This window comes from Tachypleus tridentatus, chromosome 6, assembly GCF_004210375.1.
Source record: "Tachypleus tridentatus isolate NWPU-2018 chromosome 6, ASM421037v1, whole genome shotgun sequence".
NCBI lineage: Eukaryota > Metazoa > Arthropoda > Merostomata > Xiphosura > Limulidae > Tachypleus > Tachypleus tridentatus.
The window spans coordinates 135,778,454-135,922,632 of record NC_134830.1 but is presented as its reverse complement, the minus strand read 5'-3'; the positions used below and the strand labels follow the sequence as shown (position 1 = coordinate 135,922,632).

At 34.4% G+C, this 144,179-nt stretch overlaps 3 protein-coding genes across 13 annotated transcripts; 2 read left to right on the top strand and 1 right to left on the bottom strand.

The window, feature by feature from the left end:
• Window positions 1–10,261: 10,261 nt before the first annotated feature.
• Window positions 10,262–40,897, top strand: LOC143253756 (TNF receptor-associated factor 4-like). Of its 6 annotated transcripts, XM_076508078.1 has the most exons (8): window positions 10,262–10,511; window positions 18,340–18,441; window positions 22,982–23,085; window positions 27,030–27,134; window positions 35,396–35,557; window positions 37,570–37,731; window positions 38,346–38,498; window positions 39,581–40,897. In XM_076508078.1, exons 3-8 carry the CDS (start codon window positions 23,011–23,013, stop codon window positions 40,193–40,195), a joined length of 1,272 nt encoding a protein of 423 aa, XP_076364193.1. In that variant the 5' UTR covers window positions 10,262–10,511; window positions 18,340–18,441; window positions 22,982–23,010; the 3' UTR covers window positions 40,196–40,897. The 6 variants fall into 6 exon arrangements, with proteins under 6 accessions (XP_076364193.1, XP_076364195.1, XP_076364192.1 ...); XM_076508080.1 differs by lacking the exon at window positions 18,340–18,441; XM_076508077.1 differs by lacking the exon at window positions 18,340–18,441 and having other exon boundaries at window positions 22,723–23,085.
• A 689-nt stretch (window positions 40,898–41,586) lies between these two features.
• On the bottom strand, window positions 41,587–53,421 carry Psf2 (DNA replication complex GINS protein PSF2-like protein). 3 transcript variants are annotated; one of them, XM_076508084.1, is made up of 3 exons: window positions 53,272–53,421; window positions 51,278–51,812; window positions 41,587–44,082 (listed from the first exon to the last, which is right to left on the bottom strand). In XM_076508084.1, coding segments are annotated over exons 1-3 (576 nt in total). In that variant the 5' UTR covers window positions 53,274–53,421; the 3' UTR covers window positions 41,587–44,043. The 3 variants fall into 3 exon arrangements, with proteins under 3 accessions (XP_076364199.1, XP_076364201.1, XP_076364200.1); XM_076508086.1 differs by having other exon boundaries at window positions 53,365–53,409; XM_076508085.1 differs by lacking the exon at window positions 53,272–53,421 and adding an exon at window positions 52,954–53,221.
• Window positions 53,422–72,931: 19,510 nt separating this feature from the next.
• On the top strand, window positions 72,932–143,554 carry LOC143253755 (uncharacterized). Of its 4 annotated transcripts, XM_076508073.1 has the most exons (13): window positions 72,932–73,063; window positions 73,191–73,403; window positions 78,010–78,142; window positions 97,619–102,432; window positions 112,034–112,083; window positions 114,468–114,588; window positions 116,215–116,359; window positions 117,727–117,777; window positions 119,502–119,581; window positions 131,877–131,963; window positions 132,419–132,532; window positions 137,232–137,318; window positions 141,103–143,554. In XM_076508073.1, exons 4-13 carry the CDS (start codon window positions 98,683–98,685, stop codon window positions 141,193–141,195), a joined length of 4,578 nt encoding a protein of 1,525 aa, XP_076364188.1. In that variant the 5' UTR covers window positions 72,932–73,063; window positions 73,191–73,403; window positions 78,010–78,142; window positions 97,619–98,682; the 3' UTR covers window positions 141,196–143,554. The 4 variants fall into 4 exon arrangements, with proteins under 4 accessions (XP_076364188.1, XP_076364189.1, XP_076364190.1 ...); XM_076508074.1 differs by lacking the exons at window positions 131,877–131,963; window positions 132,419–132,532; XM_076508075.1 differs by lacking the exons at window positions 131,877–131,963; window positions 132,419–132,532; window positions 137,232–137,318; window positions 141,103–143,554 and adding an exon at window positions 120,025–121,796.
• The last annotated feature ends 625 nt before the right edge of the window (window positions 143,555–144,179 follow it).

Here is a 144,179-nt window from a genome sequence, read left to right as displayed (position 1 = left end):
CGAATGGTTCACCTTCTAACTTCAAACAATGTCGGTGTACATCTTCACCATGGAGATGGCAGCTCAGCCTGGTGGCGTTGGTGTAACAAATAATTACTAGGTATACAAATAATTAAATACAACAAACCTTAGGGCAGAATATGGACATAGGTAAGAAAGAGTTCATATTTGATCAAACTATATTGTTGGTAATTTGTTTATGTTGGTAATTACCAGATTTCACTACAATAATAACCAAAATTTCTACTATTTACGTGTTTTAGAATATGCGCTGAATGCCCACGTATATCGATCGAGTAATTACATCACTAGCTTATCCCACGTGCGCTTTCAAAGCTTAGAAGTCGTACTTTTCTCATGCAACTAAAATGTTGTATTACGTGATACATACTTGTTGATACTTACTGGTCTTACTGTACCTTTCATGCTTAGATTCACGTTCAAGCCATTGCATAGTTTGTGGATTTACAAAATTTCCGCAAATCACAAGTACTTGAGACATGAGCACACTTATAGATATGTATCTCAGGGCGTATGGTATGGGTATTACCTTTTACTAATGAAGCAGAGAACGTTTCGACCTTCTTAGGTCATCTTCAGGTTAATAGAGAGAGAGAGTTTGCAACTGACCGTTATCGGGCACGTGCCTAAGAGACGAGAGTATAAACGAGTACGGGATTGTTGGGGTGTTGCAGTGGGAAGTTAGGTTATTAATTAGTATAGATATAGAGGTGTTCTTTTATATTGGTTTACTTTTGGTTTTATTTGTTGTGTATAAGTAGGACTTCCTTTATTATGTGTTTGTTTATATTTGTTCCCTACTTAGTATCTGGGTGTTTTCTATGGTTATGTTGTGTTTATTTTATTTGCAGTGTTCAAAAACGCATAAAGGTGTTTTTTGTGTGTGTGTGTATGAATGTGTTCTTTGAATATAGTTTCCATTTTTCTGCTTGTTTATCCAATATAGAAGTCGTGGCAGTTGTTACATTGTATTTTATAAATAATGTTAGTGTTGTGTTTGTCAGTGTACTTTTTACACAATATGTACTTTAGTTTTGCACCTGGCACTACAATCCCGCAACCGTTTACACTTTCGTCCCTAAGATACGTGCCCATCAAGGGTCAGTTGTGAACTCTCTCTTTGTTAACCTGAAGATGACCTAAGAAGGTCGAAACGTTGTTCTCTGCATTATTAGTAAAAGTGTTAATACCAGCCGTCCTAAGTTACATTTTTACTTAAAGTGGATTTGTAGGTCATCACACTTAAAGACAATTTCTTTCATGAATAATCACCTTTTGGTAAATATTAGATACAATATTTGGCTGCATCCGTAGGTAAATATATTTCCTGGTGAGTCTGCAGTAAGTTTCCAGACTTACTAAGCTAAGATCCGAGGTTCCATTCCTTCCGGTAGACATGGTGTAGATAGCCCATCCTTTAGCTTTGTGCTAAAAATAACGTAAAAAACAAAACAAACATTAGACGATACCTTAATGACTGATGGCACTTCGCACATGAATTAATAAATCTTCATTCTTACTAACGTGCTTCTTATGCTTGACTAAGGACAAGGTTTCTTAAACAAGGTAATATTCCTGTCCAAGTTGAGTAATGAGTTCACTATTACGTCAGTGATAAAAGCAGTCTTCGTGCAAACTGGAATATATTTATCAATAGACTGAGGTCACACTCTATGAGGCCCGGCATAACCAGGTGGGTTAAGGCGTTCGACGTGTAATTTGAGGGTCGCAGCTTCGAATCCCCGTCGCACCAAACATGCTCGCCCTTTCAGCCCTGTGGGCGTTATAAAGTGGGCTCCTCTTTCACCAACGAACAATGGGATTGTCGTAACATCATAACACTTCCGAGGGTGAAGGGGGTAAGCATGTTTCGTGGGACGGATATTCCTAGCCACGACCCTCAGATTGCGGATCGAGAGCCCTAACCACCTGACCCTGCGCAAGTAGTATAAGCGTAGCTTTGTCCAAAATAGAACACAAATCAAAGCATTATAACACACAACAACAATAGTAAAGTCTCCAAATTACGGATGAAAACGAATAGTATTAGTTTGATGACCTGCCAAGGTGATCTGAATGATAAGCTGAAATACACACGTACATTTTCAAGGTTGCTATATCGAAATATTCAAATATAATGTTTACGAGAGAGCACCTTATTATTTTTATAGTCTGAACATTTACAAGTAACCCCTATTTCACCGGATTGACTAATTTCACGTGACTTGCTGATGACGTCTGCCAATTGTACCGTAATTAACCAACTCTACGGTACAGTTATTTAAAACAGCTCCTCATGCATGCTACGCGTTATGCAGGAAATTTCCTGTGAGAAAAATCCCACACTACCTTCCAGCAGCACCTATTGATCAAAAATGCAAGCGTACAGTAAGCGATCCAAGGACACTGGTGTCGCGAGTCCGAATACAATTGACAAACCAAAGCGAACAGTGTCAACTGAGTTCCAAGTAGGGCATTTCAAGCGTTTGTTTGTAAAATAAAATTAACTTTAGTATACGCATGCACATCGAAAACAAATATTTCTTCATACGGATATAAATGTGTATTGTGTTCGCTAATTGGAGTCCGTCGAACTACGGACAAGTAAAATAAAATATATGCCTAATTACTTTTACTGGTTTGGTTTAAACTTCGCGCAAAGCTACACGAGTGCTATCTGCGCTAGCGTCCGAGTTTAGCAGTGTACGACTAGAGGGAAGACAGCTAGTCATCACCACCTACCGCCAACTCTTGGGCTACTCTTTTATTAACGAATAGTGGGATTGAACGTTACATTATAACGCCCCCACGGTTGAAAGGGCGAGCATGTTTGGTGTGACAGTGATTCGAACCCGCGACCCTCGGATTACGAGTCGAATGTCTTAACCACCTGGCCATGCTGGGCCCTACTTTTACTGAATGTCGTTGTTGTGTGTGTCTCTCTCTGTGTATGTGTGTGTTTCTTATAGCAAAGCCATAGCGGGCTATCTGCTGAGTCCACTGAGGAGAATCGAACCCCAGATTTTAGCATTATAAATCCGTAGAGTTACCGCTGTACCAACGGGGACTCTCTCTCTCTTTCTCTGTAATGTTGAGTCAAAGATTAAGACTGCAAAATAAATGGCCATTCGGTGCTGAGTCGCATTCCTCGTTATGAAATGAATACAAACTTAACAGATTGGTATACCATGTCCAATAAATTAATTTAAAAGGTTCCTATATATTATCTGTATTAATTTCATACCGTACAAATTGGAAAGCCGTCATTTTTCAAAGTATCAGACTAAATAAACAGATAGGGAGAGCCAAGAAGAGGCGATGTCAGAGTAGACTGACGAAAGAATCTGTTCCGCCACTCTTAAATTCGTTGATACGAAACGTGGGGCCACCCTTTCCCATGACCCCGTCTTATGTAGGCTCGTAACTGGAACCAGCACTTGACTGTATACAAAACGTCCACACAGTAGAACCCCTACTACAACACAGTCTTTCACAACAACCAGGAGTTTTGTATTGTAACAACATTTATTTACAAACGTCCAAACATTCCGAAGCTGAGGAGAGAAGAAAGAACCAGAATCACGAGATTAAAAAACAAACAAAAAACGTCGTGTGTCTGCTTAACAAATGCGGTTTTTTCGATGCACTGAATAAGCTTAAACACTTGTATTTATATTCACAGTTGTAACAGGAAATAAACACTCAAATAAATATTTATGATCGGCACTTTTGTAACGCTTCAGATCAAACAAATAATAAACAATGCAACGATTCATAGTTACATAATAATAGCACTACCATCAGTTTTCACTTAAGTTAAAATGGTTAAGAAAAAAACGTGGAAAGCATTATTAAACTTTTAATTGTGTAAATATAAATCGTTGCATTCTAGTTATATATTTGCTTTTAACTCAAATAAATGTTGTGCAAAGAGGACTTTGTCCCGTAATTGAAATTTATAAGGAATGTTTTTATTATATTTTAAGAAGAGAAACAGGAGTGGGCTGGATTGCATAATGTCTTTTGTGAAGTAGATTGGTTTGTTTGTTTGTTTTTGAATTTCGCGCAAAGCAACACGAGGGCTACCCGCTGTAGCCATCCCTATTTTGCAGTGCAAAACTGGAGGGAAGGCAGCTAGTCATTACCACCCACCGGCAACTCTTGGGCTACTCTTTTACCAACGAATAGTGGGATTGACGGTCACCTTATAACGCTCCCACGACTGAAAAGGGAGAGCATATTTGGTGAGACAGGGATTCAAACCCGCAACCCTCAGATTACGAGTCGAGTGCCTTAACCACCTGACCATGCCGGGTCTTGTGAAGTAGGATATATGGCATAACATTTAAAGGAAATAGAGAAATCCAGTAGCGTTATTTTCATTAAAAAATATTTGGATAGGTTTCAAGCTTATTTGATTGAGATACATAATAAAATTACAGTTACTTATAAATAACTTCTGATCAAAGCAGGTCAGAATTTTAAAAAATTAAAACCTGTATCTAAATTAATATACTAAGCTAACTAGGAATAAAGAGTGTCTTTAAAAAAATCTTAAAACGATTAAGTTTCATCGACTTATCAGTTAGCTATTTTCGCCGTTATCGAAATTATCAGCCGTAATCCCAACAATATCTCATCCAGTCCACAGTAGCTCAGCGGTAGGTTTGAAGGCATTTAAGCTAAAATATCACGTTTTAATAAATGTGACAGATATAACACAAACAGCCTATTGTGTATCTTTGTGATGAACATCAACCAACCATATCTAACCTATCAGGTTGATTGTTTCTGGCAAAATGAAATCTCAAAGTTACAATAAGAAAAAAAAAGATTACAAAGTTGTATATAGGGTAATATAAACATACGCTGCTATAAAACACTTAGAAAGAACTGGAAATTCTGTAATTCAAAACAACTGACAATTGCAATAATTGTCTGTGTGTGTGTGTGTGTGTCTTTTCTTAAAGGAAAGCCATGTCGGATTATCTACTGTGTCCACCAAGTGGAATCGAGCCCCTGATTTTAACGTTGTAAATCCGAAGACTTACCGTTGCCTCAGGGGAGGACTACAACAGTTGTGAAAATACAGTAAAATAGAAATTAATAAAGAACTTCCAATCTAACACATTGACCAACTTAAAGGATTGGAGTTACTTTCACAGTTAAAGTGTTTTTTTTACTCACATGGTAGTCTATTATACCGTGAAGTTTTCACACAAGTTTCTGCCATTCATAAATTCGATACGATAAGTAGGTTAGTCGTTGATTGTTATGCATCATTGGCTATCAATTTCAGTGTTTAATTAGATAGCAAAGATACGAAATATGACCACACACGTGTCACGGATGTACTGTGGTTTTTACTTCAATCATAGGTGTAAACCACATATGTTTATAGCAAGAGGGGCTGGGTGGGCGTAAGTAGATGGTAAACCACTCCCACAAGTTTCAAGACGTAGGTGAAAGATAAAAAAAAGTGCTTTCGTTGATAATAGAGCGAAACACCCACAATAAAAGAGTAAAAACCACCAACTACCAGTTTGTAGAGTTTTATATAAAAGTTAATTTCAGGATCTTTGAACTAGAGTGATGTTGCAAACAATCGGCATTGTCGACGACTCTACGTCATCAGAAACTGCACATAGCGACAAGTTCTCCCTTTATTTTGTTTAAGCAGTTTAGGGAGGTACATTATTACCGAATAAAGCAGCCCTCCCTATATTGAACACTGTTAACAATGCTTTCACGTTGTTTAGCATTCAATGAAGAAGTGATTTAACAAGTTTACACCCTCCACTAAGATATCCTTGGGTGGATTCTGAAACGTTTCCTATTGGCACCTCGGAATAATCAGAATTTATTGACTTAACGAGGGTCGGTTTTGGTTTGTTTGGAATTTCACGCAAAGCTACACAAGGACTATCTGCGCTAGCCGTCCCTAATTTAGCAATGCAAGACTAGAGGGAAGGCAGCTAATCATCACCACCCACCGCCAACTCTTGGGCTACTCTTTTAACAACGAATAGTTGGATTGGCCCTAACATTATAGTGCACGGCTGAAAGGGCGAGCATGTTTGGTGTGACGGGAATTCGAACCCGCGACTTTTGGATTAGGATCGGTAATAATTTCAGAGCTTGCTCGTAATTTGTAACAAAAACTCGGCTTGTAAAATATCTATGTAAAAATATGAAGAACATTTAATATTTTTTTCGTTCTTTCTGGATTTCTTTACACATCGCGCTTTGTTACTTGCTTTTATTTAACAGTTTATTATCTTCATAGCTAATACAACCGATTAATAGGCTTAATACAAACCAGAATAGCGACATACTTGCTGTCTTACCATTTACAGTCATTTATAAAACTGTTATACGAGCGTGTGTGAGTAAGTGTATATATACATATATTAACATTTATTAGCACTGTCAGAAGTTTTACAGCAATAAAAGAAGACGATAAGTGGCTATCGGTGCATATGTACATGTGCTAATAATGTAGTTCCGGTGTCTTTTCCCACGTGAGAAGATCGGATACTCAAAGAACAAGACAATAATTTCCGGCAGTTTCAAGTGCAATTTTTATCTACCGACTCCTCTCTCCCCTTCAATAATCCTTTTCTCTTCGCTTTTCAAAGTATAGTAGCACATGTGACCTTCAACCTGTAACGCCATTTAATGGTTTCAGGTCACGATTACCAGTATTTCTGATAATACAGTTATCCATTTCAGTGTATTCATTTCCGTATTTGTTACGGAGTCCGGAATCAAAAATACCTTAAATAGTGCTCCCCAGTGGCACAGCACTATGTATGCGGACAAACATCGCTAGAGAGTGAGTTTCGATACTTCTGGTGGGCAGAGCACACATAGCCCGTTATGTTGCTTTGTGCTTAATTCTAAACGAACAGGCCTGGTATGGCCAGGTGGTTAGAGCGCTCAACTCGCAATATGAGGGTCGCTGGTTATAATCCCCATCTCATGAAACATGCTTGCCTCTTTAGCTGCATGGGCGTTATAACGTCACGATCAATCTCACTATTCGTTGGTAAAAAGTAGCCCAAGAGTTAGCGGTGGGTGGTAATGACTAGCTAGCTGCCTTCCATCTAGTCTTAAACTACTAAATTAGGAACGGCTAGTGCAGATAGCTCTCGTGTAGCTTGGCGCGAAATTTTAAACAAACAAACAAACAAATACCTGACAGAAGAAAAAAAAAGTGTATAAAGATGAGTTTTCCGTTGCGGCTTTTCTTGTGTTACGAAACGTTTATTGCAAAATATGAACAGCAGAAGTCTATTTTTGTTAAAAACAATTTACTTCATTTTATGACGTACAAGAAAATCCAACATTCAACCACAAACTTCGGATTAAACAAAACGACAAAGAAGGGGGTTCAACTCCCTACTTTAAACGCGCCTTCCCAGGTGTTTTTTTTTTCTCCAATTCGGAGAGTGAGTATCAAGTTTTTTTCACAGTTCCTCTAAACAGAGAACCAAATCATATTAAAACTTGAACTCCCTCCACCCACACACACACCTAACAATATTTAATTCGAGCCCTGTCTTCGTTATACAACGTCTGGAAAACAACCTAAAGGTTAATAATAAAAAGTAATTTTGCGGTAATAGCATCCAAAAAGCTGCAGAAAAAACTAAATTCACTCTATCTACTGCAGGGAGTGAACCGCAAATTTAAGAGTTATTAAACCTTCTATCCTGTCACCGAAGCATCAATGGCCTCAACGTTTAACAAATGTAAATGTTTGTTCTTTCAAATTATACAGTTGAGGAAGTTTGACAAACCAATCATGAAATACGGAATTATTTGATAAGCAAATAGCAAATGAACATGTGATACAGAATTAGTTTAAAAACCAATCATGAGATATAAATTTATTTTGTTAAACTAATCACGAGATATGGAATTATTTCATAAACCAGTCACGTGATACAGAATTACTTTAATATATGAATGATGAGAATAATATCCATGATGGTAATTTAATAAACCTACAAAAAAACGGGAGGGTCTAATCCCCACAGACGTAACAGATGAGCATAATAGGAATAGGTTTTTAGCTTGGAACTCAACAACGACAAATGATGGTGATAACATTCCATTATCGAACCGTCAACAAAACTTCACAGAAATGAACCTTCATCATTTCTGAAGAGTCGTTACAGATATATTCCCATTATGACGTTAACTGATGGTACTCGTAGAAACTGTAATATACATACAAAGTGGATAATGAATAAAAATATATATATACTGTTTGGGTACCAAAGTTCTACTATCTACAACAATGTTCCAGCTACCCTATTGAGGTTAATGACTATCGGCAAAAAATTACTGACTGCCACCCCTAGTAAAAAAAAGTCGTTCAGTTCTGTCAAGAAATGTTAGTTCTTGTATCGCTAAGAGAAAGTTATTACGTATTTATTACTTCTAATTAATTCTACTTCCAGGGGACGTCTCAAAATTTGTGTTCTTCCAGCAGTGGCAATTTCACATCGAACAGACCTTGGAAGTTGAGGAAACATTATTTCAAAACGACTCCTTTCTTCGTAGTAGAAAACGTTTGAACTCAGAATAATATTTAAAACTTCTGTGATCAGTTTTGATTTATCGCTATGTAAATTATGTTCTAACAACGATTTGTCTCTTCGTTAATATTTCCTTTTCATCTGCTGTTTACACCTCACAGTAAAAAGCCAATCAGTAAGATAACGTATAAGAATTTCTTTAAAACTTGATCACAACTGGTCATAAATAAACAAAAACGTAAATATATATATATATTATTTATCAACCTCACCCCTGTAGCTCAGGAGTAAGCGTGAGAGCTCATAACGTTAAAATTGACCCGGGTTCGAATCCCCGTCACAAAAAACACATGCTCGCCCTTTCAGCCGTAGAGGCATTATAATGTATGATCAATACCATTCTTCGTTTGTAAAAGAGTAGTCCAAGAGTTGGCAGTGAGCGGTGATGACTAGCTGTCTTCCCTCTAGTCTTACACTGCTAAATTAGGAACGGTTAGCGCCGGTAATCTCTTCTGTAGCTTTGCTTGAAATTCGAAATCAAACGTTAAAATCATGGATTGAGTCTCTGCGGTAGGCACAGCGTTGGACAGCCCTTTTAAAACTTTGAAAGTAAATAAACAAACAAGCATAGTAGCTAACCATAACTGTATAGGAATCGTTGAAATGACTGACCATTAGCAAATGTTACAAGCGCAGCCATGTTGTGTCATGTTATATGTTGACACTTGCCCTAAGTTCATCCAGCTTCATGTATGAGAAATAGACACTATTGGCCCAGTGATTATTTGTTGTTATAACACCAGGTGTATACAACAACAGTTTCTTACTCGTATGTTGCAGTATTCACGAGTATGACTTACGTTTCACATCAGCTCTCCAAGTTTTTACGACGACACTAAAGTCACTGATCAACGCTCGGGTATACGACCTTACTGTCAAATAATCTTGACGCTACTGTCATGATCTGTTGCATATCTTTGAAGTTAAAAGTCCTTGACCCCCAGAAACACACTGCGTTAAAGTCACGTTAGGGTGTAACGAAAGGAAATAGATGTGACGTGGACAAAGAAATGATATCTGCATGCTTAGTTACGCAGGAGAAGGAATAGGGAATAAAGCCGGGGAAATTATAGAGGAATGTTACCGTGTACGTAATATGCGATAAAAAATACGCACTCAAGCCATAACATATGTAAAACTATGGCTTCCTGTATAACAGGAGAGTAAAGTAACTCTTCTAAGATTCTTCATGTTTCATTCATTTTCTCACTTTTATTTCTTTCCCTCAATATGCTGTTCTCATTCCATAGTTTCTTCATTTTACAATTCCCTCAATCCTCCCCCATCCCCAGTGGTATATTTGTGGACTTACACTGCTAGAGACCGGATTTCGATACTCGTGATGGCCTGAGAACAGACAGCTCACTGTGTAGCTTTGTGCTAAACAAATTTTTCTTTCTTAAATCAGCTTACATTTTTTACTTCTCTTTACCACGAAATGTACTTTTATTTTTATTCTCTCATTCCTCGTGCTCACATAATGTTGTTGTTTTTATGTTTTGATATAATTATTTATCAGTCTTTTCTTTTGTGTCCAATAAAAAAATCCCAAATAACCCAACTAGAAGATATAATTATTCTAACTTTAAATATAATCTCTCGACTTGCCCCTCCTCCTTTCTGTCATGCGGCACGTGAGGCTGCACGAGGAGGGCAGCTGAAACATCGGTTGCATGAAGAACAGCTGGGTTAGTTTATAAACGTTCGGGGTGAGGAACGTTAGCTAAACAGATACTCCAATCGCCCAAGTGAGAAAAGGCAAGCTGTAAAACCAGCATAATTTTGTTTAAGTTAGAACGACTGATAATACCAGTGCAAAACAACTGTTATAACAGTGTGTGGAGGACACGGGAAGCTGTTCATACAAGTCTCATATTAATACAGGTAACCTATTATACGTTACATAGATACTTTACTTTAACTAGTTGTAGTAGATATAGATATAAATGTAACTTAAATTCCTCGATGTTTGCCATATTCTGTTTTATGAGAACTTCATGAATGAAATTAAAGATCTCGAATGATAAAATATTGAAACAAACTCTTTAAACAATATTCAAAATATTCGTGTTTTGTTGTGTTTTTTTAGTTCCAGTATCTTTGGTTTAGTTTTTTAAAACCAATACATATTTCAATGTTGTACTCGCGAGCTGTTCTGTAACGTTTGTTCCATTGATCTTTGATACCAACAACAAAGTTTAAAATGAAATAGTGTATTGTTATGTAGAAACGGTCCCTTAGTTGATAAAAACGTTTGTAAAAACGCAAAGCTACACAATTGGATGTCTGTTATTTGCTTACTGCAGGTATCGAAACATAATTTTGCCTCGCAAGTCTTATGATTCGTCAATGAGCTACTAAGAGGCCTTAAAAATGGGGAAAGATAAATAGTAAAGCGGGCGTTAAAACAAAAACTGAATTCCCTATACCTTGCTATAACTGCACATTTTGGTTTTGACTTTTAGGTGTAGCATTTATTTTTATTTCTGGGTAAAAAAAATATAAAAAGCATATATTTTACTGCATAAAATTTTTTATGTCAAAATGTTTCTCATAAATTGATATCAGATTGGTAACATAACTGTTTTTTGCCCTGATGTTCTAAAACATGTTTGTTTGTTTTTAATTGTGATAAACATGATAATGGACTTGCATGAACTGAAGGTTAGAATATTCGACTCGCAACCTACTGACTGTGGAATCGAATCCCCGTCGCTCTTTCAACCATGTGAGCGTTAAAATGTGACGGTCAATCGTAATATTTGTTGGTAAAAGATAGGCTTAAGAGTTATCGTTGTAGGGGAGAGGTGTTACTAGCTGCCTTTTATCTTGTTTTCACTACAAAAATTAGGGAGGAATACGTGTAAAGAAGAAAGGTGCCACTTGCAAAAGGTACCCGAGAATCATCGATGATATACCTTGCATTTTGTGTTGCTTCAACAATCTTCGCGGCCTCGGGACTAAAAAAAAAAAAAAAAAAAAAGAGTATGGGCTTCTACATAAAACATCTCTCGACGGGATAGTTAAAATGTGACCTTTAAGGCTATATAAATTTAGTTATTAACTTTGCACTATCAAGCTACGAAATTGCAAGTAAAACTCGTGGAGAAAAAAACAACACAAGAAACATTACTGAAACCGAGTAATTTCTTCATGAAAGATTTTAATTTTTACCACAGGGAAACATAATATTCACAAATATACAACTGATCTGTTTTTTGTTTTTTCCTACTACCTATTAAAATGTATTATAGTGTTTTATATAGTCGCCGTTTTTGGAGGCCTGGCATTCGACTCGTAATCTGAGAATCGCGGGTTCGAATCCCCGTCACACCAAACATGCTCGCCCTTGCAGCCGTGGGGGCGTTATAATGGTTATAATGGTAAGAGAAGCCCAAGAATTGCCTTCCCTCTAGTCTTACACTGCTAAATTAGGCACGGCTAACAAGGTACATATTTTTGCGCGAAATTCAAAACAAACCAGACAGCATTTGGATCTGGTAATACGTGTTCTATACATCTTCATCGCCAGATGGGGCTTTAACTCAACATGGCGAATGTTTGTTGCATCATTTGTAAGGTTTATATAAATTTGCTTAGTTTGTAATTGAAATTGGTATCCAGGATGGATATAATTTTGTGTATTTCATGCGAAAAGAACATGTCAACCGGGCATTTTTCAGTTAATAATACAAAAAAAAAGTGACTGAAAGAAGGCGTTCTGCTAATTGTCTAAAAGAATGGTGATAATAATAGTTTTGTTGTTCAACTTGACGTGGCAGGCAGAAGTTAGTGATGATGAGGCATCGTTGGCAAATTGTTGAGAATGGGTGAAATTACTATGTCGTGATCGGCGAGGCAAGGGGTCCTGTATCAATATATTGAAACCTTGGTGACGTTAGCGCCTTCGGGCGGTGGACAATTGCCATTTATATACTTCAGTCAAGTGTAATTCGGTTTACGAACAAATTATCTACTCATTTCCTACAATGTAAAAACAATATGAACACTTGCTACCGTTGTTCCCCAGTGGCACAGCTATATGTCTGCGGACTTACGACGCTAGAAACCAGGTTTCGATACCCGTGGTGGGCAGAGCACAGACAACCTATGATGTAGCTCTGTGATTAATTGCGAACTTTCTGTCTGCGTACGTCTGTAGAATTTCATTAGTTCGTGAGCTGAACGTAATCTCGTGAATTAACATCTCCGCCCTATGAATTCGAGGATTCAGAGCACTCGTCTCGTTGCCGAATAAACGCAACCTCCGACCTTTGGGGTCGTGGGGTGCGCTTTAAGAGTCAAATCATCGCTGTTTGATCAGACAAGGATAGCCCGAGATGTGGCTGCTATCCTTTATTGTCTAATTTAGATAGTAGGAAATGATTTTTGTGTAGCTTTGCGCAAAAATTTCTAAAAAACAAAAAGAAAATCATAACACTCAGCCAGGCTGTATATTTAGAAACGCAGACTAAGAATTCTGTAGCCAGTGTACATTTTACCCAGATTATTTTTATTTAAATGCCTTGTAGGTTTATTTTTTAACAAATACATTCAAAATTATCTTCACTGACGCATAATGTAATATAACCCCAAGTTTATTCTTCATTAAAACTGAATGGAAGATTAATTCTCATGATATTTTTATAATTTTTGTTCAAGTGATCATTCCGATAATTTTTGTTTTATAATTCGTATACTTTAATAGGAGTTCGAAATTAAGAATGTGTTAGGAACTCTTAATAACGGGCCCCCTAGTGGCACAATATATCTGTGGATTCGCACTGCTGAAAACCGGGTTTCGATATCAGTTGTGGGCAGAGCACACAACCCATTGTGTAGCTTTGTGCTAAATTCCAAACAAACTCTTAATAATGAAATATTAACGTACCGTGTTGAATTATTACATTTTATCATCAAAATAGTAAGGCAGGGCCTGTCCAGGTGTGGTGGTTAGCACACTTGAGTTGCAATCTGTAAGTTGGGGTTCGAATCCCTATCATTGAACATGCTCGTTCTTTCAGCTGTGGGAGCGTTATAATGTGATTGTCAATCCCACTATTTGTTTGTGAGAGAAAATCCCAAGAATTGGCGTTGGGTGATGTTGATTAGCTGCTTTTCATTTAGTCTGTCACTGCTTAATTCGGGGCAGCTAGCGCAGATAGCCCTCATGTAAATGTGCGCTAAGCCCAAACTAACCGTTCTGCTATACAGAGTAAAAGGCTTTATTGTACCGAAGATGTATATATGTACACACACTAAAATCCAGTTTCCATACCCGTGGTGTTCATAGCATGTTTAACTTTGCTCTTAACAAACAAACAAACAAGGTACGTAATGGATTTTACTTTAAAGTCAACAAAATAATTTTTCGTTCAAAGAGAGGAACTGTACAATCTCGGAGACTTAAATTTTATAATTAATTGTCAGTTAATTGTGAGTTAATAATGCTTTGGCTGATGAATTAGTTGTATAAAAATAAGATACTGTTTCGGTTTCACCACACTTCAGTTACCTTATGTTGTAACTACTTTTTGAAATATACATTTCGAGACTTCTTAAACTAAGTGTGTGTGCAGACACATGTGGTGTGAAATGGAAACGTGTGCCCCTGTTTTATTTTACGTGGGTTTTTACTTTACCTACTCCATTTTAATACTACCTCTAAACATCATTTCAGTTTCAATGTTTTCGAATATATTAGCGTATTCTTAACTTTCTGTCGCCGATCGTATCGATTCAAATACTAGCCCTGTTACTAACCCCGCTAGTTACTAGCGTATCGGAAGTCTTTTGTAAAACAGGCGATAATTTTAAAGTATAAAGGTTATTTATTTTTTAGAACATCTATTAGCGCCATCTCGTGTGAATGCGCAAAAGTAAAAACCAAAAAGTATTAACAGATCAATAGAGTAGAATAAAAACGTACTGAACACTGAACCGTTTAAATTGTCTGTTCTTTTCTTTTTTTACACTTGAAATCTTAGTTCTTTGCTCCCCGCCCCCAGTGGCACAACGGGATGTTTTGTTTGCGAACTTGCATAGCTAGAAATAGGATTTCGATACCAGTGGTGGACGCAGCACAGAGAGCACATTGTGTAGCTTCATGCTCAATTCCAAATAGTTCTTTAACAGTGTAACTGTCTATTAAAAATACATTTAAATTTGAGAAAAATCCTACACATGTTTCATTGGTTACGAATGACAGAAATGTTATCGTTTATTCATCGATTTCCTAACTAGCACAGTTTCTAAGAAATGGCTTTAAATTATGTCAGGTTTTCCTATTTCTATTCAGTCTTGGAACCTAGAAGCATTTTCGCTTCGTTAGTTTCATTGGACGTAGAAAAATGAAAGCTATCACTTGTTGGTTAATAAATTGTGTAAAGCAATCGACGGCTACAGCCCTTATTAACTGGCCTAACGTTTTCTTCTAACTTTGTTGTAACTATATTTCGTCACGACTGGTTGAATCTCAGTCATGCATAATATCGAAGAACGTGACGGACATTCGTCTAACAAGGCTTGCTTGAGAAAAACAAAAAAGGCATAATGGCTGATAGGCCTAACATGTATAACGAAACAATTAGCCAGTAACGAGGTAAACATTTGGTAAAACGTAATATTTACCTTTTCGTTTCCTTCTTCCCGGAACTTGTTAACTTTTATAAAGTTAATATTTCTGAAAAAAGTATGCGGAAACTTTGTACAGTTGTTTTTCTACAAGATGTTGAACAAATTAGTGATGGAATTGTTTTCTGTTCACCACCTAGTTATTTAACTGTTCCTGTTGTAATAGTTTTTCATTGTTAATTCTGAAGTTTTAATAATTTCACTGTCATTATTATCTCTGTTTATTTGAGCAAAATTTATTATGAAACACAAAAACTTTAAAAACCAGAAAATGAATCCCAAATACTTTTGAGAAGGGATACGACCTTTTGTAATACCGTCATACGTAGTGTCAGAATTTTGAGAAGGCGATCCAAAATGAGTACTGATTTATAACAAAAATTATAGAGAAATAAATGTAGAGGGCTTAAGTATTTTTTAGGAAAGGGGTATCTTCTGTATTTGCGCCACCAGTTAGGGTTTGTTTTGTTTGTTTGTTTTGGAATTTCGCACAAAGCTACTCGAGGGCTATCTGTGCTAGCCGTCCCTAATTTAGCAGTGTAAGACTAGAGGGAAGGCAGCTAGTCATCACCACCCACCGCCAACTCTTGGGCTACTCTTTTACCAACGAATAGTGGGATTGACCGTCACATTATACACCCCCACGGCTGGGAGGGCGAGCATGTTTAGCGCGACGCGAGTGCGAACCCGCGACCCTCAGATTACGAGTCGCACGCCTTACGCGCTTGGCCATGCCAGGCCACCAGTTAGGGATAACGGTTTTGTTTGTTTTTTTCAGTTTTTAGAAAAAACCAAAACTTAATTCTCTCATCGGTCAAGTTATACTTGGATTTTATTAATAAAAGAAAAAGATACCCATGTGTGTCCGAAATGGCTGGGTTAAACAGAACGTGGTTCATTTTAAAAGTTCTCAGTGACTCGGTAGGCTTAACATATTAAAATTTTAGGTTCGACCCATATGGTGGGCACAGCCCAGTGTGCAGCTTAGCGCTTGAAGCAAATAGTGTTTTAAATAACTTAATTGAACTTTTTCCTCTTGTTTATAAGAATAACTTAATTTTGAATATTCTTTGTGACGTAGGAGTAATTCAATAAAATTATTAAGCTAATTCCACACTATATTTGTCGCAATATTTCAAATTCATGCATTCATTAGCTTTTCTTCATTGGGAGTAGTTTTAATCCTATTTTATAATAGCTTTGTTTGAGTTGTTCATGAAACAGGTTGCGAAAAATAAATATAGTGTGGAATAAGTCTGAAAGTATAACTTTATATTAAATCATAAATCAAATTTAGGCTAAGACTGTTTAATATCCTGCCCCAAATAGATTTTGCCCCTTTCTCGACATGTTTGTTTAGATTATTTCATCGTCAACATATTTTTTAGCTGCGGCATAGCGGTTCATAGAATGACTCCGAGATATTTAAGTACAAACTTTCAGCTCGTAACTCCGTTGTCTCTTGACCGGTGTGGGATTTGATTACAGTTTTGGACACAAGAGGTCAAATTTTTTTTATTTATATTTGACCAACACGAAAGGTTTCGTACATTAATTTACTCTTATCCTGTCTAAAACAATTTCAGTTTGAAGGTAGGCTAGTACAGATTCTGATGAGTAATAACATTTAATAACTTGGTACTGCTGGTGCACAAAAATGTATCTAATAAAAAGGGGGGAGGTCTCCTAGATTACTCAACTCTAATTCTGTCTGAAAAAATTTCAAGTTTCGTGGATATTGCGGATTTCCTCTAGTTAATCATTAGATCTGCACGACAATTACATTTATATACGAATATATTAAAACAAGTTATTTCTTTTTTATGTAGGTTATTCGTATTTCTCTATTTGGCTGGAGAAAGTAATGATTTTAACTCTAAGCTGAACCGCCAAGTAGCGTTAAAATGACATGCAACACAACAGTGCCCAACAAAAATATCCTTTAAAAGGAAAACTACATAAAAGAATGCCTCTGTTTGCTGAATAAAAGGAAAAAAAAATAAAGTATTCATATGACATCGTATTTCTGTGTAAATGACCTTCAATTCTTCAGTTAATGCCATTCACCCTATAGTTGCTAAGCCATATGTGCAGCTTAATATGCCATTGTTCATATGACATCCCTACTTTTGAATAGAACGTCACTGAAACACAATATGACACCAGCTTTCCAGAGAGGGTGCTATTAATCTTTTTCATGTAAAACTTTTTTATGCTGCTACCCAATACATGACGAATAGCTGTTTTGTCCTGCTTCTAGTTCTGTGTATTAGTTCACGGTACAGAAATTATTTCGTTTGGTCTTATCAGAAAACAGTACTTCGTTCGTTCATTGACCAGGTATGGGTTGCCTGGCCTTGTATGTTATAGCCACAGATCGGTTGGTTGCTTTATATGAAGTACATTGAAAATCGCCAGAAAGAGACCTTTTATAATCGAACCATCGGTATGCGGTTAATATAAGATGTTTTATCCCCCCCTTTTAACAAAGATGAAACTAGATATTGTTGGGATTTAATATTCTCCTCGGGATTTAAATACCACGAGGAGGAGCGTGTCTTATTACAATAGAGCTTGCGATGTATATATCCAAAACTCGTATCTCTGAAACTACCGCACCGAACATCACTAAATATAACTGGGTAATATCTTTATAACTAAGAAGTATATTTATAACTGAGCAATAAATAAAACAACTGAAATTTCCACAAAATATGTTTCAACTCAAACCAATAAAAATTACGAAAAAGAAGCAAGTTTCAGACATGAAATAATAATAAAAAATAAATATCAAAAAACGGTATTGAAATTTCCAAAAAAAATGTTTTTAGATTTAAGCAACAAAAATTACAAATAAAATGGAGTAAGTTTCAAGCATAAAACAATTAAAAACAAAACAAAAAATCCTGATAGTGTTTGTGTTTAGTGAAAATGTCGTGGATGTTGCAACAGAAAAGCAAGACACTCACTGATAACTGCATCTACAAAGAAATATTTCAATGAAATCTATTATGTAATGTAAAGGTGATAGCTCATTTTTAAACTAAAATTTCACTAAATTCCTTTTTCTTTTTCACAGATGATGAACGTTATTGAATGTTAAATATGAATAAACTGTTGTGGAACTGTTAGAAAATTCCAGCAGAGACCGCAGGAACAATCAGTCATACCTGCCAGGAGGGTGCGTATTTCTGCAAGTTAACTTCATGCATGAATAACTTCACATTTGTTAGGGAGGTTAAAAATGGCGCTAGTTTTTGATATTTTATCACCTAATGTGTTTTACTTAACCTTTTAAATTTTCAACTCCTTTTTATATCTTTTACAGCCAGTGTGGCCCACATATTGCATCATATTGAGTAATTCATGTGTTTTTGTTTGTCTGTTACAACAGCCGTAAAAAGTAAGTGGATGAAAAAACCAACTTTCAGTGTAAAATACGTAGAGAACCGTACTCGTAACTATTGGGATTAAAATGCAGAATTGTTTATATTTTGCGTATTTATATGGATCCACAAACGATCTGGCGCCTTGGCGTACAAATGCTTTGGAAAAACTTTATTTTTTAAAGCTCCACTGAAAGCGAATGTGGCTGTATGCCTCAATAGAGAATTATCTGATTAAGAATCATGAAGGGCCCGACAAGGCCAGGTGGTTAGGGCGATCGACTCGTTTTCCGAGGGTCGCGGGCTCGAATCCCCGTCACACCAAACATGCTCGCTTTGGGCCTACGAAATCAACAGGCCCATGAAAATTTTCCTTAAAAATTAATATTAGGCTAACTTATACGGCTGGTAAGGCATACGAACAGAAGGTACCTAGGCCCTACGATCGCCTTGATCTGGCACTAGTGGTTAGGACGTTCGACTCGTATTCTGAGGGTCGCGGATTCGAATCCCCGTCACACTAAACATGTTCATCCTTTCAGCCGTGGGGGCGTTATAATGTAAAACAACAGCCCAAGAGTTTGCGGTGAGTGATGGTGACTAGCTGTTTTCCCTCTAGTCTTGCACTACTAAATTAGAGACTGCTAGCGCAGACAGCCCTCGTGTAACTTGGCGCGAAATTCAAAAACAAACAAATAAACGTCATAAGGCCAACTTTTGAAACATTCTATCACCAAGAAAGTACGAAAATGCAAAGATATGAAATAACTCGGACCGCGGCTCCACTTAGTTTTGTAAAATGAATAAAATAATAAGTGAATATAAGTAATTTCTTGATGACGAGAAATTTGCTTGAAATAAAAATGTATCTCGGAGCGGCTGGTATGGGTATTAACACATTTATTGATAAATAGAGAACAACGTTTCAACCTTCCTAGGTCATCTTCAGGTTATTCTCTCCTTATCAGTAAAAGTGTTTAATACCCATACCAGCCGTTCTGAGATACAAGTGAATATAAGGTTGATAACAGTTGAAAATGTAAACACGTCAAGACAATTCGGTTTCGATGGCATTCAAGTTAGATCTGTTACAATGATTATTATGATTCAATAGGTAAACCTCTATATCTAGGATAACAAAAGTTTTAGTTGTGGGTGAGGTCAGGCTCTTTCCCCCCCCCCTTTCACGGGACATCACCCTATCGTACTTGGATAACGATCGATTTTTGTCATTTTCCTTACAAACTAAATTATTTCAGAACCCAATGAAACCGACACAAAGTTCTATATAGTCGTAGAGATTTTCTGGTTTTTTTTATGGACCACATAACTACCATTCACTTGAACCTGACGATGACCGAAGAAGGTCGAAACGTTGTTCGCTCTTCTATGTAAAGTGTTTTCTCAGCCCAAACGAGCCGTTTTTGCATATAAAAATACCATTCACTTTCCTCCACCATCGCTCCTGTAACCACAGTTACTTTCCCAATCTGCATGGCCCAGGCAATAACTGGATCGTCATGTAACTTCATAATTGTCTCTGATTGGTTCAAGCCTCAGTTGATTTGTTTATTTCTTTATATTTCAATGTGGAACACAGGTTTATACTGGAACACTGGAAACGACGAAATATATCAAGTTAAAAACTGAATTTTGCCGTAAAATAACGCGTTTAAATATCGTGTGTTTAAATTCTCCCAGTGGAGAAGCAATGAATTAACACACTTAAAACACTAAAATTCAGTGTTCAGTGGCCCACGGTGGCTAGAGCACATAGCGAAATGTTTTATTTTTGTTGGGCTGTTTCTTAACAAATAAATTATCGTTTTGTGGGATTAATACGTTTACTGATATCGAATAACAAGCTTAAGTGTGTTTTAATTCATTTTAAGCTCAAATTTAAGGCTGTTTATTAACGCTAAATTAACGACACTGATTGATCAGAAAGCTTCCATATGTGAATATTATAATAATTAATTATATGAAAGCGTCTAGAGATGACGATAAACATTCTCTTTACTTATATTTTATTTGCATTAAAAAAATAACTTTTTAACACACAAAACTACTAGAACACTTGGATATTGAGGGATAACTATAGACAATTTTTATACATTTGTCCAATGAGATGAGGCCCGGGATAGCCAGGTGGTTAAGGCACTCCATTCGTAATCCGAGGGTCGCGGGTTCGAATTCCCATCACGCCCAACATGCTCGCCTTTTCAGCCGTGAGGGCGTTATAATGTTACGGTCAATCCCACTATTCGTTGGTAAAATAGTAGCTGAAGAGGGACGGCAAATAGCCCTTGTGTAGCTTTACGCGAAATTCAAAACAAACCAATCGGATGAACTTCATTGTTAAGGATTAGTAAGTTGTTTGTATATACATAAATATTAAAAAAAAAAAAAGTTTGCCGATTTTATATACATATTGTTACACAATTTCTTTCTTGGCAATCTTCGATCATGAGTAAATCTGAAACAATCTCGGTACATAAAATCAACATATTCAATAGATTATTTTAAAGTTAACTTGGTTATGTTCTAGCATGTTTGCCTGTTTTTTTGGGGGAAGATGAGGGAATTTGTTTCGCCTTTTAACAATTTGAACATAAATGTTATGTGACAGACAAATAAGGTTTAAGATACATTCTATTTCCGTCATGTAATTTGTATCTTTGCAGGATAGGTATGCGTTGAGTTAGGGTCAACTCAACGTGCTGAGGAAGATGGGGAAATAGGACAGTTAGTAAAACAATAATTGAAAAGAGTAGATCATTGTTCCGTTTTAAATGGTGTAAAAAGCGTCAATACTTAAATATTCACTTATTATTCTCTTGTGAACTTACCTTACGTAAAACATTTCATTTTGTATAGACCTGTTGCATGATGTTTGGCTTTCTTTCGTATACAGGCGTTTACTCTTTATCACCTAACGGTTGCTATTCTCGAACATGTAGTTATGTGTTGCAAGATGTACTTAACCCGTGATGCGCCCCCCAGTGGCACAATGGTATGTCTGCGGACTTCCACACTAAAAACCGGGTTTCGATACCCGTGGTGGGCAGAGCACAGATAGCCCATTGTGTAGCTTTGTGCTTAATTCTAAACAACCAAACAAACCCGCGATGTTGTATGGGTACCTCCACGCGAACTAGGAACTAGTCGACATAAGTTTCACAACACTATGCTCATTGTGAACATGGTCGTCTGAATGGTTGAAGTAATCCTTGACGCACCTAATTTCAAAATAATAGTGTATTTTTTATAGATAATACAACTTTAAGGATATGCGCCGAATCGCCGGTTTCCCTACAATCGTTTTTGTTTGTTTTCTTTTGCGAGGCAACAGAAAGTGTGTGAGAATAAAGTTGCCTGGTGAGAAATAAAAACTCTCGACAGTTTTATATCCTGGACAAAGGTCATGAAAATGATGCAACCAGCCAATCACGCGCTTATGTTGTGCCTAAACTTAACTCGCTTGACACACTCCCCTTGTAGTGCTACAAAAGTGTTGAGACTGAACTTTAGTGTCTTTCTTTATCGTACACACTGTATTTTAAGTATTGCACTTGTACGGGTCAATGGCCCGTCATGGTCAGGTAATTAGGGCGCTCGACTAGTAATCTGAGGGTCGCGGGTTCGAATCTCTGTCGTACCAAACATGCTCGTCCTTTCAGCCGTGAGGGCGTTATAATGTGTGAGAGAGAGTATTTGATAAATAGAATCATAACGGTCACACCTGTAATCGCTAGTTATGTATTACACGTGTATTAATTCTGTAAAAGTGTTACTGTGTCTGGATTGAGAAAAGCACTGTATTAGTTACTTGATAGTCTATTTTGGAGAAAGATGCGACTGACACATGAAAGACATTTGTTTGTGACAGCAAACTGAACCTTTTTTTTTTCTCCGTGGGACGGAAAGTTCGGTGCCTGTTCCCCATTAAATTGACGCTAATGAACAAGTATAGCAGTGACTCATGGTGCGACCTATGATTATGGAATTACCACAGCACGTAACATCTGGCACTATAATGTAACCCGACAAAACTAAATAAATTCCGTTTCTTTTAGCCTGTCCAGATCCTACAACCACTTCCCAGCACAACTCCTCCCTGGAAGATTACTGTGATGGTACCAGTCACGTGGTAATCACAGCTGGTATAGTGTAGGGACGAGAACACGTGGTGAGGGTATTAGTGACCCGTTATGTTCAGCTGTATTTAATAGAAAAGGAAGAGGGGTGTTGATATAGACTGTACTCGGTTATAGTTGATTGCTGCGTGGAATATAAAGAAGGCCTTTGTATACACTTTAGCATTACTTCTTTTAGTTCTCAGTTAACCAAGGGAAAGGACGACCATGGGTGACAGAGTGAAGAATGGTCAGTCACTAAGATACCACCAAACGGGAAGAGAGAGGTGTATTATTCATCTGGTAATATGAATTTGTTTCTTAATATAGTCCTAGTCTTGTCGATCCAGTGAGTAACCTATTGTTATTCTTTATTGTATCGTTTGTTGTTCACTATGTGATCTGAACTATAAAGTTACTTTAACGTTCTTTTATTGGATTGTTCCAGATTACATCAAATTCTTGTTGCTGTTTAGTCCTGTTCATGTGGTATCGTAGTTTATTGTTACATAATATAACGGAAATCCGTCAACTGAAACTTTGTAGATTTATCTATCTATCTCACGCACACACACACACACACACACGTTGTCAATGTAATTATCCGCCATGTTATCCACATACCGTTAATGTAATGAGTGTTAATAACATAATTATGGAAACTTAACTGCTGTATAACGTTGTTGTTCACGTGACAATTTAGCTTTCTTGGTTTTTATGTATAATATATATTTTAGTTTTATACGTGTTAGGATACTTTGCATGTTGCATAGGTGTATTAATGAAATATATGTGCTGATCTCGCCATGAATTTCTAATTCTTAGCGCTATAATTCATTTTTTCTTGTAATAACCTGCTTAGATCGTAGACAAAATACGTTTGTGCCATTAGAAAGAAGTACTTTAAAAAATTTTAAGTACTGGTCTTGGCAAGCGCAAGGCCACAGTGAGTAAAATGGATTACTCAAGTCCTCCTATAAATTATGTGTCACGGTCGGTAAAGATGAAATTTGTTTAAAAAACAAAACGTTTAACCGTTATTTTGATAAGTGAATTCCAGTATGTTTTTGTAATTTTGAAAGAGATAAGTAAATAAGTTTACATTAAAATCAAATGTTATGTTTAACTCGCCGCTGTGAGGTGGGGAGCACCAAAAGCACCTAACCTTAATCTGTCGCTTATTTTGTTTGTGCGGAAGGCCCGCTTCGTTTTCAAAATTCTAACTACTTTTATGAGAATTTATTAAATTGATTAAAATAAGACGTTTAATTGAAATCAAAAGTACAGTATACACGAGAAAAAATGTATTTTAGTGTATCAGCAAATGAAATGTTTTTATATTCAGCATAAATAGTGAAAATTGGATAAGTGGTCATAACCTCGAGATGTAGAGGGAAAGTGCGTATTCTCTGATAATTTGCATCGATCTTGCGTATAATTAAAGTATTCATTCGCCTTCGGGATTTAAAAAAAAGTGTTCATTTTCGACTCGACTAGGAGTCATATCATGGTTGTCAGGAGGACTACATCAGGATCTTTCGATTACTTCAACGGTAGTTGCGTACGTCCCACTTGTCACGTGCTAAAATATATGCTGCTTGTTAATGCACCCTAAACCTTTAACCCCGACTTTCTTAACTGCCGCATTGAGAAGTAATCCGATTTGACAACTACAGACCATCTAAGTTTTTCAGTACTGTCTGCTTTTTGTGAGAGACTTTCCACGCCATTTCTTTTCTTGCATGTCTAGCTCGCATTTTAATATTATTCTCATTTTGATTGGAGACGTTTTTCTAGATGTATCCTTGTCGCAAGAAACCAGCGTCTTAGATAAGCCTTAAATTCAGAATCCCTAAAGCAAAAACAGTATGAAAAGATTTTAGGTTTGTTTTAAAACAAAAACAAACAACTGAAGTATCTACAACTTCTTTACTTGTTGGTTATGAAAAGTAACTCTGAGCTACATCGTACTTAACTGCCTGATAACATGTAAGCTGTAATATTAATCTATCCACTGTACTGCTGTCGAGTTTGTTTGCTTTTTGTACGTACCCGGTGTCATTAGTCACGTTATCTACTTTGCCTTAATATAATGCGCTACTAAGTGATAGTGGTAGTTTAATGGTTCTCCAATGTTGGATTTCTTTTGTGAGCGTGTGTGTCAGGTGTTTTAAATATAGATGAGTGGTTCTTATGTATGAATATTTAATAGTGTTTGTTTACCGCCTTAACGTTAAAAAAAACAAACAAACACAAACCAACAAAAACAAACTTTGCGACGTTTACATGGGCGGGAGTTGTAATCAAAATGTGAATAAGGATTGGAGAGTATAGGAGTAGGAGTCTGATATACGAGGTTCTAAACGTTGGACTAACACTAATGGAGAGCGAGGGAGGTTAATAACCTCATGTTTTTGTGTATTGTAAGAAAAAAAAATAACGTGATTTACAGTTAACACATGTGAAGAAGAACAGACTTCTTCCAGAAATCCTAAGCAAAATACACACGCGCACGCATGCCCCCCCCAAAAAAAAAATACTAAGATGAACAAATAAAACAAAATTGTTAGAATAAAAAATAAAACTTTAAAATAACGACATCAACGTTAGCTACATGCACAATAATTTTATTTCTATCTCAGAACGATATAAATCTAAGCCTATTTTATTAACATTTTAAATCTGCTCTATTATTTGCCCTATATAGATCTCAGTCTGTTATTCTACCATTTTAATTTATACCATTGTATAACCGACCAGCTAGACAATTAGTTTTCTTAATCTGAAGATGACTTAGGAAGATCGAAACGTTGTTCTCTGGTTATCAATAAAAGCTTTTTAATACTCATACCAGCCATTTTGAGACCAATTTTTCTTTCAAGTGGATTTCTCATCATCAAGAAATTTAATTTGTAGAAGATTAATAAATGAAAGGAAGAAATACATTAAATCTTTCGGTGGACGAAATAATCCATCATTTATAGGATATGAAGGACGCACGAGATTTGTTTATATACTCGAGTAAATATATGCGCACAGTTAGAAAATGGCGTCACAGTGCAATATTGTACACGTACATTTACTCCAGTATATCAACGAACCTCGTGAAGGGGTCCTTCGTCTGCCGAAGATGATGATGGATCATGTTGGTTACAAAAACATGTACACCTTTTTGTCTTTTTTTTTTTTTCATCTTGTACAAATGATATTTTTGTGCATAAGACAAACCTGAATCCAGAACATTTAAACACCTAAAAATAACGACACACTACTTGTTTATTATAAAATAAAACAGTTTTCTCCATTGTATGAACTGTATAGATCTAAGCCTATTTTATCAAATATTTTAAATCTACCCCATTATTTGCCCTACATAGATCTAGGTTTATTATATTAACGTTTTAATTTATACCTTTTGTATAACCGACCAACTAGGACAATTAGTTTTGTTTTTAAAAGTATGCAGAAGAGCTGTTTAGCCTAATAGATTAAAGACTGGACGGTAACTGTTTGTTTTAATGTTATCATTCACAAAATAAAATTACTCCCTTAAATTTTTCCATTTATACTTTAGTGTCAAAATCTCAAAAATAATAAAATATGTGAAATAATATATGAATACAGTTTGAGAAATTGGGCAAAATCTTAGTTCATTTTAAAATGTACCAATCGAAAAACATCAACGAATAGTCTTGTTTCTTTTGTTTGTTTTTTTTTTACTTTCACGCAAAGCTGCACGAAGACTATCTGCGCTAAACGCCTCTAATTTAACAGTGTAAGACTAGAGAGAGAAAAGCTAATCATCACCACCAACAACTCTTGGGCTACTCTTTTTTTTTTTTTTTTTTTACCAACTAATTTACAGCAATGTCCATTCAGTTGTTTAAAGGTAGAAACATAACGCCAATTGGTCCGCAACGTTTATTCATGTGATAACTTGGAATTATCATGATTTTAGTACTGAGAAATTTATGCCACGTGATAGTTCTTGAATTTGGGTTTGTGTCTGTTGTTCTGTACATCAAATGTAAAATTTTACCATCTAGTAACAAAGAGGGAGATACCTTTTATTGCTCAGTTTATTCTTTTACGTTTAGATGTGTTTTTTTCTCTCGCTCGTTTTAACGGTCGTTTGTACCATTTATTTATACAGAGTACAATTTTTCTATGATAAACTAGTGTCTCGCGAATGAGCTTGTAGCTGACAGAATTTTATTAACCCTGCATGTTTTATTTTCTCTGTTTAGGTGGATCCTGATCTGGGAACTGAGCCTGAAATTATGGGATCGCTGGTCTACTGCATTCACTTTAAAGATGGCTGCAGGTGGATGGATGAACTCAAAAAGCTGAAGGTAAAATATTTTTGTTTCTAGTTAATATCATCACCGAGTTGTCAACAGTTAAACTGTACACGTGTCTAATTGGATTTCTCGACGTATTTCTTATCCTTTAGGACAGGGGTGTGCAACATTTTTCGTCGGTGGGCCATATAACCAACTTCATCAATCAAGCGGGGCCACTTAAAAAACAAGCTTATTCGTGTACATGCACAATAAATTAAAAAAAATTCTCAAATGCAAGCAATAATATTTTATATTTTTGCATGAGTGATCATTTTAGTGCGACACTTGAAATTTAGAGTCCTTGCAGAGCTTGTCAATATCAGCTTTGACAGAAGTGGTTGCCACTCTTAACTGACTGGTCAAATGTTCATCAGTCAGCTGACTTCTACATTTGGTTTTGATGAGCTTCATTTTGGAGAAAAATTGCTCACAGCAGTAGCTGCTACCAAAAAGGGAGGCAATTCTTTGTGCATGACGGGACAAATTGGGAAACTTTTCACGTACACAGAGTTTGTAAAAGTCTAGCAAACTGTTTTCAGAGAATTTCCTTTTAGTGTCCATGTCAACCTGCAGTTCAATGAGTTCCATTTGGCAATCATCAGGACTGTCTTCCACTGCCAAATCAAAAGGTTGAGCGAACAATTTCAATCTAATTTCAGTTTGTCTGAAATCTGGAAATCTGTTTGCAAACTCATCACGCAGCTTTTGTACACTGGTTCCATATTTGGTGCAATCCAGATTAGGAAATTCCAGTTTCCTGGTTGCAAGACATGTAAAATGGGTCAATATGGCTCTTCTCAACTGAACCTGGAAAAGTTCCAATTTCTTCTCAAAAGCACAAATACGCTCAAACAACTTATTCACAAGTTGACTTTTCCCTTGTAGTTTTAAGTTTAAATCAGACAGATGCTGTGTAATGTCTGTGAGGAATGCTAAGTCATTCAGCCAGTTCTCATTGCTCAAGAAGTCCACATTCTGACGTTTGCTCTCCATGAAGAACTTAATCTCCTCTCGCAGATTCCAGAATCTCTTCAAAGTAGCAGCTCTACTAAGCCAACGTACAGCAGAGAAGTACAAAACATCTGAATACTCACTGTCCAGCTCATCTAAAAAGTTTTAAATTGTCGATGATTTAATCCTCGTGTTCGAATATAATTTACGCATTGGACGACATTTTTCATGACTTCTGCAAAATCCAGAACTTTGGTGCACAAGCTCTCTTGGTGAATAATGCAATGGCTTACAACTACGTCTTGTGCTCCAATTGCAGTTAGAAATTTCTTGGTGAATCCATTTGTCCTACCTGTCATGGAAGGAGCACCATCTGTTGTAACACCACATAATTTATAAGGATTCAGTTCAAACTTTTCTACAACCTTAAGCACTTGTTCACAAATATCCTGTCCTGTGGTTGTGGAGGAAAGGCTTGCCATATCTAAAACTCTTCGAAAACATCAAAGCCTGCAGTAACAGCTCTGATGAAAATGACAAGTTGGGATGTGTCATTGATATCAGTGCTTTCATCCAAAGCCAGACTGAAAGCTTCACACGAATTCAATCTCTCTTTCAAAGTTTCTTTGATGTCCTCTGAAAGATCTTTTGTCCCGTGAGACAGTAAAGCGGAAAGGCTAGTTTGCTCCACCAAATATTTTTTCTCTGGACATGCATATTCTGTGAATATTGTTAAACAATTTTAATAAATTCTCCATCACTGAAAGGCTTTCCCTTTTCTGCCATACATTCACAAAGCTTAAAACTCAGTTTTGTCACCAGTTCTGAATTTTTCTTGAAAGTGGTAAAAACACCTTGTTGCTTTTCAATGGATGTTTTAAATGTTCAATTTTGTCCTTTCGTGCCTGACCAACAATTTCATGAAACTGGGAGGAGTGCTTAGTTGCGTAATGTCGCTTAATATTGTACTCTTTCATGACTGCAATTGTAGTTTGACAGACGAGGCAGACAACACCTTGATTATGTGGGACAACAAGATATTTTGTGCACCATTCACTGTTGAATAACCTTCCCTCATCATCAATTTTTCGTTTCTTAACTGCTGACATTTTACTAGCCCTGAAATCAAAACAAAAATTATTCTCACGAAAATAGCAAAGTAGAAAAAACATAGAATTTATTTACACATGGAACCTCTTATGGACAGAAACACATGTTTCTAAATTGGCATCCTGATCATAGCCTTCCGGTACTTAAATTAATTGAGAATAGCAAAATACAGTGTGACCTCGCCTATTCGCGGTTCGCCATTCGCGGCCCCTCATATTCGCGGGTTATGCGCGAACTGCGTTTTGTAGGTCACAGAGACTGAAAGGGCTTTTCGAGGAGATTTCTGTTGTATTTACTCAATCAAGCCGTTTTATCAATTGTCGTCTTCACCAAACAAGATTGACTGCTATTGGCTGACTGCCTCAGCTTTCCCAACAACGCAAACGGCAAAGCACAGCCCGGTAACGCACGGTACAATTTAGTGAAATACATAACAGTATGCAATATTGCTACATTATTACTGCATCAATGAGTATAAGTATCATTAGTGTTTGGGAAGCATTTCATATAGTATATAATCGCATACATATACGTTTTAAAACTGCATCCAATATTCGCGGTTTTCGCTATTCGCGGAGGGTAAAGAACGTAACCCCGCGAATAACGAGGTCACACTGTACATAGAATCAGATGCATCTGAAAGCAAAAATTTTAATAAATTCAGTAAAGTCACAACAATATGCTAAATAATAATCAATTTACCTTCAATCTCTTGTAGTAACTGTAAAAGGTAATAAAATTTTCACCAATAATGAATGACGGACAGCAGAGGTTAGGGAAAATTGTCGCCAGCGGGCGAAGGCGAGGTTCAGGACATGACGTTGAGTCGTAGACAATAGTGCTAGTGCACGTCACCTATTCATGCCCTAAGGAGGCCGACCAATCGAATTCGGCCTGCTCCTCTCTAGCAAAGATAATTTTAGAAGTTTGTCGAGTCGAAGCCTGGGAATCCCGTAGGATCGATGCTTTTAAAAATATTCCATTTGCGTTGGATTACAGATCAGGCCACATGGTTAGATTACAACAACTAGGGCCACACTAAATGGCTTGGCGGGCCGGGTTGTGGCCCGCGGGCCGCCTGTTGCACACCCCTGCTTTAGGAGTATTCAGGCCACTGTATAACATCTTTATCCAACAGATCTGTGAAAACTATTCTAACCACCAATCTCTTAGGACACGCCATGAAAAAATGATCAGGCCATAGCTCGATTGGCCTTGCCTTTTTTTTACGGCCCCACCTTCAAATTATTGTCCTGTTTTTATACTGTTCATCACTGGTGGGGTCCATGTGTTGTATACGGTATTTTTAATTTTTTCACCAATTATACCATTTGGGACTAACTAAAAGTAGGGGTGAACTAACTTGTGTATAATCCACAAGAGCAGAAGTGATAATAAGTAAACTATAATATTGACATATTTGTTTTTATTATTTGTAGGGTTAGTCTCCGTAGTTCAGTGGTAAGTTTCCGAACGTAAGCGAGGAGGAATCGTTTGAGTCACGTGAGTGGGTTGTACAATTCTGAAGAATTGGTTCAGGCTCTAAGAGTAACTCATGTATTCTTTCTATCCCTCTTCATGTACTGTATAATATTTTAGAGTGGTGAGAATAATGGGGGGGCAGTTTATGTATAGAGTCTAAGCTTTCCCAAACCGCTTGTATGCACCGCCCCCGTTTTCGAATTTACAATAGTAAAACCCTGGATTCAATTTCCCACAATATACAGAACGAAGAGAGCCTATTGTGTACTTAGTGCTGAAACCCAAACAAATCCTCTTTTATTAGAGAACCTGTAATAATTAAAACAACAAACGCATGGACCCGTAAGCTAGTTGGTGCATAAAGTTTAGAAGAAAAAAAGTTTGAAAAACTGTATGGAAATTTAAGTATCAAACATAGCTCTGAATTGTAAACTTCTACGATATGGTAATTTCCTACTGTGCCCAGAGGTGAACTTGAGGGCTTATAACGAGGTAGGGTAGAGCACAGATAGTCTATTGTGCAGTTTTGCGCTTAACAACAAATACACAAGGAAGTATAACACGAAAAGAAATTCGCTTGTGCCAAGATTAGTGCTACTATATATTTTTAATGCTTTGAACAAATAGTTAACAACATGCCCTAAAATTGATAATATATATCATAATTAGGTATTTGTTTTTAATGTGTTTTGTTTTTCTTGTATTTCAACGCTCCTCTAATCGTGAAAGGGGAATGTAATGTGTCTGACTGTGGGTGCTGGTTGGCAAGAGTGTTTGGGGAAAACTTTTATACGTGTAGGATTGAAGACTTTTGAGACCTAGTGCGCTACGAAAAATATTCCTTCCTTAAACTTGACTGAGTATGTGATGTATACAGCCTTTAAATATCGGAAGAGCCCTCTATAATAATAATAATTAAGAAAGATTTACGTCTTTTATCAGAAAATACACGAACATCATTGACAATGCAGAGTTTTTGTTACTCAAATAATGTAATGTCGAATATAATTCTAAAAATCTTGTACCCTGTCCCGTTTAACTAACATACAAGACAAACGTGATTGTCATTGTTATAAAATAAATGAATGAATACACTAACGGATTAAGACATCTCGGGGTCGGCGCTTGGGGCAATGAATATATGCCCCTTCCCTACATGCAGAGTAGTAACCACGGTATAGTGGCTTATAGAATTGCTGTGAGTGTTGTTGTTGTTTATCCAAATACATTTTTTTTTTAAATTCCATCATCTCTTGATCGATTTTTGATCTAATTACAGATTTGGACTCGGAAGTCACTCTTTCGATTGGTGTATTTGAACACTCAAGGTTTTGGAGATTTAATTTACTCTAAACCTGCCTATATGAATTTCAGTTTGAGGATAGGCTTGTAGACACGCTGAAAAATAATATTAAAATTGGGTATGCGCGCGCCTCACGCTTAATATTGTTAGCGAACTAAACTATAGCTAATAAAAAGGCAAAGTCCCGTATTAATTTAATCCTACCCCAAAATCCACCTTTCATTGTCACAGTGAAATGTCTGCGGACTCGTACTGCTAAAAATCGGGTTTCGATACTGGGGTGGGCAGAGCACAGATAGTCCATTGTTTAGCTTTGTGCATAATTCCAAATAATCAGTCAACCTACCTAAAATAAAATAATTTTAAGTATTGCGGCAATTGATAATTTGTTTTTTTTTAACAAGCGTTACATCGTAGTTAAACAAACAACTTGATCTACAGATTATGCACATTTGTAATTATTAATCCTATTTTAACAACTTAAGCCTCTTTCGAAGAAAGTATTTACTCATAACTTTCCCAATTTAAAAACAAAACTTTTTTTTCCAAAACTTTTTTTACAACACATTAATGAAAAAGGAATATTTTATTATTATACATTAATTTAACCCCCTTTTTTTTCAGTCACATTTCTGTGTATGAACTAAAACTGCTATAAGACAGACTTTCAAGGTCCACAACCTAGAATGTTTTTTAGGCAAAAAAAGCGAAGGCTCTTCATTTCTGAGTCTAAACGTCACGTCAGGTATAGGCTAATTAACTTAATCTTGACTAAACTTAGTTTAACAATAAAAGGAAAATGTTGAAGGTAAAAACTATCAAGAAGTTATATCCATAGCTAACTTCTTGGTGATTTTACCCTCAACATCTTTATCTCTTTTAACAACCACTACCTGAAACTTCCCACCGCGTTTAAACAGTGTCAAGTTAGCCTAAGTAAGACTTTTTTCAGCAACGAGTTGAAGTTTGGTCTACCTTTATCGGAACCACACCGAATAAAGTATTAAACTTATGTTGCCTCACTCATATAGGTTGCGCTACTAATGTTTTTTTTTTTCTTCTTATCACTGTATGTAAAGAAAACTAGGCAAAAGACAATTACAAATAATTATTTCCTCCGTAGCTGAATAAATATTGTCGTATTTTATACATATATGACGCATACAGTAAGCTGCAGTGTGCTAATCTGTAATAACTCTGCATAATTTATCTTGAACTCCACCCCTCCTTATTGTCTCGGGGTCCCTGGGAAGCAGCCTTATCTGTCCTCCCGTTAATCCGCTACTGAGTGAATAACGATTCGGTATATTGTTATTTTAGGCCCATTATGATCGTCGTATACGCCTATTTCTAGAAAGATATATTTTTTCAAGTGGTCGGGGGGATCTTTAGAGCTGGGAGCTTTGTGCAACTACACCAAGTGCACATTGGTTAATTTGTGTTTGGTTGTCGTAACATTTGGAATTGGTTAAGACAGAAAATTTTGATCTACTGTTTGACTGAAACTAGTTACTGATTGTTTTCGTATATATGCCCTTTCGGCCGTAGGGGTATTATAATCTTACAATCAATCACACTATTTGTTGGTAAAAGAGTAGCCCAAGAGTTGGCGGTGGGTGGTGATGACTAGCTGCTTTCCATCTAGTCTTGCACTGAGTTAAAAGACGTACCTAAAGCTCTTCGTCGTAAAGACTGCCTTCTTGTATTGTAATTTTCCACAGGCTAATACACAGTATAATTCAAAACTGTTTTATTGGAAAACTAAACAGTTATGAAGAACACGCACAAGTTTTTGACATATGAAGTTGTATCTGTATTTTATAGTCATTGAAATAAAAATAATTGTAAAGGAAAGAAAGATAATATAAAGCGACTTGAAGTTATTGTTACACACAATTTTCTATAAAATTATTTAATTGTTTTTAGTAATACCGTCAGCGTTTTCTAGTTTTTATATATCAAAATCCATATTTATAGAAATAGCCTTAAGTTTTTTTTTGTTTTGTTTTTTACACAATTTAATAGCAAAGTCGTTGCTAGTGTTAAATTTTAATCTGACTTTCGGCCGCGAGCTTCGCTGTAATTTTCATTGTATATGCAACCCTTTCGAAGCGATTCAGAAATGGACGATGAGACATTACGAGAGACTCGTGAGGTTTAAATTTAAACATTGATTCTTTGTATAGTAATGATTTTCAGCGAAACGTATAAGATAACAAGTGATTTGATTTTAAAATGCACACATCAGAGAAAGCAAAAATAACAGTTTTTAGTGCGCAAAACTGCTTAATCGTAACTTGGACCGCTAGGAGCTATTAATTTGGGTACAAGACACAAGATGCCGCTGATACTCTTTAACTAATGGGTAATAACACGTTATACCCTGGCAATCTAGTTGTTTTTGCTGAGAAGTGAATGGCTGCACAGCTGATATCGATTTACTATGTATCTCACTTTTGTAGTCCAAGACTGTTTGCAAAAGATATATAAACGCTTTTGCAGGATGAGAAGGGAGGAGAGAGAAAGATAAAACTTTGTTGAGCAAAAAGAACTAATAAGGAACACGTTTTATTGAGCCTTTTATTAAAAGGCCAAACTTGCAGAACCTTTAACAGATACTATCGTCGTTTTGTGAATATTTTCTGAAGTGAAATCAGTTTTTAAAAAATCTTAAAAATAAGTTTCAACCTGTAATGCGAATTTTTGTATCTTACTAGTAAAGAATATTTTTAAGCCTTTGGATTGCCTCGGTACAGTAATAACTTTGTAGTTGCCTCAGTTTGTTTTCATTAAAAAGAAAAATGCAGGGATCGTTCTCTCTGAAATGTCTTTTCTCCCCCTCAAACTAATGCCGTCAGTTAATGTAATTTAAATTTACTTTTGAATTAACCTTGGGTGAGAGTAATGAGACATAAATGAGGCTAAGAAAATCTTTAAGGATGTACACTATTATGTCATGTATGTTGTACTTTCGGAATTTTCTTATTCACTCATTCAATTAAAACGAGGTAATGGTCAGTGTAATAATAAATATTCAATTGTATTCTGTTTGATTATTGCGCGCGCGTGTGTTCTACTGTTGTTTCAGTTTATTTAATTACACGTACCTTCAAAAGTTTTTCAGATGTCTTTACTGTTTATACTTTTTCTTAAGAGTTCCAGTTTTTAACTGAATTTTTAATCTCCATAATTTGCGAGCATTTAAGGGTGAAATTTTATGGATAAAACACCTGTTTAAATGTAAATACTTTACAATATGTAATTCACAATTTTTTAAATGTATAAAGAGTTGAGAAAGTTAATGCCATACAAATAATAATTTTTAAGACTTCGGGAAAACAAAGTACGTGTTTCAGTTATTTTCTTGTCATCTTTGGATCGAAAGGGTTGTTATTATTATTATTTTTTTTTTTTCAAACACCAGGGTCATTTAAACACGTGTAAATATGACGCAATTCCTTGTACAAGCCAATGTGGTGCCATGATTCCAAAACTAATGATGGATGACCATTTAATGTACACCTGTCCCAATAGGAGGCTCAAGTGTGAGCTGTGTGAGCGAGAAGTAACGGCGGAAGTATTTGAGGTTGGTGTTTAAATTACTGTGTGTTTGAGTGAAGAAAATTAATTACTGGAAGCGTATTTATTAGCCTCTTTATTGTGATCTGGGAGATGTAGGTTTATATACAGTGTTGGAAAAAGGAAATATATGAATAAAAATGCAAATATTATTGGAAAGCGCCCTCATCTACTTAACGAAAATGAACTGTTGTGCAAGGTGCAATCACGTGCTTACACTATAAGTGGTTGTCATCCAACAAGTCGGACAGTGTCTCATTAGCATATTACTTATAAAAGTTAGCTTTTATATCCCTTTGCGCGAAATTCAAAACAATCTTTATTCAGTTTAGGAGTGATAGACTAGAGGAAGGCAGCTAATCAATACAAACCACTATCAACGCACGAGGTACTTTTTTTTTTTTTTCATTAGCGAATAGGTGAATTAACTGCCAAATTTATAGTAAGGTGAAAGGCTGAGCATGTTCTGCGTAAACGGGAATTCGAACCCACAATCATGAGATTAGGGGTCGAATGCTATCGCCACTAGACCTTGTTAGGGCGGCGATAAAGATACAAGCATTTTTACTAATCCCGGTAGTATATGGCAAGTTCATTGAAGCTCCTAGGACCGAAATGCTTCTGCTGTTATCAAAGTTGTCGGCTACTCGATGGTACAGAATGAAATGAAAACTTACCTTTCAGCAGAAGTTGAAAATACCTGAAATGATCACTGTCTGTCTGTAATAAAACCAGTTTCAACAAAAAGTTCAAGTTGTTAAAAAGTGATCTTAAGTATCTTTGAATTTGTTTTATACTTGATACAAGACGATCCAATGGGCTAATTGGTTTAAGCACAGAAAGACACAATAGCACAAAGTAGTGTCAATGAATGTGTATCAAATTAAATACTCATTACTTCATTTGGAAAATGAGAAAATTTATTATCTGTTTATTCATTTAGCATATATACATGAAACTGTTTTAATTCAATTTACAATTTCACACCACTTTGCTCCCTTCCATATAAAAATTTATGCGAATATCCATGGTCGCAAAAGTTCTTTATTTATAAAGACATTTTTCATAAGGCGAGTGACAATAGGGGCTATCTGCATCCCTAATTTAGGATTGATATGCCAAAGAAAGGATAGTCAATTCTATGGCTCCTCTTTTAAGACCAAATAGTGAGTGATTTTTGATGACGAGAAACCCACTTGAAATATAAATGTATTTCGTAATGGCAGGTATGGATAATAAATTGTGGGTGAGATTTGATCGCAATTTATGTAAATGTACACACGGCCCGAAAGTCAGGAACGCGTTATCGAGGGCACCTAGTTTGGAAACATAAACTCTCCTCAGATTTGCAGTCCATGTTCTGGTTTATTTTGAACCACAATTTATAGATCTCTATAAATTTTTGAGAAATAATACTAAAAAGATTATCAAATTATTGATTTTTTTTATTAGTACGCTTCAAGTGTTTGTTGTTTTATTTTCCTAAGGCCTTGTAAATCTTTAGCATTTTAGAGCTAGAAACCTATTAGCATTAGACATTAAGTTGGAACTGACTGGCTATTTTCATTGCTGTATTTGTACTTTCACGACCGATTATTACAAAATCTCGCTTTGGTGCTGTGGGGGCGCTGTAAGAATAAAGGTAAAAATCCTTCAATTTGATCAGACAAATAGTTCAAGAATTTGACAGTGAAACCTACTCAATGGTTGCCTTCCAGTTCAAAATTAGGAATGGCAATGCGCAGACAGCTATTTTAATAACTTTCCATAAGACTTTAGCCTGCAAAAGAATTTCATACAAATTTTAAAATTAACCTAAACCCCATTTTAAAAGTGTCTGTAAATACGTTTGATAATAATGATATACCTTATTTTATATTTCTGAATATTTTTTGTGATATATTTAGACGTGACGTATAATTGGTTAAATATGCAGATCCTTGTCTTATACAAAACTGTCTCAAGGCTATTATGCTTTGATACATTATTCTAATTAGCCGATTTCTATTTTCGGAAAAGGATCACATGACTACGTGTCGGTATGAACCTATTCACTGCGAGAACAAATGTGGGTGTAAGATACAACGACGATTCATTAGCACGCACCGACAGAAAGAATGTACCAAACGACTTATCGCCTGCCGGTTTTGTAATAAGGAGTTTGTCTACGATACCTTACAGGTATATCTTATTAACATATTTATTTTTCCATACCGTGTGCATATTACGCTAGCATACTTGCATGACCAATTTGTAAGTATAATAAGGGGAAAAAAATTCTACAGGCGCCAGACGAATGTTTTATCGAAACAAGTAGCGCGTATTTTTTCATTATGCCTGTAAATTGTTCTTATTTTAGTATGATTTCAAATACTACTATGTGGTAGAGTAACAGTGTTTCTCATTATCTAGAAATATACACGAACTTTTCTCGATATTTAAAATAATTTCATTTGTGAGCTTTCCAGATGTCGTAATTATTATCCAGCGGCCAACTGTTTATTTCTGCAAGATATTTTTCCTCCTTTAACCAAACAAAACGTGCAATTCAGTGAAGAAAGAATCCGTGAATAACATATAACCATAATTTATGAATTGGTCATTAATATATGGAGCCTCTTTTTTTACTTGTTCTCCTTTCCCAAACAATACTAAAGAGTCGTAGGATAGGCAGAACTCTCAATATATTATCTGTGTTTCATTTTGTAGATTTTATAAAATTCCATCATATTCTAGATAAAATCGGTATATGAGAAATAAATACACCCCTACATTATCATTTTTTGTCGTTGTAGCTTCACTCGTCTAAATGTCCAAGATATCTAGTCTCGTGCCCTAATCGATGTGATTCATCAAAAATTGCCAGGGAAAATCTTGAGTCTCATCTAAAAGAATGTCCATCACTTATAATGTGCTGTGGCTTTAAAGAGGTGGGCTGCAAGTTCAAGGTGAGAGGAAGTATATTTACATGGAATTTTCTGTAACTTCCTAACTATACAAGCTAAGGTATTTCTGTAACCTTAAATAAATATCCTGGGGAAATCAACATGCTTCGAAATTCTTGTGTACTGTACTCTCCAATGGCCAAGGAATAGCGTGGTTTTTGAGCCACCAACATTGGCTTTTAGAAAATTACAGTTTAATGAAAAAAAAGGAGTTGACAGTTCTGCTTGTAAATTCGATCAAATTCCTTTGTTTATGACTTGTTCATTTACTGTGGGTACAGGTAGCAGAAGGGCCTTTATAATAGAAGTGTCATAAGTACGTGCCCTGTTTCCCTTGAGAGCCAACTGCCTATTGGTTAGTTCAGTGTACGTAATCATGGAGAGATTGACTTGCTGTTACTTGCAAAGTAACGTGGAAAAATACTACGAAAGTTTTGTTTTCAATATTTTGGATTAACTTGTTAATCACATTGTCGTTGTTGGCTTTTAGTTATGAAATAATTTGTGTTTATAGGAGATGATAATACAAATTGTTTTATTTTGAACTCCTAAAAGGTTAAGATTCTTAAATTTTTGGTTTAGGATTGAAAGTAGTTTTGCAAAAAGAAAAATCATCCAACCTTTAACACATTAGTAATGAAAGAAAATCTGAAAGAATTTTCGTCTGAAGTGAAAGATGGAGAGTGCCTGTGCTTTATGGTTCTGATTTTTTCCTCAAAATACATTAAGTTATGTAACGTTACTTTGAAAATTTCATAGTGTATAGTTAATAAAGGTGAAAGCTTGTATGCACTAAAAGTGTTAAGATAAACTATGTTACTAGTGGAATATATCATTGTACTTTCTCAATTTGTGTACACACACACACACACACACACACACATTATGCAGCTAAGTTATTTTGGCCCATTTAATAGTTTGTCTTTTAAACATGTAAGTCTTCATTTAAACTGTAATATCTCAGGTCATAATTTCCATCTGTGATGGGTTGTAACTGATATTACTATAAACCTATGTAAAGTTGAATTTTCTTTATTTCAAAGGCATAATTAAACTAGCATGTTTTTGTTTGTTTTTCTCCCTAGGGTCCTAGATTTGCCATGGAACAGCACATGGAAACAGCAGGAAATGCACACTTATTGCTGATGTGTGGTGTAGTTTCTCAACAGCAACATCAAATCTCGAACCTGTGTAGTGCTCTTGGTAACCTTGCAGTAAATACATCTGGTGTCCTGGTTTGGCGTATCACAGATTATTCCCAAAAACTAGCAGAGGCCAAGACTAAAGAAAGCTATGAGCTTTCCAGTTCACCCTTCTACACAAGTCAATATGGCTACAAATTAATGGCTACCCTTTTTCCTAATGGTAACGGTGCTGGGGAAGGTGGCCATCTTTCAGTATACATTAAAATTCTGCCAGGAGAGTATGACCCCCTGCTTCCCTGGCCTTTTTCACATACAGTGTCATTCACACTATATGACCAGATCAGTTCACCAGCCAAAGCTACTAACATTGTGGAAAGTTTTGTCCCTGACCCCTCATGGGAAAACTTTCAACGTCCCAGCAAGGAACCTAATGCCTTAGGTTTTGGTTTTCCTTGTTTTGTTTCTCATGAAATGTTGAGAAAGAGAAACTATATAAAGGACAACACAATTTATATCAAAATCAGGGTAGATCCAAGTAAAATAATTGCTGTATAAATATGTGCATACAGGATAATATTTCAAACTAAATTTATACTTGCACACATGTGCATTAAAAAATCTAATTATAAATCTTCTTTTCTCAAATTATAACCAGTAAGAGGCTAGTTTTTATTTTTACATATGTATGATACTTGTGTGACTGCCTACTGGACATCATTCAGCTACACAAAAGTATCTACAAGTAAGATAAATTCAAAATTTGAATATTTTTAATACTATACAAAAAAGTTTGTTGCAACCCATTTACTTTGTTATTTGAGACTTATTTGTGATAAACAATTTCGCACATTACTCGAAGGAGCTCAGCTCTCAGTTGTTCAAAAACAACTTTTTTTAAGTAACATTACTGAGTCAACAGGTAATTTTTAAAGACCTGTATTGTTTTAGAACCACCAAAACTAAGAATAAAACTACTGTTAATCAAAGGGGATAAAATGGTTAACTTCTGATACAATCACATGACTGATTCATGAATTTACTGTTACAAAAACACAAAACAAATGTACTTTGTATGTTTCAAGTTGGAACCAAAATACTTTCTTGTATCTCAATGTATTTGTAAAATATAGAACATGCTCAAAATGGTTGAAGTGATGTTACTACTACTACTACTGTGCTCACAACAAAATCCTCAGTCAGTGATGTAGATGTTTTGTATATAGTGAGTGAAAAAAATTAAAACTAATTCACTTTCATTGTTTGCATGTGTCATTATGATTAGATCTTAGCTCATAGTTTAAGTTGTTCTGTGGATCAGTACTGGTATTGTTATATTATTACTTATGTAATAAACAAAAGTAAATGCTTGTAAATAGCAATAACCTTTGCATTTCTGGAATATTTTAAGAGTGAATATAATAACTCTTAGAATCTAAACAGAATTGCAGCTAACTGCAGAACTCATATCCACACTTGCTTTTTATGAACTTGCAAAAGTACACCCAGTGTAAACTTTGTATGCATATGTTCTGTTGTAGTTTGGTACAAAATTTCTCAACTTGAGCAGCTAAACAAGTTAATTAGATTCTGTAAGATCCAAAGTTTCTAAGAATGAAAAATTAAAATTGAGGTGGGCTAGTGATCAACAAACTGGACTTTAAGTTGGAATGTTCAAAGTTTGTATTAAAATACTACAACACACTCATTGCACTCGCAGCTGTGGTGTTCAGAGGAATAACAGTCAATCCCATTCTCCAGGTCAAAGCTCCCAGGGAATCGACCCATCTGGTTATTAATTCAAAATTAGATAAGGCTACACCTGAATGGTCTGTGTTACATAAAGTACTGCCCAAGTTGTAAACATTTCTACATCTATGAAGTTTTTAGAATTGAATTTTAATAGTACACATTGGTTCATAATAATTAATCAGAATTTACACAGATCTGCTTTAACTAAATTTATTACCATTATCATTGATAAGGCAGGTCATGGATTTTGCTGTAGACTGCAGCAGCATAATACAAATAATGCCACATGAATTTTAAATCTGTTACATAGAAACTTGAGAAAAAAACAATTACTTTCAGTTGTAAGGGGCAGGAAAAAACCTTCATTCAGTTTAATACTTTTATTTCTGTTAGTTATTAATTTAATAAAGCTAAAACAAAACTCCAGTCCTTAAAGCTGTCACTCAATACAGCAAGTTCGCTTAATAAACATTTTGTATGTAATTTTACTTCAGAAAAAAAAAGTTCAATAACTTTTAAGAGAGTTATGTACGTACTTGCAGTGACTGGTTGCTGCTGTAGTCTTTATGAAAGTTATTTATATTACAATTTATGAATTGAGATTGGTTATTTTGAAGTCAATGTGGTAATTTAAGAAAAAAGTACTTTGCAGCAATTAACCACGAATTTCAAGCAATAAATATACTTAATAACAAATTTGTTATTAACTATTAGGATTTGTAATGAAGAATGAATTGCTATTGCACTGTTATTAATAAGTAAAAGAGTGAAATGTTAGGGATAATTGTAGGTGCCTTGATAGATAACATGGCAAAAGATTTAATAAACCCTTCTGTTGATAACACTATGCAACACAAATTTTGTTCCTGAATAGTATGTGTTATTTCGCAATTGCAAAAGTACAGAAAATGGCCATTATTCCCTTCAAACTATGCTTTTGTGACCTGGATAAGGAAATTTAGAAATTAACCTAGTTTCTATGTAAAAAGGGGCAAATTTGCACATTTTCATTTACATAAACTCTGAATAAAACATATCAATCACAATTTACATGTATTTATACTAAAGTTATATTGGCCTGGCATGGCCAAGCATGTTAAGGCATGCACTCTCGTAAGCTGAGGGTGGCAGGTTCGCACCCCCATCATGCCAAACATGCTCGCCCCTTTCAGCCATGGGGGGTGTTATAATGTTATGGTCAATCCCACTATTCATTGGTAAAGAGTAGTCCAAGAGTTGGCAGTGGGTGGTGATTACTAGCTGCCTTCCCTCTAGTCTTACACTGCTAAATTAGGGACGGCTAGCACACATAGCCCTCGAGTAGCTTAGGGCAAAATTCAAAAACAAACTAAAGTCGAACAAGAATGTTTAGAAGGGAGTAGTTTTTCGAGGTTTGCAACTGTAATGTAAATCACTTTCACGTTTCAGCCCCAAATATAGTCTCCCATCATGTTTTTGTTATACGCTCCCAGGTCACAAAAGCAAAGTTTGAAGAGAAAATATAGGTCTTTTTCCATTTACTTGAGGCATAAGCAATTAGGAAATAACACTTTCTGTCCAGGAACAAGAAAAAGTAAAAATTTTGTTACATAGTGTAATACCTGTTACCTGATTTTCATAATTTCTCTTCCTACAAAACAAATGTAAACCATGTGTCTGCTACAAGCCAATAATAATAATAATAATACATGAAATGTTATTAAAAGTTCCTACAATAATAAAAAATGGTTCCAAACCACATATATATGTATGTTACTATCAATTTTAGATGAAAAATAAAATTGTTGCTACTACATTTGTTTAAGACTCGTAAATTAATATGCAGGATTATATGGGGATTCTCTTTATTAAAATACTTTTCTACTAATTGTGAGCTCTTCAGCTCTAAAATCTTTATTTTTAAGGCAATATTGTTGCCCCAGAAAGGCACCTATAAGAGGACCAAAAGTTTGCAAATATATTAAGTATTTTAATGTATAGAGAACAGCACATGTAAAATTCTACAAACTACAACTCCTATCAGAGCAATTTAAACCTTTCTTAATAGTATTCATACTTTTATATAAGAAAGATAAACACCTGAGAACCTTGATTACAAGTTTTTAAACTAGATTTGCTAATGGAAGGTTCTCTCTTAGAAAAGCAGAAGTAAACAGACAGAATCTACAGCCCATTCTAAATACTAATTAGTATATCCCTTTGAAATATGGGTATTGTTAACTCTTGATGACAAGTGTTAACGGATAAATCAATTATGCAGTAACTATTTAAAACAAAAAAAATTGCCTACAATATTCACAAGACTATTAGTATATTTATAGTTTCAACCTTGGTCAGCTGTGATGCACCAGGTGGGTTACTTATCATAAACAATTATATGTCTATTAAACAAAAGAGAGAGAAAAAAACAAATTGTATCAGGTACTGTATATACAAAAATGATTGGGAATTCTGGCACATTGTAGCATCCAATAAACTGACCTGAATATTCAAGTTATAAGCCAGAACTATAACTGTGGCATGCTAAACATGGTAATGTCTGAAGGTAGTTATCATCAATTTATAAACCACCTTATACATATCCAACCAAACAATCTACCAAAGACTAAGACATTTTTTTTGTTGTATTATAAGAAATATCTTGCTGACAGCTGCTACCACTCTTGACTCTCTGATGTGCCAAATGAAGAAACCTAGAAAAAAAACGAATTCAATTATTAAAAGGAAAATAATGTTATTTACCTATTTATATGTAGCTCTTCCTTTCATACTCAAAATACAAGTCTACATCAGGGTCAGAAATAAGGATCTGATTATAAAGGCTCAAGGGACTTGCTAATTGCAGGACACATTTGTAATATGCTAGAGAAATGAGATAATTAACCAATACATTTTTCTTGCTTATAATTATAGAATTTGTTATGTTAAATCCTTTTGAACTGTACAGAAATATTTCTCTTCCCTAATAAATCAGATACTTGCACTCACAGAGTGGCCTGTAATACATTGTGCAATGGCCTTTAAAAGTAGGGAAAATGAGATTTGAGAACTATAAAAATATTAAATACAAAACTAAAACGTTATAATTTTGTTGTGCAGGCCACTGGTTAGGCCTTATTTGGAGTAATTTGCTTAGTCTTGAACTCTTCACTTCAGGAAGGGCATTGAATTGTTGAAAAGATTTCAGAGGAGAGCTCCAAGAATGGTACAGAGATGAAAATGTTGTTACATGAGGACAGGTTAACATCTCCAAAATTTTCTTTCTTGAAAAGACAAAAAGAGAAGTTAGAGGGGATCTCAGTGATGTGTTTTAAACTATTAAGTAAACTATGATATATTTGTATGTAATGATAAAAATTGTAAAACAAAGGGAAAGAAATATACATTTGGCAGGGTAGAAGTTACCTTCAGCTTAGTTTGATTTTTCTTACAGGGTGGTTAACCTCTGGAATGAATTGTCTTCAGATGTGATCAATACAGTAAATCTAAGGAAGTTTGGAAGAAGGCTAAATAAACATCTGAATGATAAGAACTGTCTTTCAGTTATGTTTCGTTTTTGTATTTAAACTTTAATTTAGTGTGCATGTTTGTCCCTAAACCTCATTTAAACTTCTGATCATGGAAGGTTGATTGTTTCTGATTAGGTTACATAATTATTTAAATAAAATGTATGAAAAGTGAAAAGTACAAAGATAAACACCTTGAATATAAAACAAGTAAAAATTATTTGGATATTCAAAATATAACATTTTTGGTCAATGATAAATAAAAACGGGTTTCCTTATTTTCTCAAAGGTAACACTGAAGTTAATATAAAATTTTTAAATTTATACTAATGCTACAACACAAGTGTAAGTAAACTTTTGGTGTAAATAAACTTATGAAGGAAATACAAGTACTTTCAAATATAATTTTCTCATCCTTAACTTGCTAAAACATCATTGCTAATTTCTCCCATCTTATCATAAATTCAGTGCATCAAAATTATCACAGAATTGGTGAGAAATCAAGGCAACCAAACAGGCCCATCACCAATTTAGAAATTCCTGGGAATTCGAGTCCCTGCTGTTGCAACCACTATGTATAAATGTACAAATATGAAATATAAAAGTACCTTAACATAAATATAATAAAATATCTTAAATACAATAAATATTTCACAGAAATCACTAGTGAATGAAGTTACTCTGGAGAGTTGTTGCTGTTTAGCATCTTATGGTGCAAAGTAACTAGGTTATCTGTGCCAAACAACCAGTAAAAAAATTAAATAACAGCAAAGGTATTGTAAAGTGTAAATGAAAATTATGTTAAAAGAAAAAGTGGTCCAACATTGGGTAAAAAATTAAATAAAATTAAAAAGGCCAATGGTCCTCAAAAGATAAAAACACTTGTAAGGTGAACAGTGTCATCAAACCAGTGACACTATTCAATGTCAGAAGTAAACCCATGTCTAAAATGGTGTCGTCGCTCATGGTCATAATGACTGCATGACAGTAAAATGTGGGCTATTGTGACTTGAGTGTCACACAGATAACACACTGGTGCATCAATCCTAGATAACAGAAAATGATGAGTTAAAACCTGTGACCAATGCATAGCCTAGCTAGGACAACTTCCTCCTTCCAATCCTTACAGAAGCAAGATGACCAAAGAGCAGAAAAAGGTTTGATCTGGAAAAGCTTGGTATGTTCTCACTTCAAATCATCTGTCAACTGGCATGGAGTGGAACCTTGAATACAGGACCACAGTCCATGTATGGAACAGGCATGGCAGTGATAACACCAGAGCAGACAGACTAAATTGCAGTGTCAGCTGGCTTGTTCCCTTGAATACCAATGAGGCCTAGTATCCAGAAAACTGGATAGAAGTAGATGATAAAGAGAAATGGGCCACTCAGTTCTGAATATCAAAGATAATAGGGTGAGAACTAACATGAAGAGATTCCAGGACCAGTAGAGAACTAAGCAAGTCAGCATAAATAATATAATTCATGTATTGCACAGCTTCTACATGATTCAGGGCAAGATAAATATTGTACAATTTGACAGAAAACAAAGAAATTGTAGAGGGGATCCTGTGTGCAACAACCAAATCATGACAAACCATGGCAAAGTTCACAGAGTTACCTGATTTCAAACCATCCATATAAATGAGAATGGAAGGATGGTTTGAAATATGTTCACAAATAAAATACAGTACTTCTGTATTTGTAGTATCTGTCTTCTTCAGATGACTCAAAACAATATCACATTTGAGGATGGTAATAAGTCTTGGTGAGATGGGCTGATCTGTGAAGACAGTAACATCATCCAAGAACAGACCCAATTCCCCAAATTCACCTGGATACGAAGGCCAAAAAGAATGATGGTGGACCATTTATTCTGAAAAAACATGGCCCACTGAAGGAAAAAAAACAACAACCCCAGGTAAGATGCTGTGATAAAGATCAAAGTTTTGAAGCATACAGTAAAGTTAGTTGAGACTCAGTGTACAAACACTGGACTGGAGCAATATGGAAAGCCCCAGTGCAGAGCCAAAGCCCCAGATGGTGAGTGGGGTTCAACATCTTCAAAGTTTAGGTGCTGGTAGAGCCATAGACCAGAGAGAGACCCATAGTCTAGTTTTGACTAAATGAGGACATGATAGATCTTGAACATAGAATATTGACCATATTCCCAAGAGGTGGAAGAGTGGACACAAAGGATATTCAGTGCCCTTGTACACTTGATGAACAGCTGCTTGATGTGTGGAAAGTAAGTCAGGAGTTTCAGCCCAAAGAACTTTGCCTCTGGGACAACAGGAAGCATAACCTCATGGAAACAGAGCTTGAGACTGGAGTGAACACTCCACTGGTGGCAAAAGTGCATGCAGATGGTTTTAGAGAAAGAAAAGGTAAAACTGTTTGCTGAGGTCCACTTCAGTAAATGAGTGAGGGCAGTCTGTAATTGCTGCTCAATAAACCTCGTGCTTAACAACTGACACAAGATATGGAAGTTGTTGGCATAGACTCCACTTGCAAATTTACAGGGAGTTGTCCAGAGTGGCATTAATCTTTATAATGAAAGCTGTGACACTCAAGATACAGCCCCAAGTGACACCTGTGAGAAAGAGTCAAACCCATATGAACATGGAATAGCCAGTCCATTAAAATATTTTTGATGAAAATGGACAAATGGCCAAGTAACCCACATGTATGAAAGTTTCGCAAATGTCATACCTCCACATAGCTTTCTCAAGGTAAAAAAAAAACAGAAACAAGATTTGTTACTTCAGAAAATCTTCCCTAATTGATGTTTAAAATCTAATGAGGTGATCCACCATGAAGTTGTGTTATCAAAACCCACTATGGGTGGGCACAACAAGATTGATTGATTCAAGGAACAAAACAAGATGAGCAATAACCATCCTCTCTAAGGTCTTACAGACAACTCCTCAAAGCAATTGAAGACAGTTTGAAGGAGTCTTGAGATCCTACTCTAACTTGGAAAAAGAGAGGACAACAGAAAAAGCATACTCCTGCCAGATCTCTTTAAAAAAAACCAGAAGATTGGTTGGTTGGTTGATTTAGTGTTTTAGGGCACAAAGCACCAAGGCTATCTCCGCCAAACGTCTGTAAAAAGGTAAAAGTAAAAGTAGTAAAATTCATAAAAGGAAATGAAGGTAAAACAAAACAGCACTGAAAAACATAAATACATTAAAACCAATGTTGACATCTAGTCTACAATGTTAAGAGAGAAATCAGAGTAAAAGAAGTTGTAAAAGACTTTCTATAGCATAATGGTAACTTTCATAACCTGCCAGGAAGACACGAACCACCGTCAGTCACCTGAAGTTGGCCTTTCCAGTCCTGGTGTCGAGTTATTTAATGTTCTCACCATTTTCTAATTTCAAATCAAGCTAGAGATATTGCAACTCTTAAAAGGGAACCACAACAAAAAAGGTTTAATGAAGAAATATAAAACACTTAAATGACATTAAAAAGATTAATGACCGTTAAAAAACTAAAAACTTTATCAAGGTGGACAGTGTTATCATCACCAATAACACTAATGTTACAGATAAACTTGGGACAGAACATGTTTAAAACAGTGCCATAGTTAAGAGTCCTAATGATGGCAAGAAAGTATAATGTGGCTTATAGTGATCTGAGTGTTACACAAACTACACATTGGTGCATCAGTTCCAGATAAAAAAAAATGATGAGTCAAAAAATCTGTGACCAATGCATAGTCTAGTCAGAACAACTTCCTCTTTCTGATCCTTATGGAAGCAAGACGGCCAAAGTCCAATATAGGGTTTTATTTGGAAAAGCTTGTTTTTGCATTGCTCTATCCAAGTCGACTGCCAGCTGGCACGTAGCCAAGCCTTGAATACAGGACCATAGTCCATGAATGGAATAGGCACAGTACAGATAGTGCCAAAAAAGATAAATTTAGCTGCTGTGTCTGCAAGCTCGTTCCTGCGAATACCAACATGGCCTGGTATCCAGAAAAACTAAATAGAAGTAGATGTTAATAAGAAATGGGCAAGTCAATTTTGAATATCAGCAAGAACAGGGTTTGAACCAACGTGAAGTGATTCCAGGGCCAGTAGAGAACTGCCAGACCGATGAAGGGCCATCTTCAGTTCCACCAGTGTAAAGGGACAAATATAGTCAAAGAGACAGTCAGTTCAAAAGGAAAGAGGTGAACTCTCTGCCCGAGTCTTGATGGCCAAGAAGGTAGGGGAACAAGCAGAAGTGCTAGTTACCCAGCAAAAGCTTTCACCTAGAGTATTGGCAATGCTCCAGACATCAGCTACCTCTTAGCCATCAGAGAGTATTATCGAGAGGGGGACAGAATTGTAGTGACCACTGACCTTTCGAACCCTGTCCCATATGACCTTGGAACTGGTGGTAGTAGATATGCTATTTGTGAACTTAATCCAAGATTCCTTCTGGCTTTGACGCCTTACCCACGTAGCATGTGCACGGGCCCGCTGGAAAGCAATGCGGTTTGAAAGTATGGAATATCTACAGAAAGTATCCCAGGCCTGTTTTTGAGTCTTCTGTGCCATGAGGCAGGCAGGATTCCACCGGTGACAAGGATATAATGAAAAACATGTTGATGTTTTAGGAATACACTGAGCAGCTGCTTGCATAATACAGTCAGTTGCTGCTGCCACACAATCGTCTATTGATGGCTGACAGATGATGGCAGGATCAAGTTCTGCAAGAGCAATGAAAGTGGACCAGTCTGCCTGATCTAGCTTCCACTGGGGCAAGTGGATAGAGTGGCATCCACCATGGCCAGTCTCTCTCAAAAGTATAGGAAAATGATCACTGCCTAGTGGATTATTGTCAACCCTCCATGAGAAATGGAAGAATAATGAAGGGGGCAAACTGAGAGATCAAAATGCAGTAAAGGACTGACTAGGTGTGTGAAAGAGAGGGGTGTAAACAACTACAGTTAGCAGTGTGGTTCTAGTTTGCACTTGTAGGCATAGTAGTCTTTGCCACCACAACATGTACATGTTAAAAAGCCAAAACAGGATGTCTTTGAATGATCAAATCAGAGATACTGGAAACATCTGAGAGGGTTGGAAATGTATGACCATACCTTAGTTCCAATAAACTGCCATTATCATGGCAGGTGGAAGTGGTGATGCAAATGTCAAAGTCAGAACATTAGTAGGCATCATAATTCTCTCCTTGTCTTGGAGATTCGGCACACTCCAGAAATGCCTTGGCTAAAAAAAACAGCGAGGATCTCTGGCTCATGAATGTTCTTCAAGACTCTCTCAACAATAACTCCTCTTGAGGAATTTAGGGTAGCATGAGGAGTAACCTTAATGAATATATTCCTAATGCTCTTCAAACTCATGAGGAGTTTGGTGAGTTGTGAAGTTATTTTGACCAAGATGTCTTCTGAGCACAGCTTCTTTACTGACTTGGAGAAGCCAGCAAGCCTCTCTAATCCCTTTTGAATGAAAAAGGGGGACATCTGCCCTAAAGATTTCTGAGACAATAAATGCAGAATGAGAAATCAAGGTGTTGAGTCCAACTTTGAAATGGTGACTGTATAACAGAGTTGTCTATATGTGATTGTTTTCCAATAATCTATTTTTTCTGTTGTTTTATTTTTTTGTTTGTGAATGGGGCTATCCATAATAAAATAAGAACATCTCAAAGCCAGCTGTCCCCAGCCACCATGAAGCCCTACAATGCCAAACAACAATATTGCAGCAACCCCAGGGTTTCATGACCAGTATACCCAAACACCAGCATCAGACACAATGTCCACAAGACCTGTTGAGAACATCCAACACTGGTACTCAGATGAGCCTAGACCAAGTGGACCAGCCAACTAATCCTGGGAGACCACCCCAAGGCTGCCCCTCTATAGGAATTCCAAGTCAAAGTGGTGTGTTAGACCCCACACCAACCAGGATCCTCTCCTCCTTCCCTTCACAGGTCACCACTCATGGCAAACACATGGGTGAACATTCAGATCCTAGATGAGGTAAACTGAAATCACAGAACCTTTTTTTGGAGATCCCCTTACCACACACAGGAATCCACCTCAAGGGGTCTTGACAAGAGAGCTAGATGGTTATAAAAAAAATGAAGAAAATACTTGTTTTTTAAATTAGTGAATGTGAAAGCTTCTAAATCTTTACTGCTATATTTTACTCTTTCTCTAAACAGTCATTATCTGGTAGTTATGTATCAAGAAAACTTGTAGCTTTATGACAAGTGCTGCATGCACATGCAAGTTTTGATGAGAGATACAACACCATATCTCAGTAGTTAAATTATTGAACAGAAAATTGTTATACAGAATTCAATAGTGACTTATGAACAGCAAAACTGCTTCACGTACGTATAGGACAAAGTGTTTGTTTACTCACTTGACGTAACTGGTACAGCTTATTCAAAGTATTTGTCAAAAGAGGGCGAACTGTATTAATTTCCAATAAAGTAAGGTGATCAAGTTTAGCATGGGTTTCTTCTCCCTTTATAAATGCATCAATGGAACTTCGTAATTTGGCCATTCGAATATCCCAAATGTCTTTTATCAATGTCTGAATATCCTCTGCATGAGGAATATCCATAGGAGCTGTACTTAGAAGTAGCTGAGTTATTTCTCTGTAGTGTGGACTGGGCATCACAGTAAAATATTTACTATCATATTCTTCTTGTTTCTTCTCTTCTAAAAAATCTTTGTTCATCCAGTGAAGAGGTAGCAATCGACACTTCTGTCTTTGTTTCAAGTTAACAGCTAACCACAAAGGCACTTGAACAGGCAAACTGGGAACAAATGGACCTACATCCCCAGATATAAGATAAATTTTCCCATGAGAAAAATTAGGAAAAACTGTTACAAGTTCTTTCTCAGCAAGAAACTCAACTTCTGCTGGAGACATTGTACCAACTCCAAGCTCCCTGAAAATTAAAGACTCCAGATTTAAGGTATACAAAGTAACATTCCAATACATCTTCCACAATACATTTTAAAAATTATAAACAACACATTATTATTTAGTGTTTCTTTTAGAAATGAGATAAATATTTGTAGATCATTAGCGTTATTAGGACTATAAAAATTCTTCTAGCTGTTCCATTATTCTACAATATCTTAAATCAAAACATTTCTTTAAATAAAAATATATAAACTAAGATCATTGTTTTATAAAAGTTGAAATAACTTTATTATAATTTGAGTAGGCTTTTAGAAGTTGAATGTATTTTTTGTCTTTCTTACAAGGAACAGTAATCTCACAAGATTTTTTTTAAAAATCAAAGAGCACTAAGCACAACAGTGTAAGGGTTCTTTATTATTACCTAAAATTAAAATTTTATATTGAAATCAATATTTTTGTAAATAAGTACATAGTAAACAAACTAAATCATACAAGCCATAAATAAGCTGCCTAAAGAGGAAAATATTTTTAAAAATATGTCAGTGCCTTGGCATCATAAAACACAAACAAGGTTTATATATACTATTATAAAAATATAAATGATAACACGTAATTGAAAAAAAAATTAATATCAGAACATTGTATATTTGCACAACTCTCCCTGTGCAATGTCTTATAATGTGAATTAATATCCATAGAAAAGTCACAACAAATTTTAAGCTCTAGTTAAATTTTAAGTGGACTGCTAAATAAGGCAGTCATATGAACATTTCAATTCTAAAGTTCAATTACAAATATGGCAATTTGAAAAAATATGGCGTCTAGCAACAACAAAAGCAAAGCATAATTTTTACCACAATAAAGAGAACAAAAAGAATCTCATTAGATGCCAAACCTCAACATAATAATGTATAACGAGTTTAATACAAGTTTTAAACAAACTTAGACAAACACAAATAGCCAATGGTACTGTTAGTAATGGTGTTGTAATGTAATATAAAATGCACGTCTCTCTTCTATTTACATTAACAATCTACAATACACAGAGGCATGGGTAATTAGACATTTAAGTTGTAAACAAATGTCCTACATTTACTTGTGGGGTAAGAAAATCCATCATTTATATATATATATATATATATATATATACATTAGATACTTACAAACAGTACTCTTTAATGTTTTACCACGGTGTTGTGCAACAATTACCACTAGCTCTAGCTAGCTAATTAACATGAATTTTTTCAAGTAATTTCCCTGAAAACTAAATATTCGATTCATATATACGGTGAAGTATTCTGCTGAATTGATGGCGGATTTAAACAATTCGTTTTATATTACATAAACTGAATACATTTCCAGACAAATATAACACCAATTGCCACACTTTGGCCTTTACACAAGAACATTAACTCACTTCGTTTAATTTCTGGTTTTACTATTCATCTTCAAATGATATCAATAAAGAAAAAACAACTTACATTGTAATCAAGAACTATGTCAAACGTCACATAATATTTCGCCAATTCAACTAGTTCCTGAATGCTTTAATACGACGTAACTAGTTTACTCACCATAAACAAAGTTTTAGTCTTATTTCGCGCCACTTTCAAACATGTCTCACCGCTAGATGGGTAATCACTAAAATTACAAAAAGGTATTGAAAATAAATAAAACACAACAGTAAAGTGTAGAGATAGAATAAATTGAACGCAATTTTTAAAATAAATATTTAGAAATCTGTGGAAATTAATAATTAGTTTTAATATTACAAATCATACGTCATGCAACCATTAAAAGTGATAACTTTAAATAAAAAGACTAAGTTTAAAATTCAAATAAGAGTAATAATATAAATTGTTTGTAGTAAATACTATGCCGAAAATCTATTCAATCATTTTATTATATTTTACACATTGTTGCTAATATTGAGAAATATAATACACAAATATAATACCATTATTGTAATAAATATACAGATTTTGGCATATTAAAGTAAAATATATTCGCAAATTTGTTACTCTTTTTTAGGCTGTATTTTTATATTTTAATTGGTTTGAAAAGTCACGAATGAACCGGATATCACATTGGTGCCAAATAATTAAAATGAATCTGTCCAACAAAGAACAAATTACAAAACTTTTTTAGTAACATTCTTGTAAACTAGATGTCGGTAGTGTTTTCGCCAGTCTCTCTTTCGCTACAGGGTGCGGACTGATTATATCCCAGTAGATGTTACAAAAATGTCCATCCAGATTGTTACGAGCCAAAAATTATCTTCTTCTCTTACAATAATGCTATAAGAATGATCACTGATATAATAACCCAAGACTGCAAGATACTACACGATGATTCTTCTCTGATAATTTAGACGTATTTCTTCCCTTCTTCAGCAGTCAGAGCAATATTGAAGTTGGTTAGTCGTTAGATACACATTTACAACAATTTGAATCAACATGAGCCATTATACACTTTATTGTGTTTTTAGCAAAAATTGTGTATTGACAATCGTGTTTACTATTTCCTGATAACCGTGTTTATTTTACTCTTTACAAACTGACTACGATTCTCTGGTGATTGTCTTTTTTCTTTCTTTTTATTTACTGTTTTATCTGTGAACGCCATGCTGTCACATTTTGTTGTCGATATTTGAAAAATTCAATTCTCTTTTTTTAGAATTGAAGAATAATTTTGGCATGCAAATAAAAAGCCATTAGATACTTTAATAAATAGATATTGAAACTGCACTTCACTTTTATGTGTAAAATTTATATTATTCTCACTCTGAAATGAAAACTGCGATTGGATTAAGATTATTGGATTCATAACATTTTTACGTTTAATAATATTTACTAAAAAAAAAGTATTTACGAACATGATAAAGACACTTTTATCTATTTTTCTTGTGGCCAAATGAGAGGATTGGGAAGACCAACGTCTAGAGTGACTTACAACTTTTGTCTTGTTAGAATGTTATGTCCATTTGTAGTTTGCCTCAATTTATCTTCTTTCTTGATCACTGGAAGCAGTTTTCTACCTTTTATTACCATATGGAGTTGAAATCCTGTAGTTTTAGAGCAGTGTCAATTAACATACTGTAAAGCTTCTAATCAACTGACCTATTTATTCGTGAATTGGTTTCTTTGCCAGTGTTTAGGTGAGGGATGTATGTTTAGTAGATTATTTGCCAAATTTTTCCAGTGCCCTCTCTCTCTTTGATTCTACAAAGAGATTTCAACACCTTCCAAAATCTGAACTGCACACGACATTTTCCATCGTCTCACGCCTTAACCCACCTGGTCATGTCGGGCCTAATTAATTATTTAATATATAATCTGTGAGTCAATGGGAAAGAATTTTGGAGATGGGGTTGATACAGAGGTGTATTACGGCTTCTAGTCAGCAAGTTAGAACTCAAAAATATAAACGCACTTCAATAAAAGTCTCGGTTTATTAAGCACAAAAACTACACTTTACAGTCATAAAAATAAAATCACTTCTCACTAGAATTTAGCCATAAAGATGCAGAATTTAAAGAAATGTTTTCTCTTTGACTAAATAGTAGCTTTGTTTTCATGCAGTTAAAGCACTTACCCACCTTATAGCAATATTTAAACTTTAATGAACTTTCATTAGCCAGGTGGTTAAGGCATTCGACTCGTTAATCCGAGGGTAGCGGGTTCGCATCCCCGTCGCACCAAACATGCTCGCCTTTTCAGCCGTGGGGGCGTTATAATGTGATCAATCCCACTATTCGTTGGTAAAAGAGTAGCCCAATTAGAGACGGCTAGCGAAGATAGCCTTCGAGTAGCTTTGCACGAAATTCTAAAACAAATAACAAATTATTTATTTTATCGGTACACATAAGGGGATGCCAAAGTTACTTTTTCAGAAAAATGTAAGAACAATATTTTCTAAGATGCATTGTCAAGCTCTCCAAAAAGCAAAATTTGAAGAAAAAATTAAATATATTGAAACTATACTTCCAATGAAAAATTCAGGTAATGCCTGACCGTAAAGAAAGCATACATACAACATATCAAATAATTACCTTTAAAAAAATTTATTTTCAGTCAATTCAATTTACCTGACCAGGCATGGCCAGGTGATTAAGGCACTTGACTCGTAATCCGAGGGTCGCGGGTTCGAATCTCCGTCACACCAAACATGCTTGCCCTTTCAGCCGTGTGGGCGTTATAATGTGGCCATCAATCCCACTATTCGTTGGTAAAAGAGAAGCCCAAGAGTTGGCGGTGGGTAGTGATGACTAGCTGCTTTCCCTCTAGTCTTACGCTGCTAAATTAGGGACAGCTAGTGCAGACAACCGTCTTGTAGCTTTGCGCGAAATTCAAACCAAACCAATTTACCTGGATATGAAAAACACCTTGTTGGCTATCATAAACACTATTGCTATTGAAACGTAATCAATTTCAATGTAGTTTATTTCTTTGTTGTTAGAGTAAATCCACTTTGGGCTATCTGCTATGTCCACCATAGCGAGTTGAGCTCTGGATTTTAGCGTTGTAAGTCCGTAAACTCTTACTGCTGTCCCAATCGAGCACACAAATTTCGATTACATGCTGCAGTAGATTATTTTAAAATAATTTTATATTGCCTGTCAAAACAAGATGCTTTATTTATTTTTCTTGCTTTAATTTGCTTCTGAATAAAGAGGCAACAAAAGCCTAAGGTATCTGAAAATATAAAACAATATACGTATCGTAAAGTAAACAGCGACATTGAGTGACAAATTAAACCAAAGGTTATTAAAATAACACTTTTACTGCCTTAAACCAAAAGGCAGCGAAAACAAAGTAATAGGCCTAATAGAATAGGGTTGGTTGGTTGGTTTGGTGTTTTATGGCGCAAAACAACTAGGGTATCTTCGGCAAAACAGAAGGGCAAGTGAACACAAAAGAGAGGTTGTATATCGCAAATCAATAATATTATAAAGACCTAATATATAGATCGGGAGGAATAGGTACCAACCTGCTCTAAAAAACGTGTAATTCTTTTACTAGAAATTTTACGTAGAAAAAAGTCAAAAATCGGTCATTCTGATGTTAAATAGATATTACAGTCTTGGAGAATCGTTCAAGTCATTATAACTGACTGAAAGGGCCATCCAGTGTTTTACGATGCTCCGCTTATTTTCTCCCCTCAAGGAATGTATCCCCCCTCTCTATCTGTTCGTGTCGACTTGTATGTTCTCAACCAGAAATGGAATTTAGTGTTTCATAGAACTAATAATATGTACATTTTCACTTAATACTAACAGAACAGATAGTGAACAAATTTCCAGAGAATTGGGTATAAACGAAGTCAAACTTGAGTAAATTCATCTTTCCTCAGCGGAAAATGGCCATCGAAAACTATAAATCTTATGTTATAATTTAACTCTAATTTCTTTTATTGTATTAGATATTTTAAAATTTTAAAGTTGGGGACAACTGAAATACAGAGGGGGGAGTATGTCATTAAAAGTCTAGTGAGTAAGTATTTAAATATTTGAAAATTAGGAAAAACATGGCCAAAAACGTTTGAGTAAAATATTAAGTTTGTAAAAAATACTTAGCGCAATATAGTGGACGAGTGATTTTTTTGTAGTCTTATTCTAAAATATTTTTGAAGACATCTTGCTTGTTTGTTAGTGAATGTAATATTATATCACATTTCGTTTTCTTGCGATATTAGAAATGTTTATTTCACTATCTTTTTAAATATTAATTAAGCCCTCTTCAAACGTTATAGTTATACTGAATTAATTCTACTCAGCATTAGCAAATCTAAATTTACGTAGGTGTTAGAATACATTATTTTTAATATATGATTGTACAGTGTGGCCCGTAAGTACCTACCCATCCATATATCTTATGTATCCAGTGTATGTGTGCTGTCCCTCATTCTTGCTGCATAATATTATGAGACACCATGTTCTGTGACACATTTTCAAGTGTAAATGGGCTTACATCGGCCATATTTCTCTGAAAAAAAATTTATAATACATGCGTAATTGAATATAGCATAATAACATATTGATGGGTAGGGACTTACGGGCCTCCCTGTAGAGGCACAATTATTCAATACATTAATCATTAGTTATTAATTTAATGATTTTATTTTCTTCATTTAAACGTGGAATTGCAGTAATATGTCTCTTAGTCGTAAGCTATCTGAGCAGTGGTTGTTGTTAATGATGGGACAAATAGGATTTTACTATTTTAAGGTTGTAATATTTAAATAAATATTGAATGAGGCCAAAGAAGTTATATTGCCATTGCATAGGACATTGGTTAGGTCAGATTTTGAGTGTTGTTCACGCCTGGACTTCTTATCTGGTAAAGAATATTGAATTGTTGGAAATATTTCAGTTGAGGATTACTAGGATGGAAAGGTTATTATATGAGGATTATTTGAAATCCTTGAAATTTTCTCTTGAAAAAAGAATTGGAAAGAATATAATTGAGGTGTTTCAGATTATTTTCGGAATTTATAATATTGATGCATCATCGATTTTCATATTTAATAGTGAAAATGTTTTTCTAAGGAGCCAGTTTACCTCTGGAACAGGTTGCCTTTTGATATGGTGGATGTAATTAATTTATAAGAGTTTAAGGGAAAGATTAATAAATATTTGAATTATAAGGACTAGCTTTGAGGGGTTTTGTTTTTAAGGATAGTTTAGTTTAATGGATATGTTACTTGTAACTTGTTTTTTGTAGAGAAACACTTAATACCTTACACAGCAATATAAGAACTTGCACTGGGTACATTATGCAACCTATAAACAACAAATAACCCTCTGGTTGCTCAGGGCTACCCTGACACATCCAGAAAATTTGAACTCGTCCTACACAGAAAATTATCGACATTTATCTCGTAAACGTCTGGAATGTGCTACCAACACTACTGCTGGTGGCTACATTATTAAATAAATAAAATTCTTAATTGGAACCTAGCTTGTCTTTTCAAAACCTTGATATTATAAACGTTTTATTCTGCTATCTTTAGATTTTCAGAATATAGCACAAATACAATTAGTCCCAAAAATAATCTTGCAAACTTCAATAAAATCACCTTGTATCATTCTTTTCTCAAAATAAAATAAGTTGAGAGCTAACCCCTTCTTCCCCAAGATCATTTTAGTAGCCCTCTTCTGAAATGTTTTGTGTCAGTTGTTATCCTTTCTTTTATAAAAAGACTGCAACTGCACAATATTATAAGTGAGGCCTAACTAGTAATTTATACTGAGATAATTATCCCCTGTGACTTGGAGTCAATATTTCTATAAATACACAAATTCTATCAATAGACCACTTTTTCCACAGGTTGAGTCATTATTCACCAGTTTTTCTTCCACCACCCTGCTAAGTTGGTTCCAGTGTTTGTTAAACACATGATTGTGATAACCCATCTATTACCTCTAACCTATAATTATAGGTCAGTTGCCAAATATTTCCCAGCTTATCAATTTATCAAAGTCATTCTGTAGTACCTCAGTACAGCTAGAAATATGCATGATTTCAAATTTAATAATCAAACTTTACTGTCCTTTTCCTTTTATGTAAAAGAAAAGAAACATCAAATGCCAATAACTGACCCCTGAGGTATTTCATTAGTGCTATCAATTTGGGTACAGTTTTATTGATTGGAATATTAATAGCAACCTTTTGTTCTCTCCCATCCAACTACCTTGCAGTACCTGTTAGCCAGTCTTTCCCTTGCCTATAAAAATTAGATTTTCTTAGTTGATGTTTTGTTTGACATATTAAATTTAACATTTTTTGAAAACCTAAGTACACTAAGACTACACCCTAAACTAGAGTGGGAAAAAAAACTGAAAGATTAATATCACTTTTAATGATTCCATGTTAGTTTTTCTTTATGACGTCATATTTCACTAAATAATTTTGCTGAGCTTTCATTGTTGGGTTATATATTTTCCCACTATAGAAGTAAGACTAACTGGCCTGTAATTTCAATGACAACTTTTACCATCTTCTTTAAAAAATAGGAACAACATGAGCAGTTCTTGGGTATTGTCTATTCTGTTGATTTACTAGAAATAGAAAAGAGAGGTTTGCATAACTTACCTATGACCTCCTTTAAAACCTTGTCTAGTATATGGTGTCATCTGTTTTCAGTTTTCCTACTTATCACCAGAGGATTACTCTATGCATGATTCAGATCAATTAAATTTATTACATGATGTAAAAAATCTGACAGTGAGGAATATTGCAAATATCTTTTGTACAGACAGAATAAAATATTTATCATCATGGTCACCACATAAGCTTCAATAATATTTTTGCCACCAGTGTCCTAAAAGGACCAATTAAACATTTTACTTTCCTTAAACACACATGCTTAAAATCTTTTCTTTTAGCTTTAACTATCTGTTTTCTTTAGCCTTTTTTTCTTCCTTTATGTCTTTCTTGTTATCCATTTCCTCTTCTTAGGAACATGCATGTCTTAAATTAAAAGTTTTTTGGTTTTTTAATTTCCCAAACCTATTATACAACAACTTGTCCAATTCACCAAAATTATATCTTGTCTCATGGCCTCAAAATTGCCTTCCTGAAAATTAGTAACTAAGAATTTTATTCCATTTTATCTCAACATAATTATAATTATACACTCTCTTGTAACTGTTTTTCCACTTTCAGTCTTGCAAGCATATGCCTAATTGTATTCTTGGATTTAAAGTTATAGAAATTTGAAATTGCAAACTTGGTATTGATATTAATTATGAAATATCTTTACAGATACATTTTGCTGATGTTGATGATCCTAAGAAATGTTCTTATGCACCTAGAATGTTCTTGAATTTAACTAGTGAGACATGAAGTTTCAAAGCATAATGACAAATTAAACAATGTTTACGTAACAGGTCTACAAGTAATGTGAAAACAGGCTGAGCTTATTTCTCTATGTTAATCACATGAAATGGAGAAATCAATGTTTTGTTCAGGGAATTTTAATTTTGAAGATGTTGAAATGGATTTAGATAATAATTCAGAAATCATTCAAGCTAAAGACATTACTGATCAGAAACTCTCAATCCTGGATATATTCACTGGGGGAGGTACTATACCTACTATTTTAGTGATGCACATTGAGGAAAGTAGTGCAAGTAATATTTCACCAGACATTCAGTGCAATTTACAATACCTTCTTGGGTCTTTAAACTCTCAAGATGTAACTTTAGCATCAGAGTTGAACAACAAACCACTGAATTCCACCATTCAAGGTATTATCCATGTGAACCACAATCCCAGTACTCTGACATCTTTGAAGAAAACATTTTAAGCAAAACAGATTTTCAGAGTGAAACACATAGTGATATACATGTGTATTTATCTGAAGACATGGTGCACTAGGATTAAGATGGAAGTAAAGAAGTGTACAGATGTTCATCAAAAATTAACTAGACCCACAGAATTAACGAAAACCAGAGATGGAACTCAATAAAAAAAAATCCAGTCATGATGAATAATGATATTCAAGATAAGAAAATGGAAAAAGGTAGCAATTATGAGTAAATCTCGTCACTTCCAATTGAAAACAAGTTCCAATTTAAGTACAAAAAGAAATGCAATTAAGAAAATTAGTGCTCAAGTCTGTTCAGGAAATTTGTGCTGATGTATTAAGGGCAGTGACGACCAGGAATGTTCATGTGTAGTCAACCAGTAATGAACAAAGGAGTGTGTTAAAATTTGGTAGAACTCTGATAGAAGCTAGTTCGACAGTGCTAGATGAAAACAAAGAAAGTTTTAATGAGAAACAACTTTTAACACTGAAAGCTTCTTTATACAGTGTTGATAAACCAGAACAAACAGTGAGTGATGGAATTAAGATAATAAGTACATTGCAGTCTCAAACATTAAACCAAGAACTAAGTGAAAATAAAAAACAAACATTGTAAATATCCACCCAATTCCCAAGTTAGTTATTCAACTATAGAAAGGAAAAAGGTGTGGGAGTTTGTCATCGTATTCTGCCAGTATTGTCTAATCCAGTTGTGAATAAAACAGCTGAAGAACAAAGTATAAACAGGGCTAGTAATACAGATGTATCATCTGCAGGTGCAACAACTGTACCAAATAGTGTATTATCTCATAAATATTTGTATTTGCCTGCCATTTGTTCCTCACAATGTTTGACAACATAACAAATTTCAACCTTTTCTAGTGTTTTCAAGTACATTTACCATGGCTGGTAGCTCATTATCTTGCAAATGTTTGCTTGAATCTGAGGATTGTTCCAAACCAAGAACAAGGTGTCTTGCAAAATAGGCTCCTTAAACTGAGTCAAATAAGTCAAGAAAATGGAATCACCAAGATCACTTCAAACACTGAACCTCACATCAGCAAAACCTTTGCTCACTTACAAACACTTTGGCTGTCACCTTCTCAAATGGTCATTTATACTGACCACCAGATTGCATTTGGATTTGGACCTTATGTGGATGATGCATGAGTCTCTGATGACAAAAAATAAAACAAGAGTTATTGAAAAAGAAAAAGGATTATTATTGCCAGTTCAAACTTTCTCTGTAACATCTAGTGATATTACTTGTTCAACACAGCTGATTACTTTGGAGGAAGATGAGACAAAACTCACCACAAAGATAAATAAAAATCTGTCTGTTACATCTCTTCCTGTGGCACTCAGTACATTTAAATCTACAGATGGAAATGTATCATTCTGTATTACTTCCAAATCTGAGATAATAAACTGAAGATTGCTGAAACTGTGAATAGTTTTTTTATTGTAGGGACACAGTACTTTCAGGTTGTGAGATTCCAAAAGAAGATTCCAAGTGCAGTGGAAGATGATATAGTAGATAAAAATATTTTGTAACATAATAAACAAGAAGAACCCACAACTACTGATAATGTCCGGACTGGAGACAAACTATACCAAACAAAAGGAATAATGTAAATAAATATTTAGTTAAAACCAATTCTTGCTGCAAGGTTCAGGAGACAGTAAGTGAACTGGCAGAAAAAAAAATCGTTACAAGGTGCCAGTGAAGAATAAAATATTAAGTTTGAATACTGAGTTGGAAAAAGGTTATGAGAGAAAAGAAATGTTTTGTGAGGTTCATGAAACAGTAAGTGAACTTATATAAAAGGTTTGCGATAAGCTGTCAGTGAATAATAAAATAAAGTATTAAATTCCAACATTTTGAAAGAGAAAGTTGTCATGGAGTAACACTAAGTGAACTTACAGAAAAGTTTGTGATGAATTGTCATAGAAAAATAAAGCATCAAATACTAAGTTGGAGAAAGGTTGTGATGGAAATAAAGAAATTATTTACAGTCCTGAACAGTGCACAAGTTTTCTATGCCTGTTATTAGAAAGGGATAAAACATCCAGTAAAGAACAACATTTAGAAAATAGCTGCAAGAAATCTTCAGAAAATAAATCAGGTGGTAAGAAAAAAATGTCTTTGAAAGTGTTTTTCTCAGACAAGAAACAGAAGGTGGTTATAGATGAGACCACATCAAAAGAAGAGCCAAAAATGCCTGACAGAATATTTTTTTAATATCAGAAAAATAATGAAATTTCAGAATTGATAGAAACTTGTCCTGAAGCTACTTCTAAACTTGTGATAAATCAAGGAATTGATAGAACAGATGAATGGCCATAAAAGGGAATGATGATAGTCCTGAGGTTGGTATGTCCATAAATCCAAATGATATCAACCATTCAGGAGATCAAAATAATGTATCACAGGCACATACAACCATAAACATAAATAAACTTGAGACACGTTCTTCAAGTCATGACTGTATTAGAGATAGTGGTCTTGAATATTTTTGTGTTAATAACAAAAAATTAGAATGTTGAAAACATACTTTTCATTAAAAAGATTGAATATTCTCACTAAGGTTGCATATGAAAAAGCTTCTAGGAATAGTGGTGGTGATTTCAAACTAGCTAAGATCACTAATGCTATTCAGACCAACTTTCATTTCGCTGAAAAGGACGAGAGAAGTTCAACAAAGAAGACCATAGAAGAAAACAGCTCCGAAGAAGCATATTGAAGTAAAAACATTAGCTTTGTTTATGCATGCATTTTGTGTCCAGTCAGAAATCATAGAGAGAAAAGCATAGTAAGTCATCTCGGGTATTATGGTTGTAAGGGTTATTACATATGTAGATATTGTAAACATCTTTCGTCAAAACTCAAGAACTTAAAACATCATGGTAAAATGATCAAAATGTCACTTATATATAACTTTGAAGATATGTCCTTAGAAGAAAAGGAAAAGGTGATGAATTAATGAAGGAAATTTCTTCTACTGCTACAGCAAATATAAACAAATTGTACATGAGGACTGTAGGAGATAAGAAGGAAGGAATGTCTAAAGTTGAAACAGATAGTAATGAAAAATTATTAGTGAAAGAGTCCAACTTAAATTTATTTGCCACGAAAAAGTCCAACACCTTCTGTAATAAATCTGAAAAAAAAACCAGAAATGTTTCTGGAAAATTAAATATGAAAAATGAATATTTTTGAACTTCAGTGTGTATTGTGAACAAACAAAAATCTAGTTTTCAAGGAAATGGGTCTTCTAGCATCGAAATAAATAAAATCAGAGGAAAGTAAATCACTTTTTGGTAGTGATGATGTAATCAAGAAAACAGATTTTATTTTCAAATATAAAAAGCAACGACCAAAAGATGTACAAAAACAAACTTGCTTTTCCTTTTTTGAATAATTGATTGCTGATCGGTACTGCTTAAAACTTCACATTTTTTGATAGATGAAGCATCGCAGACTCCTTTGCTCAATTTGTAACGAATGACACTACAGTGTAAAATATGTCATCATGATCAGAAAATGTCCCTTGTCTAAGGTATGATTCAGACATGAATGATACATAAGCTATAGAATTATCAAACTTAATCCAAACAGGGAAAGATACATGATCCCAATGAAATCAAAGATAATCGAACAAGTTCTCAGCAACAAAAGTTTATCTGGACTATGCTATATCAATCTGAATGATGTATTAAGTTTGTGAAACATCGTGAGCTGTTATTGCACCTTAGGTCCCAGAAAGTATCAAAATTAAGCAATAATACCTGGACTAATGGTTTGTTGAATGTAGAGAATCTTGAAATTAAACATAAAGTTTCTGTAGAAAGTAAGAAAGAGAAAACAAAATTTTTTAATTTCTCTTGTAATGAAATTTTTTATAAAGGCTCAAGAATTCAGTGGTAATTCAACCATGAAATCTGAAAAAAATGTTTAGTAAAAGTACTATTTCTAAAAAGGTAACTAGATGCATATTGTAGGAAGAATGTAGTTTCAGATATTTTGAAGCAACACTACAAAACAATCTTAATTTGCCTTGTAAAATAATTAAACATTTTGCAATGAAAATTTTAAAAACAACTTAAAATACATTTGAACAAAAAATATACAGATTCTATAAACAACTAATGAAAATTTTTTCATTGGAGCAAAGGGTTACAATCTTTTCCTTCCCAAAGAAGAACCATATGGATATGAATATTGTCCAATGTATTTTAATTTCTTTGTATTTCTGCACAACAACTGGCAGAAGGATCATTTTGATTTTTTCTGCAAATTCTATAAAATCTACTGACCTCTCGTTATGCAGTACTGTCAGTTTCCTAAAGTCTGCAGAGAACTGTAAGACAAAAATTTAACCTTCAGTTAGCTTTGTGAAAGGACAGTGAGATATGGGTAAATCTACAAATTTCAGTTTTTACTCTGTTAGGCTGTTTTCAAATGGATGTATTGTAAGAAATGTAAAAACTGAAATTTCTAACAGAAGATACTTTTTTGTATTGAAGAAAAATAAAAACTGAGACTTCAAACATTTGTGGTTCTTATATCAATGAATTGAAACAAATCTTTTCAATTTTGAACTGTATTGAAGGCTTGTGTTACTGGATGTTACTGTTATATTTAAGTATCTATTTCTTGCACATAGAGTGTGTAGACATGATGTGCTTACTATAACATTCAAAGGAAGTAAACTTGTTAGTAAAAGTAACATTAGTGATAAATAAATGTACATTTCACATGTAAAAAAATCCTTTTTCCTTTTTTTTGCTTAAATATTTATTTTAAAATATATATATGATTGTTTCCTCTTAACTGTGATTCTGTGTGAGTAATCGTGGTTGTTTTCATTAATTTTTTATCTCACCTTTTCGAAATATCAAACTATAACTTTGAAGACAACAAAATACCATGCTTTCGAATGATACATATGTCAGTTCTTTCAATATTTTACATTAAAAGTTTTCAGGTGACAGACTTTTGTGAAATATAGAATTTCATCTGTGAATTCACCTTAACTTTGTTAGGAAGCATATTCTAACAGTTACTTCACTATATTTATCCATTTTTCCTAAAAGTATTCACTTAATTTCTCAGTTGTACAGAGACAACTACACAAATTATATGGGATGTGCTGCAGAAACTTTGGGATAGTTCCAGGGAGAAAGTAGAGCACAAGACCAAAAGGAAGGAAACACAATAGAGGACTGGAAGGTGATACTTCAGTGGATCTATCAAGGCAGTTCTACTGGGGATGCTAAACTGATCATAATACTAATTGAATACTGAAATCATTGATGAAATTGGTTCATGAGGCTATTGCAGGAGGACATTCAGGAGCAAAGAGGACAACAGACAGAATCTATAATTTCCATTGGCCAAAGGTCATTGCAGATGCGATCAGATTCTGCATGTTATGTGACATTTGTCAAAGGACATTACCTAAATGGAAGGTACTCAAGGTACCACTGGGTGAGATGCCTCTCATGAAAGAGCCATTCAGCAAAGTAGCTGTGGACTTGGACTACTAGCATCTATATCTGACAAAAGCAACCAGTACATGCTGACAGTAGTTGACTATGTGACACATTACAATAATCCATAGTACTGCCAAAGACAGAGATGGAGAGAGTAGCAGAAGCCCTCAAGGAAGTCTTATGCAGAGTAAGCTTTCCAAAAGAAACCTTGATTAAGAGAGGGTCACAGCTTAGTTCAGATCTGATGCAAGAAGTGTGCAGATTCATTGGCATTAGGTAATTCTTAACCAACCCATGCTACCACAGATGTAATGGAATTTGTGAGAGAGTCAATGAAGTCTTAAAGAGCATGCTAAACAAGAGACTAGGAGAGACCATGTGACTGTGACAGATACCTGCATGCAGTATCATTTGCTTACAAATAAGTCCCATAAGTAAGTACAGGAAAAGAGTCAGAAGTGAGGAACACATACCACTACATGTTTGACCCCAGAAACTGACTGGAGGAGACGTTACAGCTTATTAGAGAAAGTGTATCTGCAACTCAAGGCATTCAAAAGGTCAAGGATCAATGTTTCAAGGTTAGACAGAAAGCCTTAGTTCTACAACCCACAGACAATAACAAACTCACTATGCAGTAAAAAAGGATATTTTTGAAGTGCAAGAAATGACCAATAGAATAAATTATATGGTGAAAGTTGTTGGGAAGACCAAGAACTACTGTACCAATCTGTTGACGAAGTACTTTGAGAAAGAGGAAAATCTAATGAGTACAGCTACTGAGGCACAGATGGACATTGCAAGTGTAACAGCCATAGCCACAGAACCAGAAAATGATAACTGTTGTAGAAGATAAAGACCTATTAGATCTAAGACCACTGAGTGGAGATGAGACATACAAAAATGTCAACATAAGTGAAAATCTGACTGGGAAGCTGAAGAAAGAGTTACAAGATTTATTGTGCCAATATGCAGATTGGCCAGGCAAAACAGACCTTCAGCAACAAAGTCAGAACTGCGACCATGGATTCAGTCAGTGTAAAGAAATATCAGATGCCCCAAGTAATGAGAGTCCTAATCAAGTAAGAAGTTCAGGTAATGTTAAAAACTGGAATCATTCATCTCAGTGCTCACCTGTGGTAATCATGGAGAAGAAGAATGTATCAAGCCACTTTTGAATAGACTTTTTTGAAGCTGAATGTCATGACAGAGTATGACTCTGAATATATGAGCAAACCATAAGCTATCATGGTGAAACTAGATAGGGCCAAGTTTTTTTCCAAAATCAACCCCAGTAATTTGCAGATCTCGTTAGAAACAGGATCTAAAGAGAAAACAGCCTTTTTGATACCAGACAGATAGTACTTGTGTTGATCAACTTAAGCAGCGACATTCATCCACACAAGTGAGGAAGATGTCGCATAAAACTGCCAGTATTGAGCATTATGTGGAGGACATTATGATCTCACAGCCAGATGGGAAGATCACTCAAAGAAACTTAGCTTTTTTGGGCAAGTTAGGGCAGAAGTATAAACCATCAGACCATCTACTTGGGTTATTCTGTGCTGGACTTTGTTGAACATGAGGTGGTGACATACAGTGAGCCACAGAAGAGATGCTAACCCATGTGCAAGATTCACTAGCTTCGACGACCAAACAGCATTCATGGGGTTTGTGGGATACTATAGGAAGCTCATTCCAAGTTATATTGAAGTTGCTGTACCACTGAGTGATCTGACCATGAAAGGTCAACCCAACAAGGTGAAATGGGAATAACCACAACAGATGGCATTCCAAAAACTGAAGAATATGAGCAAAAGTTTGTAAAATCCTTGGAATGCCAGACTTTGACAACCCATTCATCGTTCAGGTTGGAGCATCAGATGTTGGGATTCAAATAGTACCAATGAAATAACATGAAGACAGACTATTTACCTTAATGTATACGTAAGTAAAAAGCTGTTGAAGAGTAAGAAAAACTATGTGATTGGATGAGAGTGTCTGACCATTATATGTACTTATGCATGAGATAAGTACTGTATCTCCAGAACTATTATTTCTGCAATTAGGCTGTTAACGGGACTGTAAATGTCAGAGAAGAACTACTCTGTGATTGAATAAGAGTGTCTGGTCATCATCTGTGCCATCCAATACTTATCTCATGGATAAGTACTGTATCTTCAGAACTATCATTTCTGCAGTTAGGCTGTGTTAACATAGACTTTATGAATACAATTTAGGCATGGACTGAAAAACCGTTTTTATATAAAAACATTTTAAACATTAATAGTTATACTTGACTGTTTAAGTTAATGTAAGTATTAAATTTAGTTATTTTTAGAAGTGATAGTTTATTTCAGGTTTGTTTAAATAACTGTGTATGTTTCATATGTTGTGTACTTCAATTGTTGTGAATTGGTGCTTTATTGTTGCGTCATGTTACTAGAACATCATAATTTTTTCTCGTTGTTTTATTGACTATTATTGCATCATAATATCGCAAAGTTGGTGTAAAGCTCTAGGCTTTGTTTTTGAATTTCGCACAAAGCTACTCGAGGGCTATCTGTGCTAGCCGTCCCTAATTTAGCAGTGTAAGACTAGAGGGAAGGCAGCTAGTCATCACCACCCACCGCCAACTCTTGGTCTACTCTTTTACCAACGAATAGTGGGATTGGTCGTAATATTATATCGCCCCACGGCTGAAAGGGCGAGCATGTTTGGCGCGACGGGGATGCGAACCCACGCTTGGCCATGCCGGGCTTTTGTCAGGCTATAAATATACGCTCAAAATATTGTTAGATAAAGTTAGTTAAGAGAAATAGGTAGATCTCAACGGAAACAGGGTCTAAAGAGAAAACAGCCTCTGATTGTGAGCTATAAAGACGGTATAATGGTAATTTATAAAGTGAAAGTATCACATGAAGTTTTGCAATAACAAAGTAGAGAATAATAATTCGTCTTGTCAATTGTGTTCTTATATAAGTGAACAAATCAGTGTGAACTTTGAGGAAAAAACGATGATTTAAATCTCTGAATATAACTGGCAACATAAGTGAATAACGAATGATTTCATTGCAATAACAGAGTAGATAAGTATAATTTGTATTGACAATTGTGTTCTAAAGTAAATGAACCAGACTATGTGGACTTTGACGAAAAGAGAAGATTATTTAAAGCTTTGGTAATTAACTGTATAACGAAAAATTGTATATACGTTTTACATATTGTACTATATTCTTTTAAAGTATTTGGAATGTTTGCTGTTTATTTATTATTGAAATTGATAGCCAGTAAGTCACAGACACCTGTGAAGAATCCAGCCCACACATATACTGAAAACCCTGTCATATATTAATAAAAGAAATGTGTATGTATACCACATTTCTCCTCTCTCTTTTACTTTAAAGTTGACTTGATCATTTTCAACTTGAAAATAAAACAATAAACACCTTTACAAAACCATGATACCTAAAACTAAGTTAAACACAACACCATACACTGACAATATATGAAATCCCTTTACGAAATTGCAAGAAAAAAACAGACATCACAAATAAAAAAATGCAACTTTTATTTTAAAAAACAACTCAAAATCAAGTACAGTAAATTTGGAAAAATACAAAATTAACTCATAAAAATAAAAATTAATACGTGAAATCAAGAGACACTTAAACGTAAAAACAAACCTCAAAATGATTAATTAAAATTAAGTTGAGAACGTGAAATGGAACATACCTTTTTGAAATTAAATTGTAAACGGAAATAAATAATTTACAAAACAAGAGATATAAGTCGAGTCTTTTAACGGTAAAAATGTAACACAAAAACCTTTAAATAAAAATATCACAAAATACAGGAACAAATCATATAACAATTATAATGCAAATTAACATGTATAAAACTAATTGTAATTCATAACATATCACAGAAAATTCAAACACAAAAAATAAAATATTTTAATCAACGTGGTATAACTAGAGCAATCAATATGATAAATTGAAACACCACAAAAAGGAAAACGAAAATATCATATTGATTGAGGGAACAAGAAACCTATGGCTCCATTAATTTTGGTTTGTTTTGTATTTCACGCAAAGCTACACGAGAGCCTCTACGACTGAAAGGGCGAGCATGTTTGGTGTGACAGGGATCCGAACCCACCACCCTCACATTACGAGTCGAGTGCCTTAACCACCTGGTCAGGTAAATTGAATTGAATGAAAATAATTTTTTTGAAGGTAATTATTTGATATGTTGTATGTTTTCTTTACGGTCAGGCATTACCTGAATTTTTCATTGTAACTCTAGTTTCAATATATTTAATTTTTTCTTCAAATTTTGCGTTTTAGAGAGCTTGACAAGGCATCTTAGAAAATATTGTTCTTACATTTTTCTGAAGAAGTAACTTTGGCATCCCCTTATGTGTACCGATAAAATAAATAATTTGTTTTAGAATTTCGCGCAAAGCTACTCGAAGGCTATCTGCGCTAGCCGTCCCTAATTTTGTGGTGTAAGATTAGAGAGAAGGCAGCTAGTCATCAGCACCAACTCTTGGGTTACTCTTTTACCAACAAATAGTGGGATTGATCACATTATAACGCCCCCACGGCTGAAAAGGCAAGCATGTTTGGTGCGACGGGGATGCGAACCCGCTACCCTCGGATTAACGAGTCGAATGCCTTAACCACCTGGCTGATGAAAGTTCATTAAAGTTTAAATATTGCTATAAGGTGGGTAAGTGCTTTAACTGCATGAAAACAAAGCTACTATTTAGTCAAAGAGAAAACATTCTTATAAATTCTGCATCTTTATGGCTAAATTCTAGTGAGAAGTGATTTTATTTTTATGACTGTAAAGTGTAGTTTTTGTGCTTAATAAACCGAGACTTTTATTGAAGTGCGTTTATATTTTTGAGTTCTAACTTGCCGACTATGGCTCCATTCAATGAATTTATAAAACTAAATAGTAACAAAAAGTAAAAAAACAAACACACATTCATAGTCAGTTTTCATCATTCAGGTATTTATCAGACCTTCCCTTATACTCTCCTGTCCTACCAAATATGTTCACCCTTTCAGCCGTGTGGAAGTTATGATGTCACGGCCTACCCCACTATTCATTGGCAAAAGAGTAGCCCAGGAGTTGGCAGTAGGTGATAATAACTAGCTGTCTTCTCTTCTAGTCTTTCACTGCTCTGGATGCCTTAAGCAAATAGTCCTCATGTAGCTTTCCACAAAGTTCAAAACAAACCAAAACCCTTAAACTTAATTAAATTTATTGCATCCGCCACATCTGAATACAGTTAATTTTAATTGTCAACCGCCATGTTATATGTTAGTTGAAGATGGTTCTTACCCTATTAAAATTTATATTTTTGTCCAATCGTTTTCACCATTAAGTAAGGAAAAGATAAAGTTGATGTAGCGACAAAATCAATTCCTTTAATAATCTCAAACACCTTAATCAGATACTCCAGACACTGTTTTTTCAGGAAAGAACAATTTAAGTTATCGTAACGTGTTTTCGTATAACAATCTTTTCATTCTAAGTGTAATCACAAGAGCCCTCTTCTTAACCATTTCCATCAATTCAACGGCTTTCCTAAGACAAGTAGCACAATACAGAACACCATGTTCCATATGAGGCTGAAAAGGGGACACAGAGAATGAAATTATAACATTTTAGGTCCGGCATGGCTAGTTGGTTAAGGCATTCGACTCATAATCCGAGGGTCGCGGGTTCGAATCCTTCTCACACCAAACATGCTCGCCCTTTCATCCGTGGTGATGTTATAATGTGACGGTCAATCCCACTATTCGTTGGTAGAAGAGTAGTCTAAGAGTTGGCGGTGGGTGGTGGTAACTAGCTGTTTTCCCTTTACTCTTACACTGCTAAATTAGGGACGGCTAGCTCAGATAGCCCTCGAGTAGCTTTGCGCGAAATTCAAAACAAACCATAACTTTTTTAGACTTTAATATTTCTGTAGATACAACTTAAAATACTATGTGTAATACCACTAGCAACAGCAGAAAATTATATCATTATGCACATATTTTTAAGGAATTTAGCACTAAATTAAATTATATGAAATAATACATTCATATTCTTTATAAATATTTACTATTCCAGGATTTTATCGAGTGAACATGTTCATGCAAGGATACAAAAAAAAAGTTTGTTTTAGAATAAAGCCACACAATAAACTATATGCGTTTTACAACCAAGGGTAATTGAACTCCGGATTTTAACGATGCGCATTCGTGAATTTACTCATTATACAGGAAGAAAGCTACAACATTCTGTGAGAAATGGAAAGCCTTAACAATAATTGATATAACGCGCTCTCGTGGTAGTAATGCACAATTTTCATGGCTATATCTTTCACCAGCGTTTACATGAAAAAAAAAAAAAACAAAGTGGGAGAAAAGTATCCAGTAGGCTTAGTAAACATTTCAGGAATTGATGATGGTAAGTGCATAATACATTAATTTTTGAACTAAACAATAGTTTTAGGAACAATGTTTTGATGGAATTAATTTTTACTTAAGTTTTAATAATACCTTTTGCAAGCCTAACAACAGTTCTTTATTTTTAGCTATTTAGATGAGGGCATTGGTTCTCTACCGTCGACATGATGCTAGATCCGTAGACATACCGTCGAAAACTGAAAACATAATTTTCAAGAGATAGAGGCTGCTCTGAGAGGAAAGAACGGACTTGTAGAATATTTTTGCGATTGGAAAACACCGTAAAATTCCAATTCAAAACACATTAAATTTAAAGCAAGCTTATTTCTTTTAGTTTCCTGGTAAGTATAGTGTGATATCTAGGGGTCTTGCAAAAAAAAAAAAAAAAACACGAAACATACTGTTACTCATATATTAAAAACAACAACTGATGTAGGATTCCCCCTTAAATCAGTAAAGGTCTTAGGTCAGAAATAACGTATATGTAAAGGAAAACAAAACCTTATGTAGAGATGTTTTTACTCCCTAAATTGTTTCATACATACATGACTGTATTATGGTAAACTGAAATATTTCTAAGCTAACTGGGGAAATGAAATTAACAGCCAATAATAGTGTTTAAAAAGGAATAAAAAGCACAATACTGTGTTAAGGTGGATAGAGGAAGCTTTGAAAATGTACAAAGAAATACAACAACTGAATGTAATCGCTCTTTTCATAAGACATTGTCCATGACCATTTCACACTTTTCCATTACAAAAATAAAATAAAGTGCACAAATAATAGGGCTTTGCAGTTGTTTTTAAGAGGAATCTTCATTGTCAATAATAAGCTATACTTGTAAACAAAATTCTTACTTTATTGTATTTTCTGGACTAAGTTCTTTAGAGAAGTTGGTAAATTTGTCATGAAACAAAAATATCCATAAAGAATCAAATTACAGATATTTAACCATGTATATAAAACAGAATTTCCAAGCAGTCTTCAGAAAATATATGAAATAAATATTAAACAAATACACAACAAACATTTGTATAATGGTGGTGACACGAATTAACAGTTGCGTATTAATTGGCTAGTAAAAATCTTAAACCTTGATACTGAATGGGTTACGTTTATACCCATATAATAACTTCCAGCAACAGAATAAATGGACTAATGACTAAATTCAGAAAGCTTAGTTTGTGGAAACATATTCACTGAAAATCGCATTTTGTAATATGTAGGTAATGGATATGATATAGATAATGTAATCTAATTGTAGTGGTTACAGCAATATTGATAAGAATGTTTTGAACAATGTTTTATGTACAATTTTACCTAGACCTATGTTCCTGAAAAAAATCAAATGGATTAACGAGGAAGTTAAAATTTACCAAAATATCAAGTAGTTTAGGTTATTGAGTGTAAACACCTGACATTTTTTACAGATACCAGCAATTCATTTGAATAAGATTGCCATATATGTACTTACTAAAAGATTTATTTTTATGTCAGTCTTACCTCTCTATTAAAGTTCAAAATATAAGTCATTTAAACACATCTTTGCTTAAGAAATATTTATTTAAAATATGGTGGTTTAGTTCAGAACAATTTGGGAAATTAACTTTTCCATATTTTAGTTTTATTTTTTCTCTGATTTATAATAATAATAATAAATATGTGTAATATGTTAGTATATGTTCTATTTTCAAATCTTTTAAAGGTTATTGTGTAAACTAGTCTTGTGAAGCTAAAGCATGTAATTACTGTTACAAAAAGTTTATCTTCAAATGCATTATACTGCAGACTGCTGGGTTTTTATTTGCTACTTGTAGTTGATACTTGCATTATTTTTGGCACTGTTAACTATTTAATTGTTTTTTCAGCTGTTTCATTTTGAAAGAGTCATAAAATGGGACTTGCTTGAAGCTTGAGCCCATAGGCCACAGTGTTTCAATTAGCTTTGGCTTTTAGTTATTTTAAAATATATTGCTCTTTATTTTAGTTGCACAAAATAATTAATTTTCTTGCAGTTAGGGTATGTTAAATTAAATCATGTATTTCATCCCATACCAGACCTAGTACACTGACTAATAACCATCTTGTAACTTTCAAATGAGCTTGTAAAACTGTTGATTGGAAGTTACTGGACAATTAATTTAAAAGAAAGAGCACTTGTGATAAGCATAGTTGCTCAGTTGTGTTCCTAATGACTATAAGCTCAAGTTCACATCAGTAAATATCATTTTATCTTTTCCAAACATTTGCACTGCCTTGTATTTCTGTTTTCTTTTAAAGTAGTTTATATGTGGAATAAAAAGGATAAATGTTTTTAAAATCTTTTCTTTTCATAAAGTGTTCATATTTTGTTCTTTCTTGTTCTATTTCAAAATCCCATTAAATGTAACACAAACACACAACTACTTTTATGGCAGAGGGTAATATTATTTGTTCTTATTATATTTTTATTATTGCAAATAAAACATTAAACACAGAAAGAAGATCAAGACAGTTAGTAATAATAATAATATGCATAATCCACAAACACTTTAGGATGTTACATGATATGGCTGCACCTTAAAACTCACTGAACCTTACATACATCAACTGTTTCTCAATGACAGAGCTAACTACACTTCAGAAAATCAGGATTTTGAGAGCAATCACAATGCTAGGATCTTTAAATTTGTAGCTTTCATTAAAAACTTAATCACAAAAACAAGTGCAATGTCGTATTTCAACCAAGATGCACTTAAGCTAGATAATTGAAGTTTCTAATTCATTTTTTCAGGGTTGTAATGTTTTCATAACCATTTATGATACTGAAAGAGTGAGTTACTGTTTAAAATATTAAAACTGTTTATATCAGCCCCATGTTTCACCATGTATCATTATGTTCAATGAACTGAAATAATACATACAACTCCTAAATCAGTTTATACAGACACAGATTTTTACCACAGTATATGCAAGTACAACTAAATTCAGCATTGACTAACATACACGACCCTCCTCTTTTGACTTTTTGGAGGCCATCTCATGACATCAATAAACTTTAAATTACAAAGATATAATCAAAATACAAGCCTACCAAACATCTCCATGTAATTTTAAGATACTGTCATTTGTATTCCACACTTATAAGATGTTATTCTATTTGTGAATGCTGTCATACAGTTTTTGGTTGCTGAGATTTCCATTGCATTTAGGCCTATTGCTTATAATCCTAGATGTTCTTTGCACCCTCACTTTGAAAAGCTCTTTAGTTATTGTTAGCTGCCTCTCTGTGATAAACTAATGTGATATAATAGCTGCAGACATCAAAGGATCATTTGGTCCTTCAAGACTGTCTTTGCAATCCACATCTTGAAAAGGTACAAATTTAAATCTATTCAATTCATTTCTTAAATTCCTATAAAGTGCTAGCCTTCACTACTACCAGTGGCAACTCATTTCACATGTCAAGCACCCTGTTCAAAAATAAAACTATTGTAACTAGAGCCTAGCTGGTCCTTTTCCCAATTGTAAAATTATGTCTTGTCATTTTATTTTACTCATATTACATTTCAAAGAAATTACAGGACTTTATCCTGCTGATCACTAATAACCTTGTGAGCTACAGTAAACTAGAACAACCCTCAAATTAAGAGAAAATATATTACGAGATCTCTAATCTATCCCTAAAATCAGCCTAGTAGCTTTCCTTTGAACTCTTTCCTTTAAGTTGGTATCCATTTTGTTGTTACTTATCTTCACAAAAGTTTGTCACCTTGAATTGTTATGAAATAAATTGTGCTCATGTGGGTAGATGATCCCTTTGCTAGAGATGTTGCTATTATGTTTTATTGCAGGGTGAAATTATTGCTTTGAGTGTAACAAATACCAGGGTTCTATCTTTATATTCACATTAGCTGTTTCTTTTTCTCCTTCTAGAAACATTTGTTTTTCTTTTCATTTGGTAGATAAAAATTGGGTACATGCCAATGTATATTGCCTTTCTTTTCTGTTTAGTAGAAAAATTGTCACAAGTACCCAGCAATAATAATACGCATAATCCACGAACACTTCAGGATGTCACATCAGTTAGCCACAGAATGGAATATATCATTTTATTCCATTTTTCTCATATGTGGTAGTCTTTCAGACTATTGAACCCTTCAGTCACACATATCAGAGGCCCATTTAACATTCAGCAATTCATAGTTGTCATAGCAAACAGCCAATTACACTATTTCTTAATAAAGAAGGATGTTACCTGTCAGTAATATCTGAACTCTTTCAACTGTTATAGTAAAGATTTGAATTCTTAACTCTACAGTTATAAACTTTATGTATTTTTCTAAACTATTTATTTGTGCAACAAAATTATGGGCCTGTAAAATACGAGTCACACTTAATTAAAAAAAAAAAATTCATTTCACTATTAGCTGCCAGGAACCCTTATGTATTTTACTAGAAAACAAGTGAATACACCCAATTGCTTTAGCCAGTTATGTACACTGGGTGTTATATAGTCACGAAATCACTCATTATGATGCAGGGGACTAAACCACTAATGAATGGTATAAAAACAAGTTGGTAATTTGAGTTTAAGTATTTCATGACGATGAGAGGTCCTACTTATACAGCAACTAAAACTAAAATTGAACTAATATAAAGGAATATTTTCATACCTATACTAATTAATAACCTAACATCCATCTGCAGCGCCCCCTACAATCCAACACCTGTTTATACTCTCATCCCTAAAATGTATCCATCAGCGGTCACATTCAAACTCTCTCTTTCTTAACCTGAAGATAATCTAGGAAGGTTGAAATGTTGTTCTCTGCTTATCAATAAAAGCGATAATACCCATACCAGCCATTCTGAGATACATCTGAGTTTAAGTACATTAAAAGTAATCGAACATTAACATTTTGTTGCATTAAAATGAATTTGAAATGGTTATTATTCTCAACACAGGGATTCTGCTTCCTGATAAAATGAAGTCTTGAACAATGGAATTAAGTCTACTTGGAGCATGTGTATGAACTTTTAGTTGAGTTCAGAGATAGATCCAGTTTCTCACATAATGATATATCATCCCAAAATAAAGGTAAGTAAATATTGTGATAAGATGGCTGCTATGTAATGTTACAAGATAGTTTTTAATGTACTTTTAAAGATCAAAGAAAGCATAATTTAACATCATACTCAATACTTTGTAGTAAATAAAATTATGAAAAGACTTTACTGATTCAGTGTTTCAGGTATGTCAAGTACACGTATATTTCAATCATACCCATAGAAGAGTAAACTACATACATCAGAATAAGCAGTATTTCAATGTTGTGGTGATAGCAAAAGTTAATTTGCATAAATGACAAATTAAGTGCTTGTATTAGCACTGCATTATTGAAACTTCAGTAATTAGGGATACTAAATACTGGGATTTGATGATAGTTAAAGGTAATCTCAATATTGTTGCATCATGATGATAAAACATTAATCAAATGTTACTAAATTTTCCACTCAGTAATAGCACTGTCTAATAACAACTAATGTCAATATCCAGCAAAGTGCATTCCAGTCATATTTGTTAGTGCTTGGTAAACTATGACAAGTTACAGAGACAGACAGTATAAAAGAATGACCATGAGTAAATTATAAAAAGACTCAGAAACTCAAGTGCTATTCTTTCTCAGAAGTGAAAGAGAATGTGAAAGATTGTGAAGTGATGCATATAACACTAATATAGATATTACATGAACAGTAAGCGTGTTTTGAGGTTGCTTCGACGTTTCTGTTGATGAACAGTAAGCGTGTTTTGAGGTTGCTTTGACGTTTCTGTTGATGAACAGTAAGCGTGTTTTGAAGTTGCTTTGACGTTTCTGTTGATGAACAGTAAGCGTGTTTTGAAGTTGCTTCGACGTTTCTGTTGATGAACAGTAAGCGTGTTTTGAAGTTGCTTCGACGTTTCTGTTGATGAACAGTAAGCGTGTTTTGAAGTTGCTTCGACGTTTCTGTTGATGAACAGTAAGCGTGTTTTGAGGTTGCTTCGACGTTTCTGTTGATGAACAGTAAGCGTGTTTTGAGGTTGCTTCGACGTTTCTTTTGATGAACAGTAAGCATGTTTTGAAGTTGCTTCGACGTTTCTGTTGATGAACAGTAAGCATGTTTTGAAGTTGCTTGGACGTTTCTGTTGATGAACAGTAAGGCGTGTTTTTAGGTTGCTTTGACATTTCTGTTGATGAACAGTGAGCGTGTTTTGAAGTTGCTTTGACGTTTCTGTTGATGAACAGTAAGCATGTTTTGAAGTTGCTTGGACATTTCTGTTGATGAACAGTAAGCGTGTTTTTAGGTTGCTTTGACATTTCTGTTGATGAACAGTAAGCGTGTTTTGAGGTTGCTTTGACATTTCTGTTGATGAACAGTAAGCATGTTTCGAGGTTGCTTTGACATTTTTCTGTTGATGAACAGTAAGTGTGTTTTGAGGTTGCTTCGGCTTTTCTGTTGATGAACAGTAAGCGTGTTTTGAGGTTGCTTCGACATTTCTGTTGATGAACAGTAAGCGTGTTTTTAGGTTGCTTTGACGTTTCTGTTGATGAACAGTAAGCGTGTTTTTAGGTTGCTTTGACGTTTCTGTTGATGAACAGTAAGCGTGTTTTAGGTTGCTTTGACGTTTCTGTTGATGAACAGTAAGCGTGTTTTTAGGTTGCTTTGACGTTTCTGTTGATGAACAGTAAGCATGTTTTGAGGTTGCTTTGACATTTCTGTTGATGAACAGTAAGCTTGTTTCGAGGTTGCTTTGCATTTTTCTGTTGATGAACAGTAAGCGTGTTTCGAGGTTGCTTCGACTTTTCTGTTGATGAACAGTAAGCGTGTTTCGAGGTTGCTTCGACATTTCTGTTGATGAACAGTAAGCGTGTTTGAGGTTGCTTTCTGTTGATGAACGCGTTTCTGTTGATGAACAGTAAGCGTGTTTTTAGGTTGCTTTGACATTTCTGTTGATCAACAGTAAGCATGTTTTTAGGTTGCTTTGACGTTTCTGTTGATGAACAGTAAGCGTGTTTTGAGGTTGCTTTGACATTTCTGTTGATGAACAGTAAGCATTTCTGTTGATTTCGAGGTTGCTTTGACATTTTCTGTTGATGAACAGTAAGCGTGTTTTGAGGTTGCTCGGACTTTTCTGTTGATGAACAGTAAGCGTGTTTTGAGGTTGCTTCGACGTTTCTGTTGATGAACAGTAAGCGTGTTTTGAGGTTGCTTTGACGTTTCTGTTGATGAACAGTAAGCGTGTTTTGAAGTTGCTTCGACGTTTCTGTTGATGAACAGTAAGCGTGTTTTGAAGTTGCTTGGACATTTCTGTTGATGAACAGTAAGCGTGTTTTAGGTTGCTTTGACATTTCTGTTGATCAACAGTAAGCGTGTTTTTAGGTTGCTTTGACGTTTCTGTTGATGAACAGTAAGCGTGTTTCGAGGTTGCTTCGACTTTTCTGTTGATGAACAGTAAGCGTGTTTTGAGATTGCTTTGACATTTCTGTTGATGAACAGTAAGCATGTTTCGAGGTTGCTTTGACATTTTTCTGTTGATGAACAGTAAGCGTATTTTGAGGTTGATTCGACGTTTCTGTTGATGAACAGTAAGCATGTTTTGAAGTTGCTTCGACGTTTCTGTTGATGAACAGTAAGCGTGTTTTGAGGTTGCTTTGACGTTTCTGTTGATGAACAGTAAGCGTGTTTTGAAGTTGCTTTGACGTTTCTGTTGATGAACAGTAAGCGTGTTTTGAAGTTGCTTCGACGTTTCTGTTGATGAACAGTAAGCGTGTTTTGAAGTTGCTTCGACGTTTCTGTTGATGAACAGTAAGCGTGTTTTGAAGTTGCTTGGACATTTCTGTTGATGAACAGTAAGCGTGTTTTTAGGTTGCTTTGACATTTCTGTTGATGAACAGTAAGCATGTTTTTAGGTTGCTTTGACGTTTCTGTTGATGAACAGTAAGCGTGTTTTGAGGTTGCTTTGACGTTTCTGTTGATGAACAGTAAGCGTGTTTTGAAGTTGCTTTGACGTTTCTGTTGATGAACAGTAAGCGTGTTTTGAAGTTGCTTGGACATTTCTGTTGATGAACAGTAAGCGTGTTTTTAGGTTGCTTTGACATTTCTGTTGATCAACAGTAAGCATGTTTTTAGGTTGCTTTGACGTTTCTGTTGATGAACAGTAAGCGTGTTTTGAGGTTGCTTTGACATTTCTGTTGATGAACAGTAAGCATGTTTCGAGGTTGCTTTGACATTTTTCTGTTGATGAACAGTAAGCGTGTTTTGAGGTTGCTTCGGCTTTTCTGTTGATGAACAGTAAGCGTGTTTTGAGGTTGCTTCGACATTTCTGTTGATGAACAGTAAGCGTGTTTTGAAGTTGCTTCGACGTTTCTGTTGATGAACAGTAAGCGTGTTTTGAGGTTGCTTTGACGTTTCTGTTGATGAACAGTAAGCGTGTTTTTAGGTTGCTTTGACGTTTCTGTTGATGAACAGTAAGCGTGTTTTTAGGTTGCTTTGACGTTTCTGTTGATGAACAGTAAGCGTGTTTTTAGGTTGCTTTGACGTTTCTGTTGATGAACAGTAAGCGTGTTTTTAGGTTGCTTTGACGTTTCTGTTGATGAACAGTAAGCGTGTTTTGAGGTTGCTTTGACATTTCTGTTGATGAACAGTAAGCGTGTTTTGAGGTTGCTTTGCATTTTTCTGTTGATGAACAGTAAGCGTGTTTCGAGGTTGCTTCGACTTTTCTGTTGATGAACAGTAAGCGTGTTTCGAGGTTGCTTCGACATTTCTGTTGATGAACAGTAAGCGTGTTTTGAGGTTGCTTCGACGTTTCTGTTGATGAACAGTAAGCATGTTTTGAAGTTGCTTCGACGTTTCTGTTGATGAACAGTAAGCATGTTTGAGGTTGCTTGGACATTTCTGTTGATGAACAGTAAGCGTGTTTTGAGGTTGCTTTGACATTTCTGTTGATGAACAGTAAGCGTGTTTTGAGGTTGCTTTGACATTTCTGTTGATGAACAGTAAGCATGTTTCGAGGTTGCTTTGACATTTTTCTGTTGATGAACAGTAAGCGTGTTTTGAGGTTGCTTTGACATTTCTGTTGATGAACAGTAAGCGTGTTTTGAGGTTGCTTTGACATTTCTGTTGATGAACAGTAAGCAGTGTTTTGAGGTTGCTTCGACGTTTCTGTTGATGAACAGTAAGCGTGTTTTGAGGTTGCTTCGACGTTTCTGTTGATGAACAGTAAGCGTGTTTTGAGGTTGCTTCGATGTTTCTGTTGATGAACAGTAAGCGTGTTTTGAGGTTGCTTCGACGTTTCTGTTGATGAACAGTAAGCGTGTTTTGAGGTTGCTTCGACGTTTCTGTTGATGAACAGTAAGCGTGTTTTGAGGTTGCTTCGACGTTTCTGTTGATGAACAGTAAGCGTGTTTTGAGGTTGCTTTGACGTTTCTGTTGATGAACAGTAAGCGTGTTTTGAAGTTGCTTCGACGTTTCTGTTGATGAACAGTAAGCGTGTTTTAGGTTGCTTTGACGTTTCTGTTGATGAACAGTAAGCGTGTTTCGAGGTTGCTTCGACTTTTCTGTTGATGAACAGTAAGCGTGTTTTGAGGTTGCTTTGACATTTCTGTTGATGAACAGTAAGCATGTTTCGAGGTTGCTTTGACATTTTTCTGTTGATGAACAGTAAGCGTGTTTTGAGGTTGACATTTCTGTTGATGAACAGTAAGCATGTTTCGAGGTTGCTTTGACATTTCTGTTGATCAACAGTAAGCGTGTTTTAGGTTGACGTTTCTGTTGATGAACAGTAAGCATGTTTTGAAGTTGCTTGAGGTTGCTTCATCGTTTCTGTTGATGAACAGTAAGCGTGTTTTGAGGTTTGCTCGACGTTTCTGTTGATGAACAGTAAGCGTGTTTTGAAGTTGCTTCGACGTTTCTGTTGATGAACAGTAAGGGTGTTTTGAAGTTGCTTCGACGTTTCTGTTGATGAACAGTAAGCGTGTTTTTAGGTTGCTTTGACGTTTCTGTTGATGAACAGTAAGCAGTGTTTTGAGGTTGCTTGACGTTTCTGTTGATGAACAGTAAGCGTGTTTTGAGGTTGCTTCGACGTTTCTGTTGATGAACAGTGTTTGTTTTGAGGTTGCTCGACGTTTCTGTTGATGAACAGTAAGCGTGTGTTTTGAGGTTGCTCGACGTTTCTGTTGATGAACAGCGTGTTTTGAAGTTGCTTCCGACGTTTCTGTTGATGAACAGTAAGCGTGTTTTGAAGTTGCCGACGTTTCTGTTGATGAACAGTAAGCGTGTTTTGAAGTTGCTTGGACGTTTCTGTTGATGAACAGTAAGCGTGTTTTGAAGTTGCTTGGACATTTCTGTTGATGAACAGTAAGCGTGTTTTTAGGTTGCTTTGACTTTCTGTTCATGAACAGTAAGCGTGTTTTTAGGTTGCTTTGACGTTTCTGTTGATGAACAGTAAGCGTGTTTTGAGGTTGCTTTGACATTTCTGTTGATGAACAGTAAGCATGTTTCGAGGTTGCTTTGACATTTTTCTGTTGATGAACAGTAAGCGTGTTTTGAGGTTGCTTCGGCTTTTCTGTTGATGAACAGTAAGCGTGTTTTGAGGTTGCCGACTTTTCTGTTGATGAACAGTAAAGCGTGTTTTGAGGTTGTCTCGACGTTTCTGTTGATGAACAGTAAGCGTGTTTTGAGGTTGCTCGACGTTTCTGTTGATGAACAGTAAGCGTGTTTTGAGGTTGCTTCGACGTTTCTGTTGATGAACAGTAAGCGTGTTTTGAGGTTGCTTCGACGTTTCTGTTGATGAACAGTAAGCGTGTTTTGAGGTTGCTTCGACGTTTCTGTTGATGAACAGTAAGCGTGTTTTGAGGTTGCTCGGACGTTTCTGTTGATGAACAGTAAGCGTGTTTTGAAGTTGCCGACGTTTCTGTTGATGAACAGTAAGCGTGTTTTGAAGTTGCTCGACGCGTTTCTGTTGATGAACAGTAAGCGTGTTTTGAGGTTGCTTCGACGTTTCTGTTGATGAACAGTAAGCATGTTTTAAAGTTGCTTCGACGTTTCTGTTGATGAACAGTAAGCATGTTTTGAAGTTGCTTGGACATTTCTGTTGATGAACAGTGAGCGTGTTTTAAGGTTGCTTTGACATTTCTGTTGATGAACAGTAAGCATGTTTTGAGGTTGCTTTGACATTTTTCTGTTGATGAACAGTAAGCGTGTTTTGAGATTGCTTTGACATTTCTGTTGATGAACAGTAAGCATGTTTCTAGGTTGCTTTGACATTTTTCTGTTGATGAACAGTAAGCGTGTTTTGAGGTTGCTTTGACATTTCTCTTGATGAACAGTAGGTGTGTTTTGAGGTTGCTTTGACATTTCTGTTGCAGGGATTGAATTAAATTCCTGAAGAGTTTCATCTTTTTTTAGTGGAATTCTCAATCAGGAATGTGTGATCCATCTGTATTCCTTTGGTTTTGTCCAATGAAAGTGAATACATTACGTGGATTAAATAAAAAGATTCACGAAGAAATATAACTTTATGTGAGGGAATGTATTCGTCCTGATAGCTCTCCTTGGATTGAATGTACTTCTATTTCATTAGTTTTATTCATGCATTACCTAATAAATCACACACTTATTGAATCAAAATTAGTTGGGTTTCATGGTAACCTGAACATGTACTTCCTTTCCATGTAATTCTTTTTTTATGTTCATTACCAATACTGTTTAACCTTCAGCCTTTTTTTCTCTTCAGCAGAATAATTAGACAACTTTATATAAAAATGGTAACTTAGTGAAAATAACTCGTATGTTTTTGAATATTTAACAGTGCAGTATGTTAATATTTCTAAAAACAAAAGTAGAAATTGATTTTATTTTTTCTTAGTAAGCTCTGTAATACCAAGTGCATTAATGATGAATAATTGGATTTGATTTAATTACTTGATGCAATTTTCATGTTATCTGTTTTCTTTTTTTTTTCTGATGATGATAAGAATTGTGGTATTATACAGGGTGGCCCGTAAGTCCCTACCCATCCATTTATCTTATGTATCCAGTGTATCTGTGTGCTGTCCCTCATTCTCGCTGCATAATATTGTGCGACGCCATGTTCTGTGAGACATTTTCCTCAACATGGGCTTACATCGGCCATATTTATCTGAAAAAAAGAAACAAATTTATAATATATGTGTAATTGAATATAACATAATAACATATGGATGGGTAGGGACTTACGGGCCACCCTGTACATAAATAAAACTGGTGTTAATTCAGCTCTGTGCTTTAATCCTAGAAATTTGTGACTTTTAAAATGTTGAACAGTTACCAAGGTTTGATCAGTAATTCTAATGAACACATAATGTAGTAAAGGTCAGGTCATATCACTCCTGTGTAAGATGACATGTAAGATTCAGTACAGATCTCTGGCTTAATTGGCACAGCAGATGATAATTGTAACTCACTTTCCTTGGATAAGATACCAGTACATTGGAGATTAAACCCTAGCTAATAGCTGATACCTATTATATAGTTGGTTAGACCTAAACCAAAACATCCCAGTCTTGATCCATCTGATTAAGAGTTCAAGTTGTGAAGCCAGTATGTTATGTCACATCCATATATCATTAGTGCTCAGTAGAAACTAAATTAGTACAATTTAGGTTCTAAGTGTACAATATAATTACTGTTGTGCAGCTACAGCAACTTCCACATTGCAGTGGAGTCAAGTTTTTCTTTATTTTTAAAGTAGATTATGCATGTAATCAGTGTATTCTAATCTTTAATGTTAAATGTAAAGGATTTATGCATTTATTTCTTACTCTCAGATCAGTTGTGGTGGAGGTTTTGTATATGATTGTGTAGTACTGGTCACTTGGTATTGTGTTATACCAGCAATATTTTATGATACCAGACAAGTATTTGGTCTCATGCAGCAAAAAATTTTGTTTCTACTTCTGTCTTTCAAATTAAGAATTTTACCAGCCAATGATATATGAGTTGAGTTTGCATGTACCTGTGTTTTTTCTTTATGCCTTGTACTTTTTGGCCAAGGTTTCAAAATCCAGTGTCAAACTCCTCACTTTTTTACTTTTGGTGCCATTATAATGTAAATTTTAATCCTATTATTCATTCACAAAGAGTAGTCCAAGAGTGTGCAGTAGGTGCTCACAGCTGGTTGCCTTCTCTGCATTTGGCATGAACAAATAAATGTTCTTTCAACATAATAAATAAATAATAAATTTAGGCTTTGGGTCAGATGTCACCTAATGTTTAACCTGAACAGATTGTGAATCCAAGAGTTCAAGGTTTTCATCACATTGCCACAAAAATGCACTCACCACTTTAAAGTTGTGGGTGTACTATAAGAGTGAAGGTCAGATTCTACTTTTTATAGACTATATTTTTATATTTTAATGTAAATGTTTGCAAGAGGGCACATAATGTCGAGATTAAGTACTTTTATGAAAATAGTTGTAGAATACCTGGAAAGCTTACAAGAATCTCAAGAGTCTAGCAGCTTCAGCTAAAACCGAGATACGTGTGCATTAGTTAAAAACACAAGTATCAATGTCAAAGTGAAGTACATGGTGTGAAATATTCATTTGAATACTTGAAGTCTTTTAATTTAATTAATCATTTAGAAAAGAAATTCTGCTATCTAGTTACTCGAGGAATTGTGTTTGTTTACTATTCAAAGCTAACTTGGAGATAATTTTCTTAGTCTCAAAATTTCTGTTGAAAGTGAAATGCTATCTTATCTTAGGTCTGCAGCTTGATTAAATGTGAATGTAGCCTGTAGAAGTTCACAAAAGAAACTAATTTTTTGTTATTTGTATTACTTTTACCAAATAATTTAACAAAACCTGTCACATAATAGAAGAGATAGAATATATTATAATACTATTATCCAGTCAGATAGAGTTCACAGTGGATGCTACCTTCTCTCTAGTCTATCAGTTCAAAATTAGGAACAAATGTGAACAAGTAGCCCTTATGAGCTCTGTGGGATCATTCAAAACAAGTAATTGTTAGGTTCCACTTTAAAAATAATAGTAATTTCTACTTCTGATTCTAAATTTACTTGATATATAGGCACATAAGTGTAAAGTTGTTCAAACCTTAGTAAAAATAATGATAATGTTTAATGAATTAATGTAAATGTATATTCTTTGATAACACCAAGTTGAACTTCAGAATATGTTGTCATCCCCTTGTAGATGTTAGTTAACTTTAATGTTGGGGAGACCATTCAGATCCATACCTATAGCCTATGTAGTGTTTATTTGACCTACTGTAGTTGGTCAAAAATATTAGTAATGGTGTCAGAGTAGATAAACTGTTAACCTAATGTTTTTAGACAACAAGGGACCTATTGGTTCATCTAGGGTGTCTCATCCTCTAAACTAAACTAAAATTATTGAATAAAAGTTATAATAACATAACCTCTCCATCAAAGATGTCATTCTAGTAGCCCTGCTCTAAACCCAAAGCCATAAGATTTTCAGTTAAGTAATAATTTGTTAAATTATGCTTTGCTAAACTTTTGTTTAAGATCATATGAAAAATACTTCTGTCACCCTTCTTCTATATGAAAGGGTAATCTTCTCTCTCCTGTGTACATCCTCTGATATTTTATCTTCTATTATCTACCAAATTTATTATCAGTATGTCTCAGTATTTATCCCACAACTTGTAAGACTCCATTTATTACTCCATCATCCAAGTTGGTGAATCTTTTTCTTTACCAGATGTTTCTAGAATGTTTGATGTTTGGTTTCCATGACACATGATATCCTTTGAATGTTGTCTTCACAAATTGAAATAAAGATGCATGATGCTTTCTGTTTCAATTTAAAAAAAAAAAAAGGTTGCAGCCCCTATTATTAGGCTTGTATGCAGCTTGAAGTTTGAAATGGTAGTAATGTTTTTGTGTTATTCTTAAAACAACTGTAAAAATAAAATTGACTTGGTGAACATATCTTAACTGTATGCTATCAGGAAACAATGTCCACACAGAATAGACATGCATTGAAATATGAAGAATAAAGTTGCAATTGCATTGCCAAATTTACTTCCAAGATGTAAAGCAGCAAGCACTGATGAACTCCTAGGACCTATCTCAAAACTGATGTGAGAATATATTCTGCTGAAGATATGCATTATTTACTTTACACATTATTTTATGTTGTTTACACAATTCATAACCACTAAAAAAAACTTGAGATTCCTGTGAGATGAATCATGTGCATAAGGAGGGTAAAAATGTGTTTGTGAATGTAGGATAATAAATAAAATTATTACAAGTTGTAAATTATGTTGCACAATGTACACCTACAGGTGTCATGTGATAGGCTTATTTTTATGTTACAATGCAGGAAAATAATTAAGCTTGTTTTGGACACCTATGTTGGAATTTGAAAGGACATTTTTCACAACAGTTACACACTGAATTGTGTCAATTCCCTGTCAGGCTTTTTGTATTTTAAATAGAAAACATTAAAAATTTGTTTTATCTGAAGTTATTAGCAGGAATAAGGTTTGAAGAAGTCATAAATTATTGTTCAACTTATCAGATAAGAATGTCATGCAATTAAAAATTCTTTCTTGATCAATCATTGTTTACTGTAAAAAGAAAAAATCTGGAATCACATGTCAACAGCATTTTTGTTTTCCTTCTCCAAACACTGCTTTCGTACCAAAACCTTAAGGTAATAACCATTTTATCATGAAGATACATTACTGGACATAAATGTATCCATTACTGATGATACGAGCTGAACTTCAGGCACACGAGATTCATTATAGTAGCTTGCTAACTTTTCATTATTTATACATTTCATTATACACATTTTTTACCACATCAAACCAAACTGTTAACATTTCAGCACCAAAGGTGGATGGAGATAATGTTTTCACCCTTCTTAGTGCAGGACTAAATTCATGTGGCAGTTAATTTGTGACACATTTGTCTTTATTCTATTAACATTTTGAAAACTGTTCACAACACCTCACTTATACAAATCTACATGGAAAGCTTGAAGTATCATGGCAACAAGATTACTCTGTGACTGCATGTTTACGGCTTTCAGGTTCACGTAATCAGAGATTACCAATTTGAAAATTGAACAGTCCACATAAGTGGGTGCAAAAATCATCCCCATTGGGTGTAAAAAATCTACACCCCTGTATATTGCACTCACTTTCATACAAACATTTATGGCAAAGGTCTCCCTTTTTCATTCAGATGGGACTAGAGGGACTTGCTGGCTCTCCAAAGTCAGTAAAAAAGCTTTGATCTGGTAACATATTGGTGGAAACATCCACTTCTCAACACAGTGAACTCCTGTTGTATTCAAAGGCAATTGGGGATATACCTATAGAGGTTACACCTCATGCTACTTTGAATTCATTATGAGGAGTTATTGTTGAGAGGGATTTGAAGAACATTCGAGAGTCGGAGATTCTCGCTGATTTCTCCACCCAAGGCGTTTCTGCAGTGTCACTGTCACTCACAATGATGGAATTATGGTGCCGACCAGTATCCTCATTCTGACATTTACATCACCATGCCCACCTGCCACCATCAAGGCAGGTAATCTTAATTGCATAGTACTGTCATACATTCCAAACCCTCTCTGATGTTTCCAGTGTCAATGGTTCGGTCACTCAAAGACGTCATGTAGTGGTTCCTTGACGTATGATCATTGCAGTGGCAAGGACCATGATGCCTATGAGTGTGAAACGGATCATCATTGCGTGAATTGCAGTGGCTCTTACCCATCCTACTTTCGTTTTTGCCCTAAATGGTTGGAAGAAAAAGAGGTGCAGCATTTGAAAACAATTCATAACATTACCTATCCTGAGGCTCGAAAATTGCTGTCCACCACCTCATCTTGGATGTATGCTGCTGCACTTCATTCCACAGCTACTGTGGGAGTGCAGACAGATCTCTCTGTGCCTCTTAAGGAATCATTCTCCAAAAAATTGAAAAGTCTTTTGACCTTCATGGTTAAAAAAAATTGATGAATCAACTTCGACACCTATCTCTACCCCTTATATACATTCCACCAAACCCCAAGATCCACATCCTTTGGTTACAGGTACAGGCATTTCCTTGGATCCATCTTCCTCTCTATCCCAAGATGCAAAACAATCATTTGTTTACGTCTTCAGTCTCTGGAATCCCCTTCCAACAACAAAGACCTGCCCAACCGACTCAGAGCAGGGTCCATGGAGGTCAGTAGACCTCTCTCGAATAAGGAAAAAAAGACGTGGTCGAAAACAGAAGGTTTCTCTGCCCAATTCGCCTACACGTAAATAAAAATGGCCACCCTGATACAATAGAACTGTTGAGGTTTATGTAATAATCTGGATGACACCAAACACTGATTGCTTCCTACAATCCTGTATGCTTTTCCTTACAGAAAACATTTCTGAAACCTGCTGATACAGTTACCTTTTGGTGGATTTCTTTGTACAGAAATGACAGGCTGTGTGATGGACGACTGCATGGAGGGGTGGCACTATTGGTTGATCAGTATGTGCCCACTCTGTTTTTGCCACTTGACACACCATTGGAGGTGTTTCTTTGGGTCATACCATAACTGTTTGTTCTCTCTATGTATCACTTGGAGAGACATATAATCAATCAGACCTTGATGCTCTCATTGAACAGTTGCTGTCTCCTTTTTTCATCCTGGGGGACTTTAATGGGCATCATCCTCTCTGGGGAAGTGCTGGTATTTATAGCAGGGGTTTTATACTATTTATTTATTTTTTATCTTTGTTTTGTTTTACCTTAATTTCCTTTTATGAATTTCACTGAATTTACTTTTACTTTTCTACCTGACATTTAATGCAGATAGCCTTGCTGCTTTGTGCCATAAAACACTAAATCAAACAACCAACCAACCTTTGGTTAGGTAAGCTTTGTAGTATCATTTTATGCTGTTATTCTCTTTATTTCTAGTTTCTCCTCTCTGTCTTTCTTCTTTCTCAAATTGTGCTCTTATTATTTCTCTATTTCTAGTTTCTCCTCATTGTCTTTCTTCCTCAATTTTTTGCATACATTCTTCCCTCTTATTCTTACTAACATGGTTATATAACGTGATTGTAATCTCCACACTATTTGTGCTACTACTACAGTTGTTCATATATAGGCCTACTTATTTCCACTGTCATTCACATTTTCTCCTTCCTTAGTTTACCACTATATAATTCTGGCTAGCTTGCCAGCAGTCAGAAACTTACTTTTTAGTAGTATATATTAAAGTAAATGTTATGCGTATGTTGAGCTAAGGATTCTTCTACAGTAGGTGTCTGTAACTTGCTGGCAATAAATTCAAAAATAAGTGAACAGCACACACTCCACTTAAAAAAAAAAAAAATTATACATACTATAACTAAGTTGAATGTATATACAAAAGCCTTTACTCTGTGGAAGTTGCAGCTCTATCTTAAACACTATACAGTTTTCTTCTTGTCAAAAGTCCATTTAGGTCTATTCAATTACTTTCAAATTCATCTGACAAGCCAAACAGTTTTTCTCACAATAGTATCCATGTATAATTCACTTATACTGTTGTATCAGTTACCACAGTTATATCCTGTACTTGCATTAATCATCTGCTATTTTATGCTTCCAAATAATCATCTGTTTTTGTCAAAGTTCACACAGACAGGTTCAATTAATTTAAAACACCCTTTGACAAGACAAGACATAACAAAGAGTTCTGAAAACTTTGAACTTGTTCTTTTAAACATTTGAAGTATTATCTTTCTGACCTTTATTTTCTTGATCTCTAACAGATATTTAACAGTTCAGTTTCTTGTTTTTGAGTGCCATTTTTGGGCTCACAACAACAGCATCTGATTACTGGGCTTCTGTTTTATAGGAGAATTGAATTTGATGATCAGTCATCTCTGATCTGGAGTGAATCCTTCAGAAAGAATGGTTTTTAAATCTTCTTGTATTTTTGTAAATTTGTTACCACATTGGGAGTTCTATATACCAAACATCCACCATTTTGGTCACAATTCCAAGACTCTATGCCTTAGTATTATTTCATCTGTGCCTGGATTGATCCAACATTTTTCTTTATGTCTAATCTCTTCTTCCATTTGTTTTCATGGTGTTGTTTTTAATTCACAACACTTTCTGATATGTTCTTGTTATTATCCCTCTTTTGGCTGCTTAATTGTCCTTTTCATGTCCTTATTTCTCAATATCTTAGAAGCCTGTTTCTCTTCCATTTTGGAGGCTCATTTCATGTCAGACTTAAACATCTATATTTAACCACAATGTGCCATGTTTTCATCATTTTCACATGTGGCCTTTTCTTGTCCTTTGCAAGACGAGAATGGTTTTCTTGCAGAGTAGCCTGTTTTCTTAATCACTCTTGTTGGCCATCAACCCTTGAACTTTATTAATGCACTCCTTCCAGCTCAATTAAGTTTTTCTCATATTATTTATTTTTACTCTGTCTTTGAGGGTGGTTTATTTATTTGTATTCTTACTGTTTATAGTGCTTCTGTACAAACAACCTTTTGTCTGTTCCTAGTTCTTGCAGATCTCTTCCCAGCCTCTTTCATCTATCATCCTTCATGTTTGTTTCTCCTTCTAGACTGGAACCTTTGATCATCTATTCCCTAAAGATAGAGGTAGTCTATCCAAGATTGTTACTCAATTAGAACTCATATCTTTAATTTCCTTCTCTTGATCAATTCTTCTACCATCTTATCAGTGTGGGATTCTAACTGTCTGTTCTGCAGACAGAGGAGTACCATTTATGGACATAGCATTTTCTTTACCTGAAAATGTATTTCAGATATACTCACTTTCCTCCACAGAACTGCCCACCCTTCCTTCCAGTGTGTGTCTTGTGCCTTGTCAGTGGTAATCTTTTGGTATATACAATGTACTCAGTGTATGGAGGATGTGTCTTTTCATTTGGTGGAGAGCTATAACCTCATGCTTAATACATCATAAACTGGTACACACTACATGTTAGTACTTGTAGGGGTAAGAGTTTAGTTCAAAGATTTGCACAAGTGCAAAGACTATTCAGTAGCAATCTGAGGTGACAGTTTTGCAGAGAGGTCAGTATCTATGTGAAATATATTTTGATGTAGGAAAAATGTTAACATTTACAAATAACTTTGAATAAATTGGCTAACCAGAAGAAAAGGTTAAAGGGCACGTTTCGACAAAGTCTAGTTTACTTTGAATAACTTCTAAGTAAAAATTGGAAGTCATGTTACATTAGATTAATCACAAACCACAATACTAAGTAGATGGAAATTATGAACATACCTAGTTTATTAGCATACATTTAATCAAATTACTAGAGCCTGTCTTGTATATTTGTTTTCATTAGGTAAAGAAAAATACATAATTGTTTTTGTTTTTTTCTTTTTTATGTAAGGACATAAACATCTGGGTACTAGCATAAATCAAATAGTTAGAATGTGAATTCCTTTCTTCTGCAATACATTTATATTGTTTACTGTTAGATTTGTTTTTATTCTTTTTCCAAGTGAATGATGCTCTGTATTTTGTGCCCTTTTCAGAACTGGTTTATTTCACTGGTTTCTAATGTTCTCAGGTTATGTGTTATCTAGTGGTAAGTATGCTCAAACTGTAAGTCAGATTCAAGGTTTAGATAATCTTGCCATGAAATAAATGGCTTCTCCTCACCCCTTTTCAAGAGAACTGCTCTCATGTATACATTCTTCTGGAGAAGGCTGCTTAGATTGGTTGGCTAGAAGAGCATTCTGAGTCTTTTTTTTTTTTCATCATAACCAACCTTCAACACTTTGCCTGCAAGCAGTAGAATGTTCTTGTCACCAAAATTTGTACTCCTCATTTACACTTAACATAATGAGGTTTTTTGGCTTTTTGGGACCCTGGTTACTATAGAACCACTCATTCCTTTAGACTACACACATCCCTGTGTCTCATCCTCCAATAGGCATTGTGAGACCAGTGGAACCTTTTTCTTTATCCATTGTCCTTGATTGTAATCTTACTGTCTTCTCTTCTAAAGGAATTATCTTGGTGGCCCAACCATGCCAGTGGCAAGCATACCCTTGCCACCCCTCATCCAATCTCCATCTTTTTGTGTCCTTAATTTGATATTTGCCATTTCTTGCCAGATCCTGTTGGTACAATGTCTTTAGACTACATAACCCCTATTTCCTTTGTCAGTTGGTGTCCTTGCCTTCTCTTGCTCTAATCTTATACATCTTTTTTTTTTTTTTTCACCCATGAATGTCATCCCTTCATCTTCATGTGTGGGATTTCTCTTGTCTGTCACCTTCAGGGCTAAATTCTCTAATTGTGTAACCTTCTTCGTATTCTAATCCCATTGCCCTTCAGTTTTGTTCATCTATCAATGAAGATGACATGTTTTTCTGTGCTGGCCCATTTGCCACTGCCTTCCTTAGGGTAATCCTATTGTGACCCATCTTTTGGCCTTTTTCACATGATTGTTGGTCTCTAGTGTAGCTGGTTATCTAAGGTCTTTGACAAATAAATTTAACATTTCCTATAATTACCAAGTAAGTGCTTTATTCCCCTGTTTTCTCCACTGATTTCCAATTCTTTCTTCTTCATTGACCCCCTTGTCTAACTCCCATTTTCACATGTCCTGTTCAAGCTGTTGGCTTCTTGTTCTTAATACCTTCTTTTTTTTAAGACCTTTGTTTATGACTTGGGATTCCTTCTTCTTCCAGGAACCTCTAGCTTCCTAATATATTCTTTGTATGTTGATGTTTCCAGACTTTTCCACTTTTTTTTTACCTCAGAATTGTCATCCATTTAATTTTTGCTGATTCTTGGATGATGATGATGGCATCTGGGTTACTAAATGCTAGTGTATGCACCATCCTTGAGAATAGTAGTTATGTGTTCTTTTTCATTACTCTTTTTCCCCTTATAGGATCCAACCAGGTGGCTGGTACTACCACCCAGGGTATGCTTATTTCCCAAAACCTGCATCAGGCCACAAGCAATTAAAAGCTTTCAGTCCATCTGCCATAGTTATGTCAGTGTCCACTGTTGAGATGAAGTGTTCTGAAGGACCACTAGAGGTATCCTCTTGGTAGTAAAAACACTCAGTTGTCCAATCCAGACTGTATCTTCCATGGACTATCATGAAAAGAGCTAGCACTAGAGAAGTGGCTAACCACTTATTTGTCTCACACTTGCTAGCTTTTAAAAATATGGTTTCATGGTCATTTTCTGCATTGTCTCCAGTAAAAGATGTTTCTATCAAGCATTCAATGGAGATTTGGTTACTTCTGTAGGTCTTTCCAATGCAAATTCTCCCTTTCTTCAAGCAGAGCACAGAGGTTCTTTGTCACTTACCAATTCCTTGCTACTTTGCTACTGGAGTGATGGACCTTGGATAGTGCCTCCTGATTGAGTACAGCATGATGTGGGGAAGGGATGTTGGATGGCAGTGTAATTTAGGTCACCTCTAGAACAGTTAGTGCGCATTCCTCCTGCAGCAGGATGGATTCATTGTCACCCCTATCATTGTTTATCCAGTTGAGTTAAGACACATACCATATGAGTTGATTGTGTCCTAACCAGACTACACTTTTTAAATTATTGACAACTGTAATTTTTGGGGCTCTTTTACCTTTCCTTCTGCTTCGTTTGTGTTCATCAAAACAAGGAGCAGTCTCCCATGGGTTGTCTCTATGGAGCCCTTACTTCCAGAAGTCACACTCCATGAAATGTTACATCTTTTACAGACAATGAGCCTCTAGAAGCCACAAATGACATAGGTTCTATACAGTAACATCATTACATAACAAAAGTATAAGTTATCATCACTTGAAAATCTGTAATGGATAAACAATGAATTTTTTTTTCTTTAATAATGAAAGAAATGGTTAAACTTGAAATTTAAATTTCATTAAGTATGGAAAATCTCCTCTAAAAATATTAATAATTAAACAAAGACATCAGTTTGAAACAATAATTCATCTAATAATAAAGTTGATTTTAGTGCAAGTGTTCATGGAAAGTAGCTGTGCAAGGAGATTGTGTCAAACTTCTATTGGTGGAGAGTTATTGTTGCATTGTAATGTTATCACTAGTACAGTTCACATTAAGTACATGATTTTTATGTGGGAGTTAGCTCAAGGCTAGTGACATGCAAGTTTCCTAGATAGATCTATAAGAGATCAAGCTAATCTGCATGTAGAGATGAGTGTCTGTTGGAAATATATTTTCAGGGAAGGAAAATGTTAACTTTTGTATTGTATATCCTGGTGAATCTTGCTTTTGTGACTGGGCATTATACTTTGTACACAATGCCAGTTTTAAAGTGATTCTAATGTCCTAGTATATCATATGGTTATTAGCATGCATTTGTCTTGTTCCTGTATTTATCATATGTTGCTTCTAGGAATGACTCACAGAACTTTTAGATTTCCTCTCTAGTGTAGAGTTTCTAGTGCAAGTGTTTCTAAAGCATATACTGCACTGAAGTTAAACCTTCCATTTTTATTGTAAAATGTGATATAGTTTATGCACTTAAATATTAAGAATGCTTTTTCTCCTTTATTTTCATTACATTATTCCCAGTGATCGTGACTAAACTATAAATTATGTTATCCATTAAACATCCCAAAAATCAGTACTGTGTAACAGGTATGTGATACTTCTGGGGTTGGCCTTAATATGTTGGGTATTTAAGAATTTTATTAACAATTAAACAAATATTTTTGTTCTTGTATTTCTGAAATACTCATTTTCAAATACCAGTATTTGGTGTAGATGGATTTTTATTTTTCTTTAGTGAGAAGTGTCTTAGTTTGTATAGATCTCTTCTGAATTTATTTAAATTGGTCATCTCTGTTGGTAATCTGGTTTTGTTTTTTCTACACCATAAAATAAATTCTGAAATTCTGTGTACTTGAACACTTGAGTTACTAAAAATAAAATTGGGTATAGAAATGTCTAAATCTGTATCATTAATGAACTTTATTATTTACTATATAGGGAGTTTAAAGTTTCTTATTTTAATTCTGTTTTCATTTGCATTTTTTCCACACATCAGCCACTTGGGTACTGATTTAATTTTCAGTGGTTTAGTTTTCTCTTCAGTATAGTGGATTGATTAATTTTTGCTACAATGTTATACTGTTGGGTTCAGACATTAACATGCAGCAATCAAGTATGATGCAGGTTGAACTGTCAAACTTTTTAAGCTTTGTATAAAGTTTAACCATGTGTGTTTGGTAACATTGTTATAATAAAAGGAAACACATGTGGTTTATAATCCTGCTATGTAAATTCAAGATCATTTTTTTTAATGGCAGAGTAGGTACTTGTATTTTTCCATAATGTAATTTAAGAGTAGAAAATGAATCAACATGTTTTTTCATGTGTAGATATAATGTATACAATATTTATGTTTATTAGTGTAAACTGTAAAATGTATAAAAAATGTTATTTTTTATGCAAGCAAAGGTGCCAGTTTTTATTTTGAAAACATTTTAATACCTTTATTAGTTACTGTCTCTCTTTCCCTCTTTTCAGAAAGATTCCATCTTGTATTACCCCAGTATGTGCTAAAAAGGTTTGCAATAACAAGTCGTGTAAGTGGATGTGGTTATTCTGAATTGATCCTTCAGACAGACAAAAATCATCATGGCTTTAACGAAAATAAAGCCCTCACAGAGAACTTACAATTGTCCTTTCTGTGAATACAAAAGTAAGGTAAAAAGAAGAATTGAATCACACCTACACCAGGAAACTGGCTACAAGACGTTTCTTTGTGCATTCTGTTCTGAAGATTTTATAAAGGAAGTTGAACTTGTGAAGCATTTTCAGAAAACTCACTCTAATGAAAAGGTCTCCTTTACACGTAGATCCATGCCTGAAATTGAAGAATGGATCAAGCGCTTTATAGATTTTCAAAGCAGTAAAAAAATACCTGCCAATTCACAAGTACATGAACAAATCTTCAAGAGAAAGTGCTACTGGCAGGTATTTCTGTTCCATTTGCAAACGGTTTAAAAGGGACATTGTAACTCTAAAGCGACATATTTTTAGTCACTTCCAGTATCGACCTTACAAGTGTAGGTATTGCTCATTTCAAACAGTTTCAGCATCTTTTGTAAGGGTACACATCCAAAACACTCACAGAAGAAAGGAAAAAGATTATAATATAGTCACTATAACTCGGATTGAAAATTTTGTGGAAGCAATCATTAATTATCAACGATCATCTCATTTTACAAAAACAAAGGTGAAACGCAATGAAGTATGTGATTTTACAGAAAGTGAAAAATTGGAGAAAAAACATAAGGAAATACAAGTTAAAGGTAAACGTCCTAACAAAAATAGAGTTCTAAAGACGATTTCACAATTTGAAAAATCTGATGATACACTGAAGGTCAAAATCATAAAAAACAAGTCTAGCACAGATAATAAAAATAAAACATGTAAAAAACAAGTCAAAAAGAAAGTGCCCATCAAAAAAATGAAGACCTCCAAAAAACCTTCTTTAAAAATAAAGATAAAGAAAAATGCACAAAGTCCATTCAAAAACGAAATATCACCAATGATGTCTACCAGTGAATCTCAAGTTTTAGAACAACATGCAGAGAAAAAAGATGCCAAAAAAACATCTGGAAAAAGAAAAAACATCAAAAAAATATGGGGTCAGAAAAATTACTCTTAGAAGTAATAGCAGAATGCCAAAAGATCTAAAACTTACTGAACATCTGATTATGTGCATCAAGGAAAAATGCAAATCACAATTATCAGCTGTTAAGCCAGTGTATCAGGAAGACAGCAGATACACTTGTAAGGAGAAAGAACGAGTCAGTCTACCTCAGTTAAAACTTCAAGCCCCACTAATAAATAATTGTTCAGAGCAGAAATTAAACAATAAAATAGATGAAAGTGATATATGCAATAACAAACAGTTGGAGCTGTTTGGAGGAAACAAGAAAAGTTTTGGATTTCATTATATAGCAGACCACAATTATACTATGATTGCTGAAAATAAGATAATGGAAAACAAATTCTCGTTTCAGAAAGTTGCAGCTAAAACAAATGTGGAAGAACAGAATTTACACACAAGACTGGAAGAGATGGAAGAAGTGTATGAAGAACCATTTATTACAGAACAATTGGAATTAATGGATGACTATGTACTTCTGGAGAAACAAAGTGATTTATATGCAGAACAAGTGAATAAGGTAGAAACAACTGACAGAAATGGTAAACAAAATATCTCTGGAGAAATAATCCAGGTATGTATTCGAAAACTGAAGCAGGAAACTGACATAAATCATGAAACAAAGAATGTCAATGGAGAATGGAAGAACCAGTCACTTAAGATGGAATGCCATAAAGCTTCACGTCTATTAAAACAATTTGATTCTAAAAGATCTGAACTCTTCTTAGAAACGTTAAATGAGGAAAAAGAAGAAAACAACTTTCAAAATAATTATGAGGAAGCTTTACATACTTCACAGTTGGAAAAAGTAAAGAGAAATTTAAAAAGTGTGAAAGGAAATGAAAAACGTTGTGAAATGCACACTCAGTTTTCATGTGAAGAATTAAAGGGAGTGAAAAAACATGAAAATGATCTCCTTGCAAAATTCAAATCTCCTAAACTTTTAATGGAAGAGCATAAAATAAATAAAAATATTAGTTTCAGGAAACAAACTGAAAAACATCCAGAATTAACACAACAATTAAATGTACCAGAAAACAAGCAGGAAGGTGAAACATGTTTGTTTTCTGAGAACAATCAAGGACATTTTGAAGGTATTATTGATTCTGAAAGTGAATTTAAACGTAGTCAAGCAAATGTTTTACAGTTCAGTGAGAAACAATGGCAAGACCTTAAAGATACAGTCAAATCAAAGCTTGAGATTAGGCTAAAAGATGCTGTAAAGTTACATGTAGAAGAGGCATATATGGATAATCAAGAAACAGTAAAACAGGCTGTCAGGCAACAAATAAAGAATAATGGTACAGAAGATATGACTTATCTGAATATAAAGGGAACATTTACTCACGAACGGGAAAAAGACTGCAGAAGTAAACGTCCAATATATAAAAATTATCTGAAATCTAAAAACCTTAAGCAGAATGAAAGGGAACAACGGCCTAAGAAGAAGATAAAAATTTCTGAAGAAATCACTATGCATGATGATAGTTGTCAAATAGTTGAAAATAAAAAAATTACTTTTACACACAAACAGGAAAACTTACATGAAGGAAACCTTGGAAACTTCATAAAAGTTAAGGATGTAAGACAAAATATGAAAATAAATAGTGCACAGAAAACAAGCTGGATGAAATTGAAACATTCATACAAAGGAGAAAAAGGGAAAAACTTAATGGAAGAGTTAAATAAAAATGTTCAGCCAAATCTTAACACCTCAACACAACAAGATGGAACCTCTAAAATTAAAGATATATTTCTACTGAATAATAATAAGTCACTAAACAGTGAAAATGACAATCAGAATTGTGAGTCCAAGGAGATTGATTTGAATAAGATTTACCTGGAGTTGCAAAATGAATTGAAAGATGAAACAGAAAAGTATTATTACAAGACAACACAAATGCAAAAATGTAGGAAGGTACAAGATGATCAGCTGGCTACTGATGGAAAGAAATCTGACAACTGTTATAAGAAATTAAAAAAACGAAAATCCACTACTGGTCAAAATAGATTTAAAAACAAAATTAAAAAGTTAGACTGTTCTATCGAGGAACTGCCAGGGAACAGTTACAGGAAAGTGAAGCATGACAGTGAGCCAACAGTAATGCATGATAGAAGACTGAAGAAATCAGGAACTAAAAAAAGTGAAAATCTAATTAAATGCTGGGAAAACGCTGAGAAGACGACGGCCAAGGTAGATGACCAGCGAGACGATAAAACAAGTGATTCAGTTCTGTATGCAAACAAGTCTGAAGTAAAATATAGGAAGTACAGAGATCATCAGAATAAAACCCAAAATGAAAAGTGGATTGATTCATGTGAAAAATTATCATATGTACCGCTCTATGATGTTCGAAGTTTAACAGGTACTTTCAAGGCAAAGAATTTGAAACTTAATGAAACAAAAAATATTTTTAGTGAATCTACAGATGTGAAATTTCCCTTAAAAAGTAATCCAATTCGAAGCAAGAGAAACAGAAGACCTCCTCAGTGTTTATGCTGCTCTCATGCTACTTATGAAGACTTGGTTAAAGAGTTCAAAAGTAGTCAAAGTCCAGCATGCCCTCGTATCAAAAGTGGTGAAGTAAATAAAGTTTGTTATGCCTCACCACATAAAAAGATGTCTTTAACTGAACAGTGTAATATATGTAAAATGTGCTTTCCTAACTTTGCTGAGTTATTGGAACACGTGATTACTAAGGAAAGGAACGTACCAGTCTCTGCTTGTATTTCAGACCAACATATTGAAACAACACATGAAAATAAAACTTGTGGGCCACTCGACTTTGCTTATTCCAAACTCAGCATTATACATAACAAAGAAGCGATAACTTCTGTTGCTGGTAATGTGTTAACACTGGAAAAAAACAAAGAAGCAATAACTCCTGTGCCTGGTAATGTGTTAAACCTAAAAAAAAACAATGAGGCAATAAATTCTGTTCCTGGTAATGTATTAAAACTGGAAAAAAACAATGAAGAGATTTCTCTGTCTGGTAATGTGTTAAAACTAGGACAAGACAATGAAGAGATAGTTTGTATGCCTGGTAATGTGTTAAAACTGGAACAAAACAATGAGGCAATAAACTATGTGCCTGGTAATATGTTAAAACAAGAACAAAACAATGAAGAGATTTCTGTGCCTGGTAATGTAATAAAACCAGAACAAGATTCTGAATGCTTTGTGATAACAGAAATAAAAATCCCTATTACACCAGTGAGCTTACATTGTTCTAAGGGCAAGGATTATGACTCAGCTCATGATAATTCAGATGAAGGAACACATAACAATATACAAAATCCTCTAATTGAAGGATACAGAAAGCCACCAGTTTTTTTTTCCTCCATCTCACAGAATGAACAAATGTTCTGTGAAAGTAAAACTTCAGAATTCGTCAAACACTCCGAGTCCAACAGATTGTCAGGATCTGTACAATTAAATTGTACTCAGGCTGAGAGGGCTAACCTGAAAAGTCCAGTTTCTATGAATGAAACAGATGACAGTGTACCCTTTTCTGTGTTTGAGATACACCCAGGGCCTCAAGTTTCTCCTGATGTGGATACTCCATTAACAGATATATCTCACAAGTCAGAAGTTCAAAGTACACCATCTCACAGTTCAAAGAGCCCTTTCCTAAGTGAGGGTCATGACAACCCACAATATGAGGTAAAAAATGAAGACAATACTAGTTTTCATACTTACATGCATGATGATGAAGATTTAATAGTTATTAACACAGCTTCAAACATTTCTGCATTAAAAATGTATGAAACAAAACTGTATAAGTGTTTCTACTGTAATGCAGGGCCTTCCTCTATACAAAAATTACAACAACATTGGCAAAAAAGACACACTGGTACAAAATTTGTTGTGAAGAATACATTTCTTGAAAGTCCTAATATAGAATACAAATGTTCGTACTGTATGACAAAGGAGAAATCGTTAGCTTTGGTGCGTTGGCACTGCAAGTGTTGTCATCCTAATCTTCCTGTAAAGTTCATTAAGACAAAATTGGTAGACTGTGTGCCCAAATCTGTACCTCGGAGTTATAGAGCTCAGAAGACTTGTAATTAGGCGTTATGTAACATTAATGTGTGGAAATATTGTTTTATTAATTCATACATAATTTTTATGGTTTTTGGTTCTCTCTATTTGAGGTTAAGGGTAAAGGATTATACATGCTTCTCGTAACTGAAAAGCTGTTACATACAGTTTGTATTTCATGTCTCAAAATTGGGTAAAAGATTGCCATACTTTTTAATTGTGGCATATTCTAATTCCTGAAAATGCTCGATACTAAATATTTATATGTATGTGTCCAGAATTTGCAAAATTTCCTTAAATCATTTTGCAACTTAGGTCTGTACGTTCAGTTAACCCTACATTATTGAGTTCCTTATATAAAAACAACAAAGCATAAGGACCTAACACCAGAGGTTAATGTTCATTTTTGAAATATGTCAGATACTGTGCTATTTTAGAGGCAAAATTTTATAACAACCTAAAGCCAGTTTTCTTTTCTCTTTTAGAGACTTGAATATTTCTTAATATTATGAGATTCATTCTTAATGCAATGCGACTTTACTGTAAAAACTAAAATCATAAGACATTCAAAACAGTATTAATCAGAACTGATTTATTGTTCTTTCCATGTAATTGTAAACTAAACAACTGTTTGCAGCTAAATATTATAATAGGTATTATGAATATAAATTATTGTGATGATTAGTCTGAAACTTATAACTGAGTTTTGTATTGATAACTTATTTTCTATGATATACTGAGCATATTTATATTCTTTATGAAGCAATTGCCATACATAAACAGTTTAACCATGTTGGATGCTTGATAAAATTACAGAAAAACGTTTATAAATTAAGGAAAATTAAATCACCATAAAAATGAAAATTGTGTTTATGGCGTAATGCCTAAAATATGTATTTGTTTAAAACTCAGTGTGTAGTAAAACTTCAAACATGCTAATATAAAGGGTTCGTTGATCCCATATTGTAAAAATCTTTAATATATTAATTAATATAAATGAACGAGAAAGAAGTCTGTGTGTGCATTAGGCAGTTATATTAGCCTGCACATTCCACGAACATAAATGAGCAACAAGAAACTGAATACATTGCTGAATTTGTGGATGAATGACTAGTTAAAACCTCATCCACACAACTTTACATTTGAGATTCCTCTGCTGGTAATAAGTGTCACATTTATGTATGCTCAGAGTTAAATCTAATTGTGAAAGATTCCATTATGTACATGTTGTTTTACAGCTGTTCATTTTAACTTCTAACTCCTTTTTTCTTTCTTTTCTTAAAATGTATTATGTTTTATGACAATTTTTTTCTACAAATTACCCACTATCTTGCATTTCATTTTCAAAAATTTTAGTCATATTTTCAGGTATTTCAATGTGACATTTTACTTAATCTTATCAGTGTGACACCTTCCAATTTTTTTCTTTGCACTATTTGCTATTTCCAATTGCCTTTCAACCTACATAGTATGATCTGGTTTGCATCTTTTCTTTAACCACCATGCTTTTCAACATTACCCATAGATATCCATCTTCCACCTCATTTTCCAGTATTTTCAATACACCCCAGTGGCTCAGCAGTAAGTCTGAAGGCTTGTAACACTAAAAACTGGGGTTCGATACCCATGATGGGCACAGTGCAGACAGCTCATTGTGTAGCTTTTTGCATAGCTTTTCTCTGGTACACACTCGGATGAGTGGCATACAAACAGTCATTGCATTCGACCGCACTCCAACTCATTAATTCGAGCAATTAACATTCCTCTTTCTTAAACATCAGAGGCTGGATCCAATGCATGCTCTGCACAAGCTGTGAAATTCTAGCGTGTCATATTTGATGGGGTTTGTCATATGTACAGCGGTCACTGGAACTGCTACCAGCTCTGGACGAAAGGGATATATCCAGTCTGCGTTCAACTGCACATTTGCATATTAATCCGTGCGATTAACTGTTGTTTTTTATTTTGAAAGACATTCTGTTCTCACTGCTGATGCCCCCCAGTGGCTCAGCGGTTTGTCTGCGGACTTACCGCTAAAATCCGGGTTTCGATACCCGTGGTGGGCAGAGCACAGATAGCCCATTGTGTAGCTTTGTGCTTAATTCAAAACAACAACCCTCACTGCTGATGTAGCAAGTTTCGGGTAACTATACTGAAATATCGGAAAATGCATCGAACATCATTTACTATAGTGTGGGTTCGCCTGTCCTTTGAAGGTCGATTCTTCCTGATACATCATAAAAGACCAAAGTAGTTTCAATTTATTGGAACTGCAGTTTTGGAGGAAAAGTGCTGTCTCAGGAATGGTGTATCAAGTAGACAGTAAACAGCAGGCGTTGGGTAGTTTGAATAATCAGAAATGGTAATAATTGGAAACACTGGTTGATTGTTTCAGATAAATCAATCATTTTAATTGTAATTTTGATTGATGAATCATTTTATGTGCCACTAGCCAATGTAAATAATACTGATTGTTAATATTGTTAATCACAAATGTTTTAATATTTTTTGAAGTTTACAGAGCAGCCCTGATTGACAAACAGACCTCTCATTTGTTGTCCTTCAATGTTATATGTCTTTTTTACATTCTACACTTTAATGGACTTTTTTTTTGTTATTTACATCAGCATGTGCAACCACCTCTCCTGAGTAGGCTATATTGTGCTATCTTAAAGTCATGACTTCACCTCCTTTTGAAAATGTGGTCATAGGCTTTTTTTTTTTACCATCTTCTCCTGCACTATTCTTTAACCACTATTTGTCCCATCATTTCAGTTACTTGTTACTTCTGAAACAATGGTGGTTTCCAAGAGTGATCAGGTTCATTTACCTCATCCATTTCATATTTGTAGCTCTCACCCAGACAGACTTCTGTAACCTGTTCTTTTTGATGCTGCTTGATTCCCTCTGAACCAATCCTCATCCTCTGGTCTTGTTGTCTCCAGAAGTATAAAACATAACAAAATACAAATTGGATAGATATTCTTGTGACAGGTTGAATTTCATATTTAGTAAAGGATGACTTGTTTTTCTCGCATACTAAACTATTGCTAAACTAATAAGCAGCTTTTATAACAGTTGATGGAGTTATATTTGATGCATGGAGAACCACTACAATCACAGTTTCTGTTGACAAGTCTCCATTAAGGTAAGCCAGCCAGTAAGGTCTCATTCCCAGAACATTTTCATATGCAAATGGAAGACAAAAGTGATATTTATTTTAATGTCCAAAACTGGTACTTCCCTCTTTTTTTCCCTTTATTTCAAGCACTCAGTTCACCAGACAAGGAATTTGATTTGGTCAGAGAAAAATTTAACAGAATATTGGAGTATTAGCTTATTGTCCATTTAAAAACCATAAACATATGCATTTGGATTTTACAAAGTTTACAAAACTTTGTTATCAGTGTTATTAAAATGTTGACAACTGTTTGGTTTCTGATTTCACTGTTACCAATGTATAAATCGGTATTATGATGTTATATGTTTTCTGTGAAGTAATTGTTTCATAAGTACATTTTAGTTTTCATAGTGGTATATGCCCTAATAATATAAAAAGAAACAGAAAAAAAAAACATTATAAGCAAGAGTTACATGTAACTAAACAGTAACACACTATATGAATATTACAAAGAAATGCGTGTTGACATGGAAACTTTGTGTTAAAAATGTGTGAAGTGTTAGTCTAGGTATTACAAAATATTAAAAAACATTTCAAAGTTGTAAATGAGTATAATCACCAGTGCTACTTATTACTATGATCCAAATTTTCAGTAAATACTTATGCCAAAGTGTTTAATAATTAAGAAGAATGATTTTGGTATTGTACTATCAACTGGACATCACTTAATACCCATGACAGTAAAGCAAGGCTTTTTCAATTGCTAGAAAAAGTTACTATTGGAGACCAGCAGCTCCACATCAGGTTGAAGTACTTGGTTATATGGGGGTGCATACATTTTTATATAGGATTTTGATGAGCATCACATAATTTTGCTTGATCTGTTCTGTTAATGTATGTATTGATGTACAATTTTAATTTCAAATAAAGTAAATAAATTAGACACCAGTGAGAACAAGACAGAAAAGATATTTGTCCATGTGTATTTGGTTGTAGTATATGTAGTCAGTTACACAGCAACACACAAACATACATACTGGTACATGAAGAGAATCATACAATTTTCTTCTCTTCTTGTATTAACATTGCTTTATCAATACAAGATGAATAAACAATTTACTCACTGAATATCAATATCTGTATTGTGGCCCACTGTGACTCTGTTTTTCACAAATGGTGCAGCAGTCATCTGTTTTTTTGTCCAATCAAGTTTCAATAAAAGTGTTATCCAATAAACAAATAATCTTGAATGACTTAAAAATAGGTTCTGTAAAGTCCTGGATGCCTGATCCAAGGAAGCACTGTTAAAAAGAATATAATTTTAGATTTCCCAAAAATTGAAAATGTTAATGTAATGAGGTTTTACAATGTTGCAGTACCAATAACCTAAATAGAATTATTTCACCATAAGTAGAAGTTTGCTATATTACTTTTTCATCTGAAGAAATCATGTACTCATTTTTAAAATAACCATTCTCTTTTCACATCATTCCAACCAAACTACTTGCACATGTCACTTTATTCTCATGCCTGTCTTGTATGTGGTTTCCATACGTGTGAAGTAAAAAAGAAAAGTTAAAGTTGATTGTTTTTATTAGTGTAAACAAACAATTTTAAAAATCTTGACTTCAAAATGAAATCAGGTTTAATTTTGAAAGTATTACAGTTCTGGCAGCCAGAAACAATGAATGTTGCAATGGTTTTGACAGATTTTTGCTGCATATAGAATGACATGACAAATTAGTACATTATCAGTCTCTGGTACTTTTTTTCCTACATGTATTTGTAAACACTGTACTGTCATTCAAGAAACTCAATATTGATGTACTTGCAATCACAACCTTTGTAGTGACTGCCAGCACTAAATTTGGTATGTGTGCATAACACCACATAAAAATATGGTCCAGATGCTTTGTTGCAAGTTGTGTGATGAAGCTTTTGTATTATTCTTGCATATTTTTTAATCTGTTACTTGGGTTGCCAGTGCATTTCCTTGCATTAGTTTTGAAAGATAAGAGAATTTGCATTAGCAGTTAAAACAAGTCTCCTTCACCTGAAAATATGAAATATGTTAGTGCAAAGAACTATTGAACGTGTTTTGTTTCATATCATAAGAAACAGAACACTAATAATTTGAAGTACTATCCTGAGTAGGGTCAATTTACACTGAGAAAATCACAGCTTCCTTCACCTTAGTTTTTATAGTCACCTGAATAAGCTGTTGAATTGTTGTGGTAACAGTATTGACCGTTAAGGAGAAGAAACACCAAATGGTTGCCTTGACAAAAAAAAACTTTAAAGCATGTGCAGCCTTTGCTTTATTTCCATTACATACAGCTGAATACACACTTGATCACTTTTACAGTGTCACACACACACCAGTACTTTTGACCTCTTCTGCACTGCCCTCATCATTTAGATATTTGATTATAATTATTACAGAATGACTTGTATTTTCTTTTAGGGCTTTTTTTATTATTCAATACGTTGATGTGTGTAGAGATGGGTAAAGTAGTTAAATAAAGACTTTTGTTTGTGGAATTTTGTGCAAAGCCACTTGAGGACCATTTGAGTTAGCTGTTCCTAATTTTAAAATGAGAGTCTAGAGGAAAGGAAGTGAGTTAACACCATGCACATGTTGGGTGTTCCAACGAAGTAGTAGGATTTGCCCATCGTTCTTAAAATGCACCCACAACCCCAAAGTACGAAGCGTAGATTTTTTCTTGCAACATTTGAAAATAGTTTCCTTTAGCATTGGATTTTTGTCTTACGTAAAAACGATCTTCAGAACTTAATAATAAATAAAAGGGGAAAAAAATACAATAAATATTAATTTGAAATAAATATGACAACACTGACCAATTCAATATTTCGGAGTTGTGGAAGTATAAACGATTTTAATTTGTTGTCAAATTCACATTTGCTCATCACCAGTAAAGAAATTTTATTTATAAAGTTAAGTCTTAGACACCGCTATTTTTAATTAATTAAAATTAATTAATCATCAAGGAAAGCTGATAAAACGCTAAAATTAGTACATATCTATCTACGCTGTCTGTTTGTTTGGAATTTTGCGCAAAGCTACTCGAGGGCTATCTGCGCTAGCCGTCCCTAATTTAGCAGTGTAAGACTAAAGGGAAGGCAGCTAGTCATCACCATCTACCGCCAACTCTTGGGTTATTCTTTTTACTAACTAATAGTGGAATTGACCGTCACACTATAACGTTCCCATGGCTGAAAGGGCGAGCATGTTTGGTGCGACCGGGATTCGAACCCACGACCCTCGCATTACGAGTCGAACGCCTTAACACGCTTGGCCATGCCAATAATTTACATTAAAAAACAATTAAAGGAAAAGAAAATGAGGAAAAACATGGCGCATAACGACAAGACCAAATCGTAATCAATATATCAAGTTCGCTGGTGAGGTACAAAAGGTGGCAAGGAATACGAGTCTACACTGTTGGGCCTCACTGTTTAAAATATTCTTTAAACCTAATAATACGAGATTTAGACTAATATTGTTAAAATACTTCTGTAACATATTTACTATTACACATTTATTTTAATATCTACGTTTGTTTCAGTTTAATGCATGTAACGCATATTATTAAATGTGTATTGCACAAGTTTCGCCTGTTCTATAAATTTGTAAAAGATTCTAGAAAGTGAGAATTAATTACATATGTTTTACGAAAACACGAATTGTAACCCTTATCCTGTCTGTAGCATCATTTATGTGTAGAAGTCAATAAAAAATTTTTTAATCCTAGTCCCACAATTTGTAGGCCTATGTATTGGCAGTATGTTTACGTTGTTACGTTATATTGGGTAGGCCTAGGTCTAACCGAACGTGTTTCGAAGATAACCTTGTTAATATGAGATTTGGGATGGGCGCAATAAATTATGAATAAATTACACTTACCTATAAACCAACGACAAGATGTGGCGGTAACCAAGTTTTTATTTTTTTTTTTTTTTTAACGTATACTCCCTAGTATCACGCCTGTGTATTCACACTATGGCCTATCACTACCGTTACCGCGTGCATACCAGGACCACAACATGATCAGAAGCACTTTCGGGTAAATTGGTTGAAATTACTAGCAAACGTGAGCAAAAGTTGAGAATGTGATGTTCAAATTAATAAATGCAAACCAATGTATACTTTTCCTTCCTGAAAAAAAAAAAAAGTAACATAGCTACCACTCCCGAAACAGTACAAAATCATCCAGATATATAATTTGGCTAGAAGATTCAACAGGCTCAATAAATCTTCAGAACTCCAAATTTGCAACATATACTGAGTAGCGTGGGCCTACGCCGCTAATTGGTTATCGACTTTTAGACTTAAAAACATCGAGTCCTCTATATTAGCAAACCAATTTTTGACTGCTGTAGTCATACCAATCCAAAGTTTTGGTTGTCCAGGTACGGCAGAAAGAAGAGTAAATAGGTTGTTGAAACCGGTCTTTAAATATAAGAAAGCCTTTCTTTATTCTAGCTACCTTCCGAAAATATTTCTTCTAAAACTTATGCATCTTTTATTTTGTACTAAGAGGGGCTATCAAAACCCCGTTCAATCCAACCTTTAGTAGTAGAGTTTGTTCTGGTTTGTTTTGAATTTCGCGCAAAGTTACACGAGGGCTACCTGCCTTCCCTAATTTAGCAGTGAAAGTCTAGAGGGAAGGCAACTAGTTATCATCACCCACTGCCAACTCTTGGGCTACTCTTTTACCAATGAAAACTGGGATTGATCGTGACGTTATAACGTCCCAACGGTTGAAATGGCGAGCATGTTTAATGCGATGGGGATTCGAACCCGCGACCCCTCGGATTACGAGTCGAGTGCATTAACTACCTGGTCATGTCTAATAGTAGAGATCCAGAAAGCATTTCACTAAAAAGTTAAATAAAGGTACATTTTTATTTTATTTAGTATTTCGGCTTTCCAACTTCATCAGGGTTAATATATACATTTATATAATAGTTATTATTTTCATTTTTCTTACTTTCTAAAAAATTTCTGTGGAACGAATAGTTCGATTACTATAGAAATATTTCTGGATTATTTTTCTTTATGTAATAAACGAATATTCCCTCAAGATCGAGTATTGGTGGTGGGATTAAGGTATGAGTTTTGGAGCAAATTACTTTTTACACGTCAAAGTCACGTGCAGATTAGGATTCATAGGTTTTATTTTCATTTTCTTAAAAATCTGTTTGGAAAAGACAAAAATGGCTACCCGAAGGACTCTTCACTTTGTGTTTAAAGTTGGTGACAGAAATGTCACAGTACATTTTTACAAGAATATTTTAGGAATGAAGGTATGTTTAACAACAATGGTTCGGGGGAAGCAAGTTTGTTGCTACTATAAGCGATATTGTGCTAATATTATAGTAGTTGTTAGAAATTAGTGCACCTCAGATCGGTTGGTATGGGTATTAACACTTTTATTGATAAGGTGATGACCCAAGGAGGTGAACTAATGTTTCTGAAATACATTTTTATTTCAAGTGGGTTTTTCGTCATCAAGAAATATTAGTTCATCGCTAATGTTGTTTAACTTTAACAATTACGAAAAAATCAGTTTCATTTTGAGTAAATTTTGAAACTTGCTTCATTTTAAGACGTTACTATTTTAAATCATTGCCTGTATTGTGTATAGATGTGGTAGAGTAAGTAATGTAAAAAGTAATTTTTTCAATAATTTATTTATTGTAAAATTTCTGAAAAAGTAAACGTGTGTTTTTAAAAAAGACTGAAAAGCTGAAAAATAGTATTATCAGTGGTAATAGTCTTGTAAAATAAACTTGTGCATATAATACTTCTTGTTTGTGTTATCATAATTGTTTTCGATAGAATTAGTAGTGATCATTTTCTCTTTGATTGTTAAATTGACAAAGCCTCACAGTATTTCGTTATGATTAAAGAGATAATAATATTGTAATGTTGCTACCAGTGTGCTTATTTTCTAAGCATCATATAGTATATTACTAACTGAAGTATGAAGGGCTTGTTCACTTGTCATTATTTTTTCTTTTCCAAAAGAATAACTTGATATTTCTTTCATGTTTCTTGTTTTTAATGTTCATTTTCAGGTATTGCGACATGAAGAATTTGAAGAAGGATGCAAAGCTGCTTGTAATGGGTAAGATGAAATACATTATAAATTATCGAATAATCAAACATCAAAATATTACCAAAAATTAGTTGATTGTATTATTATTAAATTGTGTTTGTTAATACATGGTAGCTAGATGGCTAGCAGCTATTTACAGATTTTCAAATGCTAAATACTTGGCAGGCCAAAAATTTGAATATTAATGAGCTACAATGATAATGATGATGATTAATGATAATTTGGGTTTGATTTCACACAAGTTACAAATGAATTTACTTAAATCCAGGTTGTGCACTTGTGGGTTAAGCCACAAGACACCAACTGAAGGAAATTTACTTAAATAATTCCCTCGGAGATTTTATGAAATGACGCATAAAACTTTAAATAAAAATATTTAGATTTTCATTGACATCTACAATTCCAAGATTATTTGGAAACAACTCTGTGTTAAGAGCATTAAGTTCTTAATTCTGGGAGAGCCACCATTCATTGATTAAACCATCCACAAGATTCATAATGATGAAAATGACAACAAACAAGTTACCTGTTAAGTAAATATGTGAAATACATTCAGACAAGGTTCTGTTTTTCTAACTCATTTAAAACGTATAATATATCCTCTAACGACTGTTATCTCTTCATTCAGTTTTGCTATTTCTAAAAGTGAATTCTCGTTTAACGTAACTTTTTTTATACATCATTTACTAATATGTTAGACTATAGAAATATAGTAATGATGATTTACAGAGAGTTTCTACAGCAAAAAGTTTTCTATTTGTTCTAATACAGCCATGTTTGGTGAGTGGGTTTAGCAGCAATCTTGATCACTTGGGAATTTTCAGATAACAGGTTTAGCACCAAGTCCGATTCAGTGGAAGAGCTCTGGAATAAAAGAAGTGATACACTCATTTTCTGGTGTTCGTCCAATTTCTCAACAAGTACAGTACAGCTATTTCCCAAGTTATTCCATCGTGTAATTTGTAAACTTGTATCCCTCAACGAAACCCAAACTATATATTAATTAGTTAGCCGAACAAGGTGTTTAACACCAGTCTTTTGACACATACTTTTTCACTTGTGGCTTTTGATAAAGTTCTACCACTCATCTCTTTATGACAATACTTCTATTCATTTATGATATCATAGCATTCATTCTGTTTTTCTTTACCATGATCTTGTCTGTTTGATATTTATAAGAACTGTTGGTTTGTTGTTTTTCATATTGCACCTTTGAAATGAATCTCAAACAGTTTGCGTTTTATTTAGTATCTTACCTTTCCTTATTTGATCATCTGTTCTCTGTTAGGTTTCTATTATACATTAGGCATAATCCATGTTTTTCATTTGACTGATGTATACGTATGTATACATGCATAAAAATGTAATTTGCAATCCATTGAGCATTTGTAGTTTTGACAAACGCTTCGGTACTAAATCATAATGATTTTAATACTAATGATAATTTTGGAAAATTCATGTATATAAATGATATAAGTTAACTTATTTGAAACTGATCAGTATTTATAATCATGAAGTAATGAACAGCCAGGTGTCTAGTATTTCAAGGATCATTTCTGTTAACTTGTAGCCAAGTACACACTAAACAACAATGATGATCACCAAATTATTTATTTTTTCAGTGCTAGTAATTCACTACTATTATGACTTCTGGTAGACATTTTCAGTGTTATTTTGTAGTTTATTTGCTTCAATGATTAAATTAAAATTTAAATTATGTTCATTTATTTTCAAATTGTGTTGAGTTCTTAGTATTTTAGGATAGTCCAACTTGTGGCCATAGGCGAATAAGTGAAGCCAATATTAAGTTTGATGAAAGCATCAAATCTGATACACTAGAATTTAAGGTAAATACATTAAGTTGCTATTTTAATGTGGCAGTTGTCAGTGCCTTTAGAAAAATATACTAGTTAATGTAAACTCATTTTGAGTTGTGTATGCTTTAAATAAATTTTTATATCGGGTGTCCATAAATTATTCATCCCATTATAGGGTTTTATAAATTCTTTATTTTATGAGCTACCTCAAAACCGTTTGCAGCAATTAATAACACAACTCAAGAATTTTCTTTTTCTTTTTGTGTAACATTCATGTAAGACATGCTTCTTAATGTTTGGAACAAAATCATCTACTGCCTTGATGTTCTGCATGCTACCAGTGGGGCTCACATGGAAGGTTACTGAATTATTGACTGAACTAGTTTACTGAATTAAAACAAAAGAATTATTGAGTTGTGTTATTAACTGCCACAAACAGTTTTAAGATAGCTTATATAATAGACAATTTATAAAGTCTTATTGTAATGTGAAAAATATAAGGACACCCTGTATTTTAATTTTCATAGAGTTGTCATTTTCAGTTTATTATACATATCATTATTGTTGTTTATTCAGACCTTATGATGGTAAATGGAGTAAAACCATGGTTGGTTTTGGACCAGAAGATAATCATTTTGTTGCAGAACTAACGTATAATTATGGAATTAATCAGTATCAGTTGGGCAATGATTTCCTGGTAAGTTAAGAAATAATACCATGCTTTTAAAGGATGGATTTTTTTGATTTTTTTTTATATTCATACAACATTATGCATTGGTATAATACGTATGTTACTCAGAGGTGCTTTGAATTAGGCAACAAGCAAATGTGATTTTTTTAAATTTTGATAAAGACATCCTTGGAGTTAGCTAATCCTTTTTTGTTTAGTTGAACTGAAAATTTCCTTAAACTTTATCATTGAGATATTATTTACTGAAGTGAGGGTGATCAACTATAAATATTCTAATGTTTACAAAGGTATCAATGCTGTAGTGTGTTGTCTGCACAGATACTGTCATCATCATCACCATTTTAATTTTGTTTACTTGCAATTGGCACTAGTTATTATAAATAATGCTTGTAAAGTATTAAAGCACAAAATACCATTACATAACATTTTGGGAGCAATCAAAACAAGCTTAATTGTAACCTAAATTTGAGGTACTTTTTTCAAACCTACAACTTCCTAAGTTATTATCTGCTGAACAAAAACATGGATAGTTATAAATCATTTAGCAAGAAGTTGTGTTTTGGTGAATCATTAAAATGGTGATGATGGTAGTATCTGTGTAGACTGAATGCTATAGTAGCACTAATGTTCCAATATCTGTATTTTCAGTAAAAATGAGAGTTTATAAAATCCAACTTCTGAAATTTTATTGGGTTTCTATATAGTGAAATTTAAGAACATTCAACAGTATTCTTGGCATAATATTGATTCAGTAAATTTTGGAAGGTGGCGACTTAAATTAAAATCAGGTTATGACTAATTTTATGAAGTTAAAACACTTCTGTGTTAACATTGTCATTGATGAAATGGATCTTTGTGCTCTGAGTAATTTATTTCTTTAGCCATCTAAGCAGTGTACAGTTGCTAGTGGTAGAGCAAATTGGAATTTATAGGTTGTACCACATAAGTATCGAATATAAGTCTAAAGAGATTATAGTTTCCTTATGTAGGTCAGGTTTGGAATATTGTGCTCAACCTTGGGTTGTTTACCTCAGGAAAGATGTTGAATGATTCTAAAGGGTTCAGAGGAGTGCTTGTAGGATAACACCTGAGATGGAAAAGTTGTTGTACAAGGATAGGTTAATTTCTCTGAAGTTAGTTTGTCTTGAAAAAGGAAAAGCTTGAATAGATTTGACTGAGGTTTTTAAGATTATTAATGGAATTGATTTTGTTGATGAGTCATATTTTCTTTGTAATTAATAATGAGATTGGTCAAATGAAGGGAGACATATAAATTTTGACAGATAGGAGATAGTTTTCAGCTAAGACAGTCTTGCTTTTTCTAATAGATTATTATTTTTCTTTCGTAAAACTTGGTGTATGTGACAGACGAAATGGACAAACAGGTTCCTTGCAATCCTTAAATTTTACATTATTTGTTACATTAACCTGGCTAAGTAAAGACATGAATCAAGTGAACAAAGCTGTTGCTAAAAATAAAATTATATAGATTTAAATTTTGTACAGTCTGTTGCCTAATGAAGACATGTTTCTGAATAAAAATACTTATGATAATCGAAAAACAAACCTGGTACTAAAGATAAAATTTTTGTTGCATTATTTTTTGTTTTCTTATGTAATATATATAAACAGGGCATCACAATCAAGTCTCAAACTGCTATAGAAAATGCTAAGAATTTAAACTGGCCAATCAAGGAGGACAATAATTGCTTTGTGATTGAAGCCCCTGGAGGATACAAATTTTTTTTGATAAACGATTCTCAGCCACAAGAGAAAGGTATTTGGTTTCTTATTATTTTGAGAGTGAGTAATTAGTCAACATATTTTACCATTCAGAATGAACAGAAGCCTGTAATTATTCATTGGATCGACTTCACAGTAAGCTATCAGTGAATTACTTTTGATAAATGCAACCAGTGGCTAACAGTCGTAAATTCTAATTGATGCTCCATCCTTGTAAGAGTAGAGTCGTATCTTTTGAGCCCATAATAGTAAAAACATATCTTACTTTGCTTTTGTTGTTTTGCTTTTTGTCATTTTTCACTATAAATAAATTTTATTGTGATTCACTGCAGAAAATAATTAAAAGGATGAAATGGAGTTTATGATAAGTTAGTTGTGACAAGCCAAAAATCAATATTCTGTCTTAATGTCAATCATTTCACACAGTGAAATGTAAATCCAACATCTGATCACCTATTATGACCAGTCAAGGGGAGTAAGATGTTTGTGAATAAAGTTGTACTGTTTGTGTCATATTTATTAGAATAAGAACAAAAATAGACATTCAAAATAAACATAAATACACAAAATCTTAAATTTATTTGCAGAAAGTGTCCAATTTCAACTGTTTCGTTTGTTTAATGGGCTTTCTCACATGGTTAAAAGAGGATGCCAATTCTACGACCTTTTCATAAAGTACATTTTCCTCCTTTGTTTTTGCATACAATTTGAATTATTTAAAGAGTAGAATTTTTCACAAATATATTTTTACAAATCATGAATCTAATTTAACTGCAAAAATAATGACAGCAGAAAAAAGAACAGAAGATATTTAACCAATACTTACTGTTACAAAATGTTTGAGAATTCATTAATATTTAATCAAAAACATTTTTCTGTCTTACTCTGTTTTTAATCCTACTTGTTGATAGATGAGGTAGGTGAAAGATAGTTTTCCGTCTGCATTATGCAGGTTCTGCCATATAGAGGACCTTTTATAAGATAAATCTTAAGCTAATGCTGCAAAATTTTGATGTTTTCAGTTTGTACAGGCTTCCACCCTATGCAGTTTCTGGCTTGGAAAAGTTTTACTATGTATATTCTAATTTGTGAAAACTTTGTTGGACTACAACTGAAATTGGCTAAGATGATGAGTTGCTGTAAAAATTGAAACTTTGAGGCATGTTCAGTTTCTACATCATTCTTGTATTGGCTTTATGGATAAAATAACGGTCATCATCTACATTTACCCTCATTTGTTGTTTTGTTGCTTGTTTATCATTTCTGGTATTATCAACGTTCCCCAATAACATTGAAGTTTTCATCTTTCTAGTAGCTTATCTTATTACTTTCAGAAGAAAAAGCAGCAATATTTATGTTATTGAATGTTGTGTTTTGAATTTAAAAGCTATTTTTTCACAGATCCTGTCCAAAAAGTTACACTAGCCAGCTCTAATTTAAAAAAATCATTAGGTAAGAACTGTTTTTTTTTAACTACTTTGTCTTCTTTTCTTTCTTTCTTTCTCTTTTTTTGCTATTCTTTATAACTCTTTTGAATATTCATCATTATTCCTATGTTTAAAAACTGGCAAAAATTTGTTGGTGCTCTTTGATGGTCACTGACCTCTTGCCAGCCAACTATAGCTAATTTTGAAGCTTTGTAATCTTAAAGAAAAAAATGTTTGATTATTTATTAATTTTTTATGTATTTTATTCTTCTTGTCCATTGAAGAAGATCGGTGCTGCTTTATAAAAGTGCAATTTAGTTTAATAACAAATTTAGAGCGTAATTTATAAATATATTAGAAAAATTCATAAGTTTATGCTATTTATTACTAGACATTTTATCGTAATATTTATACTGGTGATTAGTACGATGGTGGTTAAAATCCATGTGAACAGGAACTGAATGAGATTGTTCAATCTTAGTTCATTGTAATTGTTGCAGTATACACCCTTGTGCAAATTAATTGAAACAAATGGTCATTTTACAATATTTTCAGCCTGGTGGGGGGTGTAGGCTTGCTGGACCCTCTGATTTCCTTTAATAGTCATTTTTACACACAGACAGCATTATTAGCTGTGTTTTGCAGTACGGTCAATCTATTTTTGGGATATATGACGAAATTATGAGGAATATTACGTCATTCGAAATTGCTTTAGAAGGGCAAGGACACCAGTCAAAAAACAACTTCTTACCAACTCAATGAAGAAAAAACGGTATCAATGGGGTCTGAAATACAAGAACTGGATGCAAGAACAATGGAAGAAAGTGTTATTCAGTGACGAGACTCATTTCTTTGTACAGAGTCAAAAAAGTCTGCATGTTTGAAGATCTCCAGGTGAGAAACTTTGAGAATCTCACATCAATCAGTTCATAAAACATCCCTTGAAGAAGATGTTGTGGGGCTTTTTCAGCTGCTATGGCATTGGAGGCTTACATATTGTAGAAGGTTTGATGCGAGGACCAAAGTACATTGAAGTTTTGCAGAGACGAGTCTTTCCATAATTGAAAAAGAGATTTCCAGATGGATCTGGCATTTTTCAGCAAGATCTGGCTCCGTGCCACACATCAAAACTTGTGAAGAATTTTATGACTACAATGCGAATAAATGTGCTGGACTGGCCTGGAAACTCTCCGGACTTAAATCCTATTGAAAATCTTTGGGTGATTTGTAAAGAAAGACTTTGGGGAAAAGACTGTATTATAAAAGATAAGCTGATTGAGGCCATAATTGAGGTGTGGTACCACGATCCAAAAATTAGTAAAGATTGCAGTCAACTCGCAGACTTGATGCCAAATTGGATTGATGATCTTCTGAAAAGTAAAGGCAGTCATATCATGTATTAATTTGTGAGTAATTTTTGATTCTCAGAAATAAAATGCAAAAAATTGAAAAAAATCGTAATTTTCTGTCTTGTTTCAATTAATTTGCACAAGGGTGTATACCCTAGGCTTAGAAGATATATCAAACTAGCTTGGGAGATTTGAAATTTCAGTATTTGACTGTCATAATGTATAATAAGACAACCCAAAATAATAAAATGAAGGCAAAATGTTGTTTTTTTTAATTGTTTAATCACTTGAGAATGACATGTTACTTGGGTTTTTAACATTAAGTTTAATCTGCTGTAAAATTATTTAACAGTGTATATAGTGAAAAATAAAAATGTTGCAAATATTATAATTGTTTCAGATTTTTGGCATGGGCTTTTGGATATGAAAATATACTCTCAAGAAGAGAAAACAGCTGTTCTAGGATATGGTGATAATCAGGTGATAGTTTATTAACATATGCTTTCTATGATTAACTTTGTACCTAATCATTGCTTTTGTTTCTTACAACATTAATATTAAGTTTACAGTTGTTAATTTCAGACTTCTATAGCCAGTTTAGAACTTATACATAATAATTTAGGTAATTTTTCTAAATTTCTCAGTAGGTATTTGATGTCAAAATATCATAAGCATACTAATCCTTTAGAAAAGTGTTATGTCTGTATTAGTTGAATCCTGTGTTTACTCCTCGAGATGAGGCAAGTCCTTCTTATGAGGTGACATGGATACTTGTACAAGTTGGTATGAGTGGGGGGGGGGATCTTCCATGCATATATATTTTTTTGAATAGTTATTAATTTAACTAATCTAAGGAATAAGGGATGCCATATATATAGCCCCTTTCTCTGACTTGGAAGTATAGTATAATATTCTTTCTGTAGGAATGTCTTTGGAAAACATTTACCACCATAGCAGTCAGTGAGAAATCATTGTGAAAATAGAAACTGGTCAGTTTTGTGTTTAAGTTTAACTTTAAACACTTAGGAAAAAATGAGAGTACGTGTTCATTTTGTGTTTGCCTATTTTTCCTTTGACTCCATATTCTCTGCTTACCATTTCTTCAACCTGCATTTTTGCATGAACTTTTGACTCTTTGTTTGATAGGCTGAATGCCTGTCACATGAAAGAAAATAATGATTAATTTTTCTTTTCAAAATTGTATATAAACAAATGTTTTATGAATTTTTTTTTATACTTAATTATAATCTAGTAACAACATGTGTGGAGAGCGACTGCTATTTCTAGTGTATAATGAAAATAATTTATAGGTCATCACCTTTAAATATTGCTTAATTAACAATTTGACTTCTGTATGTTTAGATGTTCTTGCTCAATCCTTATAAATTGAAATGTGCAAATAAATTGATTGTTATAGACGTACTTCTACTTGGTCAGCTTTATGACCCTGCATCTTATTAATTGTGATGCTAGAAGCAGTGAATATTATGAATTTTTGTTTTTTTTTTTGTTTTTTTGACATTATTCATTGTTTAGACTTTGTAAGGCCTGCTGAGTTGAAGAAGCATGCTCTGATTTGGGCAGTTTCAAAAAACTGAAATGTCTTTTGGATAAAATATGCAGAAGATTATAGAGTTGTTGTTGTGGGTTCTGATTGGACGAAATTGGGTGATGGTTAAATATACTCTGTACTTTCTTCTGCTGTCATTATTCCAGAGGTCACTATTCCAAAGAACAATTGACTGTACTTTTGGTCACATTTGCTGATGGAAAACTAGAGAAAATATAGGTAATAGGTAAAAGTGAAAATTTAAGGAAGAGTCAACTTTCTGTGGAATTGAAAGCAAATAATAAAGCATAGATGACAAGTTTTATATTCAAGGAATTTTTGAACAAATTAAACAAAAGAAAGGAACAAAAATAATAGGAATATTCTACTTTTCCTAGATAATGCAACTTGTCACCTAAAAGTTCAACTTTGAAATGTTGTTTAGTTTTTCAACCCCCAGGTACAAACATCAGTTCTACAGTCAATAGATAATGGAATTATACAGTGTATAAAATTGAAATACAGAAAATTGATGCAAATGTGGATGACCATGAAAATTGACATGTTAGATGTAGTTGCATTTTTAAATCTTTGAATCAAATGCTTAATAAAGTGTTTTCCAAACTGTGGATTTATTCTTGATAATGGCAGAGATTGTGGAGAAGTTGTTTGTTTTGACAATACTAGTGAAATCCAAACCTTGAGAAGATTGATGCAGATGATTCTGTGAATGCAGTAGGTTTTGTGAACATTGACAAGAATGTTTTAACAGAAACTGGTGAAATTGATTTAAAATCTATAATAAAATCACAAGATGGTAACTGTGAGATTCAGAAGATGAACAAAATGGAAAAGATAGTGACTAAATAGAAATTACTACTTCATTGCAAGTGTTAAGTTATATTAAGATGATCAAATTGTATGCAAAAATGAAGGTGGAAAATGAACTTCACGAAAGATCAATAGAATTGATGTTCTCTTTTCACCACATGAGAAATCCCATTAAAAAATGAAACATTTGAAATTGGACACTTTCTTCAAATAAATTTGATTAAGATTTTGTGTATTTATGTATATTTTGAATGTATATTTTTGTTCTCATTCTAATAAATATAGCATAAACAGTATTCTAACTTTATTCACAAACGTTTTACTTCCCTTGAGTCAAGCAAGTATAATGTTCCTCTAAAAAATAATACATAATTAAGGAAATGCATGTTCACTCTCTAAGCTGGAAATTTTACTCTGTCCTGTCCGATTCTGCTTTAAAGGTGAATTTTACAGAAAAAAAGAAAACTTTGCAGTCAAAAGAACTACTCATACTGATTAATTTTGCAGGTTCAAATTTTTTATAAAAAATATATGCTAATAAATGAAACAGAACTTGGTGCAGAAAAAGCCCTTTCCGAGTGGCAATCTGAACGTTTTAGTTTTTACGTTTGCTGCAAGGTAAAGTACTGTGATGTGATAGTTGCCAAACAAACCACCAATGCCAGTGGGTTGAATGTAAATAAACATGGCCAGTGCATGTGGAGAAACAGAAGTGGAGTCTGTTTTGACTTTGTGTTCTGAACAGTGTCGAGTAGCACCATATCAATTCGAACCTACTCTGAACAAACCTAGAACAGTTACTGTTGATACAGATCTGACAAGTTCTAGTGATGCGGACAGTTCCACGAGCGAGAGTAGTGGAACTGTGAGTGATACTGGTAGCGCCCAGGCTGGTTGCTAGTCGATCATACCACCAGTGGAAGAATGGTAAGCTTAAGTCATGACAACAAACATGGTCTGTATTATTTCACGTGCAATTTTAAGCATCTCAAAACCTATCTGGTGATTATAAATTATTGGTATCACAGACTGGGTTTTATTTGTTTATACTTTGTTGACTATGGTAACTAATACTCGGCCCTTCCACAATCATTGTACCAGGTATTTATGACTCACAATAAAATGAATTTCAATTATACGTCATAATTCTGTCTATAAAATCAAACTAGATGTAGCAATCTGAATAGTTAATTTATCTTGAAATGTTAAATTTGAAAAATGGAATTCTTCAAACTTTTCCATATTTAAAAATGATACAGAAACATCTACAGAATGATCTACCAGCTTTTAAACTTGGAATATATTCTATTTGGGCTAGATTTGTCCACTGTCTAGATGAGGAAATCAAGGTTTCACTGACTGTCAGGTGCCACAAATGCAAAACACGCTCATGAATGTGAAATGTGTATGTCTAGTTACATTCGTTAAAAACTTGTACTTTTTAAATTATTATATTATACTAGTTATTGTTTATCACTTTATACAGCACACATACCTTTACGTTTGTTCTTTTCGTGATGGGAAGGGATGGCTTCAGAGGGGTGAAACCTGTACACTGCAGGCTGAGATCAGTCCTCAGCTCTACACAAGGAAAGATGGTGGGGATGATCCTGTCTACTGACGATGGTTTTTTCAGTCTCAACCTGCCTGGCTTGAAATCCACAGAATCCAAAACAGTGGGATCTGACACAAAATATAAGTATTCAAAGTGATCTTGACAAAGCTTTGCATGGTGTGAAGGAGTCCAGTTCTTCCTATTGACCATCCGCATCCACTGTCACCACCTTGCTGGTTCCTTCTCCTTGCACGGAAATGAAAAGAAGCTTTTGCTCGATGCTGAACCGTTTTTACAACCACAAGCAATGCAGTAAACCATGTTATCATAAAACAAACATAAAGTAGCAATATCAAGACAAAAAATAGTCTCACAAAGTATGTAATCCAATAAAAGCACCGATAGATTTACATAAAACACCAGCACTGAATGGAACACAACGGTCGGTGCACAACGAAGCGTGTTTGGCAACAATTACATCATAGTTGTAAAATGTCACGGCAACAGTAGAACGACCGAGAGGAACTTGAGTTCGAGGACCCACATATTTTGTTTCATTTTTTACTCAAAACTAAAGTGTTTAAAAATATGGTAACCACACAGGAATTATACCTAACCAAAGTACAGTTTCTGAGGCAATTATTAAATTTGTTGAAAATTCACCTTTAAACAGGTTTTACCATATTTATATAAAACATAGGGACAACATACTTCTACAAGGTCCCAAAAAGTGATCTATTTCAATAATAAATCAAACCAAAATTAAACATAACAAATATTTTTATTTATTTTTTTAAAGTTCATACATTTTATGTTGCATTATAGAATACAGAATGCACAGTTTTTCTTGTGAGCCATGAGGTGTGCACATTTTTTTCTACCTCACCACTGTAGAGATTGTAATGTTAAATGGCCCTTAAAAAAGTGATCCCTTCAAACAGCCTTTGACCCATTTGGAGGAAAAAAATAACTCACTATCAATTTCTGAGAAAGGTTGAAAATCTTGGTTGTTGATGAATCACCATATTTCACGCCTGGCATGGCTAGGTGGGTTAAGGCGTTTGACTCATAATCCGAGGGTCGTGGGTTTGAATCTCTCTCACACCAAACACGCTCGCCCTTTCAGCCATGGGGGCATTATAATGTGATGGTCAATCCTACTATTCATTGGTAAAAGAGTAGTCCAAGAGTTGGTTGTGGGTGGTGATGACTAGTTGCCTTCCCTCTAGTCTTACACTACTAAATTAGGAACGGCTAATGCAGATAGCCCTTTAGTAGCTCTGTGCGAAATACAAAACAAACTAACAAACCATATTTCACTTTTAGTAAATTGATCTTATATAAATTCCCCACAAACATATAAAGAAACTATTTTTAATTGACAAAATACATTTTTATCAAAGTACTCTAGTGGAAATGATATCTCTAACATTTTTATAACTCATAGTATTAATGTATCTCAGGATGGCTTGTAGTCATATTAACACTTTTTTACCAAAATAAAGCAGTGAGCAATGTTTTAACTTTCTTAGGTTAACCTGAAGATGACACAAGAAGGTTGTAATGTTCTCTGCATTATTTTGGTAAAAGTGTTAATACCCATACCAGCCATCCTGAGATACATTTTTGCTTCAAATGGATTTCTCGTCATCACAAAGTCACAGTATTGCCGTTTTTCTGAATTATTTCACCAAAATTTCAAGAATAAATTAATAAGGGCAGATTATTGGCAGTTGAAATGTATTAGATAAGATAATAGTAAAAGATATTTTCCAACTGTTTTTATATATAACAATTGCAAAATTCATTACTGTATTATAATTTGTTTTAATAAATTGATTAATACATAAGTGGACTGCACCATGAAACCTAAAGTAATAATTCTTACTTGTAAAAATCTTGTTTAATCCAAATATCTTTCCATCCTTAGAAAATATTTGATGAGGCTACTTTTTTGCAACAGATTTAAAACCCTATGCTTTTCTGATATAATTAATATTTGGATCAGAAGAAGTGTATGTACTTAAAGTGAAACAAATAAAATGAGCCTCATAACAAGAGTAGTGAACTAAAAATATTTTTTTCTTGTGTTTCTTCTTACAAAGATTAGAATGCATGGTTTCTCAGTTGGGTACATTTTCTGTTAACAATAATTTGGTCTTTAATCCCAGTAATATTTCGTAAGGTTCTTTAGCTAAAAAGATTTAAGTCAATTTTCGATACATATTTGGATCCTAGTTCAGCAGAGATTTGTAGAAAAATCAGAATAAAGTAACAATTGTTACTAGAATTTTTTTTGTAAGAACTGCCACAATTATAGTGCTCTTAAAAAATGAGAAAAAACTTGCATCATCATTTTATACTTCATTTAAATTACAGTTTTGCAATGTGATAGGAGAAGTATGGAACAAGATAATGGCAGCTTAGGTTAAGTCCAGTTTGTGTTTTATTTACAAGGTAACTGTGTGAGGCTGATAGGTAATTATTTGAGTGGGCAAAGAAAGTTGCTGATAAGAAATGTAAATAAAAATATATAAATGAAAAAAAGGGGTTTAAAGTCTATAGCATACAAGCAAACTCATGGGCCTATGGCTCACATTCACAGGACTGATATGATACAGATTTAATTTTTCTAACCAAGTTATGAACAGTAGATAGTAAGCCTACTTATGTACATACTTTACTGTAAATTAGTACCAAATTTGTAGCCACTTGTAGGGTATAGAAAACTGTTTGGTTGAACAATTGTTATTTGTTTTGTTTGGCAGTTTAGTATTTAATGACTATTTACTTTTTATAATAAGGTAATTATCGTGTGTGGCGATCCATGATGGGGAGGAGAGGATCCTGGTGGTTGAAGGGTCCAACCATAACATACCACTTTGACCTTGAATTTCTGTAGATGAGCAGCCTTGGGGTAGCCCCCCTTGGGTCAATCAGCTGGTCCACTTGGGCTAGGGTCAACGAAGTACCAGTGTTGGAAGTTCTCAACAGGTGTTCTGGACATTGTATCTGAGACTGGTGTTTGAGTATAGTGCTCACAAAACCCTGGCAATGCTGCAGTGTCCTTGTTTGACATTGTAGTGCATCCCCTCATAGGGCTCCATGGTGGGTGGGGTCAGTGGGTACCAAAATTTCCTTTTTTTTCTTATGGATTCTCCAAATAAAAAATTAAACAGTGAAAAAACAGCCCATAGGTAAATGACCACATCTTGAAGATTCTGAGCAGGAATCTTTAACATATGTAACACCTGTTGTACCTCATTTTCTTATCCTACATTCTCTTTCAGACAAACTTTTAGGGCACATGACTTCCTTTTTTATTCAGAAGGGACTGGAGGGACTTGCTGGCTCTCCAGAGTCAGTGAAGAAGCATTGATCTGGTGACATATTGGTGGAAACATCCACATCCCAACACAGTGAACTCCTTGAATTCAAAGGCAATTGGGGATATACCTATTGAAGTTACACCTCTTGCTACTTTGAATTAATCATGAGGAGTCATTGTTGAGATGGATTTGAAGAACATCCCAGAGCCAGAGATTCTTGTTGGTTTCGCCACTGAAGGAGTTTCTGCAGTGAGGCATATCTTCACTTGCAGAGATGGAATTATGTTGTCGACCAATATCCTTGTTCTGACATTTACATCACCACATCCACCTGCCACCATCAAGGCAGGTTATCTTAATTGCAGATTACGGTCATATAATTCCAAACCCTCTCTGATGTTTCCAGTGTCAGAGGTTCGGTCACTCGAAGACATCATGTCGTGGTTCCTTGACATGTCCTGGTTGCAGTGGCAAGGACTATGATGCCTAAGAGTGTAAAACGGACCCTCATTGCATCAATTGCAATGGCTCTCACCCGTCCTACTTTTGTTCTTGTCCTAAGTGGTTGAAAGAAAAAGAGGTGCAGTGTTTGAAAACGATTCATAACATTACTTATCCTAAAGCTCCAAAGTTGCTGTCCACCGCTTCATCTTGGATGTATGCTGCTGCATTTTGTTCCACAACTACAGTGGGAGTGCAGACACATCTCTCTGTTACTCCAAAAGAATCGTTCTCAAAATAAATGAAAAGCCTTTTGACCTCCATGGTTAAAAAAGATGATGAATCATCTTCAACACCCATCTCTGTCCCACACATACATTCCAACAAACCCCAATATTCACATCCTTTGGTTTCATGTACAGGCATTTCCCTGGATACATCTTCTTCTCCCACCCCAAGTCGCTGGAATCCTGTTCGAACAGCAAAGACCTGTTCAATCGACCCTTGGCAGGATCCATGGAGGTCGATAAACCTCCCTTGAATAAGGACAGTAAGGAAAAAAAATGGTCATAAACAGAAGGGTTCTCCACCCAATTTGCCTACATGTAATTAAAAATTGCCACCTTCATACAATGGAACTGTCGAGGTTTACGTTCTTATCTGGATGACATCAAAACACTGATTGCTTCCTACCATCCTGTATGTCTTTCCTTACAGGAAACATTTCTGAAACCTGCTGATACAGTCACCTTTCAGTGGTTTTCTTTGTATAGAAATGACAGACTGTGTGATGGATGACTGCATGTAGGGATGGGCACTGTTGATTGATCAGCATGTGCCTACCCTGTCTTTTCCACATGAGACACCCTTGGAAGCTGTAGCCATCCGTGATTCCTTGGGTCATACCATCACTGTTTTTTCTCTCTACCTGTTGCATGGAGAGACATATGATCAATCAGACCTTGATGTTCGCATTAAACAGTTGCAGTCTTTCCTTTTTAATCATGGGGAACTTCAATGAACATCATTCCCTCTGGGAAAGTGCTGATATTGATGGGAGGGGTCACTCTTTTCAATACTGGTTCTTCTACTTATTTTCATGCACCTAGTCAGTCCTTTGCTGCTATTGAAACTCTCCATTTGCTCCCTTTCATTATTCTCCCATTTTTCATGGAGGGTTGACAGTAATCCACGAGGCAGTGATAATTTTCCTATAACTTTGAGAGAGACTAGCCATGGTGGATGCCACCTGACCTGTGTGCCCCAGTGGAAGCTGGGTCAGGCACACTGGCCCTTTTTCATTGCTCTCACAGAACTTGATCCTGCCATTGTCTGTAAGCCATCAATAGATGACTATGTGGCAGCAGTAACTGACTGTATTATACCAGCAGCTGCTCAATGTATTCCTAAACATCAACATGTTTTCCATTATAAAACCTCAACACACTTTCCACTGTATCCTCATTCATCGTGGAATCCTGCCTGCCACAGAAACGTGCCTGGGATACTTTCCGTAGATATCCCACACTATTGAACCACATTGCTTTCCAACAAGCTCATGCACATGTTCAGTGGGTATGACGTCAAAGCCAGAAGGATTCTTTGATTCAGTTCACAACTGGCATATCTTCTACCACCAGTCCCAAAGTTATATGAGACAAAATTCAAAAGGTCAGTGGGCAATATAATTCTGTCCCCCTCTCGATCTCTCTCTGATGGCCAGGAAGTAGCATCGCCGATACTCTATGTGAAAGTTTTTGCCGGGTATCTAGCACTTCTGCTTCTTCCTCCATCTTCTTAGCCATCAAGACTCAGGCAGATCGATCACCTCTTTCCTTTTGAGCTGATTGTCTCTGTGACTGTTATCGTCCCTTTACAATGGTGGAACTCAAACTGGCCCTTCATTAGTCTGTAGTACATCAGTTGGACCTGATGATGTACACTATGACATGCTGTGCCAGCTATCTCCTGCTTCTCTTGCTATTCTTCTGGCAGGAGAATGTTTTTCCTGATGCCTGGCACCAGGCTATTGTTCCACTTTTCTCTAAGCTTGGGAAGGATCCCAAGATTCCTTCAAACTACCATCTAGTTCCTTTGATGAGCTGTCTCTGTAAGACTGTAGAGAGGGTGGGTTGATGCTCGTCTTGTTTGGTTCCTTGGGTCAAACAACTTTCTCTCACCCACCCAGTGTTGGTTCTGATGACAGTGCTCCACCATGGACCACCTGATTCAACTTGAAACTTTAATCAGAGACAACATCTTGTATGGATATCCTTTGGCATTGAGAAGGCTTATGATACAACATGGAGGTATGGGATTTTGTGAGAACTCCATATATATGAGTTACATGGCCATTTGCCCATTTTTATTAGAAATTTTTTAATGGACAGGAGATTCCGAGTTTGTGTGGGTTTGTCACTTTCCCGTTCTTTTCTACAGGAATTTGGAGTCTCTCACAGCTGTGTTTTGAGTGCCACACTTGTCAGTGTAAAAATTAATGCCATCACTGAACAACTCCCTCTTACTGTTGCAAACAGTTGCTATGTTGATGACTTTCACATCTCATGTCAGTTGTCGAACCAGAGGTATATTTAGCGGCAGCTACAGACTGCCCTCAATCATTTACTGAATTAGACCACAGCAAACGGCTTTAATTTCATTCTCTCTAAAATCATTTTCATACACTTTTGCTGCCAACGTGGTATTAACCCTGGTTCTGAAGTCCTTTTCAGTGAAGTTGTGCTGCTCATGGTCACTGAGACAAAGTTCTTGGGGCTTATCTTTGACCATAAGCTAACCTTTATACCACACATCAAGCAGTTACAAGTGAAATGTACAAGAGCACTGAACATCCTCCGTGTGCTCTCTTCCATCAATTGGGGAGGAGATCGATGTTCTCTGCTAAAGATATATTGTGCTCTTATTCAATCGAAACTCAACTATGGATCACTGGTCTATAGCTATGCCAGACCCTCAGCCTTAACAATGCTGGACCCCATTCATCAACCTGGGGTTGTGTTTTCCTTCCTCGGTGGGCCATACCTTTTCAGAACAGCCGGTCTGCCATTGCTCCTTTAGGCCTTCATATCTAGGTGTAGTTGGATGAATTGGGTCTGTCCTTGGATAACATTGCTGTATCCACTGGTCAGCCCATCTCACCATAGCTTATTACAGTCCCCAAATATGATCTTTCTTTAAGTCATCTGAGAAAAGCAGATACTTCCAATTGGAAGTACCATCTTTTATTTGCTAAACATCTTTTGAACCATCTGTCCATTCCAATTTATATGTATGGTTCAAAATCAGGTGACTTTGTGGGCTTTGCCATGGTTTGTGTGGTTCAGAGATTGCATGCAGAATCCACTCTACAGCTTCTCTGTTCACTGCTGAACTATACACCATTTCTCTTGCCCTGGATCATGTGGAAGCTAAGTAATACTCAAATTGCATTATTTATACTTACGCACTTAGTTCTCTACTGTCCTTCGAATCGCTTCACGTCGGTTCACACCCTGTTCTCGCCATTATTCAAAACCAACTTGCCCATTTCTCTTTAATATCTACTTCTATCCAGTTTTCCTGGATATTGGGCTACGTTGGTATTCATAGGAACAAGCTCGTCGACACCACAGCTAAATCTATCTGCTCTGGCACTATCACCGCTGTGCCTGTATTCAAGGCTTGGCTCCATGCCAGCTGGCAGTCGACTTGTAGTGAGCAAAGAGAAAACAAGCTTTTCCAAATAAAACCCTATATTGGAAGTCTTGCTTCTGTACGGATCAGAAAGAGAAATTTTTCTAACTAGACTATGCATTGGTCAAAGTTTTTTGACTCATTGTTTTTTTTTATCTGGAACTGATGCACCAATGTGTAGTTTGTGTAACACTCAGATCACTATAAGCCACATTATACTTTCTTGCTGTTGTTATGACTCTCAACGACAGCACCATTTTAAACATGTTCTGTCCCAAGGTTTGCCTATAATGTTAGACAGTGTTATTGGTGATGGTGACACTGTCCACCTTGGTAAAGTTTTTAGTTTTGTAAAGGCCATTGATCTTTTTAATGCCATTTAAATTTTTTAATTTATACATTAGACCTTTTTAATGTGATTCCCTTTTAAGAATCAAAGTCCATCTAGTTCGATTTGAAATTAGAAATGGCCGTAACGTTAAATAACTCGAAACCAGGACTGGAAAGGCCAATTTCAGGTGACTAACGCTGCTGTTTGAACTTGCAAGTTATTAAAATTTTGCTACATGTCTTTTAAAACTTTTATTACTTTACTTTTTGAAAATGGCCATAACATCAAATAACTCGGGAACCAGGACTGGAAAGGCCAACTTCAGGTAACTGACGGTGATTTTTGTACTTACCTGTTGGTCTTCCTTGCAGGTTATAATTACAATTATGCTACAGAAAGTCCTTTAAGACTTCTATTACTGTAGTTTTTCTCTAAACGTTGTAGACTAGATGTAAACATTGGTTTTATGCTATTTATGTGTTTTTTTTAAACTTTTTGGTTTTCCTTAATTTCCTTTTATGAATTTTACTAAATTTACTTTAATTTTACTTTTTTACCGGATGTTTGGCACAGATAGCCTAGCTGCTTTGTGCCATAAAACACTAAATCAATCAGTCAGTCAAACCCTGTGAAAACATTTGATCAAAACACTCAGTTTTTCTAAGAGGATGGGTGAATAGTTTTACCTTTGTACTTTGAGACCAAAATGACTTGTTTTGTACCACTTAGAAGTTGGTTCAACCAGTGGTTTAAGGAGAGTTACAGGACACAGAGACTCTGAACCATCTTATATTAAATGAAACCTAATTAACAGTTTGAAAAAAAAAAGTTGATTTTAATATTGACATAGCAACAATATATTTTTATTTTATACTAGTGACTGTAACAATGAAACTGCTTGTTTGAATTAAAGCAAAAGTAAAAACAATAACTAGAATAGTGTGTGTGTGTGTGTGTGTGTGTGTATATATATATACACATACATAAATAAAATATATAGAGGTACATACACCATCGTTCACAGTTACTTTTGTTTTTAAATACAGTGTAAACTAGAGTTGTGTGACATTGGAACTGCTGTTGATCATGCTAAAGGCTTTGGTCGAATTGCTTTTTCTTGCCCTGCTGAAGAGGTTAGTCAGTTAACATAAGTAATTTTAAAATTGTAAATTAAATTCGTTTCTTGTCAGAAAGTTTATCAAAGACATCAAAATTTTGGTATTCTATTTAATTTTGAAGTATTAAAATATAACTTGTTAGTAGTTCCATATTTATACAAATTTAACCTGACTTCTTTAGAGGTTAGCAGTCTGCATATAATGTTTTTTGTTGAGATTGAAAAGGTATGGTCCAGATCATTCTAAAATCGTCTTCCTTTAACTGAAATCTTTTCAAATCAATATTTTCTATTCATTTGTTAAAGATCTGAAAAAAAAAAATTGTAATGTTTTTATTGTTTTGATGGAAGTACTTAATAAAGAAATGCCATTTTTGGAAATTTTATTATGTACTTGTACAGTATTTTTACATCAGTGACGCATTACCTTAGTACATGTTAAAAATATGTCCATTGTTTTTTTTTTCCAAGCTTCCAAAGATAGAAAGCAAGATGAAAGAGGAAGGTCAGACAATACTTACACCCCTTCTCAGTCTGGACACACCTGGCAAAGCTACAGTACAAGTGGTGATTTTGGCTGATCCAGTATGTGTTGTTTATTAATATTTAAAAAAAAAAAACAAAAAAAACCTTTAACATGAACTATTTGAAAGCCTTCAAAAGCCCTGTATGTGTGTGTGTTTTGGCATGTTGGTTATTTGACTCTTTAAAAATAAGCTGTGAAAAGTAACTTTTATGTTGTAGGTCAAAGCATTCATTTCCCATCCTTTTTTGTTTACCATTTTTATGCTATATTTATTCCATTTCTCTTGATATTGCATTTATCCATGACTAGCCTCATTTCCAGAGCATGGCACACTTTCCATTTAGCAAATAAAAACAATATTACTTATCTTCAGTGTATGAGATCCCCTGATGGGGACTGTGTTAAGTCTACAGAGTTACAATGCTAGAATTTGGGATTTGATTCCCTGCAATGGGCATGGGAGATAGACCAGTATGGCTTTGCTCTAAAACAGGGGTGTGCAACAGGCGGCCCGCGGGCCACAACCCGGCCCGCCAAGCCATTTAGTGTGGCCCTAGTTGTTGTAATCTAACCATGTGGCCTGATCTGTAATCCAACGCAAATGGAATATTTTTAAAAGCATCGATCCTACGGGATTCCCAGGCTTCGACTCGACAAACTTCTAAAATTATCTTTGCTAGAGAGGAGCAGGCCGAATTCGATTGGTCGGCCTCCTTAGGGCATGAATAGGTGACGTGCACTAGCACTATTGTCTACGACTCAACGTCATGTCCTGAACCTCGCCTTCGCCCGCTGGCGACAATTTTCCCTAACCTCTGCTGTCCGTCATTCATTATTGGTGAAAATTTTATTACCTTTTACAGTTACTACAAGAGATTGAAGGTAAATTGATTATTATTTAGCATATTGTTGTGACTACTGAATTTATTAAAATTTTTGTTTTCAGATGCATCTGATTCTATGTACAGTGTGACCTCGTTATTCGCGGGGTTACGTTCTTTACCCTCCGCGAATAGCGAAAACCGCGAATATTGGACGCAGTTTTAAAACGTATATGTATGCGATTATATACTATATGAAATGCTTCCCAAACACTAATGATACTTATACTCATTGATGCAGTAATAATGTAGCAATATTGCATACTGTTATGTATTTCACTAAATTGTACCGTGCGTTACCGGGCTGTGCTTTGTCGTTTGCGTTGTTGGGGAAGCTGAGGCAGTCAGCCAATAGCAGTCCAATCTTGTTTGGTGAAGACGACAATTGATAAAACGGCTTGATTGAGTAAATACAACAGAAATCTCCTCGAAAAGCCCTTTCAGTCTCTGTGACCTACAAAACGCAGTTCGCGCATAACCCGCGAATATGCGGGGCCGCGAATGGCGAACCGCGAATAGGCGAGGTCACACTGTATTTTGCTATTCTCAATTAATTTAAGTACCGGAAGGCTATGATCGGGATGCCAATTTAGAAACATGTGTTTCTGTCCACAAGAGGTTCCATGTGTAAATAAATTCTATGTTTTTTTCTACTTTGCTATTTTCGTGAGAATAATTTTTGTTTTGATTTCAGGGCTAGTAAAATGTCAGCAGTTAAGAAACGAAAAATTGATGATGAGGGAAGGTTATTCAACAGTGAATGGTGCACAAAATATCTTGTTGTCCCACATAATCAAGGTGTTGTCTGCCTCGTCTGTCAAACTACAATTGCAGTCATGAAAGAGTACAATATTAAGCGACATTACGCATCTAAGCACTCCTCCCAGTTTGATGAAATTGTTGGTCAGGCACGAAAGGACAAAATTGAACATTTAAAACATCCATTGAAAAGCAACAAGGTGTTTTTACCACTTTCAAGAAAAATTCAGAACTGGTGACAAAACTGAGTTTTAAGCTTTGTGAATGTATGGCAGAAAAGGGAAAGCCTTTCAGTGATGGAGAATTTATTAAAATTGTTTAACAATATTCACAGAATATGCATGTCCAGAGAAAAATATTTGGTGGAGCAAACTAGCCTTTCCGCTTTACTGTCTCACGGGACAAAAGATCTTTCAGAGGACATCAAAGAAACTTTGAAAGAGAGATTGAATTCGTGTGAAGCTTTCAGTCTGGCTTTGGATGAAAGCACTGATATCAATGACACATCCCAACTTGTCATTTTCATCAGAGCTGTTACTGCAGGCTTTGATGTTTTCAAGAGTTTTAGATATGGCAAGCCTTTCCTCCACAACCACAGGACAGGATATTTGTGAACAAGTGCTTAAGGTTGTAGAAAAGTTTGAACTGAATCCTTATAAATTATGTGGTGTTACAACAGATGGTGCTCCTTCCATGACAGGTAGGACAAATGGATTCACCAAGAAATTTCTAACTGCAATTGGAGCACAAGACGTAGTTGTAAGCCATTGCATTATTCACCAAGAGAGCTTGTGCACCAAAGTTCTGGATTTTGCAGAAGTCATGAAAAATGTCGTCCAATGCGTAAATTATATTCGAACACGAGGATTAAATCATCGACAATTTAAAACTTTTTTAGATGAGCTGGACAGTGAGTATTCAGATGTTTTGTACTTCTCTGCTGTGCGTTGGCTTAGTAGAGCTGCTACTTTGAAGAGATTCTGGAATCTGCGAGAGGAGATTAAGTTCTTCATGGAGAGCAAACGTCAGAATGTGGACTTCTTGAGCAATGAGAACTGGCTGAATGACTTAGCATTCCTCACAGACATTACACAGCATCTGTCTGATTTAAACTTAAAACTACAAGGGAAAAGTCAACTTGTGAATAAGTTGTTTGAGCATATTTGTGCTTTTGAGAAGAAATTGGAACTTTTCCAGGTTCAGTTGAGAAGAGCCATATTGACCCATTTTACATGTCTTGCAACCAGGAAACTGGAATTTCCTAATCTGGATTGCACCAAATATGGAACCAGTGTACAAAAGCTGCGTGATGAGTTTGCAAACAGATTTCCAGATTTCAGACAAACTGAAATTAGATTGAAATTGTTCGCTCAACCTTTTGATTTGGCAGTGGAAGACAGTCCTGATGATTGCCAAATGGAACTCATTGAACTGCAGGCTGACATGGACACTAAAAGGAAATTCTCTGAAAACAGTTTGCTAGACTTTTACAAACTCTGTGTACGTGAAAAGTTTCCCAATTTGTCCCGTCATGCACAAAGAATTGCCTCCCTTTTTGGTAGCACCTACTGCTGTGAGCAATTTTTCTCCAAAATGAAGCTCATCAAAACCAAATGTAGAAGTCAGCTGACTGATGAACATTTGACCAGTCAGTTAAGAGTGGCAACCACTTCTGTCAAAGCTGATATTGACAAGCTCTGCAAGGACTCTAAATTTCAAGTGTCGCACTAAAATGATCACTCATGCAAAAATATAAAATATTATTGCTTGCATTTTGAGAATTTTTTTTAATTTATTGTGCATGTACACGAATAAGCTTGTTTTTTAAGTGGCCCCACTTGATTGATGAAGTTGGTTATATGGCCCACCGACGAAAAATGTTGCACACCCCTGCTCTAAAACAAGCAAATGAACATCCAACAGCAAGAGCATGTTTTGTTGCATATTTCACTTGTTACATAAAAACAAGGTGAAATATGCAGTTATTTGCTTTTGCAGGTGTTAATAAATCTTTTCTTTTCAGTTCATAATAAATAAATAACAACAAAAGATTGTTTAAATTATGTACATAATTTTTGTAATGTTGCCATGTGAAATAAAACAGTTTATGTTTAGCTAACTTAATTACATAGATGTGGATCTTAATACACACACAATTATGTATTTCACTCTTAGATTGTCGTCTTCACACCAAACATGCTTGCTCTTTCAGCTGCAGTGGCATTGTAATGTGACAGTCAATCCCACTATTCATTGCTAGAAGAATAGCTCAAGAGTTGGCAGTGGTTGGTGATGACTAGCTGCTTTCCCTCCATTCTTATACTGCTAGATTGTGGATGGCTAGCACAGATAGCCCTTGCATAGCTTTGCACAAAATTCAACAACAAATATCTTCACAATAGAAATGTTACTTGTAAACTTTTTTTGTATTTTTTAAGAACTTTATTTCAGTAAAATTATGCTACATTACAAATACATTTAATAATAAAGCTTTGAACAAAAATAATTTTTATCAGAGTGAAATGTTGTAAAAACTTAAATTTTATTTTGTTGGTTTTATGTTAATTGGAAGTTAAACATTAATCAATAATTTGGATACTTACAAGTTTTGAAGTATACAGTTTGTGAACAACTGGGATAGCTTCTTTAAAATATACTGTTTTTAAAATAATGTCTTTTTTTATCTCAATAATTTTCACTCACTAAAGCAAGTTATTGAATTAGGTATGAGCTATTGTTTGTAATAATATTAGTTTTATCAATTTAGAAATGTTAAGAAGTTAAATGCCATTGATTCCATAATTTCATGAACTTATTATTACAATTACTGCTCTTCAATGTTTGAATGGGGTATTTTTACATTCCTTTGGCACCTAGTTATGTTTTTGTTTTTCAAATATAATAATATTTTATTTAAGGTTATCAAATGATAGTATGGTTGGAAACACAGTAAAAACAGTTACTTGTTTGTGTTAAGGAAAAATGATTAGTCATTATGTTTCAAAATTAAATATGTAATTAAGTTCTCTTTTCAAACACTTTGGGCCAAAATGTGTATTTTTCAATAATTCTAAATAAACTCTTGTAATACAGAAAATATAAAACATATTTCTTCTAGGATGGCCATGAAATCTGTTTTGTTGGAAATGAAGCCTTCTGTGAACTGTCTAAAGTTGATCCTAAAGCTGAACAACTCCTTGAAGAAGTAAGAATATTTTTTTATTATGGAGAATGCTAAATGCACATTCTTGTGCATCTTTTTAAAAACAAAGCAATTTTTAACTTCCATACTTATAACTATTAATACAGTATGAGTATCTTCATAACATTCGGCAAACTTTTATTGAACATTACGTGTCATTTGTAGACAAAAAATAATTTTTTTAATGAAGTACTTTTATTAAAGATTAGTCCATGAATGCATCAATGTTTTTCTTTTTACTAATCCAAGTGCAAAGTGAATTTTCAATTAATATTAGAAATGCTTTTCTTTGTGAAAAAAAATCTTGTAATCACTTGTGTGACCTCCAAAACCTTCTAAATGAATATAAAACTTTTTTTGCAAAACCTCTTTATGTTATCCATTATTATCTTGACAGCTTTAACTGTTAAACATTTTACTTTCATTTTACTGTTAACGACTAAAATAGAGTTCTGCTGAAAATATAGCAACAAATCACTACTTGTGTCGTTAGACTGTTTACGTGACACTGTAATATGATGCACTTGAGAGCAGCAAATAGTGCATGAAGAAACAAGCTGAATTGAATCCTGCTCTGACAACATGATGTGAAATCTATGAGCTTATTTGTCCTACAGTGTTTACAACAACATTTCCCCAGAGTAATAAAATTGCACTTTGAATCTGTGAAAATGTATATTATGTGGTTTGGAGCTGTTGATCCAGTAAACAGTGCAAGTGCTTGAATATTAGTTGTTTTTCTGGGATGTTGGGAATTTAGAGGCATACAAAAATATTGCTTATTTCCAACGTTATAAAGGCCTATTTCATTTTCAGAGAACTTATTCATCAACCAGCGAATACTATTTATCCACAAATGCTTAAATTTTAGTTATTTTTGTCAAAACATAGAAGCATACAAGATTTTGTGTTTATGCATCATACATGGTAAGCTTCACCGCAAGCCTCATTCATTTTTCTGAGTAGAGATCAAAGAGATATTAACTTTTGTAGGCTTTAAATATACATTTTAGAGAACAAATTATTATCAACTTACTATATTGGTGCACAAAAATACCTGTAATTTATCTGTGTATCTAAACAAGCTATACCTGACTTTAAAAAATTTCATATCTGTTCAGAGAACAACTTAGTCATCACTCTTTAACACTTTCTGTAAAATTATAACTCTCCTTTATGTTATTTACTCACAATGGGAAGACTAGAGTATGTATAAAACTTTTTGTTGTCTTCTCAGTAAATACTTATTAAGTGGGAATAGATGAGAGATTTCTAAAGAATGGAGCAGTGGGAGAAGCCACTATGGATTGGCTAAACATAGTCACATCAAGGAAAATCAAAGAGATGAAAAGTTTTTATTTTATATTCTGACTTGTCTATATGTCAAATTTGAGTTTTTAATTCATTAACCACTGTACACATTGTATGGTAGGTATAATGAATTATAAACTGAGTAATAAGACAATAGGAAATAGTGTGACAAACACAAATTGATAATTTGTTGTTTTTTTGTATTTTATTTTAAACTAAAAAATTGAAAATATACAATATTAAACTATGAATTATAAACTATTTTTTGATGTCAATTCTACCAACTTAAGTGACAGTAAAGTTGTTTAAACAAATTTTGAAAGTAACCCTGAAAGATTGACATGCACTCTTTAACTTGTGTGCAGTAAAAGAGTTAATATATCAATATTTCTGTTAATGTCTTTATCAAGGTATAAATTTATACAAAAACTAAAAAAAACTAAATCAAAATGTTGATATGTTAAAATTTACTTTTTGGTCTAAAGTGAACACCCCCAGATGCTCAACAGTAAGTCTTGGGACTCACACCTCTAAAAATTGGGTTTTTGTATTCATGGTGAGCACAGCACAGATAAATTATTATGTAGTTTTATGGTTAACAGGAAGAAAAAAAAAACTGAAAAAAAAATTGCATTATAACAATTAAGAAACTTCTCTAAATAATGCTTCATCAAAAGATATTGGATACAATCTTGAACATTTTTGTGAATAGTGATTTCAAAATAACTTTAAACTGCTAATTTATTAATTTTAAACATTATCACAAATGATTAATAAAATCTTTCTCTGTTAAGTTGTATATAGAAGTAAAAAAAAGTCATAAAAATGTTCTTTTTTTATTTCTTTATTTCTACTTCATCACTTGTAGTAGTATTTTTGTTTATTGCTGTGCAAATGCTCATTCACCATGGTGTTGAAGGTGAACCTAAAGTTTACTGTTCATACATACTTACCCACTCAAGGTAGTGAGGCAACATTATAATTTTAATTTGTAATTAAAATTGAAGAGAATAAATATGAATGAAATATATGTATAAGGTGATGTTGTAAGAAAAATTCTGACACTCAGTTTAATTTTTATTACAATTACAAGATGAACAATTTCCAATTTTCTGAACTGTTTACTGTTAGACTGTTCATTGAAAAAAAAACTCAAATGTGTCAATCAGTAACATTTAGATGTTTAATTCACTTATAGAAACATCTAACTTATAATAATTTCATTCCTGTAGAATGTATGATTATCTGTTTGATAATGCATTATGAGATGTACAAGGCCATCGAGATTATCATGGTCCCTGGATAAGAATGCAACATCTCCAAATTAGTTTTTGGAAGGGTGTTACATACACACACACACAAGTTACTTAAGATTTGGTTAATGTTTGTTTAAACATTTCATACTGATTTAGCACATTCCTTAGCCTTTTTTGCAACTTTTGTGGGTCCTGGGGTAATATTATTTGTCTTTCCACCCTTCTAGGGTGCCTGGAAACTTTGTTTACAAGAGCAGTGAAAGTTCTCTCATCTTTATAATTTTATTCCTCCTTTCATTATGCAACATGAATGATTACAACCATTCAGTAAACCTACATTAATAATAACAATTTTTTGTCATTTTTAACATGTAACCAAGGAAGAAATTACTAAAATATCCAACATATTAATGATATTTTTACATTTTTTTAAAATTAACACCAAAAGCTATTCTGATTATAATGAAAGGTATTTGCTATTGTTTTAACCATAATTTTTTATTATAATATGTATAGATATTAAAATTAATTATTCATTGGTATTAAACTAATTGCTTTTAGCCAAACACAAAATAATTGTCTTAGTTGCATAATGAATGAAAGAAACTTGTTTGTTTGTTTTATTATTTGGAGCCAAAAGATATTTATCTACAAACAGTCTCAATTATTACAGTTCAAAGAAAATAATAATTTTAGAATGGAATTCTATTAAAATGATATATACTATAGTTGTGGAATATAATATTTTGTTTGGCAGCATAAAATCTGAGAAGTGATGAAATCAATATGATTTGTTGATAACTAGAGCTGTAAAGAAATGTGTTTTTGTTTTGTTTTTCCGAATGATTCTAATAACTAAGAGATATTCAAATTATTGGAACCTTGACTACAAACAGTAGGTTTTAAAATATTTTTGGTGTTAACAACATGTTTGTTAATGTATTGGAAAGCATGGGGTTTGGGCCAATATAAATACCATCATTATTATATTTAGTTTGTTTCATTTTACAGTAGGTTTAATCTGAATTAGAAAAATAAAAATTTAATTGTTAATTAGAATTAACAACTGATTTTAAAATATTTCAAATAAATTGTTACAAATGATTTGCCAAAAAAAATTGGAAAAGGTATTTCATTATGTTTTGTTTTTCAATGAATAAAGAAAGATTTAAACATTTCATTTGAAGAGCAAATTCATGTTGTATCTTTTGTTTTTACAGGCAATGGCTGCAGATAAAAGTGATGAATGGTTTGCAAAAAGGGAATATCAAAAGCCCAAGCTTGAACATATTCAGGAAGCTAACTTGACTTGAGAGAATTTGAGGATTTACATTAATTATGCTCTATTTTATGTTAACAGCTTAAATGTTTTAGGAAAATTTGTGTTCGTGTTTACTTATTATAAAAACGTTTACAATGACTTAAAGGAAAAAAAAAGCTCTGAGAAAATATCTGACCAGTTTTGCTCAGTCTTCATTTTGTTGGAATTGGGTTATTTAATGATGTATTTCTTATGTCTTCCAAAAGACAATGGAGCATAAATGTTGCATATGCATCAGTGATAGATTGATATTTTTTTGTAAGCAGCTTGCATTTGTTTAATTTTTATATGATTTTTAGCCCAATCTTTTTGTGATGATTAATAACAACAACTTCCTATTTGTACCATTAAAAAAATCATTTCATACTCTTTATTCATTCCTTTAAAAAACAAAAAGTAATACAGTGTCCGTACATAGTAGTTAATAATAAAAAAATAAGCATGTCATATTACTTATTACATTTAATATTTTTTGTTCTATTAAACAGTTGTTGTGACAAATAATTAATTTTTGGCTTGATTCCATACTTAGATACAATAGATAACTCGATGTGGTTTTGCTCTCAAACAGACAAAAAAATTTGTCCTTACTTTTTAAACAATATGTTTCAAAATTAATTGATTAATCTCTATTAGTTCTTTGTTATTTACAACAAAGCAGTCATTTATTCTGATTGCACAGTTTACAAATGCACAATTAGCTAGTTAAAAAAAATAAAATAAAATCTTAATGCTGATATAACATGTGTGAAAGGCATTTTATGAGCTACCTTTTGAAATTTGTTTTAAGAATTACTCAAACGAAAGTTATATTTGATGCATCAATTAGATATAGGCCCGGCATAGCCAGGTGGTTAAAGCACTTGATTCATAATCTGAGGGTTTGAATCCCTATCACACCAAACATGCTTGCCCTTTCAGCTGTAGGGGCATTATAATGTTACATTCAATTCCATTATTCGTTGTTAAAAGAGTAACCAAAGAGTTGGTGGTGGGTGGTGATGACTAGCTGCCTTCCCTTTACTTTTACACTGTTAAATTAGGGACGGCTAACACAAACAGCCCTTGAGTAGCTTTGTGCGAACTTTAAAAACAAACTTCAAATATGACTGTAGATTTGAACTTCTGTAATTTAGGATGTCTGATGAACAGGTGTCTAAAATTGGTTTAAATACTAAAATTTGTAACATACAAAAAAAATGTTTGTAGTTTGAAGCTGAACACAAAATTGTATTCTCAAGATGGTTGGTATGGACATTAAAACTTTAATTAAAATAAAGTTCAGAACAATGTTTTGACCTTCTTAAGTCATTCTCAGGTTAACAAAGAGAGTTGTCATCTTGAGAATACATTTTTATTTCAGGTGGGTTTCTTGTCATCACAATAGACTATTTGTGCTCTGGCCACCATCGTTATCTAAACCTGGTTTTTAGTGTTGTTAAGTCCACAGGCATACTTCTGTGCCACTGGGGGCAAATGTTTGTAGTGTTCTGTAACATGATTTTTATGTCCATACAGCACAGAAGAGTAAACATATTGGTTTGCCCCTGTCCATTTGTCTTTGCTTATCTTGTGAACAGATATCTCAAGATTAGGTGGATTTTCACCAACTTATACAACAGATACTATATGCAAATTGCTGGACTAATTAACTTTTAAAAGACATTGGGATAGTAGTTATTTCTTAAACACAATTTGCCCTTATTAGTTTACAATACTGTACTTAATAATTGCAATAATTATAATAGTAACTACCTGTAATATTCTGACAGATGAATTTAGTTAACCAAATATACCACATTTCAAAATTTTGCTGAACTCAGGCTAACTTGAAAAGCTCAGAATACATTAGTGAAACTGGAATACTTATACAAATGTGTCCTATGAAATCAAAAGTTAAATAATTAAGTATACTTTTAATTAATTAAGAGACTTTTGTAAATGGACATTATTATTCAATTCCAACAAAATGTGTTATTTTTTTAAATTGATTCTTCAGATATGTACACCGAAACTGTTTTTACAGAAAGAGATATAAAAATGTTACTCAGTAGTTTGTTTTTCACTCTGTATTAAGTTAAAATTTTTTGAAGATAATCTTAAGAAACAGGTTTTGCATTATTTTGTGTTTTGACCAAAAGTTAAATGTTTAATTCATTTACAAAATCAAAACCATAATTCTAGAATTACCACACCTCATAAGCTTTTGAAATACATTTTCTAAACTATTTGAGTGCCTAGTTACTTAAAGGTCATGTAAATTATTTATAAAAGAATACCAATTATTATTATCACAATTATTACTTAAGAGCCATGTTGTATTTCACACAGAAAATAAGTGATTTCAGCCAGTTTTGTTTCTTGTCGTTTTTTACACTTGCTGTGTATTGATTTAAGCAGCTTATAAATATTTCATATAGTGGGACATCCTGTATAATTTTTTAAGGCTGATTAGAATATTTCAATGGGATTCATACATTATTTCACAGTTGTATGGATATATTTGCACACATAACACACCTGAATTGAAGTTTTTGTCAAGTAAACAACGTATGGTCAGAGGATACTTTAAAAAATTATAACTCAAAAAGTAGGATGAACACCATCCTAATTTTTTTGTAGATCATATTCACAGATGTTAGAATGTATGGTAAAAATCTGAAAAGGCTGAATAACTTGTGACATGGTCAAACTGTGGCCAGAAGTAGGGCTAGTTTTAGCTTAATCATAAAAAGTTGCATGCAGCTAAATTTTGTTACAGGAGATCTAACAGACTTTTAATTACAATTTCTGATTTATCAACTGATATGTTACAGAAAATTAGAAAAAAAGAATTCAGCTTTGTATCATATTAAGTCTTAGAGCTATGGCTTATTACATAAACCAATGTTTTTTTACAATTTTGGGTTTTCAGGTGATTTTACAGCCTTACTATGAAAATCCTAAGAGAGATAAACTTAGTTTGAGACCATTTTT

Coding starts and splice junctions, on each gene's coding strand:
- LOC143253756 (XM_076508080.1), top strand. CDS start 23,011: ATGGGTGACAGAGTGAAGAATGGTCAGTCACTAAGATACCACCAAACG. Junction 37,732..38,345: donor TTGTCTACGATACCTTACAG/GTATATCTTATT, acceptor TTGTCGTTGTAG/CTTCACTCGTCTAAATGTCC. Junction 38,499..39,580: donor AGGTGGGCTGCAAGTTCAAG/GTGAGAGGAAGT, acceptor TTTTCTCCCTAG/GGTCCTAGATTTGCCATGGA.
- Psf2 (XM_076508084.1), bottom strand. Junction 44,083..51,277: donor AGCTGTACCAGTTACGTCAA/GTGAGTAAACAA, acceptor TTTTTTTTCTAG/GTTTCTTCATTTGGCACATC.
- LOC143253755 (XM_076508073.1), top strand. CDS start 98,683: ATGCAGAGAAAAAAGATGCCAAAAAAACATCTGGAAAAAGAAAAAACA. Junction 114,589..116,214: donor AGTTGGGCAATGATTTCCTG/GTAAGTTAAGAA, acceptor ATATATAAACAG/GGCATCACAATCAAGTCTCA. Junction 116,360..117,726: donor TTCTCAGCCACAAGAGAAAG/GTATTTGGTTTC, acceptor ATTTTTTCACAG/ATCCTGTCCAAAAAGTTACA.